The sequence below is a fragment of the Microtus oregoni genome, unplaced genomic scaffold, assembly GCF_018167655.1.
Source record: "Microtus oregoni isolate MIOR12 unplaced genomic scaffold, Mior012 000046F_ref0000063, whole genome shotgun sequence".
In the NCBI taxonomy this organism is placed as follows: domain Eukaryota; kingdom Metazoa; phylum Chordata; class Mammalia; order Rodentia; family Cricetidae; genus Microtus; species Microtus oregoni.
In genome coordinates, this window is record NW_024543220.1 from 10,148,704 (window position 1) to 10,288,361 (window position 139,658).

The 139,658-nt window shown below is 51.9% G+C and overlaps 6 protein-coding genes and 1 pseudogene across 7 annotated transcripts; 6 read left to right on the plus strand and 1 right to left on the minus strand.

The window, feature by feature from the left end:
* The first annotated feature begins 22,729 nt into the window (after nucleotides 1-22,729).
* On the plus strand, nucleotides 22,730-41,835 carry Ddr1 (discoidin domain receptor tyrosine kinase 1). Its single transcript, XM_041634716.1, is given in 19 exon segments — nucleotides 22,730-23,276; nucleotides 28,526-28,655; nucleotides 28,749-28,851; nucleotides 29,196-29,424; nucleotides 30,660-30,807; nucleotides 31,023-31,122; nucleotides 32,466-32,652; nucleotides 32,749-32,995; nucleotides 34,247-34,330; nucleotides 34,421-34,572; nucleotides 35,135-35,300; nucleotides 36,519-36,629; nucleotides 37,562-37,602; nucleotides 37,604-37,807; nucleotides 38,047-38,174; nucleotides 38,851-39,069; nucleotides 39,440-39,674; nucleotides 40,670-40,819; nucleotides 40,907-41,835. Coding segments are annotated over 18 exon segments (2,733 nt in total). The 5' UTR covers nucleotides 22,730-23,276; nucleotides 28,526-28,567; the 3' UTR covers nucleotides 41,048-41,835.
* Nucleotides 41,836-47,799: 5,964 nt separating this feature from the next.
* Gtf2h4 (general transcription factor IIH subunit 4) lies at nucleotides 47,800-53,024 on the plus strand. Of its 2 annotated transcripts, XM_041634722.1 has the most exons (14): nucleotides 47,800-47,932; nucleotides 48,690-48,832; nucleotides 49,095-49,199; nucleotides 49,923-50,054; nucleotides 50,234-50,330; nucleotides 50,515-50,603; nucleotides 50,761-50,872; nucleotides 50,992-51,060; nucleotides 51,224-51,307; nucleotides 51,500-51,632; nucleotides 51,789-51,919; nucleotides 52,080-52,127; nucleotides 52,274-52,352; nucleotides 52,745-53,024. In XM_041634722.1, exons 2-14 carry the CDS (start codon nucleotides 48,693-48,695, stop codon nucleotides 52,915-52,917), a joined length of 1,392 nt encoding a protein of 463 aa, XP_041490656.1. In that variant the 5' UTR covers nucleotides 47,800-47,932; nucleotides 48,690-48,692; the 3' UTR covers nucleotides 52,918-53,024. The 2 variants fall into 2 exon arrangements, with proteins under 2 accessions (XP_041490656.1, XP_041490657.1); XM_041634723.1 differs by lacking the exon at nucleotides 50,515-50,603 and having other exon boundaries at nucleotides 49,923-50,050.
* Nucleotides 53,025-53,186: 162 nt separating this feature from the next.
* Vars2 (valyl-tRNA synthetase 2, mitochondrial) lies at nucleotides 53,187-64,401 on the plus strand. Its single transcript, XM_041634714.1, has 29 exons — nucleotides 53,187-53,682; nucleotides 53,794-53,875; nucleotides 53,964-54,064; nucleotides 54,459-54,580; nucleotides 54,661-54,727; nucleotides 54,824-54,921; nucleotides 56,354-56,435; nucleotides 56,545-56,664; nucleotides 56,996-57,107; nucleotides 57,572-57,660; nucleotides 58,253-58,343; nucleotides 58,432-58,559; nucleotides 58,636-58,739; nucleotides 58,972-59,053; nucleotides 59,673-59,749; nucleotides 59,830-59,905; nucleotides 60,030-60,135; nucleotides 60,224-60,294; nucleotides 60,407-60,532; nucleotides 60,613-60,717; nucleotides 60,793-60,861; nucleotides 60,952-61,030; nucleotides 61,125-61,252; nucleotides 61,325-61,477; nucleotides 62,064-62,270; nucleotides 63,448-63,559; nucleotides 63,673-63,848; nucleotides 63,958-64,080; nucleotides 64,157-64,401. Exons 1-29 carry the CDS (start codon nucleotides 53,482-53,484, stop codon nucleotides 64,250-64,252), a joined length of 3,183 nt encoding a protein of 1,060 aa, XP_041490648.1. The 5' UTR covers nucleotides 53,187-53,481; the 3' UTR covers nucleotides 64,253-64,401.
* A 9,430-nt stretch (nucleotides 64,402-73,831) lies between these two features.
* Sfta2 (surfactant associated 2) lies at nucleotides 73,832-74,394 on the minus strand. Its single transcript, XM_041635166.1, has 3 exons — nucleotides 74,334-74,394; nucleotides 74,052-74,140; nucleotides 73,832-73,918 (listed from the first exon to the last, which is right to left on the minus strand). The coding sequence occupies exons 1-3, from the start codon at nucleotides 74,392-74,394 to the stop codon at nucleotides 73,832-73,834; spliced, it is 237 nt and encodes a 78-aa protein (XP_041491100.1).
* A 3,970-nt stretch (nucleotides 74,395-78,364) lies between these two features.
* Mucl3 (mucin like 3) lies at nucleotides 78,365-84,037 on the plus strand. Its single transcript, XM_041634719.1, has 3 exons — nucleotides 78,365-78,446; nucleotides 82,115-83,478; nucleotides 83,888-84,037. The coding sequence occupies exons 1-3, from the start codon at nucleotides 78,365-78,367 to the stop codon at nucleotides 84,035-84,037; spliced, it is 1,596 nt and encodes a 531-aa protein (XP_041490653.1).
* A 9,766-nt stretch (nucleotides 84,038-93,803) lies between these two features.
* On the plus strand, nucleotides 93,804-97,064 carry Muc22 (mucin 22). Its single transcript, XM_041635170.1, has one exon. It carries the CDS (start codon nucleotides 93,804-93,806, stop codon nucleotides 97,062-97,064), a length of 3,261 nt encoding a protein of 1,086 aa, XP_041491104.1.
* A 26,218-nt stretch (nucleotides 97,065-123,282) lies between these two features.
* Nucleotides 123,283-123,808, plus strand: LOC121435707 (annotated as a pseudogene).
* Nucleotides 123,809-139,658: the final 15,850 nt, after the last annotated feature.

Sequence of the window (139,658 nt, forward strand, 5' to 3'; positions counted from 1 at the left end):
GGCCAGACTGTCTCCGCGGCCGCCTGTGCAGTTTGTTCCAGAGGCTGGTTCTTCCTGGAACTGGGTGTCAGTTCAGGACAGAATGCCGGGAGTGAAACTTGGCTCCAAGAGAAGAAAAGCCTTCCAATTGTGCATGAGATAGCAGATTGCAGAGCTGTGCTGGGCGGGGTTTGCAGTTCCTTCAGGAGGAGGCCACCAGGGGGCGCCTTTTCCACACCCTACACCTAGAGGGCACGCTCCAAAGTGTGTACGTTGCTAATGGCTTTTCTAGGATCAGTTTTCCTATATGATGCATTCAACTCAGTCTTCTGCAGCAGCTTGGATCTGTCACACTTCTGAGTTACACGTGACTCTAGGTATATAACAACCCTTGACAATGTTCCGGGGGAAAAGAGGGGCAGCTATCTCTCTTTCCAAATGCCACAGGGTCTTCTCATTTGCTGTCAGGGTCACAAGATCTTGGTTGGAGACCCAGCAGCGGGACGAGAGGTGTGTGGAAACCGAATCGTGAGCCCCAGCTTCTGGATGAATTCTGCCACGCTCTAGAAGGCACCAACCGTGGGATTAAAAGTTTAAGGGCCAGCAGGGCAGTGGTGGCAGGCAAATCTTTGAGATGGAGGCCAGCCTGGTCTACAGAGTGAGTTTCAGGACAGCCAGGGCTACACAGAAAAACCATCTTGAAACTAAAAACACAAAACCAAACAATAGGTCCAGGGCCGCTGCCAAATTCCCCTTGCTCTACCAGGTGTTACAGAGACAAGTGCTGTTTGACTTTATTTTGGGGCTGGTAACTCACAAATAACAACACAGAGATGTCTTATTAATTATGAAAGCTTGACCTTTAGATTAGGCTGGTCCTTATGACTTAATTAACATGTTTCTTCTGGTCTACATTCTACCATGTAGCTTTTTTTAACCTCTCCTCCATTCTGTAAACCCAACTTGGTCCCGCATCTTGCTGATCTCTGTGTGCCTAGATTTATCTCCTCATCTTCTCTCTGTCCCCGGAAATCCCACCTGCCCTGTCCTGACTAGCTAGTGGCCATTCCGCTCTTTGTTAAACCAACCAGAAGGCGCCTTGGCAAAGACACATCTTCACAGGGTACAGAAAGATAATCCCATAGCCACCAAGGGTGGAGCTGCGGGCGGTGTGGCTCAGGGTGTGTGGGCTGAGGAAGTGAAGGGGCAGTCAAAGCGAGGGCTGCGGAGAGGCCGTGCAAGGTGAACAGGACCCCAGGGACTCGATTGGCTTGGATTTAACAGCATAAAGAGCACCCTGTAACTCCACACTCACTGCACCTCTGTATAAAGCACTGCTCACCCCGGCCTGGAAGGCATCCAGGAAGTCTGAGGGGATTTCAGGGCCATGGGGCTGAGAAATCCCCTGGATGAGGAGAAGAGAATGGTATGTTTTTGTAGAAAAGCGCCGTGTTCAATGCAGCGCTGCAGATTGTCAGGGGTGGGGGAGGATGCAGGAGATGAAGTGCTGGACCCTCTTGGGTATCTGTGACGGAGGTTTCCTTGCTGTTCCTGAGCACTCAGTAGGTGAATGTTTACTCTGTGACTTTTGCTGAAGACAGACGGATGTAGGACACGGAAGGTATGGATCTTGTCAGCAAGCTGGAGCCAGAGGGCACAGCTCGTGGTTTTGGGGGAATTCACAGTGGGTGTGGTAGAATGCCTGTGACCTGGAGACCCTGTGCCGGCTCGACGTCCCTCACCCAGCCATTCTCCTTTTCCTTTGGGGGGGGGGGGGATTTATGTGAGTGCTGTGCTTGTGTTTGTGTACCACAAGTGTGCCTGGTACCCAGGGAGGCCAGAAGAGGTTGATGGGTGCTTTAGACCAGGAGTTACTGATGTTCGTGAGCCACCTCTGAGCCACCTCTCCAATCCTGTAGATAATGAGGGGGCTGGAGCAAAGGCTCAGTGATGAAGAGCACTTGCTGCTCCTCTGGGCCTGAGATTGGTTCCTAAACCTACATCAAGGGGCTCACAACTGCTCATCACTCCAGCTCCAGAGTATCTAACTCCCTCTTCTGGTTTCCATGGACACCTGTGCACGAGGGGCACTCATTCACACAGGTAGAGATGGACACAAAAATTTTTAAAGGGCTGGAGAGATGGCTCAGAGGTTAAGAGCATTGCCTGCTCTTCCAAAGGTCCTGAGTTCAATTCCCAGCAACCACATGGTGGCTCACAACCATCTGGAATGAGATCTGGTGCCCTCTTCTGGCCTGCAATCATACACACAGACAGAATATTGTATACAAAATAAATAAATATTAAATAAAAAAAATTTTAAAAATCGTTTTAAGCTGGGCATGGTGGTGCACACCTTTTAATCCCAACACTTAGGAGGCAGAGGCAAGCGGATCTCTGTGGATTTGAGGCCAGGCAGGTCTACAAAGTGAGTTCTGGGACAGCTAGGACTGTTACTCAGAGAAATTCTGCCTCAAAACAAACCAAAATGCAAAAAACAAACAAAAAACAAAAAAACTAACACCCCCCAAACAAAAAATAAACAAGTTAGTGAATGAGAAAGAAAATGGGGTAAAGAAAATAACCCTCAACCATTGGGGCAATGTGCTAGGTAGTTTTGTGCCAATCTGATAGAAACTGAGGCCATCTGAGGCGAGGGAGCCACAGTCCTAAAAATGCCTCATAAGATGGGACTATGGACAAGTCTGTAGGTCATTGTCTTGTTAGTGTTCTATTGCTGTGGAGAGACACTCTTATGAAGGAAGACATTTGATTGGGTGACTTACATTTCCAGAATTTAGCCCATTGCCACCCTCTTGTTTGAGGAAGGAACAATCTACTTCTCTCTTCCTGGAGCACAAGGTCTGGCAACTAGCCACACCTGTTGACAATAACCTTGAGAGAGCAGAACTCTGCTTTATAGCTAGGGGGGACTTTTGTCAGAGGTAGAAAGAAGCACAATAACCTTGAAGGAACCAGAAACAAGTCCCAACTCTCTGACCTTTGGTCAGCATGGAAACGGGCCTTTTTTGGCCTCCATAGTCCTGGGTTCTATAAGATTGCAGGATGAGCAAGCCGTGGAGAGCAAGCCAGTAAGAGTAAGCCTGGCCTCTGCCTCAGCTCCTGCCTCCAGGTCCCTGCCCGACTTCCTTAGATGATGAACAGTGATGTGGAAGCTACTTTGCTGAGATGTTTCATTGCAGCGATTGTGACCCTGGCTGAGACAGGCAGTGACAGAAAAGACAGGCAGAAGAAAACCCTTAAAGATGGAGATGCCTTGAATTGATGGTATTGTTGATAGACAAGGTCTCACTGTACAGTCTCAAACTGACTTCAAATCCCATGTCTGGCTAACTCTGTAGCAGCAGCAATAGGACTGAGAAAACTTAAAACTTGGTTAGGCAGGGTTGGCTCACGCCTTTAATCCTAGAATTCAGTGGGTAGAGACACTCTCCCTAAATAAAAGACGGAAAGAAAATCAATGTTGCAGGAAGCGGAGCACAGAGTGAAAGGGAAAGAACAAAGCAGGCGCTGCTTTTGGCTTTGTGGGTCCGAGGAGGGGCCCTAGAAGGCGTCCAGGTGCCCCCTACTCCCTGGAGCCAGGCAGCCATCTTTTTACTCTGTATGTGGTCTGCATCAGCCTCCATCCGTTCAGAGCCGGTGGTGTGTGCGCGCGCGCGCGTTTCCAGATGAGATTTCTCTGTGTAGCTTTGGCGCCTGTCCTGGAACTCACTCTGTAGACCAGGCTGGCCTCAAATTCACAGAGATCCGCCTGCCTCTGCCTCCTGAGTGCTGGGGTTAAAGGTGTGCACCACCACCGCCTGGCTGCTCATGTGTTCTTATGCCCAAATCCCAGTCTCCGGATGGCATGGACTCCCTGCTTGTCTGCATACGGTTATCTGTGGACTCAGGATTCTACGACAGGGCACCGCTCCTCAGGGCGCTCCTACCCACTCTGCAGCTGGCCACCCCTGAGGTCTTGCTGGACCTTGAGCTGACCTGGGCTGTGGAACAAGGGACAGTCCAGGGACCTTCCTTCCTCTGGGGCTGCCCTCAAAGGCTCTGGGCTCTCTGCCTGCTTCCCACCCCACCACCCTCACAAGGCACTAAAGGCTCTGGCAAACAAAAGCCTGAACTCTGGCCTCCTAGGCGAAGGGAGTCCAAAGTCCTTTTCCTTGGTTTGGAAGTGTGGGGTGCCGAGGAGCGGGTGAGGTTGGGTAAAGAAAAGCAAAGTCTGTTTCACTGGCTCAGTCTCTCAGGAGTCTGTGTTCTCTGGTCAGAAAACTGACTTCCCCTGCCAGCGCCACCGTCCTTGGCCACAGCTGCTGCTGCTGCTGGACCTATGGGGGTGTGGGGGGTGAGGGGACCTCAGCTCTGAGCTGAGGGTCTTTAGGACATTCTTTTTATTTTTTCTTCATTCTTCAGGGCAAAGTATGAAATAGCACAGGCTAGCTTTGTAGCTCAGGATAACCCTTTTAATCTTCCTGCCTCCATTTCCCAGTGATGTGACTGTACAGGTACGAGACACCGTGCTTGACTAGGAGATTTAAAAAAAAAAATAACCGTTTGCAGTTCTGGCGACAGAACTCTGGGCCTCATGCTAAGGAAGAATTCTATCTTTCCACCCCCAGGCCTTGCACGTAGTATTTCTCTCTCTCTCTCTCCCTCTGGAACTCACTCTGTAGACCAGGCTAGGCTCCAACTAACAGAGACCCTCCTGCCTCTGCCTCCTGAGTGCTGGAGTTAAAGGTGTGCGCCACCACCACTCGGCCCTCTCTTTTTTGGTACAGGGTCTCCCTAGGGTCCCCAGAATGACTTCAAACTCTTGGGCTCAAATAATCCTCCTGTCTCAGTTTCCTAAGAGACTGGGAATAGAAGTATACACCATAGCACTTGGCCTGAGGACAGATTTACAAAATTTTTTATTTTATTTTTAGTTATGTGTGTTTGTGGTTCACTGAGTATGGGTTTCCGCTCTCAGACTTCAACAGAAGGCCTCCGACCTGGATCTGGGGTGAACACATTGTGAGCCGCTGTGGGGGCGTGGGGAGCTGGGAACTGCACCCGGGTCCAGTGCCAAAGCAGTGCGGGTTCCAAACATCAGAGGCCTTACTCTAGCCCACAAGGTTGCTTTTGTTGGTGCCTCATGAGGCCAGTGTGGATCCATAGGGAAGAGAAGGATGAAGAGCTAAGAATGTGAGGTTGAGGTACAACAGAAGAAAAACAAGTGACCTCAGAGACGAAGAGGGATGGTGGCCCCCGAGCCCTGCTGGAGAAGGCTGGCTTTTCTAGCCTCTGGGGGCAGGAGAAGACTTGCGTGGCCTCCTCCCTCTGCCCAAGTGAGAGGCTACGTAGGTCTTTGGCTCCTTCCCCGTCACCGCGTGGTGTGGCGTGTGTGGAATGCTCCGCTCACTGCTCACAAGCAGCTGGAGACTGAGATAACTCCCTCCCTGGAATCTAGAGAATTCGGGGTGCTGTAGAGAGAGAGCTAGCAAGAGAGCCAGAAGAGAGAGGGAGTTGGCGTCAACGCCTCTCAGCCTCTCGGCGCTGTCAGTGGGACCTGGACAGGATCCATCTCTGAAAGAGCTGGGCCCCAGCCTGGGGGAGGGGCGGACGGCAGTCTTAGAGAAGGGTCCCTGGGATGCTAGTATGTATTCATGTTTGCAGGGACCACTTCCCAAAGAGACAGCAGGTACGGCAAAGTAGAGCCGGAGCCCCGTTGCTCCCACCACGCTGGGCAGTTGGGAACTGAGGCAGGACACTCGGGAGTCCGAGGACCTTCTTGGTGATTTCTAGTCCTTCACCTCTCTCAGCTGAGCAGGCACCAGTGCGTTCCACATCCTTCCAGGTAGAGATTACAGGGCAGCAGTCCCCAGTCCGCTGAGAGCTCGGTGTCTGATGGCGGGGAGCCCACCTGGCCCAGCCTCTGTTTTCAGTTCCTGTCACTCCTTTTGGCAAGAGTCTCACAAACACGGGTGTTTGTGATCCACAGCTGTTGCTCAAACTGTCGCCTTGTAACTCGAGACTATGAATGCTGGTCATAGGAACACTTGTCAACTGAGGAAGAAAAAGACGCCTGCCCACTGTTGCTGTCTGACTCAGGCATGTCTCCAGGAGCTCAAGGGCTTGGTCCCCTTATAGCAGAATTCAGAGGTGGAGCCTTTAGGGGTAATTGGATCACGATTTATACCCAGCTGGGGATGACAATGAATTCCCAATCCTCCTGCTTCTGCCTCTGCCTCTAGAATAATAGGTGTGTACCATCTTGTTTGTGGTTTGGTTTTTTAAAAACAGCATCTTGCTGTATAATCCATGCTGGTCTGGAATTTACGGTACAGGTCAGGAAGACCTGGAACTCAGGAAGATTTTCTGCCTTGGCTCCCTTAGTGATGGGTTTAAGTGCTCGGCAGGCTCTCTGCCCCTGAAGCATATCCCCAGAGATATTTATTTCCTGGGTATGCTTTTGCCTTTTCTGCATTTATGTTATACATACGTGTTATATACGTGTATTCATGCTATACATACGTGTTATTTACATGCATTCATGTTATATATGTGTTATTTACGTGTACTCATGTTATGCAGCATGTCATTCATGTTATGCATGCGTGTTATTTATGTGTATTTGTGTTACACATGTGTGTTGTTTATGTGTATTCGTGTTACACATGCGTGTTGTTTATGTGTATTTATGTTATACATACGTGTTATTCATGTGTATCCATGTTATACATGCATGTTATTTACGTGTATTTATGTTATACATACATGTGCACACGCACCACGGCACTCCAGTGAAACTCGGAGGACAACTTTTGGAGTTAGCTCTTCCTTTCCACCATGTGGTTCTCAGAGAGCAGGCTTCGTGCTCCTTTACCCCCCGAGCCAGCTCTCCAACACAGAGTTTTCCTTTTATAAAACCACACTTTAGGAAGAGTATTGAGGAAAAGTTTCCAGAGCTGAGTTCAGTTTCTAAACGAGCGGACTGTGTCTATCCCCTTCTCCCAGTGGAAAAGAATCCTGCCTCCCCACAGATCAGCATGCCTGGGTGCACATGGCTGAGGACATCATCACAGGCAAACTTGAGTTCCCATGTTTAACCTCACGCTCAGCGTCCTCAGGGACCACACTGCAGTCAGACAAACCTGCGAAATGCACCATCAAGCACACACCTCAGAGGCGTCTCCCATGATCGCCAAGTTCAGTCTAAGGACACAGAATTGATCACCCAGTCTCCCGCAGGCTTCACTTACTTGAAACAGTGGTGCAATTCTTGCCCCAAGATATCAGCAAGCAGCTGGGCAGTCGTGATGCATGCCTTTGATTCCAGCACTCAGGAGAGAGGCAGAGGCAGGAGGATCTTTGAGTTGGAGACCAGATGATCTAAAGAGGGTGTTCCTCTTGATGGGGAACTGTAACAACCTTTCTTGTTGGACTATCTTTGGATTACCATCCTGCAAATAATGACCCAGAGACTTGGTATGGGAGGTCCTTCTGTATATGTGTTGCTTTGATTGGTTAATGAATAAAGAAGGTGCTTTGGCCTGTGAGAGCACAGACTAGAGCTAGGTGGGAAAACTAAACTGAACGGTGGGAGAGAGAAGGCAGAGTCAGGGGGAAGCCATGTAGCCGCCACAGGAGGCAGATGCCTCCCCTGGAGCCCGCTGAAACTTTGCCGGTAGGTTACGACCTGTGATGTACAGATCAATGGAGATGGGTTACTTTAGGATATAAGAGCTAGCTAGAAAATACGCTTAAGCTATTGGCCAAGCAGTGATTTAAATCTGAGTGATTATTTCAGGTCTGGGCAGCTGGGAACGAACAAGAAGTCATCTGCCAACAGAGACTTGTTAGTTGTGAAAGTTTGGCCTTTAGCCTAGGCTTGTCTCAACTAGCCCTTTAAACCATACCTTTTAATCTGTGTCCTGCAACGTGGTGTTCCCTCTCCGTTGTCAGGATGGCAGCTCTGCTTTTTTTCTTCCCCAGGTCCTCTCTGTCTCCAGAAGTCCTGTCTAACTTCTTTCTGCCTAGCTATTGACCATGCAGTTCTTTATTAAGCCACCAGAAGGCGCCTTGGCTAAGACACATCTTTTTTTTTTTTTTTTAAGGATTTATTTATTTAGAATATACCATTCTGCCTGCATGTCTGCAGGCCAGAAGAGGGCACCAGACCTCATTACAGATGGTTGTGAGCCACCATGTGGTTGCCGGGAATTGAACTCAGGACCTTTGGAAGAGCAGGCAATGCTCTTAACCGCTGAGCCATCTCTCCAGCCCTATAGACAGATATTCTGTAACAGGGAATCACACGGCTTTCCATGAGCGGGTGAGCATTGTGTGACAGGTGAGCAGGAGTCCCATTGATCTCCCAGGTGCATTGCATGAATCCAATCAAAGCTGGCAGAAGGGTCGCCAGCCAAGACTGCTGTCCTCTCCATAACCAGGTGTATGGGTCATTTCTGAAATGGTCAAATTCAAGAGAGAAATACCCAAAGCCTGGCATGTGAGTCTGGCATGTGGGACTGTGACCAGGTGGTGAAGGTGGTGCACGCCTTTAATCCCAGCACTCGGGAGGCAGAGGCAGGCAGATCTCTGTGAGTTTGAGGCTAGCCTGGTCTACAGAGTCAGTTCTAGGACGGGCTCCAAAGCTACAGAGAAACCCTGACTCAGACAAAAAAAAGTTCTGGAGACTGTGCCCAAAGGGGACACCACTTTGAGAAAAGAGTGTGTCTTTATTTCTTTATTTTAGCTTAGTTTATTTTAGTTTTAGTTTTTTGAGACAGGGTTTCTCTGTGTAACATCCCTGGCTGGCCTTGAACTCACAGAGATCTGCCTGCCTGTGCCTCTGAAGTGCTGGGATTAAAGACGTGCACCACCACCACCTGGTAAGAATAGGCCTTTATTTATGTAACCTCAAAGGGTTAAAAGTCTAAAAGAAAGTTGGTGAGGCTTCAGATCTCTTTATCAGTCGTATTAGTGAATCATCACCCGCAGTATTAAACTAAGGCGTCAGTTTATCCTTTGATATGACAAACATTAAGGGGGAGAGAAAGTCAGGTGGCGGAGGATCGCTACAGCAGGGTTGGGAAAACTATGCCAGGCAAAGCACTTACATCAAAATCGGAACAGAAAGCCGGGAGGTGGTGGCGCACGCCTTTAATCCCAGCACTCGGAAGGCAGAGACAGGCGGATCTCTGTGAGTTCGAGGCCAGCCTGGTCTACAAGAGCTAGTTCCAGGACAGGAACCAAAAAGCTACAGAGAAACCCTGTCTCGAAAAATCAAAAAAAAAAAAAAAATCGGAACGGAAGCACGTTAACGTGAGCGATAGATAGGGACGCCTGGTCAACGGGTATCGTGGGGTCTGTCAGTCCCTGGTCACTACAAGGGCTAGTTCCAGGACAGGCTCCAAAGCTACAGAGAAACCCTGTCTGGGGGAAAAAAAAAGGAAACTGAGGCGTGCTTTAGAAACAGTCAATGAGAGCCGGGCAGTGGTGGCGCGCGGCTACCGCTGCTTTAATTTAAAAGGCAGCAGAGACCACGCCCAAGTGGGCTGGCATCTTAAAGGCTATTGGCTGAAGGAGCGGAAGGAGCTCTCACAGCACTTACCCAAACTGTGCTAATAGGGCTACTGTCGACGCAGACGATGTCTGACTGACTGGAAATTCATTGACCTGCCAACCAGTCTTCCGTTTTTCACCCAGGAGATTTCTTATTAGATCCCGCAAGACAAAGAAAGGGCTTTACACAGTATACAGCATGAAGAAAGGATGGTTTGATATAGTTTTATTGTTCAAATAGGTTTTCTGTCCACCCCCCATAATAAGTTTTTCCACAGTGCAGGAAACCAGAGTGGAAAAGGCGTAGCGACAGGTATATTGAGCAAAGCAACCCCAGGTGGATTCACTGGTTTCAGAGAACGAGGCCAGAGAAGCTGTGCACCAGAACCAGGGCAGGAAGGTTTTATAGACTGTAGTCGAGGGGTGGTGACCTGCATACCATAAGCTGGGTTTGTGCCCAAGTTTGGTCAAAAGTGGAGTTCTTAGGTGGGGTCTTGGGTGTCCGGCAGCCACAGGGGAGGAAGTTGTAATAGTCAAGAGTGTGGAGCTAGGTTCTTGGTGCCTTTCTTTGTTAGGAGACTCTAAGCAGGTAAGGGTTTGGAGAGAGAGGGGTGGGGGTGGGCCTGCCTGGATCATGCAGGACTGAGCTGGAGGCTCCAATGGAACTATTTATCATCATCTTTATTATTATTACTATTTTGTTTTCAACACAGGGTTTCTCTGTAGCCCTGGCTGCCCTGGAACTCACTCTGTAGACCAGGCTGGCCTCTAACTCACGGAGATCTGCTTGTCTCTGCCTCCTGAGTTCTGGGATTAAAGGAATGCACCACCACCACCAAGCTTGATATAGTTTTAAACAGAGGAAGAAAGGGAATACATTCAGCTTACAAAGTCCTTCTCCTCCTTGAAATGAGTATAGTCTAAAATTTAGAAACGAGATCAAACGGGGTAATGTTAGGTGATAAGTGCTTGGTTGGAGACTCTGGCTCACCCCTGCATGGTCCTTGAAGCCCTGTGTTCTCATTCTCTCTCTCTCTCTCCCTCCTCTCTCTTTCCCCCTCTCTCTCTCCCCCCTCTCTCTTCCCCTCTCTCCCTCCTTCCTCCCTCTCTCCTCTCTCTTTCCTGCCCACTCAGAGTGTCTCCTAACAAAGGAAAGACACCAAAAAGCCCAGTTCCACATTCTTGACTATTGCGACTTCCTCCCCTGTTACCCAGCCACCCAAGTCCCCGCCTAAGCACTCAGCTATTGATCTTACTTGGGCACAAACCCAGCTTGTGGCAGACCTCTTGCCTACAATCTATTAAACTTTTCTACTCTGCCCTGGGTGCCTGACTTCTCTGGCCTCGATTTCTGGAACTCTAGAACCCGCCTGGGAGTTGCTTTGCTCAATTTACTTGTTGTTATACTTTCTCAACTCAGCTTGATCTGGCTTACTGTGTCGGCAGAGAAATTTATTATCAGGAGGCAGAAAACCTACGAATAAAAAAAGGGCAGAATGTAGGCAAAAAAAAACCCAAAGCAAACCCAAACCAAAAAAACACATGAGTCATGAGAGAGGGCATGAAGTCATTTTTTTCCCCCAAGCTTCAACTCTGTCATAGTTTTTTTTCTTGTGGTAGGTCTGTGGATTCAGCTTTCTGGGTATTGGAGTGGCCAGTTGCATGATGGACCTGGCCCTGGCCAGCCTGTCTCACCTGCCCCAGTGGCCTGCAGACAGGTCTAGTACCACGAACTCCCTTATGAATCCTCTGCTTCCCGGCTGCTGTGGAGTGAGCCCCCCCACCCCCATGCTTCCCCCAGGGCCTTCTCCCACACCCTGGGCTGTAGCTTTGGGAGCCACTGTCTCAGATCCAGGTGCGGGAGAAACCTTCTTCCCCTTTAAGTGGTTTTCCCAGGCGTTTTATCACAGCAACACAAATTAGACTGAAACACAGCCTTAAAGATTTTGATGTCACGTGCCTGCAGTCCCTGGGAAATCCCTGTAATCCGTCACCAGGGATGGTGAGGCAGGTGGAGACTCTGAGTCCCAGGCCATCCTGGGCTATAGAGTGAGGCCATATCTCAAATAATTCTGCTTGTTAAAAATACAACTTCTCTCCAGGTGACTCCTTTAATCCCAGCGCTGGGGAGGTAGAGGCAGGCGGATCTCTGTGGGTTCAAGGCCAACCTGGTCTACAAGAGCTAGTTCCAGCTCAGGCTCCAAAGCTACAGAGAAACCTTGTCTCAAAAAAAAAAAAAAAAAAATTCTAAGTGGCCCAGACTGGCTTCAAATCTCCATCTTCCTGCCTTCACTTGCTGGAGTCTGGGATTCAGGTGTTTGATAATATTCCCAACCACTTAAAACCTTGCAGTGTGATCTCCTAGGAGGTGGAGCTGATTTCATATAGCAACCTGGTAAATATTAACCACCTGTCTGTGGTCTGTGACCTTGCTGATCTACTTAGTATAGTATGGAGCCTGAGCACGTGGAATGCTGTTCACTTACAATTAAGGGCGTTTAGCCAGGTGTGGTGGTATACAGTCGCCACCCCAGCTCTCAGGAGGTGGAGACTCTGGGCTAGGTGCTCTAGGTCAGTCTCAGTTACTAGCAATCTGGAGGACAGTCCACGTTGTGGGGACTGGAGAGATGGCTCAGTGGTGAGAGTATGTTCCACTATGCAGAGGGCACCATGTGCTGTGTGTACAATGTCTGGGGAGTCCAGAACAGGGTGTTTCATCCCCTGGAACTGGCGTTACAGACAGCTGTGAACCACCCTGTGTGGGTGCTGGGAGCCATGCTCCAAACCTCCCTAAGAGGAGCAGACACCCTTAACCACTGAGCCATCTCTCCAACCCCATATAATATAATACTTTTTACCTCCTGGATTGAGACTCAGAAATATTTTTGGCTTACTGTCTGTTTGCACTGGCTCCTTTGAGACAGGGTCTCACTATGTGGTCCTGGCAGCTCTGGTGATCCTCCCGTCCATCCTCCCGTCCATCCTCCCGTCCATGCCGCCCATGTGCCGGGATTACAGGGGGGCACCACCACATCCAGGGAGACTTAGCCATCTTGAAAGTTCTTTCAGAAACACCCAGAATTCGGGGGCAGGCAATGAGGCTGTTAGTCGAGGGCTTGCCTACAGACCAGGATGCCATGTTCCATCTCTAGCGGCTGAGACTCCGGGTTCCGCCTCTAGCAGAAATCAGGTAAGAGAAAATTTCCTAAAGACAGCCTTTCAGGAGAAAGACATTTTCTTTCTTTTTTTCTTTTCTTTTCTTTTTCTTTTTTTTTTTTTTTTTTTTGGATTTTTGAGACAGGGTTTCTCTGTAGTTTTTTGGTGCCTGTCCTGGAACTAGCTCTTCTAGATCAGGCTGGCCTCGAACTCACAGAGATCCGCCTGCCTCTGCCTCCCAAGTGCTGGGATTAAAGGCGTGCGCCACCACCACCCGGTGAAAAACATTTTCTTTTCTTTGCTCATTCTCAAAGGAAACCTCTGAGTTCCAGGCAGATGTGGCCGCTGAGACTGGGGACTCAGTATGGACACAGCCATGTTCTAAGAGCCGCGCATGGCCTATTCAGCGCTTGCTCTGTACTGAGGAGGACTGAGGTAAGTATTGTATTCAAGCCTTAAGAGTACCCTTAGTTTGTCGTCTGAAGCACAATCATTTGGAAACAATGAATTATCAGTGTCTAACGCAAGGTCCCACAATAAAGACTTTGGGGGAACTTCCTGGTCTACTTAGAAAATTGATGGTCATTTCAAACCTTCAAAAGCCCCAAGGATTGTGGAACAGGGCTTTCTGTCCCCAGCCAAAGATTTTAGTCACTGCCCAAACTCAGTCAGATTCACTCAGTCTGCCCCTTCCACCTTCTTGCCGGAGACTTTGTTTTGTTATGAGATTAGCTAGTCTCAGAATAATGGAAATCCTCCTGCTTCAGCATCCCGAATCCTGAGATCACAGGCATTATACATCCCGAATCCTGAGGTCACAGGCATTATACATTTCGAATCCTGAGATCACAGGCATTATACTCTATGCCTGGCTTGTTGGAGATATTTTCAAATTCCAGACGCCGTAGAATTTCATTCGTATGGTCTTTGGCCTGGCCTTCAGTCCTCACTAACTCCTTGTAGGCTGAAAACACAGAGTCAACGCACAGTTCGCTGTAAGACATTCTATGAAGGTTTAAAACAACACAGTCAAGCTGATGAAACGGCCCGGTGGGTAAGTGAACTAACTGTTCATTACAGGTAAAGACGCTTGCTGCTGAGCCTGGCAACCTGGATTCAATCCATGGACCAACAGCAGGAAGGAACAGATTCCAGGAAGCTATCCTCTGACCTCCATAAGTAAGCTATGTATCCAGGTGCACCCCATACAAATAAACATACCTTTAAAAACAAACCAATATAAGTAAAGACAAACTGATGTTTTCTAACCAGGTTAGCAGTTCATACTTATAATTTCCAGTACTTAGGAAGTCGAGACAGGAGGATTGCCACATGTTAGAGGCCAATCTAGGCTATGTAACAAATTGCAGGTAGGTCTAAAGAGTTAGAGTCTGTCAATCACTTAACACTAATCAAAACTCCAGTAATATGTAACCCACTCCACTACTGCCAGGGCCTGAGGTTACAGACTCCACAGCGCTGAAAAGACTTCCTCTGTGCCTTTTATAGCCCCTAGCTGAGGTTTTGGTGATAACTAGTGGACAGAAGAAAGAGGGCTGGTATTCCAGGTTATAGAGTCTGGCAAAAAAAAGAGTATTAATGTACTGCTTCTCATTAGGAGAGATCCATTAACCACAAAGTAATGTAGACATCCTTGTAGAAAAATCACACAACCTATGGGGCTGGAGATGGCTCAGTGGTTAAGAGCACTGACTGCTCTTCCAAAGGACCTGGGTTCAAATCCCAGCACCCACATGGCAGCTCACAACTGTCAGTAACTCCAACATCTGACACCCTCACACAGACATAAATGCAGGCAAAACACCAAGGCACACAAAATAGATAAATTATTTAAAAGAAAAATAAAGCTTACACAGCCTAACAAAACAAAACCCTGGGACTCCCAGAGCCAGGAGCTTCCTGGCCTGGTTCCCGAGCTGAAGGGTTCAGCTGGAACAGCAGTGTCTCCTCACACTGACAGCCAAAGTGAGCAAAGCCAGGCCCATGTTCATCTGCAGAACACTCCAGAAAATGCAAACTTGTCTCTGTAGAGGCAGGAAGCCAGTCAGTGCTTGGGAATGGGGGGAAGAGAGAAGGAAGAAAGGGGGGTGAGGGATGTGCACTCTGTCTAGGGAGATCTGGCTCCACACATGACAGCACTTACCCAAGGGCCCGCATTCTGTTTTTCCTCCTCCTCCTCGTCCCCCTCCTCCTCCTCCTCCTCCTCGTCCCCCTCCTCCTCCTCCCCCCCTCCTCCTCTCCCTCCTCCTCCTCCTCCTCATCTTCCTCCTCCTCCTCCTCGTCTTCCTCCTCCTCCTCCTCGTCTTTCTCCTCCTCCTCCTCCCCCTCCCCCTCCTCCTCCTCGTCCTCCTCCTCCTCCCTCTCCTCGTCCTCCTCCTCCTCCTCCCTCTCCCCCTCCCTCTCCGCCTCTTCCTCCTCCTCCTCCTCCTCCTCTTCCCCCTCCCTCTCCGCCTCTTCTTCTCCTCCTCCTCCTTCTCCTCCTCCTCCTCCTCTCCCCTCCCTCTCCCCCTCCCTCTCCACCTCTTCCTTCTCCTTCTCCTCCTCCTCTCCCCTCCTTCTTTTTGTTTCAGACAGGTCTGATGCCAACACAGTATACATAAGTAAATTAAAATAGAAAAAAAAAAGCCAGGTGGCTGGGTAGCTCATCACCATATACCCGCCCCCAGCCCTCCCTGCAGGGACAAGTCAGCCTCCTCCAGCCCTCACTGCAGAGACTAGTCACCTGCCCCCAGCCCTCACTGCAGGGACATGGGGAGTCCACAGGGCACTTCTGGAAGAGATCTTCTGCCTCTGGAAATGGATGTGCTATTTGTAACTAAGGCGTCTGGTCAGCATCAGGAAGTGAGTCTCCATACGTACAGCAGGGAGAAAACTCCCTGTGACCTGACGACGTCCGAAGTCAGAACCTTCCAGCGTCTTTAGTTAACTGTCCTCTTATACTCGCCGCCACAGCGGTTTCTCTGGGTAGCCCTGGCTGTCCTGGAATTCGCTCTGTAGACCAAACTAGTCTGGAACTCAAGAGATCTGCCTGGCTCTGCCTCCCAAGTGCTGTGATGAAAGGCGTGCGCCATTTTGCCCAACCAACCACAACATATTCTGTATCTTTCTCCTTTCCTTCTGTTAGAGTCCAGCCCTTCAAGGCACGATTGCTGGGCTCAGGCTCAGTTGGAAACATGCTTGCTTATCATACACAAAGCCCTGGGTTCTGTCCCCAGCGCTACATAAAGCAGACATCATATTCATCCTGTCTGGGGACAGAAGCAGGAAGATCAGAGTCGTCTTTGGCCACATAACGAGATGGAGGCCGGATTATGCTATGGGAGATACTATCTTACCACAAGAAAAAAATAATGCATGTATATTTATTTAGGAAAAATTTAGATAGTTCAGGTTGGTTTTGTTGTTGTTTTGAGAAAGAGACCTCCCCCCCAAAAAAAGTTAAATGGCTTAAAAAAGCCAAATGTGGTGAATGTCTTTAATCCTAGCTCTCAGGAGGCAAAGGCAGAGGTCCCTGGGTTCCAGGACAACCTGGCCTACACAATGTGTTCCAGGACAGCCAGGAGAGAGAGGTAGAAAAGGGTCTCACTGTGTAGCCCCGGATGCCTGGCTGATCTGGAACTCCACTGCCTCTTCCTTCCCATGATTAAAGGGGTGCACAATTGTGTCTGGCCTCGACATCCCTGTTTTATATAGTGCTGGGCTTGAATCCAAGGCACCGTGCATGCGAGGCAGGTACCCTGCCAACTGAGACGCATCCACAGCCCCTCATTTTAATTCTTGAGTCTGTTCTTTAAACCTGCCTTGGCATTCACCCCATCTCCACTCTGCCCCAGGTTCCAACTCTCTTGAGCTTAGTCTTGAGCAGGAGCCGGGCACAGGGGACTTTGACCCTCACTGGGGATTCCAACACTACAGTCTCCCCCTGGAGTCTCCTGAGGCCCAGGTTGGCGTTAGTCCTGCAGTGAGGAGACTCTAGGGAAACATGCATGGCTGCATGAGCAGAAGCTTTTGGAAGAACAGTCCTTTTTATGAGCTTGGCTGAAGCTATTTTTATCATGCGTGCAAAATCAGCTAGCTATGAATTCTGGATACTTTAGCAATTAAACAGCGATAAAACCGCAAACAGAGTAGCAACTAACATAAGCAAAAGACAACTTGGAGATGAACACCAATTTAAGGTGATGAATAGCGTTGTTTGCCTGAAACAAGGTTGCTGCTGCGACGTGGACCCCGCCCAGTGCTAGGTTCTTTTGGACTTGGCAGGGGTTTTGCTGTGTGCCCAGCAATGACTCACTTCTTCCCTGGGTCAGGTCTATTTGAATTGCCAAGAAACACGTTAGTGCTGGCCTTGTGGCTTCCACTTGGGATGAAAGCAGCAAGACGTTGAGGCTGCACAGGGTGAACTCCCACGGGAGTCAGGTGTTCTCGTGCAGGCGGTCTTTGTACGTGATCCACATGTGTTTTCTATAATGCTCAGTTTCTGAGGAAATGAAAACACCAAGCGAATAATTTTCACATAGACCCACAAAAGTCCAGACACTGACCTGAACTTCCAGTGTGGCCTAAAGTTAATCATTTGCCACTTAAAAATTCATTTAAAATTTTTTTAATTTATTACCATTAATTATTACTAGTAATAGCATTTTGGTTTTTGTTGTTGTTGTTGTTTTTCGAGACAGGGTTTCTCTGTGGTTTTGGAGCCTGTCCTGGAACTAGCTCTGTAGACCAGGCTGGCCTTGAATTCACAGAGATCCACCTGCCTCTGCCTCCTGAGTGCTGGCATCAAAGGTGTACAGCCCCGTATGCAATTTAGAGTTCTTTCTAAAAACTGTGTTTTTATTTATGTTTGAGTCTGTGCACAGGTGAGTGCCATAGAGACCAGAGAGTGCTGGATTGCTAGGAACTGAGTTACAGGTGTTTATGAGTCACCTCACACCGGTGCTGAGAAACAAACTCTGGTCCTCTGGGAGAGCAACAAGCTCCTAACCGCTGAGCCATCTCTCCAGCCCTGCCTGCAGCAAGTGGATCCATAGAGCAAGCTGACCCCTAGAACTCTGAAGCCCTTGAACTGTCTGTTCTCTTTAGTGATGAGATTACAGGCCTGTGCCACCATGTCTGGCAGGAGTGAACATATTTTAAATTCTCCATCACAGCAGGGCCTGGTGGTGCATTGGGGAGGCAGGGGCAGTCGAATGACTTTGAGTTCTAGGCCAGCCTGGTCTACATAGCGAGTTCCAGGACAGCTAGAGCTACATAGTGAGACCCTGTCTTCAAAACAAGACAAAACAAAAGTTCCCCATCATAGAACTGCTGTGTGGATCAAACTGAGAAAGTCTGGAAAGGGCCTGAGGGCAGCCTGGTACATTATAGGCTGTCCGCTGATTCTAAGGGCCCCTTAGCAAATGACACCAGGAGAGAAAGCGACATTTTGACATTTTCGTTTTGGAGCACAAATGTAAACAGCCTGGCGGCCCTGGCGCTGACATTCACCCTTTCTGACCCATCCCTCGGTATTTGTGGCTTGGGGCTCCTCCCTACCCTCCCCCGCTCTGCCAGTTTCTCCACCCCCAGTCCTTTCTCTTCTCCGTTCGCGGTCCGTCTAGGTCACCTGCGCGGCAGCGCCCCCCAGTGGTTTTCTTGTTCGTTGCTATCACTGGAAAATCATGGAAGTCTTTATCAATACAAAGGTTTGTCAAGTGCGCAGAACTCAAGAGGCTCAAGATTGCGTCCAGGGAGCCACGCTAGATCCCCACCCCCATTTTTGGAAAAGTGATGTGGAAGAATCCAGAGCTCTGAGAGGGAAGAGTCAACTTGCTTTGTACTTAGGGCAAGTTCCACCATCTCTGGCTCTGGTTGGTTGTTTTTTATGAAGAGCCCTGGCCACCCTCCTCCGAGGGCTGGAGAAGACAACACAGAATGGATGGCTGGAGAAGGGACCTACCACGTGTATTACTTTCCGTTGGTTATGATTGCCACCATAGGCCATTTCATTCCTGGCTGGGGTGGGAGGTGAGCCACCAGGATAAAGCTGGGGTTACCTACTTTCTTCCCTCCATGGCGGGGGGGACACCCTAATCCTGTCATTTCCCAGCTCACAGCCCCAGCGCTCTTCTTCAGAGTAGGGCCAAGCTAGTGATGAGAGTGGCCAAGCTGCGGTGCTGGTCATCCTCCCTGGGACCAGACTTCCTGCTAAAGCTGCGGTTCAGACCCCGTGCCGCCTCAGCCAGGAGGGGCCCTGCCTCATCGGCAGATCTTGACCTCACCTAGACCTGCCTGAAGTTGCTCTCACAGAGGCCTCACTCAATCTCCTCCCACCCCTCTCAGGAGAACACATCCTGACTCTCTCCTGGCTCCCGTAGCTCTTTCCAGCTCTATCTACGGCACGTGGAGCCTGCCTTCTGTGCCTACTACACTCTCCCCCTGGAGGAGAAGCCCTTGAGGAGAGCACGCTCCATCCCAACCGCTCTGAGCTCTATCAGAGTCCTGCCCCGTGCAAAGTCTTACCAACTCTGTGAAATGGATTAGGAGGCGGGACTCAGAGATCCTCGGCGACACTTCGGAAAGCCGCAAAGGAAGCTGAGGCCAGCGCAGTTACCGCCCACACGAACTCCGGGGCCCCTCATCTTAGTGGGAGGGAACTGCACCGTGGAGACTCAGCCAAGGGACGGCAGATGGGACAGGGAGTCAGCCTTTCTGAAAGCGAGCGCAGAGCCCGGCTTCCTCTCACGTGCTGAGAGTTGTCACCTCCCCGCCCCACCCCCTGCCGGCCCAATCAGTCAATGTCTTTTGGTTTGGGATTCAGTTTTCAAACCACCGACCGGAGTCCTCTGAAGATGCCTTTTTCATAGAGCAGACGAACTCCTGGAAACTGAAGTTGCCTTTTGGCTTCGGGGGGCTTCTGTGGGCCATTGCTAAAGCAGGGGAGCCCTCGCAGTAGGACGCTTTTGTGACAGCCAGTTAAGAAACAGGGATTCTTCTCAGGGAACAAAACCAAAGTTCCAGAAAAGGGGGAGGGGGTGCATTGTTGAGGACTCAGAAGGAGGTCCCGAAAGGACCACCCTTAGTTCTAAACTGTTCTGTTTCCAACTTCAGCCCCCCATCCCTCCTTGTCCTCTGCTCTGCAGGGAGAACCCAGCTCTAAGCCTTAGGCTGCAGCCAGCGCCTGCTCACCTCCCGAGCGGCCTTTGTCTGGGGGTCTCTTTGTCTAGAGACCCTTTTGGTCCAGTTTCACACTCTGTCTCCCCTCCCTTTCTCTGGGTTAGGCCTTCCCCTCCCTCTCTGCGGGGGCTGAGAGGCTCAGCGAGGGGAGCGGGGCTGGGTTGCCATGGTCACCTTGAAGCCAGCCGCAGCTGGCCAGGGCAGCTGCTCTTGGGCCCCTGAGGCTGGAGCTTGGACAAAGCCGGGAGGCTTCAACGGCCTCAGATCTGGATTCTCAAGGGCCTGAGCCTAGGGACACTGAAACCCAGGAGAACCTGGAGGTGAGAAGGAGGAAGTCAGAGCTCACCTGGGAGAAGGGAGCAGACCTTGAGGCTGGGCGGCTTTTGCCTTTATGAGGAGGGACCAGGTAGGCCTGGAGGCGTGGTGGGAGGGGAAAGGGATGGAGGCCCTGGGCCGAAACAGGTTGACGAGCCAGCGGGCGGGGCCTTGGTGGCCGGCAGCCTGGAGACAGGATCAATTCCATCTCTGGGCCTTCCATCTATCTTGAGGTTGTCCTTCCTTTCTAGGTCTGCCCCCCGCCCCCGTTCTCCCTCCCTCCCTCTTTCCCTTCCTCTCTCTCTCCCTTTTTCTTTCATTCAAACTTCATGCCTCCCCCATATCTTAATTTCATTCCAACCTTCCCTCTCTGTTTTTCTCCATCCCTTCCCAAACCTTTGCTTTCCTTCTGTGTCTGATCAGCTCCCCTCCATTCAATCCTTTCTCCTTCCTCTACCTCCCATCTTCCACTTTGGCTCCATCTGCCTTACTCCCCTCTCTGGAGTCAGCTCTGTGCTCCCCCCTGCTGGGTCCTGTCACCATTGTCTCTCTCCCCTAGTCCTCCATCCCTTCTGGGTCCCTCTCCCAGACTATCCTATCCACGGCTAATCTCTCTCCTTTTTCTGTCCTAATTTATGCCTTTGATGCCCCAGATTTATCTTCCTTTGTCCCCATACCCCAGGCCTCAGTTTCCCATTTGAACACAGTGGTTTTAAAATATGGCCCAAGGCTAGGGTCTTTTCCAGCTTCCTATCCTGCCCCTCCCCACCCACCCACCAGAGGCTTCCCACTCTTCCCAGCTGCTGACCCAACCTGCTTCCCTGGAGGCAGCTGCATCTCAGGGCAGGGACTATGGCTAGTGTCTGTTGGGGGTGGTGAGGGTGGGCCCATCCGGTCACCCTCCTCTCCCTGCTTCTGGCCGGATTCTCTGCAGTGGCGGGTGGTCTGCAGGCCCGCGGCTGAGCTCTTATTTCTCCCGCATGCCTTTCTTCATATTTTCCCCCAGCTGTTTCCCCTCTTCTTCCTGGGCTTGCAGGGGGGAAAAAAAATCAGCCCCACATAGGAGAGTGTGCAAGAGCCCTTCCCAGGTTCTAGGGTACGGTGGGGGCTTGCGGAGCCACAGATGGGCACACTCTTGGTTCTTAGCTCAGCTCTGTAGGCCCCTGAATGGCTGGGATTTCCCTCTCTGGCCCCTGGGAATCTGGGCTCCAAGCAGCACATTCCAGCCGGCTCCAGCTCTCTTTCTGCTGTCACTTGACTCCGCTGGGCCCCAGGCCTGTGTCCCTCCTACTTCTCCAGCCCTGGACTGGGGCGAGGTGGGCATCACCGACTAGGAATTTTCCCTGGGAGGGTGTCAGAGGGTCAGAGGCTTCAAGACTGGCTCCCTCCATCCCTCCCATGGACCCTTCACTGGTCAGTGTGAGTCTGGGGCGTGCAATGTCCCACTGGGTGTGAGGAGCTCAAGTTCCGCCTATCCCGGGCTTCCCCAGAGCGTCTCTCCTGGGAGGAGGGGCTGTTACCTTCGCAGGTGAGGTTACAGTGAAGCCTTGGCCCCACCCCCAGTCGGACTCCACACCCCGCCCAGCCTCTGCAGGGCCCAGATTTCCTATTGCTGTCTGCAGAGGGGTACGTAATTGGGGGTGGGGGGAGCGGTGTCCCTAAGGGCTCGGTGGAAAGGCCTGACGCAATTCTCCCAGTGTCCATGAGGGTTATTAGCAGGCCCTTCAGCAGCGGGAGCGTCCCTGGTTTGTAAACTGGATATCTAGCCTGCCTTGGCTTCTCCCTAGGGGCCGCTTATCTTCCTGGTAGCTTTTTCTGTTCTTGTCTGGTTTTTCTCGAGAGTCTTTGGAAATGCTTTTGAGTGTGAGTTTTGAATCAGGAGGTGCCACAGGGTGGTGAGACCGGCAAGGTTGCTGGAGACTTTACTGTGATCTGACATTGTAGAGAGAGGCAGGACTCACAGGTGGTGCTGAACGGGACAGAACACCTCCCACACCAGCTCTGTTGTCGCCCCGCTTCTGCCCCCATCTCTCCCTTCCGAGGCTCAGCAGCTCTCCCCCATCGTTGTTTTCTTGCATCCCTGGGTCTTGCGTTCCAGTCTTTTGGGGCAGCATGTGATTTTCAGGGCGCCTCTCTATCTTTCTCCTCCACCCCCCACCTCGTCCTGGCTCCATTTTGCGCTTCTCCTTGCCAGAAACCAGATTCTGCGGCTCCCACCAGGGACTGAGCTGGCTGGGAACTGAGGAAGGCTTGCCTGAGGAGAACTCCAGAGCTAGCCTGGATGGAGAGGGAGCCCAGGGGGACTCAGAGCCTGGGAGTCTGGACTTCTGGGCTCCTGAGAGAACAGGGGGGAGCTGCAGAGCTGGAGAGAGGTTCTGGAAGAAGGGGACGGAGAGAAGCGGAGACTAAGAGTGTGTCCCACCCTCAGGCTCGAGGGTGGTCTAGGTTGGGAGTGTGTGTGTGTGGGGGGGGTGCTAAAAGGTAGCAAAGTGGGGTGGGGTGAGAACCAAGTGAGTCTAGCTAGACAGGTGAGCCCGGCTCCCTTCCCCCAGCCGGGTTCCCGCTCTCGCTCCCGTGCTGAGCCTGTGGGAACCCGCTGCTTCCTGCGTGCCCTGGGGCTGCTCCTCCGTGCCTCTCTCCCCCTCTCTCCAGGAACCGAGCCCAGAAAAGGGGGGGGGACCATCTCCCCGCGGGGCCACCGCGTGGGGGTCCTGCTGGTGCTGCTGTACCCTAGCCTCCCGGGCGGCGGGGGATGGGCGTGCGGATCACCTAGAGGAGGCGAGGGGCACAGGGGGAACTGCGGGGCGGGCTCCGAGCTCGGAGAGAAACGAGGGGCGGCGCCGGGCGTGGGAGCGCGGGCGCCGGGGCGGGAGGACGGGCGGGGGCCGGGCGCGGGGAGGCGGCGCCTGGGCGCGATCCGGCCCCGCGCTGGCTCCTCTCCCCGGAACAGGCCCCCGACAGCTGCTCGCGGGAGCCGCCTCCCGACACCCGAGCCCCGCCGGCGCCTGCGCTCCCCTCCCGTGCCCCGCCGCCGAGGAGGCCCCAAACCGGGGCCGGACGCCTGAGTCGGCCCGGGAGAGCGATGAGAGGTAGGGAGCGAGGTGGGGAAGCGCAGGAGGCAGGGGGCGCGGGTTGGGAAGCCCCAGCTTGGTCCGCCGCTTGGGGTTTCGGTTTCCCCATCCGAAACAGAGAGGACCCTGACTTTCCGAGAAAGTGTTTTCTTGTATAGGGAAGGATCTCTCTTTTCCTGGGTGAGGGGAGAACCGAGCCCCAAGAGGACAGGTGCGCATATGTAGCCCACTGAGTCATCCTATCCGTGTTCCCGGTGCCGTGCCTACGAGCATGCTCTGTTAAACTGACCCAGCCAGAGGGAGCCAGCCTGACGCCCAACCTACCAGACCAGCCACGCTCGGTGGTTGCCGGGTCGTGCCAAGAGACAAAATCACCGCCCAATGAGCAACGCTCCCAGGGTACCCTCTGGCCGAGCATTCCTGTCCAGCACCCCTTCTCCCAGCCACCGCCCGGCAGACTTGGAACTGACTGGCTGAGGAGGATGGAGGTGTGTCCAGACCCTGGCGGCACTGTAGAGACAGGTCACTGGCAGAACGAGTGAGAAAGTGAAAAAATGGCCTTGTGCTTCCTGCTGCTTTTCCCACCCCAGTTCCACCTGTCCCCACCTGCTCTCGGCTTCCCTCTGGCTTAGTCACCCATGCGTGTTTGGGAGGGGCAGTTCTCTGGGGTATCCTGAGTGGGTTCTCCATTGTCTTCTGATCAACGCAGCCTGTGTCTGCCAGTTAGTATTCACAGGTGTCTAAAGGTGGCAACTCGCTAGCTAAACGGTGAGATCTGGCTGTATGGATGACCTCAGGGTGTGTGGCACACACCTGTAATCACCCGAGAGGTGGAGGCAGTCAGATCAAGAGTTAAAGGTCAGCCTGCCTTAGCATCATCGTGAGTTTGGAGGCTTCAATACTTGAGACCTTGTCTCAGAAAACCAACCCACTCTCTTGCTGTAGTGGAACGCGTCTTTAATCCCAGCACTCAGGAGAGAGAGGCAAGGGGCTCCTGATTAATTCAAGGCCAGCCTGGTCTACCTAGCTAGTCCCAGGCCCACCAAGACTATATAGTGAGACCCTGTCTCAAAAGAACCAGAATAACAACAAAAATTCCTCCAGCCAATCAAACCAGCTGCCCACTTAAAAAACATAAAGCAATGAAACACACAACAAAAGATGCTAAGGTGTGTGTGGAGTGGATAAGAGTCGTGTGTGAGCTGGTCTCAGCGGGACATAGGCCAGCAGGATATGCTGAAGAGGCAGGAGGGTCAGGAGTTAAGAAAAAGAAAAAGAATGTGTGTGTGTGTGTGTGTGTGTGTGAGAGAGAGAGAGAGAGAGAGAGAGAGAGAGAGAGAGGTGGTGAGGCACCTGGAGATGTGAGCGTGGTCATTTAGTTTACTCTGGTGTTTCCAGTGGGCTTGTTAACACTCCACCTGCGTGTGTACCTGTGTAGGTAGAGCTGTGTGGGCAGAGTGCTCCGGACTGGGGGATGGAGTTCAGGAAAGAATGAAGAGCCCGAGGCGGACAGTCCTGACCCTTGGCTTGTAATTGGTTGAAGAAGGGCCAGGTCAGGTGCCAGTGAGGTGGAACTCCCAAGCCTGTCTGACTGTGGGAATCAAGACCTAGGGGACAGAGAAAGGGACTGCCCCAGACCTTGCCGGCATGCTTCTGCAGCTCCTCCGCTTGGCTAGGCGCCCTGCTCTGTTTACCTCCAGCTTTGTGTTTCTGCTCGTCTCCCCCAGCCTCCTGTCCCCGCCTGGCTTTGTATCTCTGCCCCAGGCTCCACTCAGCACTGTCTGGCTCTGATGACTCATCTGGGATAGGCATGAAGGTTACTCAGGAGAACAAGGGCCTTGCTGTTTCTGCAGAGGTGGGGGTGGAGAGTGGCACCCAGGAATTCCCTGCCAGGCTTCCCAGGCCCAGCAGCCCGCTCCCCTGCACCATGGGGCTGTACCTCCAAGGGACTGGTTATGGTGTCTTTTGGTTCTAGGCTCTCCTTTGATAGCCAAGTGGCTTCTGGCAACCCAGTCAGCTGCTGCTTCAATGATGGGGGGGGGTCTCAGCTGCCTCTTACATTCCTGCCCTAGAGCATTGTGGGAGCAGCTGGAGGACAAAGGGATGGGGGAGACTCCCCCAACTCCTCCTACCTCCTGGGGTGACCTGGCTTCCCCATAGTTAAGCCCGCCCTCGTCTCCAAGGCAACTCAGTCTTCTCTGCTCAAGGCCTTCTGCTACCCTCAGTAAGTTGGAACTTGGGGGAACTGGGATGTTAGAGGCAGAGCAAGGAGAGCTGGGGGTACCTGGTGGCAGGGCTGTCAGAGGCTCAGTAGGTGTCCCTCTGGATTCCAGGATCTTTAAAATTCAGTACAGACCTCAGGCACTGCCAGGTGTCGGGAGAGCTTCTCTTTCCCCGGGACAGAGGATGCATGTACCCCAGAAGGAATAGAGAAAGAAAACTGTTACATGGAGACTCTGACCCTGAGGGTCTAGGTGGGGTCCTGAGTCTGACAACCGTCAGAGGATGTCCAGTCTGCTGGTCTGACTGCCACAGAGACATAAGGAACCGCAGAGGGACCATCAGGTTGGACATGGATGGAGTCTCGCCCTTAGAGGTTTGAGGGGCTCAGGCTAGCTGGTATTTCTATTGTATTTTCCTCAATAAGCCAACTAAACTTCTCTAGGACTTAGGTTTTGGAAACCAGAGTTAAGTTTTACATTGGTTTATACGCTACCTGGCTTTGCATAGATGCGTGCTACCGTCTCGCAAGTTTAGAGGGCGGACACAGCCAACCTCTCTCCTCTTCGTGTGCGCTTCCATGTTCACGGTCACGCACAGCCTCACTAGACATACGTGTGAGAGTGTGAACAGACGTGGGTTTGTTTGTCCTTTGCTTTCTCGGGGTGGAGTAGTTCCCGCAGTTCTGAGTCTGGCTTTCCGTGTTGAGCAGTGGCATGGGGGACATGGGGGACACATGCCAGGTCAGATTCATACTATTTTCAATTTAAAATCATTTTAATATATATGTATGTATGTATATATATATATATATATATATATATTCTCTTTATGAGTGCTTTGCCTGCCTGCATGTCTGTGATGTCTGTGTGTACCTGGTACCCACGGAGCTCAGAAGAAGGCATTGGATTCTCTAGAACCGGAGTTGTGGATGGTTGTGAGCCGTGGTATGGAAACTAGGAACTGAGCCTGGTCCTCTGTAAGAGCAGCAAATGTTCTTCACTGTTCAGCCATCTCTCCAGCCTGTATTTCGTTACTTTTGTTGGCTTTTGGTTTTGGTGTTTGACTCGGGGTCTTATATAGCCCAGGCTAGCTTCGACTTTAGAACAAGGCTGAGACTGACCTCCTGGTCTCTCACCTCTCGAGTGAATTGCCGGTGTATGCTACCACACCCTGCCTTTCTTTCAAATGTATTATTATAATTATTATTTTATATGTATGGGTGTTTGGGCTTACATGTATGTCTGTGCACCACCACGCATGCATGGTGCCCTTGGAGGCCAGAAGAGAGCGTGGGATCCCCTAGGACTTGAGTTACAGATGGTTGTGAACTGCCGCTAGTTACATTTATTTTCGTGTGTATGGGTCCGAGGATGGCTGGTAGTGGCGCACACCTTTAATCCCAGCACTCAGGGGGTAGAAAGGTGAAGCTCTGGGGGCTTATGACCAGTCTGGTCTACAGAGTTCTGGGCTAGCCGGTGCTATGTAGAGAGACCCTGTCTCAGAAACATATAAGAAGGGTCAGTTTTCACCTTCCACCCCATTTTTTCTTTCCACTTGTGAGTCCCGGGGATAGAACTCAGGTCCTTGAGCTTGGAGCCAAGTGCCTAACCGCGCATCGTCTCTCTGGCCCTCCCCTTTCTGTGTTTTCACAGCTACATAGAAAATTAACCCCCCCCCAAACCCCCAGAACACCCCCATGGGCACTCACATAGTTTAGGGATTTCTGGGGACAGTTTTGAGTTCTCACTTCTCTTGTTCCCTGTGTTTGCACCATCTGGCATGCTCATATTGCTAGATTGCTTACCAAGTAGATTCTGATACTATAACAGCACATCCCCCTCCTCCGAATGGTGATTTCCCTTTTGTTCCTCTTTCCATGGAAGATATAACCCTTGGAGAGATGGCTTAGTGGTTAAGAGCACTTACTGCTCTGGCAGAGGACCCAGCACCCACGTGGTGACCACTCATAACCATCTGTAACTCAGGTTCTAGGAGCTCTGCTTCCCTCTTCTGGCCTCTTCAGGTACTGCATGCACAAAGCACACATACATACAGACAGACTGATAATGCATAAAAATTTTTAAAATAAATCTTTTTTAAAAGGTTTTCTTTTTTAATATTTATTTATTATGTATACAATATTCTTTCTGCGTGTATGCCTGCAGGCCAGAAGGGCACCAGATCTCAATACAGATGGTTGTGAGCCACCATGTGGTTGCTGGGAATTGAACTCAGGACCTTTGGAAGAGCAGGCAATGCTCTTAACCTCTGAGCCAGCTCTCTAGCCCTAAAAATAAATCTTAAAAAATATTTTGTCAGGTTAGGTGTCAAGTGTGTATCTGTAACTCCAGCATTTGGGATATTGAGGCAGGAGGATTTCTGCCAAGTAAAAGACCAGCCTTAGGATGTATAGTAAGTGTGAGGCCAGCTTGGGCTACACCAGAAGACCCTGTCTCTGTCTCAAAAAAAGAAACATTCCTTTGTCAGTCTGATTTGTATTTTTCTACTTCCAGTGAACTTGGATATGTTTTAAAATATATATTTTAAACATATTGGCTCTGCTTTTCTGTGAAGAGAATACTCAGAGTCTTGGGCCATTTCTATACTGGGTTGTTTATAAAATTGTTTCTTTATCTATTTATAAGAACTCTTAGTTTATTATAACTATTACGCCCTTCTCTTCTGTGTGTTGCCTACATTTTTGAAGCCATTGTTTTGTTTTTACTTTTGTTTTTGTTTTTATTTTCTCTATTGGTTGGGGGTGGGACTTTAGGCATGATATTTAATGAACAGATCTCTGGTTTCTTTGTGTGTTAAATATGGATCATAACATCTACCTTATAAAGTGGCTGATGATGAAGTTATGGACTCTGGTTTAAGGCTCGGCCGGACCCGATGTGTAGGAGGCAGTCTAAAAGTAGAACCTTGCTTCAAACAGCAACTTACTCTTCTCATCCCCAAAGCTGCCCTCCTGTCTGTCTCTTGTTGATGTCTATACCTAGATCCCTTGGTGAGCAGACCTTCTCCCTGTTTGTCCCCTGCAGAGATGCTGTCCCCTCCTCCATAGGCTGGAGGGATCAGGAGCGATGGGGACAGGGACCCTCTCATCTCTACTGCTGCTGCTACTCTTGGTGACCATTGGAGATGCTGACATGAAGGGACATTTTGACCCTGGTAAGGAAACTGAATCTTGGGTCTCTAAGGAATACAGCTTGGGAGTCAGAGAGTTGGGGGGACCCTGACCCATCCTGTGTCTGTGTCCTTCAGCCAAGTGCCGCTATGCCCTGGGCATGCAGGACCGCACCATTCCCGACAGCGACATCTCCGTGTCCAGCTCCTGGTCAGATTCCACTGCTGCCCGCCACAGCAGGTACCTGAAACGGGGGTGGGGGAGCTCTTAAATGGACGCCCCTCTGCACAGGCCAAGGGGCTTTTGAGAAGGCCCCGGCCAGCGAGACATATGCCATGTAGTGGAAATAGGCTCCACATAGACCCACGACTAGGCTGGCAGTGTGGCTCAGTTAGGGTACCCAGCTACTATGAAACTCTGTATTCAATTCCCTGCACCCATAAATGGGTGTGGTGTTGAATGCTATAATCCCATCACTCAGGAGGCAGAAGCAGGAAGACCAGAAGTTTGAGGTTACATAGTGAGGCCAGCCTGAGCTACAAATGACATTGTCTCAAAAATAAAAACCTCCTCCTTCCTCCCAGGCTGGAGAGCAGTGACGGAGATGGCGCATGGTGCCCTGCAGGGCCCGTGTTCCCCAAAGAGGAGGAGTACCTGCAGGTGGACCTTCGGAGGCTGCACCTGGTGGCTCTGGTGGGCACACAGGGCCGCCACGCTGGGGGCCTGGGCAAAGAGTTCTCCCGCAGCTACCGATTGCGCTACTCCCGAGATGGCCGCCGCTGGATGGACTGGAAGGACCGCTGGGGCCAGGAGGTGAGGCACCTGGGGAGGATCGCTCTTCTCCTTGCCAGCCTGGCCACCTCTTAACATCCTGTGGCCTCTCCATTGGACCTCAGTCCCCACTCTATCCCAAATCTGTTTCTTTTTCTTGTTCTCAGCTTGGGGAAATGTACCCCTCCCCCCCTCGCATGACCACAAACTAAGATGGTATTGGTGGCTCTCTCTCTCTCTCTCTCTCTCTCTCTCTCTCTCTCTTTCTCTCTCAGTTCCTCTCTGTGCCCACCTTGTGGCATTTTCTGAACCCCATCACTGTACACCCCCCACTTCCAGCTCTAAGCCATGTGTTCTTTCACCCGGCAGAGATGAAGTCTAAACCTTATTCCACCTGCTTCTGTCCCTCTCTACAACCTACCAAACCCCTTCCTCAGAGAACAGCACACAGTAGCTGATGTAAATCAGATGGCCACACCCAGCTCTCAGCCCAGCACTGAAACAAAACAAAACAACCCATTCTTTGAGTGCAAAGCATGTGGGTGAACCCAGTTTCAGCTTCAGGGGATCTTGCCCCCTCCTCTGGTCTCTACAAACACTGCATGTGTGTGTCCAGACCCACATACATGTACATACACTGCCATACGGCCTCTGCTGCTGTTTGTGGGACAAGCCAGGGCCCCTCCCCACAGTCAGGGACCGTCACCTGCTGCTCGCTGTGCCTGGCAAGGCCTCCTCCCGACACCAGAGACTCCCCCTCACTCCATCCAGTTCTCCTCGGAGATGTCTCCTCCTGCAGATCTGCTCTGGGCACCACCTCAAGGCTCTGCCCCAAATACTGCCTCTTGTTCCTCACAGCTGTCCTGGGAGGAGGGGTTGACTTCACCACTGAGATCATGTCCGGTCCAGGGTGATCATGTCCTCTGAATGAACAGAGGGAGTGGGGTGAAGCAGACAGGGGTGCTGAGATAGGATTCTGGGCAAGGGTCTGGGCACAGCGGCCCGAATGGCTTGGGGACACATGGGAGCAGGCAGGGGAGAGGGTAGGTAGGGTACGACTGAGGCCAGACCTTTAGAGCCTCGAGAGGTATCAGTGCCCACTGCTATAGAACTTCCTTTTGAAAATGCCCAGCTGCATTCCACAGTGTTGCATGTTCCCCTCGCCAGCCTCTCGGTGGTCCCTGCAGGCTGCAGGCAGGGAGCCTCTGAAGCCTGGGTGGTTAGGTCTGACCTGTAGCTCTACCCAGCCATCCACCCTTTTCCTCCCTGGCCCTCAGGTGATTTCAGGTAATGAGGATCCTGGTGGAGTGGTGCTGAAGGACCTTGGGCCCCCCATGGTGGCCCGGCTGGTCCGCTTCTACCCCCGGGCTGACCGAGTCATGAGCGTCTGTCTGCGGGTGGAGCTGTATGGCTGCCTCTGGCGGGGTGAGTAGCTCAGCCCCACAAGAACCTCTTTCCGGGCCTGGAAGCAAGAAATAGAGACGGCAGAGGGCATCAGAAGTCCTTGTCTGTCAGGACTGTCACTGAGTGAGGAGAAAGGGGCTATGCAGTGTTGCCTTCTCCACACCAACAAGAAGGGGCTGAAATCCGCCCCTCAGGCCTGATGCCTCCTTCTGACTCCCCTCTTCGTACCCTCCCAGATGGGCTCCTGTCATACACAGCCCCCGTGGGGCAGACCATGTACTTATCTGAGGCGGTATATCTCAACGACTCCACCTATGATGGATATACGGCTGGCGGGTAAGAGGGATGGCCTACGCGGGGCTCGGAATGGGAGAGAGCTGTAGCTGAGTGTGTGGTGCATGTGTGTGTGGTGTGTATGTGGTGTGTGTGTGGTGTTTGCATGTGTATGTGGGGTATATGTATGTGGTGTGTAGGTATTTGTGTGTGAGAGGTGATGTGTGTGTGTGTGTGGTGTGTATGTGGTGTGTGTGTGGTGTTTGCATGTGTATGTGGGGTATATGTATGTGGTGTGTAGGTATTTGTGTGTGAGAGGTGATGTGTGTGTGTGTGTGGTGTGTATGTGGTGTGTGTGTGGTGTTTGCATGTGTATGTGTGTGGTGCTCATGTGTATGTGGGGTGTATGTATGTGGTGTGTAGGTATTTGTGTGTGAGAGGTGATATGTATGTGTGTGTGTGGTGTTTGTGTGTATGTGATGTGTGTGTTTGCGTGTGTGTGTGGTGTCCGTGTGTATGTGGTGTGTTTGTGTGTGTGTGGTGTCCGTGTGTATGTGGTGTGTTTGTGTGTGTGTGGTGTCCGTGTGTATGTGGTGTGTTTGTGTGTATGTGGTGTGTTTGTGTGTGTGTGGTGTCCGTGTGTATGTGGTGTGTTTGTGTGTGTGTGGTGTCCGTGTGTATGTGGTGTGTTTGTGTGTATGTGGTGTGTTTGTGTGTGTGTGGTGTCCGTGTGTATGTGGTGTGTTTGTGTGTGTGTGGTGTCCGTGTGTATGTGGTGTGTTTGTGTGTGTGTGTGTGGTGTCCGTGTGTATGAAAGGTGAGGTGGAGCACGGAGTAGCCTGAACAGTGAAATGGAAGAGCTGAAGAGAATGCCGGTTAGGTGGGGTCTAAAAGGTCAGACCAGGAATGAAGGACAGTGAGGTGACCACTAGCCCAAAGGGCACTTTGTTTGGATTAGAAAGAGGTGTCCCATAGTGCAGACAAAGATCACCTTGTAAGAAAAGCCGCAGGGCATCTGGAACTGCAATCCCAGTACTTGGGAGGTAGAGGCAGGAGCATCAGAGCAAGTTCTAGGCCAGTCAGACATTCTCTAAAAACAAAGCAAGGCACCACCCCGGCTAGGAACATCTGTTGAGAATTGTCACATTAAATATACACACTATAGACTGACCCATGTGCCTTCGTGGTGGCTCTTCAGCAGGGTGTGCGACCCACCTTGTGATAGTTTGGGGTACGGTGCATGCAAGAGGGGAGAGGGTTGCAGGACGTTGGTGTGGGCTGGGCAGGGAGAGCGGAGTGAGAATTGGCTGTTCAGGCCACCACTGTGTGTGTGTGCGTGTGTGTGTGTGTGTGTGTGTGTGTGTGTGTGTGTGTGTGAACAGTCCTTTCCCATTCCTTCCAATCAGGCTGCAGTATGGTGGTCTGGGCCAACTGGCCGACGGTGTGATAGGGCTGGATGACTTCAGGCAGAGCCAGGAGCTGCGGGTCTGGCCGGGCTATGACTATGTCGGCTGGAGCAACCATAGTTTCCCCAGTGGCTATGTGGAGATGGAGTTTGAGTTCGACAGGCTGAGGACCTTCCAGACCATGGAGGTGAGCGAGCTCCGCCCTCCTGAGGATACCGGGGCTGGGGACGGTGCTGCTGCAGCTTCCCGGCCACGACTCAGTGTCCTTCCCCTCTCTTCTCAGGTCCACTGTAACAACATGCACACGCTGGGAGCCCGCCTCCCCGGCGGGGTGGAATGCAGATTTAAAAGAGGCCCCGCCATGGCCTGGGAGGGAGAGCCTGTGCGCCATGCCTTGGGGGGCAGCCTCGGAGACCCCAGAGCCAGGGCCATCTTAGTGACCCTGGGTGGCCGCGTGGGCCGCTTCCTTCAGTGCCGATTCCTCTTCGCAGGACCCTGGTTACTCTTCAGTGAGATCTCTTTTATCTCGAGTAAGTCCCAGAGTGTACCTGGCTCTGTAGTCCTTAGGTTTATCTGACTGTTAACCCTGTAGTGTCCCCAGCATATGGACTCCTGGTATATCACCTGTCACACGTGAGACTTCTCAAACTGAGGCCAAAGAATCAGACCCCAATCCTCTGTAGAGTCTTTTTTCATTTGTTTGGTTTCAGTGGGTTTTTATTTTATTTTATTTTGTTTTTGGTGTTTTGTAGGTTCTTTTTGATCTTTTTGTATTTTTGAGATGAGGTCTCACTATGTAGCCCTGGCTGGCCTAGAACTCATAGAGACATGCCTGCCTCTGCTGTCTGAGTGCTACCACACCCAGGTAGACTCTTTTTTTAAAATTTAACTTTTAAAGATTCTTTTTAAAAATTATTTGTGGTGGGGGGCAGGTTGGAGAGATGGCATAGAGGTTAAGAGCCCTGCCTGCTTTTCCTGAGGTCCTGAGTTCAATTCCCAGCCACCACATAGTGGCTCAAAAACCATCTGTAATGAGATCTGGTGCCCTCACTGGGCATGCAGGCATACACGCAGACAGAACACTATAAACTTAATAAATACATCTTTAAAAAATATTATTTTTTTGAGACAGGTCTTATAATGTAACCTGCACCAACCTAAAACTTGTGATCCCCCTGCCTCAGCCTCCCACACATTAGGATTATAGATGTGGGGCTGGAGAGATGGCTTAGTGGTTAAGAACATCGCTTGCTCTTCCAAAGGTCCTGAGTTCAATTCCCAGCAACCACATGGTGGTTCACAACCATCTGTAATGAGGTCTGGTGCCCTCTTCTGGCCTGCAGACATACACACAGACAGAATATTTTATATATATATTATATATATATTATTTATATATTTTTATATATATTTTATATATATTATATATATATTATATATATATATGAACAAAAAAAATAGGATTATAGATGTGTAGGATCTTGGTTGTCCCCAGACCTCTCTCTTTCCCTTCTCTCTTTCCTGTATGAGTCCCTCATTCCTGATCCATCTGAGAGAGGGTGACCGGTTCTTGTTCTGCCTCGTTGAGAAAGAGCTTCTTCTCTAAGCCTGCAGACCCACAAGGCCCCTCCCTGAGCTCTCCACTTCCCCTCAGCCAGGGACCTTCCATACTGCTGTACCAGCTGGCTAACCGCGCTGCCCCTCAGTTCCCTGTCTCACGCACCTGCATCCCCTCGGGTCCCCTACACTGACTAGTCTCCTCTTTGCTTCCTTCTCCCCAGATGTGATGAATGATTCCTCTGACTCCTTCCCACCGGCCCCCTGGTGGCCGCCTGGCCCACCTCCCACCAACTTCAGCAACTTCGGTGAGCAGTCCTCGGGCGCAGTACCTCCCGGGCCTTCCCCTCTGGTGCGGCAGGACTCTTGCTGTGGTGCTGACCATTCTCCCCTGTCAGAGCTGGAGCCCCGGGGCCAACAGCCAGTGGCCAAGGCGGAAGGGAGCCCCACTGCCATCCTCATCGGCTGCCTGGTGGCCATCATCCTGCTGCTACTGCTTATCATCGCTCTCATGCTCTGGAGGCTGCACTGGCGCCGGCTGCTCAGCAAGGTGGGCGGGGCATGGCGTGCGTGGGCAGGGCATGACGTGTGTGGGCGGGGACGGACATACCGTCAGGGTCAGTGCGATCTATTGGGCTTGGCTTAATATCGGAAACAGAGACCCCTCTCAAGAGTAAGCATGGCGTTGTGAGACGAACCTCACCAGAGCTAGGGAGGACCAAGAACCTAGAGTCCTTAGAGGGTACCTTGAAACAGGCAGGGCCTTCCAGAGCAGAATGTAGCCTCACTTTCTGTCCTCCAGCCAAGCTCTATCAGTCGGAGGTCCCTCTCTCAAAGCCCAACCAATATTGGGAACAGAAGCTGGAGACGAGCGAGTGAAGGGGGCGAGTGTCAGGCCACCTGCTCTCCTTATGCCCTGGACTTCCCACGTCTGGGAGGGTGATGTCCATTACAGTTGATAATTAGGGCCTGGTCAGATGTGGTTGGGTGCTGTGGGGTGACATCAGGGAAGTGGGGTTGCCATGAGGAGAGAATAGCCGGACTTTAATCCAAACACCCAGGAAGCCATGTTAAGTAGTAGTTCAATTAATGTTGTCTAATCTCATGACAAGGCTGAGCGCCGGGTGTTGGAAGAGGAGCTGACAGTTCACCTGTCTGTCCCTGGGGACACCATCCTCATCAACAACCGCCCAGGGCCCCGAGAGCCACCCCCTTACCAGGAGCCTCGGCCTCGGGGAACTCCACCCCATTCTGCGCCCTGTGTCCCCAATGGCTCTGGTAAGGCCTGCCTTGTTCCAGTCCCGCCTTGTCTTCTGCCTGTGTTCTTGTCTTAGCCCCTCTTCTCCTTTACTGTCCATTCATTTTCTTATTTCTATGTACCTCCATATAGTCTCCCCAAGGTTGTCCTGTGTATTACCCAGAATGCCAGTGGTCTCACCCTGTCATTGTGTCATAGATTTCTGTTGTGCCGTCATTGTCTCCTTACCCCTCAACATTTGTTCTTTCCACTCACCCTTCCACCCACCCACCTACCCACCCATCCATCTACTCATCCATCCATCCACCCACCCACCCAGCTACCCATCCATCCACCCACCCATCCATCCATCTATCCAACTGCCCATCCATCCACCCACCCACCCATCCATCTACTCATCCATCCATCCATCCATCTACTCATCCATCCATCCATCCACCCACCCACCCGCCCACCCATCCATCCATCTATCCAACTGCCCATCCATCCACCCACCAACCCACCCATCCATCTACTCATCCATCCATCCATCCACCCACCCACCCAGCTACCCATCCATCCACCCACCCATCCATCTACCCATCCATCCATCCATCCACCCATCCATCCACCCACCCATCTACCCACCCACCCACCTACCCACCCATCCATCTACTCATCCATCCATCCATCCACCCACCCACCCAGCTACCCATCCATCCACCCACCCATCCATCTACTCATCTATCCATCCATCCATCCATCCATCCATCCATCCATCTACTCATCCACCCATCCATCTACTCATCTACCCATCCATCTACTCATCCACCCATCCATCCACCCATCCATTCACCCACCCATCCATCTACTCATCCATCCATCCATTCATCCATCCATCTACCCATCCATCCACCCACCCACCCACCCAACCTTGTCCATCCATCTATATTCATAAACCCATTTGTTTCTCCAGCATTCAACCTCAGACAGCAGTTTTTGCACTCACCGTCATCCACCATCCACTCATCCACTCATCCACGCATACACATCCATCATCCACCATCCACTCATCCACGCATACACATCCATCATCCACTCAGCTCTCCATCACTCTTGAGGGCCTTCAGTGATTCGATCTCTTGTCTCCTGCACTTTCAGTCCCATAAGCCCCAGGCTTGCCTTATTCCAGGTCTCCCTGTCTGTCCAGCCTTGAGTCTCATCCCTTCCCCGTGTCTCCCCCCTCCTTCTCCCGACAGCGTTGCTGCTCTCCAATCCGGCCTACCGCCTCCTTCTGGCCACTTACGCCCGTCCCCCTCGAGGCCCGGGCCCCCCCACACCCGCCTGGGCCAAACCCACCAACACGCAGGGTAAGCCCCTCTGCTGCTGGGCTCTGCAGGCTCCTGGACTTCTACTGGGCAGAGAAAGCCCTCAGACCTTGCACTATCCACTTCCCCACTGTGGCCTTTTCTGCTCTCCTGAGCTCCCAGCTGGAAGCTCTGCGGCCCCTGGAGCCAAGGGGACCTCGCTTGTGCGAGCTGGTCTTAGCTCTGTCCCCTCCTCCTCTCGCGCTGCTCTCCAGAGCTAGAGAGGACGCTGCTGTGGTGCCGCTCTTCTGTAACTCCGCTTTATTCTCCCCTCTCTCTAGAGCTGCGAGGAGGAGGGCCTCACCCTGGGCGCTTGCCCTCTCCCCCCTGTGTCCTCTCTCCACAGTCCCAGAGGTGAAGGCTCACGCTGCCCCTCCTGTCTGCTCCTCTTTTCGGTGTTGCTTCCTCTTTGCGGCCCTTTCCCCAGGGCCTAGAGGGGACAGCTCTGCCTCCCTCCTGTCTGTAAACTTCTTGCTGTGAGGACCTTCCCCCCTCCCCTCTCTGTGTGCCCTGTCTCTGCCTGTCTTTGAGCTTGGTGTGTTTGGGATTGGGAGCCACTGTGGCTGGGAGGGGCTGGGCCGGCAGCAGCAGGAGCTGGTGATCAGTGGGAAGAGGGTTTGGAACATGGAGGAGACTCATGACTCAGATGCTGGGTGGAGGAGTTCCTCTTCCAGCCCAGGCTTACCTAGTGGTCAGGGTTGTGCCAGGAAACCCCCAAAGGGGGAAATTTTCGGGTACTTTCTACTTAACTGTCTGTGCTGCCTCGAAAGCTTTTGGGTGTGGCACACAGTTCTCGCACCGGCCTTCTCTGGTTTGAGGCTGGGACAGAGGGGACATAGGGGCTGGGACCTCTGGGAGATTGGGGCGTGAAGAATTGTACCGCTCAGGGCTGCTCCTGAAGCCTCATCCTGTCTTCTCTCCCCTCACCTCTCCAGCCTGCAGTGGGGACTATATGGAACCCGAGAAGCCCGGTACCCCCGCTGCTACCCCCACCTCCCCAGAACAGCGTCCCCCATTATGCCGAGGCTGACATTGTTACCCTGCAGGGCGTCACTGGGGGCAACACCTATGCTGTGCCCGCCCTGCCCCCAGGGGCAGTTGGGGATGGGCCCCCCAGAGTGGATTTCCCTCGGTCCCGGCTCCGCTTCAAGGAGAAGCTTGGCGAAGGCCAGTTTGGGGAGGTAAGGAGGGCGCCTGTCCAGAGCCAGTTTGAGGAGGTAAGGAGGGCGCCTGTCCAGGGCCAGTTTGGGGAGGTAAGGAGGGCACCTGTCCTGGGCCAGTTTGGGGAGGTAAGGAGGATGCCTGTCCAACTTCCACAGCATCGAGCCGGACTAGGGCTTTGTCGCCACGGCTGCATGCTTCCTTGACTGTTTGTGCTGTGATGCCCCTCTGACACCATGGCCTGACCTTCCCTCTCCAGGTGCACCTGTGTGAAGTAGAGAACCCTCAAGATCTCGTCTGTAGTGATTTCCCTGTCACTGTGCAGAAGGGACACCCCTTGCTGGTGGCAGTGAAGATCCTCCGGCCAGATGCCACCAAAAATGCCAGGTGAGACCCACGGCAATATAATGATAGCACATGCCGGTGTGAACGGGGGCAACCACGCGGGGCCCCACTTGTAGATGGAGAGCTACAGACAACCAACAACTTCTGAGAGAGGGAGAGTTCATCCTCCCCAGAGCTCAGCCCCCTGAAGGGTTATCTAGTCCCAAGTGGTCAGCCTTACAACCTACACATACTTAACACTAAATGGATTGGGCAGAGTGCACACATAGATTTATCCATACACGTATATATAACAAAAATAATTAGCCAGGTGGTGGTGGCGCACACCTTTAATCCCAGCACTCGCGAGGCAGAGGCAGGTGGATCTCAGTGAGTTTGAGGCCAGCCTGGTCTACAGAGCGAGTTCCAGGACAGGCTCCAAGACATAAACAAAAACCAAAAAAGCACAATCACAATTAAAGAATGATTAAAGAGAGGCCATAGATTGAGGAAGAGTAAGGTGGATGGAGAGCCTAGTGAGTTTGGAGGGAGAGGGGGAGGGGAGACGATGTAGTCATACTTTAGCTAGGTAAGGACTAGGGGTGATGTCTAGAAAAGGGGGGATGCCATGGTGATCAGGGAGCAGCAGAGCCTGGTATCTGGAGGGAGGGAGGCCCTTGGGGGAGGAAGGAGGATGCACTGCCATGGCACTTCTCCAGCCTCCTCCCTGCTTCCCCAGGAATGACTTCCTGAAGGAGGTGAAGATCATGTCCCGGCTGAAGGACCCAAACATCATCCGACTCCTGGGCGTGTGTGTCCAGGACGACCCTCTCTGCATGATTACCGACTACATGGAGAACGGCGACCTGAACCAGTTCCTCAGTGCCCACCAGCTGGAGAACAAGGCAGCGCAGGGCTTGCCTGGGGACAGAGAGTCTGACCAGGGCCCCACAATCAGGTACCTTCCCCAGAGCACCCCAGATGGGTCTCCTGGCCCTCACTGAGCTGGGGAGGGAGGAGGAGAGCATGGGGCGGGCCTAGGATGAGGAGCTCATCTCCATGGTAATCCATGAACTAGCCAGGAAGGCTGAGCTCTTAGGAGCAGGTGAAGAGACTGCAGCCTCCATGATTCTCTCTTGCCTCAGCCTAACAAAGCGTGAACTCCTTGGGATTGGATGGGTAGAATAGGACCTGCCCCATTCTGAACCTCTTCCCTGCCAGGATCCGAGAGTGGCTGAGGTGTGGGCTCCACTCCCTCTCCTAGACAGAAGTACGTCAGGTGGGGAGGAGCCAAGGCTGCTCTGTGACTTTCTCTCTGCTTCTCTCAGCTACCCTATGCTGCTGCACGTGGGAGCCCAGATTGCCTCGGGCATGCGGTATCTGGCCACACTTAACTTTGTGCATCGGGACCTGGCCACCAGGAACTGCTTGGTTGGGGAAAATTTCACCATCAAAATCGCCGACTTTGGCATGAGCCGGAATCTCTATGCTGGGGATTATTACCGTGTGCAGGGCCGGGCAGTGCTGCCCATTAGGTGGATGGCCTGGGAGTGCATCCTCATGGTGAGCACCCCAAAGACTGGGGTGTGTGTGGGGGGACACTGGCTGCCCCTCTGCCATGGTGAGCACCCCAAAGACTGGGTTGTGGGGGGTGTGGGGGGGCACTGGCTGCCCCTCTGCCATGGTGAGCACCCCAAAGACTGGTGTGTGTGTGTGGGGGGACACTGGCTGCCCCTCTGCCATGGTGAGCATCCAAAGACTGGTGTGTGTGTGGGGGGACACTGGCTGCCCCTCTGCCATGGTGAGCACCCTAAAGACTGGTGTGTGTGTGGGGGGACACTGGCTGCCCCTCTGCCATGGTGAGCATCCCAAAGACTGGGGTGTGTGTAGGGGGGCACTGGCTGCCCCTCTGCCATGGTGAGCACCCCAAAGACTGGTGTGTTGGGGGGGGGATACTGGCTGCCCCTCTGCCATGGTGAGCATCCCAAAGACTGAGGTGTGTGTGGGGGGGCACTGGCTGCCCCTCTGCCATGGTGAGCTTCCCAAAGACTGGGGTGTGTGTATGGGGGGCACTGGCTGCCCCTCTGCCATGGTGATCAGCCAAAAGGAGCAGACTGGGAGGGGCGGGGACTGGCTGCCCCTCTGCCATGGTGAGCATCCCAAAGACTGGGGTGTGTGTGTGGGGAGGGGACACTGGCTGCCCCTCTGCCAATTTTGTGACTCCTCTTGCCTTTCTGGGGCTCTACTTTTCTCCCTTGAAAATTGAGGGAACCCTGGATCAAGGAACTGGGAATAGAAGAAACAGGAGATTCAGGAGCCAAGAGCGGGTATTGGGCTGGGGGGGTAAGAGTTGGAAATGGGCTAGAAGGGGTAGGATAGAGACTCAGGACCAGCAGGTGGAAGGCAGGTGGAAAGGGATAGGACCAGAGCAGGGGGAGGGGTGGGGAAGCCAGGAACAGAGAAGCAGGTGTGGGGAGTCAGGTAGGACAGCCCAGGTAGACTTTGAGTCTATCCTGTCTGAGGTCTTCCTTTGCCTTCCTTGCGTTCTTGTGTGTCAGGGGAAATTCACGACAGCGAGTGACGTGTGGGCCTTCGGAGTGACCCTGTGGGAGGTGCTGATGCTCTGCAGGTCCCAGCCCTTCGGGCAGCTTACAGATGAGCAGGTCATCGAGAATGCGGGGGAGTTCTTCAGGGACCAGGGCCGGCAGGTCAGAGCTGAGGGAGGGGCCAGGGGGGACAGACCCTGTGGTGAGGGTACCTGTATCTAACTCGTTCACACGGCGGGCGTCTCGCAGGTGTACCTGTCCCGGCCACCCGCTTGCCCGCAGACCCTCTATGAGCTGATGCTGCGGTGCTGGAGCCGGGAGCCAGAGCAGCGGCCGCCCTTTGCCCAGCTTCACCGGTTCCTGGCAGACGATGCGCTCAACACAGTGTAAACTCAGGACCCTGCAGCCCTCACCCGCCGGAGCCATCCAGGGGACGCTGGACACCAGAGAAGCCTATGGCACCCCACCCTTCCATCCCCGAGAGGCAGCGTTTCTGCAGGTGGGCTGGGCCTGCCCAAGGAGCTGAAGCCTCTGTCACTGGACAAGCACCCTTCCTGGTTCCTTCCTGAGCACCACCCACCCAGCTGGCCCTGGGGTTGGGACCCTGCCTGACTTCTTGTAGCCACCCCTTGGGGAAGGATGGGGGCAAATGCAGGGCGCACACTGGACGAGGCCCACTGGAGCACCTGGGCCCCACTGGACAACACTGGTTCCTGGGGAGGTGGCTGTGGCCCCGGCCACCTTCCTGTCACACACTGGACACTGCCAGCTGAGAAACTGGGGGACGAGGTGGACAAGGAGGCCTAACCCCTACAGTGATCCTCAGCCCTGGCTTCCTTCTGTTCCGCCCCCTGACACACTGGACCTGGGGGTGATCCCTGACCTGATCCTCGATCACACGCCCCTCCTTCCCACCCTCTATGCTGCAGCTAGAACTTCTCAAAGCCTATATGTTTCTGTGGAGTAAATACTAGGATGGGGGACGGAGGGATCAATAGCCCGAGGCTGGGGGCGGGGATCTCTATTGTAGCTACCACATTGGTTTTTCTATAATCACGTGGGTTTGTACATTTTTGGGGGGAGAGACACAGATTTTTACACTAATATATGGACTTAGCTTGAAGCAATTTTAATCTCCTGCACTAGGCAGGTAATAATAAAAGTTGAGTTTTTCCACAGCTGCGGGTGCATTTCCTGGGGGTTGGGTAATGTCTGCCTCCCCCCACCCTCACTCCCAGCCTGCTGTCTTCCCTTTCCCCAGTCCGCGTCCCACATCCTGCCTGTCCTAGCATTGGTCTGTGGTCACATAATCCGGGCCCATGCCCGCTGGGCCCTGAGAGCCCTGTCCACTCCGATGCTCTGCAGGGAGAATAGTGATGTCCACTGGGGCTGGCGAGCTGGCTCAGTGGTTAAGACCACTGGCTGCTTTTCCAGAGGACTCAGGTTCAATCCCTGGCACCCACATGGCAGCTCTCAATGGTCTGACACCATAAGCAAAACAGCAATGCACATAAATAATAATTAAAAGCAAACATAAATAAATAGTGGTGTCCAAGACTACAGTGCACAACCCCAGAGAAGCAAGGTAACAAAGAGGGCCCTAAGAGAAACATCCGTGGATCCGCCTAGAAAGGGAAAATAGACAAGATCTTCTGAGTAAATTGGGAGTGAGTGTGGGAGGGAGGGGTGGGGGTGGAAGGGGAGGCGGGGAGGAGAATGTGAGAGATCCGAAGGTCAGGTTGGGTGAAGGACCAGAGAGGGAGAGCAAGGAAAGAAATATCTTGATAGAGGGAGCCATTATGGGATTAGCGAGAAACCTGGCACTAGGGAAATTCTCAGGAGTATACAAGGGTGACCCCAGATAAAACTCTAAGTGATAGTGGAGAGCTGGACTGAACTGGCCTTCCCCTGTAATCAGATTGAGGACCACCATAACCGTCAAACCTTCATCCAGTAACCAATGGAAGCAGATACGGAGATCCACAACGAACCACTAGGCCAAGCCCCTGCAGTCAGTGGAAGAGAAGAGGGGTGGCGGTATGAGCGAAGGGGTCAAGACCATGATGGGAAAACCACAGACGACTGACCGGAGCTAGTGAGAGTTCTCGGACTCCAGCCTGACAGCTGTGGAACCTGCATAGGACCGAACTAGACCCCCCGAATGCAGGTGACAGTGGACTGGGCAGTTTATGAGGCCACTGGCGGTGGGTCCAGGATCTATCCTGAGTACAGGAACTGGCTTTTGGGAGCCCATTTCCTATGGAGAGATACCTCGCTCAGCTTAGACGGGGTGGGAGGGTGGGAGAGGGGCAGCTTGCTCAGCTTAGACACAGGGGGAGAGGGGGCGTTGGGGGTGGGAGAGGGGCACCTTCTCAGCTTAGACACGGGAGTAGGGGAGGAGTGCCTTGGTCAGACCTCAAAGCGGTGAAGGGACAAACTTCCTTGACTCCCCATGGGAGGCCATACCCTAAGGAGCAAGTGGTGGGTGGGGTGAGGAGAAGGTGGTGGGGGAGTGGGATGAGGGAAGGGAAGGAGAGATCTGGGATTGATATGTAAAATTAAAAACGAAAATTAAAAAAAGAAAAACCAGTGGTGTTGATCGGTGGTAGTCAACAGCTACCTCAGAAGCCACCAGGAGTTCTCTCACTCCCCATAGATTTTGGGTTGAGGGTATCCAAAATAACGGTGTGATTTCTTTTCCTTGTCCAATTCTCGGATCCCAAGGGTTGGGGAGACCCAGGTGATCTCTGGGTTTGGTTTTGGGAGCATGCTCATGACTCCTGCCCGTGAGTTGTCTGGTGGAAGCCACAGCTATGAGCCTGGATGTCTCAGGCCTGCAAGGACAAGCTGCAGTCACTGGGCAAGCTTGAGAGTTCATTTTGGGAAGCAAGGAAAAAACAATCGAGTTGCAGGTTTGGAGAAAGCAGCCCCATCTTCACAGCCATTTCTGTGAAACAAGGACCCTGGGGTTTTGGCTGACGATATTCACAAAGTGAGCCAAACAGATAATGAGAGGACAACAGTAAAGATAATTTAATCTGAGGCTGGATTAATGGGCTCTCAGGGCCCAGGTCACAAATCTAACAGTCTTGTTAAAGCTGCGGAGGTCAGGCTACTGCCTTACGATTAAGACAGACATTGATGGGTTAGAGTTCAGAGGTCAGACGTTAGAATAATAAGCAATGGAATTCCTGGCAGGGAGCCATTGCTCCCAGGGTTCTGTGCCCAGACTTGCTTTGAGTAAGCTTTGGAACTATGTAACTCTGGCTCCTGTGAAGATCAGGACAGCGTGTCCAAACCTGCCACTCTCCCACCGTGGCAGCAATGGCACCCTCGATCCTCCTCCATGCTGAGTCCAGTCCAGTGCGCAGCTCATAGGTCCGCTGCCAGATCTTCGTTCTTCTCGACATTTCCCCTGCCCGGGCACAGGCTGCTACACTGGCGTGTCCTAGCTAGTCACCCAGGACCGCTTCTGTCCCTCTCCGGTTTGTTTTTAGTTCTGCAGCCACAGTGACCTTTGTTTTGAGGCTGGATCTTATGGTCTCATGTGGCCCAGACTTGTCTTAAACTTGCTGTGGAACAGAGAATAATCCAGATGGGATGCTCTGCCTTTACCTCCCAGGTGCTGGAGTTGCGGGCACACAACTCTGTGCCGGGTCCTCTGTAGCTTGTATTTCAAAAATTATTACATATTAAATCTATGTAGTGTGCGTGCATGTGTGCGGAATTGTGTATGCATGTGTGGGCATGCGTGTTTGTGCGTCTGTGTGTATGTGTGCATGCGTGTGTGTGTGTGTGTGTGTGTGTGTGTGTGTGTGTGTCTAGGTTAGAGAATACCTGCAGGAATTGGTTCTCTAGCTCCACCATGTGGGTCCTGGGTAGAAAACGCAGGTATGGTGGCAACTGCCTTTACCTCTGAGCCATCTCACCAGCCCCTTTAAATTGTTTTTTACTATATTTTATTTTATGTTTATGTATGTGTGATGACGATAATGGTGATGAGTACAATGCCAGGGTTGGACCCAGGGTCTTGCACACGCTAGGCGAACTCTCTCCCACTGAGCTGTACCCCTAGTCGCTTTTGTGGATCTTTCTGTTGCTTTATTCAGATGGGGTCTCACTGTGTAGCCAAGACTGGCCTGGCTCCCTATGTAGACCAGGTTGTCCTTGAACTCAGATCTATGGACCTCTGCCTCCTGAGTTCAGGAATTAAAGGCCTGTGCTGTTTGCTATAAGAATCTCACTACTAGCAACCCTCCTGCCTCAGTCTCCTGAAAGCTTATAGTAGAAGTGTTCCACCAAGTCCATTTCCGATTGCTCTGTCCAGGGCTGACTTTCTGGGCTAGCACACTCTCCTGCACACACCACCGTTTTTTCAGCCACAGACCCTCCTAACACGGGGCCTTTGTCCAGAAACTGTTCCCTGGGTTTTGTGTGTTGCTAGCCTTCAGCAATCTCCTCTGGTCAGACCAGATCTCCACCAATGCTCTTCAGCCCGTGGGGTTCCAGAGAAACCCTGTCTCGAAAAACCAAAATAAATAAATAAAACTGAAATTAAAGAAGCAACCAAATCTTAGCAAGAAAGAAAAAGAACAAAGCTACGTGTGGCGTTATGGGCCTGTAATTCTGCACTGGGTGGGTAGGTGGAGGCAGGAGGGTCAGGAGCAGTCACGGAGCACACCTTAGTCCCAATGCTCAGGAGGCAGAGTCAAACAGATTTCTGTAAATTCAAGGCCAGGCTGTCCTACAGAGAGAGTTACAAGACAGCCATAAAGAGACCCTGACTCAAGAAACAAAACAAAAAAACAGGCAAACTGTAAATTCCTAATCCTACTGCCTCCGGTTCTGGAAGGCTGAGATTCCAGGCAAGCATTACCACCTGGAACTAGCTCTTGTAGACCAGGCTGGCCTCGAACTCACAGAGATCGGCCTGTCTCTGCCCCCCAAGTGCTGGGATTAAAGGCGTGCGCCACCACCCGGTGTTGTTTTTATTCTTTTTGCTTCTTTTCTTTTTCCCTCTCCAGTCTGCATTCCTTCCACCACCTTTAATTGCAAATCAAAACTTTCCCATCTCTTTACAAGATGGGATTTCTTACTATTGCTTGGTATTTCTTTTGCTAATCTAGTATGTTTCTTCTTTCCTTATTTTACTATTAGATTTTTGAAGCATCTTAAAGAGACAGGAGGCAGAAATGGACCTCAGCAGACTGAAGTGCTTACTTCAAACATAGAGGGGCAGACATGGCAGTAAGGGGGGTGTCTGCCAAAGACGAAAGGGATGCTTGGGCTTTATAGAGGAGGTCTGGGGAATGGGAAGTTAAATCCACCTCTGGGGCTGTGTGCAAGCCTTCGGTCTCTCTTCTTGGAGTTGTTTCTAGACAAGGTCATTTTATGTTTAGAAACTGCCTTCCCCCTGCTATCAGGATGAAGGTCATCGTGAACGAATGAGTTTGTTAACGGCAACAAGGGAGGAGGGGCTGGCACAGAGTTTACTTTAACATTGACAAACAAGACAATGTCAAATGACTTCATTCATTATTCCTGTGAGTGCAGGAGGGCAAAGGCGGGTGTGGGGGGGGGGGGCTTCATATTGCCATGGCATGCACGGAGAAGTCAGGTCACCCGGTGAGCACAGCGAGTCTTTACCTACTGAGCCACCTCACAGCCCTTGTTGTCTTTTTTAATTGCTCCATAAGAGGTGCTTTCTTTCAGTTCTGCCCATTTCACCCAACATTTATTCCCAGACTGTGACTCTTGTGTTTGAAATATACAAACACTGTACCGTGTGCTGAAAAGCGCTGTCAGCTTCGTGATGCTCTGCTAATTGTAGATACCGACTGGCAAATAGTGGGCATAATAAGTCATAACAAAGTCTTACATGGTCCTGCCATCTTTTGTCCTTTGTAAATGTGTTTCTTATCCCAGCACTGCGGATCTCTTGTGCAAATTCCTTATTCTTGTTGGGCTTGGTATTCTGTGATGTAAGAATAACAGAATTTAAGCCGGGTGGTGGTGGTGCCCGCCTTTAATCCCAGCACTTGGGAGACAGAGGCAAGAGGATCTCTGGGTTGAAGACCAGGCTTGTCTACAGAGCATGTTCCAGACATCCAGGGTTTCACAGAAAACCAAAAAAACAAACAAAAGACCAAAAATCAGAATTTGACTCATAAGAACTGGAGAAATTATAGTTGACCTTGGTGGATGTCTTCCCTTGCCTTACCTTTCTCTCCAGTAAATTCATCAACCAAATCAGAGCAAATGGCAGCTTTCTTTTAAAAATTGTAATGGAAGCCGGGCAATGGTGGCGCACGCCTTTAATCCCAGCACTTGGGAGGCAGAGGCAGACGGATCTCTGTGAGTTCGAGACCAGCCTGGTCTACAGAGCTAGTTCCAGGACAGGCTCCAAAGCCACAGAGAAACCACGTCTCGGAAAAAAAAAAAAATGTAATGGAGCTGGGCGGATGGTGGCACACGCCTTTAATCCCAGCACTCGGGAGGCAGAGGCAGGTGGATCTCTGTGAGTTCGAGGCCAGCCTGGTCTACAAGAGCTAGTTCCAGGACAGGAACCAAAAAAAAAAAAAAATTGTAATGGAGTCTTCCAACTGTTTAAGAGCTGGAGGGGGAATCTGGAGGAAGAGATTAAGATTAAGCATTTAGTTGCCAAATAAGGGCGAACTGGAATGTGAACTGGAATGTGTTAATCCTCGCCTCGTGAAAATGCTCTGCGCGGTACATTATCTCAATTTCGTGGGGAACAGCAGAGGTCAAGAAACCCAGTTTTTAGGTCTCTAAATCCAACACTTGGCCACTGAGCGGCCTCAGCGGGCCTCTGATTGGAGGCCTCGGGAGCATCTCCAGATTGGTTGCCGCCTCCTGTCTGGGCGGGACAAGGACTCTTAGAGGCAAGGGAAAGAGAGAAGTGGAACTAAATGGTCTGTCGTAGGGTGTTCTTAGGGAATTCAATGAAAAACCAGCTTCTCTCGGCTGGTAGTCTTGCGGTGCCTTTCGGGAATTGTAGTCAAACCGTCCTCACGATGCTACAATGCGGGCAATGAGAGGACTACAATTCCCAACACGCCACGCGGCAAGCGAGTGCATTGCCTATTCTCATCCCCTTTACTCTTCACACTTTTTCTGCGCTCCCTACCCTTTGGACTGGTTATTGGCTGGTTCCTGTCTGTGGAAGACTTCGTGGTTCTCCCACCGTTTTCTCATCCTTTATTTTCAGCCAGTGCGAGACATTGGCTCTGATTAAGCAACGGCTCGTGACCCGGGGTATGCGAGGGGGATCCGAGTGGCGAGGGGGCGATATGAGAGAGATAAAGGGAGAGAGAGTTAAGCTAGAGGTGGCGTGAAAGGAAAGCCAGGAAGAAGTGAGGAGCTCGGACGGTGTGGGACGGTGAGAGGGTGAGGCTGGCGCGGGGGAAAAGAGATAGAAAAGAGATATCAGCATGAAGGTAGTTTATAGCCGGGTCTCCAGATGAGAGCTAAGGACTTGACAGATTTGGAGCTTGTAGACCGATCTGACCAGGAGGGTGGAGGAGAGAGAGGGCTGGGTTCAAATAAGCATCTTTGTCACTGCTACGATAATATGCAAAACTCTTTTGCAAGTATGGAACAATAAATGATTCTGTCACCTGGCCACATTGGTGAGGATCTAGACATGATCCTCGGGGCCACACACAAAAGTGGGAATAATCCCACCAGTTGGAGGCTGAGAGAAGGTTTAACTTTAGGGGAGATATGGAATGAAAAGCCAGCATTGCTACATTCCTGTAACCCCAGCACTTGGAAGGTGGATACAGAAGGATCAGGTGTTCAAAGCCATCCTTGGCCACATAGCAAGTTCAAGGTGATCCTGGGCTGTTTGATGAAGAAGCAGGAACATGAGGGGTTTGGGAGAAGTAAGGAATGAGTAGCACCAGGGAGGAAGGTGTAGAAATGGTGGGTGATGGTGGACCTGATAGATCTGAAGGCAGAGCGACACTGGCCTGGATCGTGGGGGAGTACCTCTGATGTTTGTACCTCTCAGGTGATGGAGAGCGCCCCTGCAAGGGGTGGACTGAACCGAGCACACCTACAATGTAGGAATCTACAGGAGTTCTTAGGGGGCCTGAGCCCTGGGGTGCTGGACCGATTGTATGGGCACCCAGCCACTTGTCTGGCTGTCTTCAGGTGAGAGCCTCTCAAAGCAAGGACCGTGGTTTGGGGAATGTAACGGGGCCTGCAGACTGGAATCTTATGGGGAGAGGTTTAGCTTAGTGTGAGCACCGGCGCGTTAGACATTACCACATGGTGTGGCAATGCAAAACAGAGTGTGGGGGCAGTGGGACTGGTAAAGAGGTGGGAGGTGGGGTGAGACGTTCCAGAGGCAGATGTGGGCCGAGGTGCAGGCGTGAGGCAGCTTCTGGTAACCTTTGGCCTCTGAACCTTTCAGGGAGCTCCCTTCTCTGGCGAAGAATTGGGTGATGCGGATGCTTTTTCTGGAGCAGCCTCTGCCGCAGGCTGCAGTGGCCCTGTGGGTGAAGAAAGACTTCAGCAAGTGAGTCCTGAGCACGGCCGTGCCGGCTGCCCAGCGGCTGCATTCTCAAACTGCACCGCTAGGAAACACAGGAAGCTAGGCGTCAAACCGCGGGCCTCTCCGCAGGCTCTGCCCCGCACGGCGAATACCCTCCAAGAGTACACTTGCAATGGTTTCCCCTTTGGAGGTTGTGATTTCTGTAACTAACTGGTTGTATGCTGACTTAAAAAAGAGAGCAAAGAAAAGAAAGAAGCAGTCCTGAGAGTTGGGAGGGAGAGCTAGGAAGAGCAGAAGTTCAAGGGCTCCACGGTGAGTCTGAGGCTGTCCCCAGCTTCATAGGACCCTTTCAGAAACAAAACAAAACAAAACAAAAGAAGGAAAAAAAGAGAAAAAAGGGATTAACTTAGAAAATTAAACAGAGAAACAAACAGTGATTAAAAGAAGAGAAAACAAGCCAGGTGGTGGTGGCACACGCCTTGAATCCCAGCACTCAGGAGATAGGTAGATCTCTGGGGCGGAGGTCAGCCTGGTCTACAGAGTGAGTTCTGGGACAGTCTCCAAAGCTAAAGAGAAACCCTGTCTTAAAGAAAAAGAAAAACTAGGCTCTACTTAGCGCTGTAGTTAGAAACACAGCTTCATTCTGGGACACTGTTCCAAGGGCTGCCAGTTTAGAAAAGGTAGAAATGGAACCCCTGGAGGTCTCTTTCTGCCCGTAACACGCCCCTTGCCTCTGCTTCTGTCCAGGGCTCAGGAGGAGAGTACAGGGCTCCTTAGTGGCCTCCGCATTTGGCATACGCAGCTGCTCCCTGGTGGACTCCAGGGCCTCATCCTCAACCCCATCTTCCGCCAGAACCTCCGAATTGCCCTTCTGGGTGGGTATGTCATTTCCCTCTCTTCCTGAGCTAGGGCAGGGGAACTGCTGATGGCAGCGATGGAGGAAAAGCCCCTGAGAGGCCTCCTCCCCCTTGGTGCAGGGTGTAGGAAATGCCCCCTCCTTGTGGTCCGTGGGGAAGCAGACAGGGCTCCTTACTCCTACTCATCCTGGCTGGCCGCAGGGGCAAGGCCTGGTCTGATGACACAAGTCAGCTGGGACCAGACAAGCACGCCCGGGACGTCCCCTCACTCGACAAGTACGCCGAGGAGCGCTGGGAGGTGAGGACCGGGCCTCTGTGTGCCTCTGCTCTGCCCCATTCCTGGAACCCTGAGATCCAGTCCGACCCCTTTGTCTCTGCTCTGCCCCCATCCCTGGAGCCCTGAGTGCCAGTCTGACCCCTTTGTCTCTGCTCTGCCCCCATCCCTGGAGCCCTGAGTGCCAGTCTGACCCCTTTGTCTCTAGGTGGTCTTGCACTTCATGGTAGGCTCCCCCAGTGCAGCCGTCAGCCAGGACCTGGCCCAGCTCCTCAGCCAGGCTGGGCTTATGAAAAGGTGAGGAGGACAGAATACAGCAGCTCCCTGCTCATTGGGTCTCAGATAAAGTGGGTGTCCAGTGCTCGGAGGGATTGAAAAGAAAGAGGTTTGAGTAGGTATAAGAAACAGGCAGCCCCTCTCTGCGTGCTGTTACCATCAGCCCCTCCATTTCTAGCGCTGAACCTGGAGAGCCGCCCTGCATCACTTCTGCTGGCTTCCAATTCCTGCTGCTGGACACGTCTGCCCAGCTCTGGTACTTCATGCTGCAGTATCTGCAGACAGCGCAGGTAAGAGCCTGGGCCGATGACCATGTGTCCGCTCTCCTCTGGTCCCTAGACTGCACTCCTTAACCCCCTCTTCCTGCCACTCTGCCTCATATCCTCTCTCACCTCCCCTTTCTCCTCAGAGTCGGGGCATGGACCTAGTGGAGATTCTCTCCTTCCTCTTCCAGCTCAGTTTCTCTACTCTGGGCAAGGTAAGTAGGGGCTGGAGGACAGGGAGATAAAGAGAGGTTATGGAGAAGTGGAGTGTAAGAATGACCACAGAAGTGCCTGAGAAGGCATGAGGTGGGCGGTGCAGGGGCTGGGTGGCCAGTGGTGGGCTGTGTGCCCAGCCCTCGCTGGCCGTTTCTTCCCCAGGACTACTCCGTAGAAGGTATGAGTGATTCTTTGTTGAACTTCCTGCAACACCTGCGTGAGTTCGGACTCGTTTTCCAGAGGAAGGTACGCACACCCAGCTACCTGGCTTCTAGGAGAGTAGGGTATTGGGGTGCAGAAAGCTCTTGCCAGGACTGAGTGCTTGGGTCATTTGGGGGGGAAGTTCAGGGTTGGTTTTGCACCCTGAACCTGGGGATCTGTCTATCAGGAAGATGCTAGGGTGGTGACAGAGGACCCTATTTCCCCGTGCCCTTCCAGAGGAAGTCCCGGCGTTACTACCCCACGCGCCTAGCCATCAACCTCTCGTCTGGCGTCTCTGGGGCTGGGGGCACTGTGCACCAGCCGGGCTTCATTGTCGTGGAAACCAATTACCGACTGTATGCCTATACCGGTGAGGCTGGATGGAGGTGGAGGGGAGACGCAGGAGGGATTCCAGTTATGCCATGTTTATGGTTAGGAGCGTTCTGGTATTTTGTCTAACACACGAGGGCAGGGCTAGAGGGAGGCAGGAGTGGGCACCTCCTCATTCCTCTTCATCCCTGGCCAGAGTCGGAGCTGCAGATCGCTCTCATCGCCCTCTTCTCTGAGATGCTGTATCGGTTCCCCAACATGGTGGTGGCACAGGTGACCCGGGAGAGCGTGCAGCAGGCCATTGCCAGTGGCATCACAGCCCAGCAGGTATCCCTACCTGGAATGGAGGTCGGGAGATGGGGGACAAGGTCTTCCTGTCATGGAAGCATAGCTTCAGCTCTGTCTGGCTCGTGGCTAGCAAGTGCAAGAGATGCTGTTTCAGTGAGAGACCGCTCAGACGGCTTTCTGCATTCTTGTGTTTTCTTAGATAATCCATTTCCTAAGGACAAGGGCCCATCCAGTGATGCTCAAACAGGTATGGGTGGGTGGGGTACCAAGATGCTGGAGGCTGGCAGTCTGGGCACCTAGCGACGGAAGGATGGATGGAAAGAGGCATCTAAACCACAGAGATTGCTTTGGGCTCTTGCCCTGGGTCCTATAGCCCCACCCTTGTTCCTGCAGACTCCTGTGCTGCCTCCCACCATAACAGACCAGATTCGGCTGTGGGAGCTGGAGAGGGACAGACTTCGTTTCACTGAAGGTGCGTTGCTTCTGTTGATCTAAGAGGCAAGGCCAGCAGTTTGGCCATGGTGAATGAAAAGGGTCTCGGGCATTTCTTATTTGTTTCCTTCACAGAGAGGGAAAGGAAAGCTGATCCTTTATTTTGATATATTTATTGGTAGCAGGAAATAGGTCCCAATTCAGTGCAGTTTGGGTTAAGCTATCTAGGTGAGGGTAAGAAGCAGGGTCATTCAGTCATCGCCCTGAGTAGGTTTGCATGGTTTTTCTTGTGGTATTCCGTTGTCTTTTCGAACGTCTGGATGGCACGAGTTCGTTCTTAAAACTCTGGTCTGCTGCCTCTGCCCTGATGCTGCCCGAAGGGGCCGAGGCCACTGCAGCCCCTCACCTCCTGCCTGTCCCACCCAACCTCAGGCGTCCTGTATAACCAGTTCCTGTCGCAAGTGGACTTTGAGCTGCTGCTGGCCCACGCGCGGGAGCTGGGCGTGCTGGTCTTCGAGAACTCGGCCAAGCGGCTGATGGTGGTGACGCCGTCCGGGCACAGCGACGTCAAGCGCTTTTGGAAGCGGCAGAAGCACAGCTCCTGAGCCGGCCGGATCTGGGCCCGAACGGACGAGCGGGAGGGCAGCTTTCCAACTCAGATGTATTTTGTTTACACACCAGGACATTTCTTGTTTAATAAAATTAAGGAAAAAGCTAAGCGGCTCCGGACACCTGTCCGCGTTTTCCCATCCGAGGTGGTGGTACCCACGGCTACACAGTAAACCCTCGGAGCGAGCGTCTTCTACGCACGCGCCGGCGTGGCCCCGCCCCTGCGCGCGTGCGCACACTCGGCGGCTTGCCTGTCCGCACGCCGAATCCGCTGCGGAGTTCAGGATAGAGTGGCGTGTTGGAGGTTTGGGGGTTTCCTGGTTTCCGAACCCCAGACTAATCTTCCGCGTGTCCGCGTCAGCGCAGGGTGACCGCCAGAGCCCCTGCCTTCTGGACGCCAAGGTTTCAGCGACCCAGAATGGTGTTGACACCATGCACTCCGCCCCCAGGCGGAAGGACAGAGTGAGAGGGTCCAGCCGCTGGGCTGGGAGTGACGGGCTGTGACCTCCTGCACCCCGGCCTCTTAATGAGCGCACCTGACTTCTTCCCAAACTCTCCCCATGTCTCATTTACCTCTGGCCTTCTTTCGGCCACCGCTTTGGGTGCTGAGGCCCTCCTGGGGTCTCTCCAGGCCCCAGCCACTGTGTACACAGCCAGAGCTCCAAGGCTCGCCCCTCTCTCGGAGGAACCGAGAAGCCAAACAGAAGCGCCTGCGGGAGAAACAGGCGGCCCTGGAGGCTGGGCTAGCTGAGACGAGCAAGGTCAGGGGTCAGTCCTTGGGAAGGGACTGAAGGAGATCTGGTGCGTGGATCCAGATGACTGTGGTGTACTTACTGCGATCTACAACCCCCCCCCCCCATTTCCTCCCACAGTCACCTGCAGTGCCCACCAAGGCCTGGAGCCACAAGGAGGTAGTACTGTATGAAATCCCCACCGAGCCAGGTGAAAAGAAAGGTAAACTGTAGTTATGTTTTTGCGATTTTGTTGCTCTGTGGTCTGCTGAAATGCAGCTCAGTAGTGGCTCTCTCTTCTGCTTGTACAGATGTTTCTGGGCCCCCGCCTCCTGCTTACAGTCCCCGATATGTTGAGGCGGCCTGGTACCAGTGGTGGGCGCGAGAGGGCTTCTTCAAGCCGGAGTATCAGGTCAGTGCTGGGCAGAACGGGGCTGCGAGGGCCCAGGGACCGAGTGGACAGCCCTTGAACTCTGTGGGCACAGGCCAGCTTCACAGCTCAGCTTTCTTTCGACCCCGACTGCTTTAGGGGTTTCTTTTTGCTTTCTGTACATTGGATGAAATTCTATTATCATCATCATCATCATGATTTGTTTTTTTGAGATAGGGTCTCTATGTAGATCAGGTTGGCCTCAAACTCACCGAGATCCACCTGCCTTTGCCTCCCGAGAGCCAGGGTTAAAGGTGTGATTTACTACACCTGGCCTCCTGAAGTTCTTTTTGACCTGGGCACACCAGAGGGTGCTGTTGCCCTCCAGGTAACACACAGTCCTCTCTTGTGCCTCAGATCTCCTCATTCCTTCTAGGCGCGGCTGCCCCATGCAACAGGGGAGACCTTTTCCATGTGTATCCCACCTCCCAACGTCACTGGCTCTCTGCACATCGGTCACGCACTCACAGTAGCGATACAGGACGCGCTTGTGCGCTGGTGAGAGGACTTGGGGTGGCCGCAGTTCTGAGGGGAAGGGTGAGTGAACTCAAGGGCCCCTTCTGGTGTTTCCGTTTCAGGCACCGGATGCGTGGGGATTGCGTGCTGTGGATCCCTGGCTCAGATCACGCAGGAATTGCTACCCAGGTGGGTCTTTCGTCCCGGTTCCCTTTCTCGGTCAACGGCGCAGTCTTTATCCAAAGCACCTGACCAGCTTTTCATCTGCTCCTGATCCCACTCCAGGCTGTGGTGGAGAAACACCTGTGGAAGGAGCAGGGCGTGAGGAGACACGAGCTGAGCCGGGAAGACTTCCTCCAGGCCGTGTGGCAGTGGAAACGCGCGTACATGGCGGGGGCCCTTGCATGACTGACTGGCTGAATCTTTGCTTTCTCCTGACTGGTAGCATTCGGTTCTTCCAAACCGCCTCAGGGCAGAAGCTCTGGGTCTCAGCGTTTGAGGGACCGGGTGTCCAAGCTCTGTGTGCGTGTGTGTGGACGCATGCTGTGTTTATGTCAGAATGTAAATATCGTGTATGTGTATATTATGGATCTATGCACGTATCTGTGTTGTTGTTTTTTTTGTTTGTTTTTGTTTGTTTTTTTAATCCTGTCTGCTTGTCTTATTTTCTCTTGGATTCCATCCTCTCCCTTGCACCCGGGCCTGTCTCCTTCACATCTGTTGTCACATGTTTTTGTCTCTCTCACTTTCTTAGGTTTTTCACCGTGTGACTGTTCCTGGGCATATACAACACAACCTGTGGCCCGTGGGCCACGTGCATCCCAGCATAGTTGTGAATTGTAAACTTATTTAAAACACGTTGGGGACTTGTTTTGTGTGTGTGGTTTCTTTCTTTTGCTTTATTGCACAGTCCTCAAATGTGAACTTTCAAGATGGCAATGTCGTGTTACGGTGTTGTACAGAAAGCAGTGTCGTGTTACGGTGTTGTGCAAAAAGCAGTGTCGTGTTACGGTGTTGTGCAAAAAGCAGTATCTTGTTATGATGTTGTGCAAAAGCAATGTTGTGTTATGGTGTTGTGCAAAATGAATGTATGTGTGCGCTCACAACCCATGGGCTGCAGCTTGTGTGTGTGTATGTATGTCTATGTCCATGTCCTCATAATCTGGGGCCACAGTGTAGACACCACAGGGTGTAGCCCCAAGGCAATTATTCATCCTGCATGGCTCAAAGAAGCCAGAAATTTAGACACCCCTACGGAGACCTCTGTGCAGCTTTTAAAGCCGTGGAAAGCCCCACCCTGGGTGTGTGGTTCTGTCTCCATCCGCTTCTTCCCTGGGTGTGTGGTTCTGTCTCCATAGGCTTCCACCCTGGGTGTGTGGTTCTGTCTCCATCGGCTTCTACCCTGGGTGTGTGGTTCTGTCTCCATCAGATCCAGCCTGGGTGTGTGGTTCTGTCTCCATCAGCTCCACCCTGGGTGTGTGGTTCTGTCTCCATAGGCTTCCACCCTGGGTGTGTGGTTCTGTCTCCATCAGCTCCACCCTGGGTGTGTGGTTCTGTCTCCATCAGCTCCACCCTGGGTGTGTGGTTCTGTCTCCATCGGCTTCTACCCTGGGTGTGTGGTTCTGTCTCCATCAGATCCAGCCTGGGTGTGTGGTTCTGTCTCCATCAGCTCCACCCTGGGTGTGTGGTTCTGTCTCCATCAGCTTCTAGCCTCTGCTGGGCCAGTGCCACGTGCTACCCAGCATTGGTGAGCATCCTTGGTTAGTGTGCGGGAGGTGCTCTGGTCATACTTACCGATAGCAATCTCTGGTACAGGAAAGGAGGGGAGATTTATGAGCAGCTGTGCGCTCTTGGTGCCTCTCTGGACTGGGACCGAGAGTGTTTCACCATGGACGCTGTGAGTTCACGTTATAGTCGCTGTGGGTTTTCTGGGGAGGGTGTTGGGAGAGGAACGAGGGGAACCTCTGGGTTCGGCTGAGGGAGCATGTCGGGTGTCATCCTTCGAGGGCTCCTCGGCAGCTGTGACGGAAGCGTTTGTGCGACTCTACAACTCGGGATTGTTGTACCGGAGCCGTCAGCTTGTGAACTGGTCGTGCACTCTGAGATCGGCCATCTCAGACATTGAGGTGAGGAAGAGGAGGGAAGCAGGCTGGCGGGGTCAGGCCCTTGCCGCCGGCAGCTGTGTTTGCCTGTCTCAGCTCTAGACATCCTGTTGCTCCCCTCAGTCAGATGGTGGCGCTTGCCTCGCGGGGGCACTGTAAAGACTCAAGAGTTTGTGCTCAGTGCAGTGCGCTGCCTTGGCTTCTGAGCTCTGTGACTTTACCGTGGACGTTGGCTCGCCAGCCCTCTGGATGGGATTTGGGTGGACGCCAGGGAAGCGGGACACATGGCGGTGGATATCCTGGATGTGAGCTCTGCGGAGAGGCTGCTCTCTCACCTGCCTCCTCAACCTTCCAGGTAGAGAGCCGGCCCCTGCCTGGCCGCACAGTGCTCCAGCTGCCCGGCTGCCCGACCCCTGTGTCTTTTGGGCTCCTTGCTTCTGTTGCCTTCCCTGTGGATGGCGAGCCTGGTGAGTGTCAGCCTAAAGTTGCCCTCTTTCCTCTGCTCCCCATTTTCTCGAGCACATACTGGGCCTCTGGGACCCCTGGTAGGTTCGCTGCTGTGGGTCCTTACTCTGGGGGTCCTCTTCTTTGGGAACTTAGGGTTCACTCAGGAAAGTGGTGAAAGGTTAGTTCTGACTAATGATGGCACACTTGCGATCACAGTGTTTGGGAGGCAGGCAGAGGTGGGAGGATTCCAGGTTTAGGGCTCACCCGGTCTACCTAGCAAGTTCCAAGCCAGCCAGGGCGACATTGGGCCCTGTCTCAGGAAAGCAGCACAAAGGAAGGTAGCTGTAGCGTGTAGTTTTTAATGCTTCAGCTGGTCAGAAGGGGGCAGGAGGCAGCATGGGGCCAGCCGGGCCTTGTCTGCTCCACCCGTGTCGGGGGAAGGCCGGGGGATGGCTGACTGTAGGGCTTGAATGCTTGTCTCCAGGTATGGAGATTGTGGTGGGAACCACGAGGCCCGAGACGCTGCCTGGAGACGTGGCTGTGGCCGTCCACCCCGACGACCCACAATACACAGTGAGTAACTGGAGTGGGCCTGCACCCCACACTGCACCCCACACTGCACCCTTTCCTCACTTTCCCCTTCTGAGACCCCTCCTCCCAGCTCTGTGGCGGCCCAGTCTGTGCCCCCTTCTCTTTGGCTATTCTGCTTCTCCTCACGCTCAGGGTTAACCACGCCCCCAGACCACGCTGCTGCCCATCTCTGTATCCACCACGCTCATTGGCTCGTGTGCTTCCCATGGCTGCCTTCGTAGGAGCAGGGGAGGAGCTGTTCCAAGTGTCTGCTCCTTGGCTCACTCAACGGGCCTTCTGCCCTCTTGCTCTGGGGTCTCACGGGGCGGACCCTCTGTCGTCCCTCTTGCTCTGGGGTCTCACGGGTGGACCCCCTCTGTCGTCCCTCTTGCTCTGGGGTCTCACGGGTGGACCCTCTGTCGTCCCTCTCGCTCTGGGGTCTCACGGGTGGACCCTCTGTCCCTCTCGCTCTGGGGTCTCACGGGTGGACCCTCTGTCCCTCTCGCTCTGGGGTCTCACGGGGCGGACTCTCTGTCCCTCTCACTCTGGGGTCTCACGGGTGGACCCTGTTTCTGACACTCACCTTTCCCTTTAGCATTTACACGGGCGACAGCTCCGTCACCCTTTGACAGGACAGCTCCTCCCGCTCATCACAGACACCACTGTTGAGCCACATGTGGGCACAGGTGTGTGGAAGCCAAGGGTTCAGGGAGGAGGGGGGACACAGTGGGAGAGTCATGCGAGCGGGCGCCTCACAGCAGCTCCTTCCCCCAGGGGCAGTGAAGGTGACCCCGGCTCACAGTCCAGCAGATGCCGAGATGGGGGCCCGGCACGGCCTGACCCCACTGAGCGTCATCGCAGAGGATGGGACAATGACGTCCCTGTGTGGAGACTGGCTGCAGGTGGGGCCCGTCTTGGTGCTCCCCATCTCCTGTGGGCACTCTCCACCCTGCCTCATCCTGTCTGTCACTTCCCCAGGGTCTTCACCGATTTGTGGCCCGGGAAAAGATTATGTGCGCACTGAGGGAGCGGGGGTTGCTCCGGGGCCTGCAGGAGCACCCCATGGTGCTGCCCCTCTGCAGGTAGGGCCATTTTAGTCCTCCACTGGGGGCCGTCCCGAAAGGGGGTGAACTCTGTGCCGGGGCTTCTGTTTGAGTCGGGGTCTTGATCGTGTAATCTGAGCTGGCCTGGAACTCCCTGCCTCAGTCTCTCTGGTGTTAGGATTATAAGGGGGCGCCACCAGTCCAGGGTCCTGTGAGATTTTGTCCCCAGCTGCTCCCTAGCACATGGGTCCTAACCCTGCCACCCTTGCAGCCGTTCCGGGGACGTGGTAGAATACCTGCTGAAGTGCCAGTGGTTTGTCCGCTGCCAGGAAATGGGGGACCGAGCTGCCAAGGTAAGGCCCAGTATGGGGAGGAGGGGAGCCTCCGAGGATCGTGGTGAAGCACAGACTGGGATCTGTCCTAAAGGCTCTGTGGCGATGGAGGCAGGCAGCCCGAGCTGGCTGCCGTGCACCCTTGCTCTTGGACAGAATTCAAGGCCCTTTCTGTTTGTTTTTTTTTTTTCTCCGAGACAGGGTTTCTCTGTGGCTTTGGAGCCTGTCCTGGAACTAGCTCTTGTAGACCAGGCTGGTCTCGAACTCCCAGAGATCCACCTGCCTCTGCCTCCCGAGTGCTGGGATTAAAGGCGTGCGCCACCACCGCCTGGCTTCTTTCCTTGACCGGCAAAAGCTCTGGTTGCTGCACTTGGTGCTGGAAGAGAACAAGTTGACCTATGACCTCTATGTGTGTATACATACATGGACATATTGTTCTAAAACTTAAATTATTTAATCGCCTGTGTTATGTACACAGGTGGAGATGAGAGGCTAAAGTATGGAGTGGGTTCTTCTGTGGGGCTAGAATTCAGGCTGTGAGCCAAGCAAGCTCTGGCGGGACTGGAACAGACTGACCTCACACTCAGAGGCCCGCCTGCCTGTGACTGGGATTAAAGGCGTGGGCCACCTCTATTTCCAGGCTGTGGAGTCAGGGGCTCTGGAGCTCTGGCCTGCCTTCCACCAGAAGAACTGGCAGCACTGGTTTTCCCACATCGGGTAAGGGGGGCGCTCATGAAGGTGGGGAGGGGGAGGACTGCTGGGCACATCGAGGCATCAGCTGGGATCATCTTTGGCAGGGACTGGTGTGTCTCCCGGCAGCTGTGGTGGGGCCATCGGATCCCGGCCTACATGGTGGTTGGAGAGAAGGCAGAGGTCGGTGAGCAGCAGCTGGTGTGGAAGGAAGCCCCAGGCGGGGAACTCGGAGCCCAATGTGTGACAGTACCCCAGGCGGTTTCTTCTCGAGAGCCTGCCACATTAATCCCGTGCTTTTTTTCAGGATGACGGGAAGGAATGTTGGGTGGTTGGGCGGTCAGAGGCTGAGGCCAGAGCTGTAGCAGCAAAGCTGACCGGGAGACCAGGAGCAGAACTAACCCTGGAGAGGGGTGAGTGCGTGGCCGAATCTGTGAGGGGCACTGGGACTGGCAGCAACGGCCAAAGGTTCTAGCTGTCCCCATTCCGTTCTGTCCCCAGACCCTGACGTCCTGGACACTTGGTTCTCCTCGGCTCTTTTCCCCTTTTCTGCCCTGGGTTGGCCCCAAGAGGTGAGGTGGTTAAAGCAGAAAGCATGAGGGTGGGCACCACACGGGTGGACACCACTCGGGTGGACAGAGCTGGCTAAGGCGGCCGTGGCCCTTACTGCTTATCCTGTCCTAGACGCCAGACCTCGCTCGTTTCTATCCCCTTTCACTGTTGGAAACTGGCAGTGACCTCCTGCTGTTCTGGGTGAGCCGCATGGTCATGCTGGGGACCCAGCTCACTGGGCAGCTCCCATTCAGCAAGGTAATGTACTCTAGTGCCCCACATGCCCGGTCTGCCCCTGGTCCCTAAGCCCTTCTGCTGACCCCCCTCCATGTCTCCAGGTGCTTCTCCATTCCATGGTTCGGGACAGGCAAGGCCGGAAGATGAGCAAGTCCCTGGGGAATGTGCTAGACCCACGGGATATCATTAGCGGGCAAGAGCTGCAGGTAAGGACAAAGACTTCAGCTCAAGGGATGAAGAGGTCAGGGAGCCTGGTCCATGAACTCGTCGCTCGTCCCCAGGTGCTACAGGCCAAGCTGAGAGATGGCAATTTGGACCCAGGAGAGCTGGCCATTGCAGCCGCAGCACAGGTAAGACCTATGGCCAGGCCTCTAACGTGGCTGCCAGCTTTCCCTGCAGCCTTGAAGGCACTGGCCACCCCTGTCTTCCTTTGGTTGCAGAAAAAGGACTTTCCTCATGGGATCCCCGAGTGTGGGACAGATGCCCTGAGGTTTGCATTGTGCTCTCATGGAATCCTGGGTGAGCCTTGGCGGCTGGCATGGCAGAGGGCCCCTGTGTGGACAGCCAGCCCTGCTTGCTGAGGACAGGGAGACTCCTGTTTCTCTCCCTCCAGGGGGCAACCTGCACCTGTCTGTCTCTGAGGTCCTGAACTACCGCCATTTCTGCAACAAGCTCTGGAACGCCCTGCGCTTTATCCTCCGTGGCCTGGGGGAGAACTTTGTACCCCAGCCAGCAGAGAAGGTGGGAGACGGCAGCCTGGAGTGACCGGGGACGGGGCCCAGCCATCCGGGTCCTCATGGCGCCTGCTTGCAGGTGTCACCCTCCTCCGCCATGGACGCCTGGATTCTGAGCCGCCTGGCCTTTGCAGCCCACGAGTGTGAGAGGGGCTTCCTCAGCCAGGACCTGTCACTTGTCACCCACACCCTGTATCATTTCTGGCTCCACAACCTCTGTGATGTCTACCTGGTGAGTGGTAGGGCAGGGCCTAGAGTTTCCAGAGTTCTGGGGTGCGTGCACCTGTTCCTCCTTCACTGCCTGGCCTCTGGAGTGCAGCCCAGCGCTGCTGCCTGTCACGGTTGCTTCAGCCACTCCAGCTGCTGCGTCCTGGGGGGACAGTGTGGTGGGTTTCAGACCAGGGTCTCTAAGCATTGTCCATGACAGTCACCCAGAGTGCTTGCCTGCCTCAGTTCCCCACTCAGGGTCACTCGGCATGCAACGGTGGCTGTGGGCTGGTCTCCCTCGCTGTTTCTCAGCCTTGTTCCAGGGCAGAGGACTTGGTGCATCGGACACTTCTGTCCCCAGCACTGCAGGGAAAAAACCATCTCTGTCCCTTTCTGATAAGAGGAAAAAAAAAAACCAAACTGTCCCACTTTCTCTCCCACACCTCTGGGAAACAGGGCCCTGTTCACATGCACATCCAGGGATAGCATGGTGTTGGTGATGCTCAGGACCTTAGCATGTACCCCGGCCCAGGAGCTGGTCCCCACCCGCACAGCAGTGACAGGCAGGCAAAATGCGGTGTGGCTGTTCTACCTGTCAGCTCCCTCCCTAGGAAGCGGTAAAGCCAGTGTTGTCGAAGGTTCCGTGTCCCCCAGGACCCCCTCAGGTCCTGTTCTCCTGCGCCGATGTTGGTCTGCGCCTCCTCGCCCCACTGATGCCCTTCCTGGCAGAAGAACTTTGGCAAAGACTGCCCCCCAGGCAAGGTGGTCCCCTTGCCCCCAGCATCTGTGTGGCCCCCTACCCCAGTGCCCACAGCCTGGTAAGTCAGGGTCAGGGGTGGAGGGGTAGCCTTGTGATGGCTGAAGGTTGTGGGGCCACTGCCACTAACCATGGGGCTTTTCACATGAGTTCCAACTCAGGTTACCACGCTTGCCTGGCAGGCATTACCTGCTGAGCCATTTCCCAGCCTTGTTTTTTGTTTTTCCCATTTTGAGACAGGGTCTATGTAGCTGGGCTGTCCTGGAGCTCACTGTATAGACCTGCCTACCTCTCTGCCAAGTGCTGGAATTCAGGGCATGTGCCACCATGTCGGGCACTATTGTTTCTATACTGTCTCACTAAATTGATTCGTACCTCTAATCATAGCACTTGGGAGGCAGAGGCAGGAGGATTTTGGTGTTTGTTTTTTTTTTCGAGACAGTGTTTCTCTGCAGCTTTGGTGACTGTCCCGGAACCAGCCCTTGTAGACCAGGCTGGCCTCGAACTCCCAGAGATCTGCCTGCCTCTGCCTCCCGAGTGCTGGGATTAAAGGCGTGCGCCACCACCGCCCGGCAGCAGGAGGATTTTGTAAGTTTGAGGCCAGCGTGGTCTACATATCAAGTTCCAGGACTACATAGAGGGGAAAGGCCGGGCAGTGGTGGTGTGCACCTTTAACCCCAGAACTTGGGAGGCAAAGGCAGCTGGAGCTCAGTAAGTTCGAGGACAGCCTGGACTGTTACACAGAGAAACCCTGTCTCAAAAAACAAAACAAAGAGGTGGGGGGGAGTCTGGGACGAGAGAGGTGGCTCAGCAGCTAAGAGCATCTGTTCTTGCAGACGACCAGGGTTTGATTCCCAGCAGCCGCACTGTGGCTCTCAACTGTAACCCCAGTTCCAAGAGATCCTGCAGGCATGCATATGCTGTACCTCGCGCAGGAGATCCCGCAGGCATGCATATGCTGTATCGAGTACATGCTTGCAGAATATTCAAAGTAAAACTGTTCATGATTTGAACCTGACACTGGGCTTTGTGTCTTGATAGTATTTGGATTTCTCGCCCAGTGGGGATTGGTTGGTACTGCAGAGTGAGTACAGTCATCAACTACTGGTCGTGCATTCCCGTAGATGGTGGTGCCCTCACCTGTTGCCCTGCTCCTGCAGGCGGAGCGCTGTTCTCATTGATGAGGCAGGTGGAGCGGGTACAGCAGCAGCAGTGCTGACTCTGGGTTTTCTCACCAGGAGTCCTGGCGCCAGCCCCAGCTGGAACGCTGCTTCTCCAGGGTCCAAGAGGTTGTCCAGGCACTACGGGCCCTCCGAGCCACCTACCAGCTCACAAAAGCCCGACCCCAAGGTGAGGCTGGTCCTGGGTGTCGTCATGAAGGGACTGTCAGTGAAGGGCAGCCAAGGGTGGGGTGGGAGCTGATGGCCTCACTGACCCTGACTCACTGTCCCTGCCTCCACTAGTGCTGCTCCAGAGCTCAGATCCAGAAGAACAGGGCCTATTCCAGCCCTTCCTGGAGCCCCTGAGCACCCTGAGCCACTGTGGGGCTGTAGGGTTCTTGCCCCCAGGGGCAGCAGCTCCCTCCAGCTGGGCCCTCGCCCCACTGGATGACACCATTAAGATCTACATGGAGCTGCAGGTGAGCAGTAGAGGAAACTGGAGGGATCTCAGAAGAGGATGGAAGGGGAGGGTCTCAGGGTTGGAAGCTGCAGGCTGCCGGTGTCTTAGCCCTCACTCCTGATGTCTAGGGCCTGGTGGACCCCCAGAGCCAGCTACCTCGGCTCGCTGCCCGGAGGCAGAAGTTACAGAAACAGCTCGCTGCCCTCTTGAATCGGACTGCGTCAGAGGGGGTTACAGAGAGGCAGCAGAGGGTAAGTGAGGAAGCCCAAGCCCTGGCGGGGATGGTGCGGAGCCGGCTCACCCATTCTCATCCTCCTCCTCGTCCAGCTTTCCTCCCTCCGCCTGGAGTTGTCAAAGCTGGACCAAGCAGCCTCCCACCTCCAGCAGCTGATAGAAGAGACGCCCAGCGCCAGGGAGCTCTGAGCCCCACTCGCACCGTGCCAGCCTTCCTTCCCAGACCTGTGGTGCAGGGCGGCCTCAGAAGTGACCCGTGTGCCTTCCTTGTCTTGTAAAGGAAGCAGACCTGAAGTCCCCACAACGCAAGAATGAGGAGAGGGAGATAAAATGATGAAACCCCAAATATACCACGTGTGATCCTTTCTCTCCCTTGCTCTGGGAAGAGGGCGGCTGCCCTGGCGCTCTGGTGTGACACTGGTTCCAACAGTTCCCTAAAGTTAGAGGCAAGGCCCTGGTGACCCTGTGCCTAGAGGCTGATACTTTTTTCTGGGCTTTAGGGCGATAAGGACTCTGGGGAGCACAGACATACTCTGTGTCTGAGTTTCATGCAGATGCTGGCAGCCACCTGCACGCAAATGCCTCACCTCAGTGAAACTCAGAGCCTGCTCAGCCCCTCTGCACGGAGGGACTCAGGGTAGATGTATGTGTTGAGCCTTCTGTGGCTGGGTCTTCTGTCACTCCTGATATCTTACCAAGAACCAACTCCTGTGGGCTTTAGCTTCATCTGGACACAGCCAGAGAAGGGAAGGAACTCGCCCAGCTCACCAACAGGGACTCAGCCTAGCTGACCCAGCACCCCGGCTCCGGTGCAGCGCTTTCTGCTGCAGTAACCACATTTCAAACACGATGGTTGCTCTGACGCATGCTCCTATTACTGGGCAGAAGGGCAGGACTCGGCTGCCACCTGACACATTAGCTCCAGTTGCTGCCATGCGTCTGCGTGCTTATCGAAGGAAGCAGATGGGTCTCCTGATTTTCCCCCCTTTGGGTTCGGTGGGTGATAGTGAATTAAAAAGTCGTCAAATGCAGACTGGAGAGAGATGACGCAGGAATTAAGAGCACTGACTACTCTTCCAGAGGACCAGGGTTCAATTCCCAGCACCCACATGGCAGTTCTAGGGAACCCAACATCCATAGCAAAACACCAATGCAGACAAAAATTTAAAAAGTCACCAAACACGAGGGACAAAGGGAAGACAAGGGAACTGAGTGTGTTGAAATATAAAAGGGTCAAGAATCTTAGATGGGGTTAAGCAAAGACTTCTGGGAGGTTCAAGAATAGCCAAGTTGGGGGCTGGAGAGATGGCTCAGAGGTTAAGAGCACTGGTTGCTTTTCCAGAGTTCCTGAGTTCAATTCCCAGCAACCACATGGTGGCTCACAGCCATCTATGAGATCTGGGGCCCTCTTCTGGTGGGCAGGCATACATGCAGAGCGAACATTGTATACATAATAATTTTAAAAAATTATTTTAAAAAAATAGCCAAGTTGGGGCGGCTGCCATTACAGAAAGTCCTGAGCTAGGGAGAGCAGAGGAGGAGGAGTGGCTCAGTAGTGGGCCAGCCGGGCAGGTGCTAGCGCCTAGCATCCACCAGGGGGCGCACAAAGCATGGGGCGTGGAGGCCTGTGGCCCAGGTGCAGGGGCAACGCTCCCCGGAGCAAGGCAGAGCGGCAGCTGGTTCATCATCATGGACAATAAGTTATTTACCAAGGAGCTGGACCAGTGCAGCGAGGTGTGTCTATGAATGGGTGGTTAATCAGATACAAATGGCTTGTTTATGGGAGACTATGTGGACGAGGATACTACTCAGTTGAAACAGTTACGTTGCTTGTAGCTAGCTCTTAAGGTTTGTTTCCATGAGCGGAATCTCGACAGCAGACAGATCACACAAGTTTATGGCTAATACAGAAACGCAAATGTTTGGAAATACTTCAGACCCTTTCGACTATCTTCCTCTCACTGCCTGGGTGGATGGGCAGATCTGTCTACCATCCACAGACACACCTTGTAGTCCTGAGACACGGGTCATCCTTGAAACTAGAATGCTCCCTTTATGGTGTTCGGGGGCAGCTTATCTAGTGCTCTGGCCACACCCCAGCTCTCGGGATCTTTCAGCTGCTGGCCCACCAGAAATCACTCCCCTGCCATCAGGGTCTCATGCCCAGAGCAGCTGCAGGCTGCTCAGAGCAGAGGAAAACAAGTTGTTTACAGGAAACTCAGGGTCTGGTGGTCCGCAGTCCCTAACACTGGATCACATCTGAGCACTTGATCACCTCACGAGGGTCCAATGTGTGACTTGCTGTGGTCAGATCCAGGTGACTGTGGCGGCTGGGGGATATCTCCTTGAGGAGCTAGTTATATCCTTGGCCAAGATATTTCTGAGACATTTAATCATGCCAATTGCTGTATGTTGGTGTTCAGAGCTCACCAGTAACTCCAAAGTGTCAGAAAATAGTTAACATTCCAAAACTTTGTGCCGGGCAGTGGTGGCGCACGCCTTTAATCCCAGCACTCGGGAGGCAGAGGCAGGCGGATCTCTGTGAGTTCGAGGCCGGCCTGGTCTACAAGAGCTAGTTCCAGGACAGGAACCAAAAGCTACGGAGAAACCCTGTCTCGAAAAATAAAAAAAAAAAAAAAAAAAAAAAAAAAACTTTGTACACGGACCAAAAGATGTGCCTTATAAAAATACAAAGCCTCTTGTCATCAACAGCCATGACCACTTTAGAACGAACCAGTTGATTGCATGCTAACGCGACATTGTTGGTCAAGAATCCAGTTTCTACCTGGATGCAAACATTAACACCTGACTGTAAACAACAGCAAACAATCACTGGGGCTTAGTGAACATTTTAAATAAGCACCCAGGCCTCCCCTCTAGCTGTTTCTTTTCAGGGATACCATTTAGTTTAATTGTGTGATTTGTCTGCACATACGTTGTTCTTTGTTGTTGTCAGAAACCCTGGTGAGTTGTTTGGATGAAACCGTTTCCCTCCTCTAAGATGATGTCACTGCACAAGTCACCGCAAGGCTTTCATAATAAACTGGAGAAAGGAGAAAGAGAGAAAGAATAGCCAAGTTGGTGGCCAGGAAAGAGTGCTCCTCAGAGAAAAGCTGAGATGGGGCACACAAAAGAAAGCCCAAAGGAGGTGAGATAGCAGAGGGGTGTGGTAGAGAGCTGTGCCGTGGCCAGCTACTCAACTGCAGGAGTTCCCTCAAACTGGCTAGCGGCTGCTGCAGGGGTCCAGTTATAAAGCGTCTCGTTACAGAGGTTTGTATCGTGGGGCTCTTTGAAGGGCTGGACTTCCCTCCAGAATGGAAACCCTTTCCTCAAGGATATTAATATTCGCCCCCCCCCCCCGCATCATGTCGGATAGAATATCATCATATAGCCAGCCGAGCTGCAGAGGGAGGCAGGAGGTGTTCCTTAGGCGCCAGGTACCAGCTCAGTTCCGTGGCCCTAGGGAAGAAGAATGGCCGCTGGTCTTTGCCAAGCCTACTGTCCCATTATCAGCCACAGCTGACAGTGTCCTGTTTGGTCCCCAGATGTGCAGGCTGGAGGCTTTTGGAGAGAACTGGTTATTCAAGCGCCACACCCGAGACTAGTATCTCTGAAACGGGTTGCATGCATGAGTTCTTTTGCATTCTGCCTGCAAGGTTTCAGACATGCTGGGCCTGCATCCAGACCAGAGCATTTGCTAGTCACTCTGCCCACTTACCAAGAGGAACTGGCTGTTCGTCATGAGGCCAAGGGTTTAAGGCAGAAAGCAGTCACAGGGTGGGATCCTTAAAGTGACCTCAAACTACGCCTGGAGGGGCAGGGGCTTCCAGCTGGGAGGGAAAGTCATGGTCCCAAGGATAGAAGAGCCCATGGCACAAACATGGATACCAAAAGGACACTCCTGGGGCTGGAGAGATGGCTCAGAGATTAGGAGCATTGCCTGTGCTTCCAAAGGTCCTGAGTTCAATTCCCAGCAACCACATGGTGGCTCTCAACCATCTGTAATGGGGTCTGGTGCCCTTTTCTGGCCTGCAGGCATACACACAGACAGAATATTGTATACATAATCAATAAATAAAATATTTAAAAAAAATAAAATTAGCCGGGCGGTGGTGGCACACGCCTTTAATCCCAGCACTCAGGAGGCAGAGGCAGGCGGATCTCTGTGAGTTCGAGACCAGGCTGGTCTATAGAGCTAGTTCCAGGACAGGTTCCAAAGCCACAGAGAAACCCTGTCTTGAAAAACCAAATAAATAAATAAAATTAAAAAAAGGACACTCCTGACCACTAGAATAGTAATATCCTCCAACCTCCGAGGCTGCCCTGACCACAGTGACCAGACAGAGGCCATCCTCCAACCTCCGGGGCTGCCCCGACCTCAGTGACCAGACAGAGGCCATCCTCCAACCTCCGGGGCTGCCCCGACCTCAGTGACCAGACAGAGGCCATCCTTCAACCTCCGAAGCTGCCCCGACCACAGTGACCAGACAGAGGCCGGCCTCCCTCCATCCTCTGGAGCTGCCCCGGCCACAGTGACCAGACAGAGGCCCTCCTCCAACCTCCGGAGCTGCCCCGACCACAGTGACCAGATTGAGGCCATCCTCCAACCTCCAAAGCTGCCCCGACCACAGTGACCAGATTGAGGCCGGCCTCCAACCTCCAAAGCTGCCCCGACCACAGTGACCAGATAGAGGCCGGCCTCCAACCTCCAAAGCTGCCCCGACCACAGTGACCAGATAGAGGCCGGCCTCCCTCCATCCTCCGGAGCTGCCCCGACCACAGTGACCAGATTGAGGCCGGCCTCCAACCTCCAAAGCTGCCCCGACCACAGTGACCAGATAGAGGCCGGCCTCCCTCCATCCTCTGGAGCTGCCCTGGCCACAGTGACCAGACAGAGGCCCTCCTCCAACCTCCAGAGCTGCCCCGACCACAGTGACCAGACAGAGGCCGGCCTCCCTCCATCCGCTGGAGCTGCCCCGGTCAGTGAACAGACAGAGGCTAAGGAATGGCACCTGAGGTGGAAAAGACCAGCTGAACGGGGTAGTCCATCAGAAGCTACATTCCCCTCTAACCAGGAAACTGGAACCTAGAAAGAATGGACTGTGGGTGCTCAAAGGGCCCTGCTAGCCTCCTTGTCTTAGCGACTCTGCAGAAGCCAGCAGTCCCTGCTACCCTAACTGTGCCCTTGTTTCTGGTGCTGCCAGGAAAGCGCCTCAATTGACAACTCCTAGCTAAAACAAAGGGCTTAATGATTCTGCAACAGTTTATCAAACTTCACCAGCAAGGAACCCCTCCCCCCACCAGCCAGCTCTCACCCACGCCAGCATCCACTCACAGGTGCAGACCTCTCTTGGTTTTTACATACTGATATTTCCTACTAGACGCCATTTGGAAAAAAAAAAAGTCCTCCAGTTTATATTGAGGTCAGGTCCGTGTGCAGAAAAACACCAGGTGTTCCCTTCTTAGACCCTCGATCAGAGTCCTAGGAAGGACCATGGGAACCTCTGCTGATGAGGGCCATTTGTAGGCAAGAGACACTGAAACATCTTCCAGACCTTGCCAGAGCATCCTCTTGGGATTTTACTGACCTGGTATGGGTACCTGTACCCTCTCCTTTCTCAGTAGGACCAAAGAGAAAAGGGGGAGTTTATTCAGATTAATGAATTCCCTTGCCAAAAAAAAAAAAAAAAAAAAAACACCACTCAAAACAAAACCGGGGTAAACATTCCATCGAACCATCTTTCCTCCTCAAGTCTATAATCTGTAAGCAAGCCCAGCACCTGGGGTGAATTATTTATCACATGTACCTGTGATCTAGAGAATACAGAAGCCCCACCCCCACCCCGCATGTTTATGTTATAGCAACTGGAAATTAAAAACAAAAGTGGGTGTGGGTGCCGAGGGTGTGAGGGGGCAAAAACAGGCAGCAAAGAGGAAAAAAATAGAAGCCTGGAGATGTGGGGTGTGGAGTGTGGGGTGTGGAGAGCTGGTGTGAAGACCCAGCGGAAGCCGCAGCGGAAGCCTCCCCTAGCAGACTGAGCCTCCCCCAGCCGACCGAGCCTCCCCCAAGCCGACCGAGCCTCCCCCAAGCCAACCGAGCCTCCCCCAGCCGACAGAGCCTCTCCCCCGGCCGACCGAGCCTCCCCGCAGCCGACAGAGCCTCTCCCCCGGTCGACCGGTCGACCGAGCCTAGCAGTTACTGCTAGCAGCTTGGCTAGAATCTGACCGTGGGCTGCTGCAAACCTCAGTGCTGGGGATGGAACCCAGGCCCTGTGCAAGACTAGGCAAACCTTCAACCCGTAAGCCACACCCACAGCCCTACAGCCTGTTTTTCCAGCCACAGGACACTCGAAGTTCAGGGTCTCAGCAAGGGGAGTGGGGAGCACCGCACACACAATAGGGCTGGGGGTGGGGAATGTCTGGCGTGGGGAGATCCTGATTTAGAGGATGGGGTAAAGTGGAGAGGTCGCTTGTCCCGTTACTTCAACAATAGCCATGTGGGTTCTGAACAAAACCTGTCGGGGTAGCAGCATGCAACAAAGCCTTCCTGCCCCTAAGAGACCCCTGACCACCTCACCTGTCGCTTCCTCCACTTTCAGACACTTCCAACTCAAAGCAAGTTTGCCACCTCTTTCCTCTGCGTCAAGACCTCTCTGAATTCTCCAAAGTTACAACAGCTTAGGAAGCAGTGCAGAGAAACGACTCAGCTCTTCAGAAAACCCAGGTTTTCATTCCCAGCACCCAGGTCAGGGGCACACAACTGCCTGTGACTCCAGGGGATGCCTCTGGCTTCTGCTGGGCGCAGGCGCTAACGCGCCGGTAAAGCTAAGTCTTCCCTACCCCCAATACAGCCCACCTCCAGGTGCCCGCACTTAAGTCGAGGGCCCGAGAGCCAGACAGATGAGGAAGCTAAGGCCCTACCCCATGGTCCTTCCTCAGGTGTGCTGAGTGAGGAACCTGCCCGCTGAAACCCTTCCTCCCAAGTACCTTGGGGCCTGGTTTGTCCTGTCACTGCTTAGGAGTGGTGACTTAACCCGCCACCGTGGTTCTCAAGAGAGAAATCTCTAGCTGGTCATGTAGGAGCTGCTGAGTGTGTCCCCTGGAGAACTGAACACCGGGGAAAGATAAAACACGAAGCAGCAGAATCAGAAAAATAACAGCCCCAAAGTTGATCATCTACTAACAGGAGCTGGCTTGGGTGTTATATAAGGTCCCTGGGTCCGCCCCCTTTCACCTATTGGCCCTTTTTAGAAACCCCGCCCCCATGCCATCCTGCCATTTCTTCTTGCAATGTCTTCTGGGAACAAGAAACCCCCATCTCAGGGAGATTTTCATTTTCCTTGTTCCCCTCACAGCTACGGTGAACCCCAAGGCGGTATCTCCACTGCTATAGGGAAAGAATCCAAAAGCTACGCGCTGATGATCCCAAGCCTTGAGCCCTAGGAGCTGGATAGAACAGACGTCTGTCTGCTCCTCAAGCCCCTAGCTCACCTGGAGTCTGCATGCCTGACCCGTGGGGGCCACTTCCCTCCTGGGGCAGTCCAAACGCAAGTCACAGAACACCGGGGTCCCCAGGGGACCTATGGGTTACCTCTCCTTGATGCTGCATGTTCCAAGACAGCCAGAGAGGAGAAGAGAGGCAAAGCAAAATGTCTGCTTCTGCTTCCTTCCCGTCTGTGCGTCCTCGGCTTCAGAGATGTTTGCTCTGGGCTTAGAGATGTTCTCTCTGGGCTTCAGAGATGTTCTCCCTGGAGTATCTTCCACATGAGTCAGCTCTTACATGGGGTGACGGTGGCATGGGTGGAGACCGGGAAGGACAGTAGCAGTCATCCCAACCCTCCCAAGGGGTCAGTCAGGTCTAAGGTTACAGGATTTAGTCAGTTTTTGAGACAGGGTTCCACTATGTGGCCTTGGCGTTATGCCCGGATCATGGGGACCCCCAAAAGACTACCAGGGAGACTGAACCCCATATGTAAAGGCAAAGAGTCTTTATTTCAAGCTTGAGCTTAGTCTGTCTGAGGCAGCGAGGAGAGCCGAGCACTTCGAGACCAGTTGGGGTGGGGTTTTCATCATAGTAGAAGTTGGAGTGAGGAGATTCCTAAGGTTCAGGACCCCTGATTGGGTGACATTTGTCTAGGGGTGTCTGGGTGAAAGGGATGGATGTGTGCTGGGCTAGGGAACCTGGCAATCCTATCTACAGTGGCTGGAAAGGCAGGTATTGTCCCCTTGGATACTGATTGGTCCGTTCCTGGGTGGTACCTGGGTAGTCTCAGTTTGTGGTCTTTCCTGGAGTCAGGCATTGCTTAGGGTAAACAGAAACTCGGGCCTACTTTCTGGGGGGTCTCACTGCTGCTTGGGTCCCACACCTGCCTGTTCTGGAACTCGCTCTGGAGACCAGGATGGACTCAAACTCAGAGATCTGCCTGCCTCTGCCTCCCGTGTGCTGGGATCAAAGATGTGCACCTATAGGCCCAGCTCAAGATAATCTTGAGGAAGGCAGTCGGGTAAAAGTAGAAAGAGGCATCTGGGTACCTGGCAGGATTTGAACTGTAAGGCTGGGTTCCTACTCTGACATCAGTCTGTCCCAAATGTACCCACCTACAGCATGGCAGGCTCTGCGACCCATCCTCTGGAGTCTACCCACATTGTTCTCAGAGGAGTCCTAGCATGCAGGCTTTGCCGCCACCCCCATCTTGTGAGTAGAAGCTTGAAGAGGACCCACCCTTCGAGGACACCTGTGATCCCAGGTTCACATGTCAGGTGTCACACACTTCCCTAAGGGCTGCCTCCCTCCAGCCTCCCGGAACTGGAACTGGAACTTGCTGGCTACTTCTCAGCTTCACCCCTCCCTTGCCTCTGAGCTCCCTCTACCCCGCTCTCCACCCTGATCAGCCATGCAGGCCAGTAGGACCCAGGGCCAGTGGGCTGTGTATGTCCTGAGATGTTCTGTCCGCATTCCAAGGGGTTCCTGGACCTACAGCCCCGAAGCTTAGGACAAGAGGCTGCAGTTAAAATCTTCCTTAAATAAACTAAGACATCTGTACGGCACCTGGTTTCATGGCGGCTGTTGGACCTCAGGAGAACAATGCTCTCTGGTCTGGATTTTCTCTTGTAAAAGAAGATACTCTTTCAGAGCATTCGGGAAAAGTCGGGGACAAGGAGGACCACAGCCGGAGAGGTGTTCCCTCTGTCTGTCTGTCGTCTGTCTGAAGTTACGTCACTCCTAATATTCTAGGCTTCCATGATATACAGAGAGTTAGCACCTCTGCTCAGAGAACAGGAGAATCACTCGACCCAGACGCTGGCATGTCCTGTGCACACAGACCCAGACGCTGGCATGTCCTGTGCACACAGACCCAGACGCTGGCATGTCCTGTGCACACAGACCCAGACGCTGGCATGTCCTGTGCTCACAGACCCAGACGCTGGCATGTCCTGTGCTCACAGACCCAGACGCTGGCATGTCCTGTGCACACAGACCCAGACGCTGGCATGTCCTGTGCACACAGACCCAGACGCTGGCATGTCCTGTGCTCACAGACCCAGACGCTGGCATGTCCTGTGCTCACAGACCCAGACGCTGGCATGTCCTGTGCTCACAGACCCAGACGCTGGCATGTCCTGTGCTCACAGACCCACTTCACACACCAGGCCAGTCATTAGATCCCACCTGTTTATTAGCATGTGGTACGGGGAGGGCCTGCTAGGTCAAGGCCGGCTCACTTCTGTTACCCACTCCCCAGAGCTGAAAGCTGAATTTAGCTGCCCTCAAGTTTTGCAGGTGAGATGGTGTAGTGGCCCCTTGTGATGGAGGGTCATGTTGGTCCCCGATGGGAGGTGGAGGAGGAGGCAGATCTGGGGGAATAAAAGTGAGTAGAGGATGAGCTGCAGATGGTACCCCACTCTCTTCCCCCCTCAGGCAGCCTGAGCAGAGACCCGCAGGAGCTCAGAGAAGCACACAGCACCCCATCCCCTTTCTAAGAACTACCTTTTGGAGCATGCCCAGGAAACTGGAGTCCTGGGAAGCCTTGGCCTGGAAAACCTCCGCCAACTTTACTTTCAGAATAACCTTTGGTCCTGGGAAACCAAAAATGTGATTCAGGGCCCAGGAGTCAGGGTCATGATACCTCCTGGTGTGTGTGGGGGGGGGGGCATGTCCCCTGCCTCCGCCCCAGACTCCCTTTCCCCCAGTGCTGCCCCATCAGATCAGGAACTCAGTACCAAGGAATCCTCTCCCCCCCCCCTCCCGTGTCCACCCTCCAGCCCTCACCTGTTGCATGTGAGGTGTTGAGGAGAGCCAGGAGGAAGAAGAGGGGCATCGAAGACCCCATTGTGGCTACCTCACTTCTCCCACGGCAGAAGGGAAATGGAAACAGCCACTCTTTACCCTGGGCCCTCAGCACTGGTGTGGGGGGCACTAAGAGACCCGGCAACTGGATTTTCCAGTTCTCCCAGAGTGGTTCCCATGACCCTGGAGAGGGCCACTCACTGGCTCCTGGGTAATGTGGAGGGGTACCCCCCCCATTGTTTGCTTCAGACCTCAGAGGAGAGAGAGGTAGGGACAAGTGGGGGCCCTCCTGCAAGTGCCAGGCCCCACCCAAGCCTGGGTCCCTCAGAGGTTCTTGAGGGATTAATGATTAACCGTCCTTAGCTGTCATCATTCCTGCCAGAGAAGGGCTCTGGAATGCGCACCCCAAAGGGAGGGATGGGTGGGGCCTCACCTGGTCCCTCTTGGTGTCTTGACAGCCCAGTCTCCCCGGCTTGCCAGGTGGGAAACCTGGGCAGCAGAGAGCTTCCATCTTTGAGATCTCATTTCTATTTTGTCTTCTGCGAGTGAGTGTTTTGCCTGCATGTGTGTATGAGCACCACGTGTGTGCAGTGCTCACAGAGACCAGAAGAAGGCATCGGATCCCTCTGTAACCAGAGTTACAGACGGTTGTGAGCTACCATACAGGAATCAAACCCAGGTCCTTTGGAAGAAGAGCAACAAGAGCTCTTAACCCCTGAGCCGTCTCTCCAGCCCCCATGCCGGGCTTTTTATGTGGGTGCTGGAGATAGAACTCAGGCCCTCGTGCTTGTACAGCAAACACTTTACCAACGAACCAATGATAATTCCTAAACGGTAACAACGTGTGGCAGGTGTGAACCACAGCTGCAGGCTGGTGCTGTGTGTTGCGGGCACACTCTTCAGAGCGAGAACTGAGCCGTGGGTGGAGCAGCCTCTGCCTCAAAGAGATCCTGGGAGCATCACATGAGTGTGCGTGTGAGGCACTAATCGCGCTGACTCTTAATCACCGCCACTCCTGCTCAGCAAAGAACCCCAACGACTGGGTGGTCACAGGAAGCAGTACTCCACGCAAGAGCCCAGATCTGGGCAGTTGGCCCCCGGACCTCCTGATCAGCACATCCTATTCATTTTTCATCTCACAGACATGTCAGTTCTGGGGGAGATGAGTTAGGGGTGCAGCTGTGACCCCTTACATTGCTACCATCTGGCTGCCAGCAATGCTCATGACAGGTAGGGCTGAAATGGCTATGAGCCATTTGCCCTCATCTGAAAACAAGATGGCTTTGCTGACCTCGTCAGTTCCCACAAGAGGCTCCCGTGACTGACTCCCCTGCCTCCCACTCAGACAGAATCACCTCTTGTGACTGGAAGATGCCATCTCGGGCCAGGCATGGTAGTGTCTTCCTGTAATCTCAGCACTCAAGGGGCAGAGGCAGAAAGAGAGTCACCAATTGGCGGCCAGCCTGGTCTTCATAACGAGTTCCAGGACAACCAACGTAAGATACCAAGATCCTGTCTCAAAAAACAAAACAATTTAGTAGTCAGGTATGGTGGTACATGCCTGTAAGCCCAGCACATGAGGGGAAGATCATGAGTTCAAGGCTATCCGCAGCTACATAGCAAAATCAAGACCAGATGGAGTGCAGGACACCTTGTCTTAAAGCAAAACAGACACACAGATGTACGTACATACACACACACACACACACACACACAGAGAGAGAGAGAGAGAGAGAGAGAGAGAGAGAGAGAGAGAGAGAGAAAGAAAGGGAATTAAGACAAGTAAAACGGGCTGGAGAGATGGCTCAGAGGTTAAGAGCACTGGCTGTTCTTCCAGAGGTCCTGAGTTCAATTCCCAGCAACCCACATGGTGGCTCACAGCCATCTGTAATGAGATCTGGCGCCCTCTCCTGGCCTGCACGCATACATGGAGGCTGAACACTGTGTACATAATAAATAAATCTTTTTAAAAAAAATACAAGTAAAACAACAAAAAAATTAAAAAGATAAATTGAGTGCCTAGGGCTGGGGAGGTGGAGAATACTGACTGATCTCCCAAAGAACCAGGGTTTGATTCCCGGTACCCACATGATGGCTCACAACTGTCTGTAACTCCTAACTCCGATCCCAGGAGCTCCAACTCTCTATTCTGGCCCCCATGGGCGCTGCACAACTGTTTTGCAGACACACATGCAGGCAAAACACGCATGCACATGAAAAAACATACTTAAAAGAACAGCGGTTAGTGAGTTATTCTAGAAACCGAGTCTGTTGGCCTCTACCCATGCCAGGCTCCTCCTCTCTAGACAGCTGGGTCTTCTGTGAGCTGTGACCACAGTGGGAGGAGGGTGTTTGTTCACAGGCACCGGTTGGAGTTTACTGCCAAACAGAAACTCTTGTGGCCAGCAGCATCTCTAGCCTCCTCCCACTAGATACCCGCAGCACGCATCTCTGTGACATGGATGCTCCTGGAATTTCCGAGTCTCCCCTGGGGAGGCAAAACTGGCCTTTTCCACAGGAAGCCAGTGTCTTGGAGCTAGGGACTCTAGAGGAAGCGTGGTGTAGAAGACAAGTGGAAAAGGAGGCTGTCAGGGGCTCTAGGGTCCGGATGGAGCTGCAGGGAGAGGCCTGTCTCCGCCTCAGGGTCCTCATCCTGCAGGCTTCGCTGTGATTTCACAGGCTGCCCAGCTCTGAGCTGGCAGTCTTAGGCACAACCGCAGAGGCTCATTAATCTCCCTTTAATTGAGTTCATGGCAGTTGACCTCTCTCCTTCCCTGATCCAGCCCTAAGGGCGTAGGCACTACTCATGCTGGACCACTGGTCCTCAGGAGCCTCAGCTGCCCCAGCCCCAGCTCCTACCCTGAGGATCTCAGGTCCCCCCCATCCCCTCTGCTGCCCACTTCCCTTAGGGAGCAACGGTCCTGCTTCCATCCCGCCAGGGGACTCACATCTTTTATGGTGTTGGAGTTACACAATCACTCCCCATTGAGCCACATCCCCACACTGGCAACGGATCGCTGACTGACTGCTGCACTGCCCCAGAGACTGGGGATGTGGATGTGGGGGGGACGACAAAGGCACCCCAGGGTGCTCACAGTGTAGGAGGCCTTCGGAGTAGATCAGATGCAGGGAGGGGTAGGGGCTCCTCTCTCCTAGAACCTCGGTGGAGCTGGTCTCTAAGCTAACACTTGCTCTAGGTAGGGAAAGAGTGAAGTCTCAGGTACGGGGTTCAAAGGGGATATGAGGTGATTCCCCCTTGAGCCCCACAACTGAGACTTTTCAATGAGGAGAAAGGGGGGCAGGAAGTCTAGAAATAGGAGGTGCAGTTTTCTGAGCAGGGGCAGACGCAGCTTTGAGGTCGAGGCAGCTGATGCCTGGGATGGCAGGAGAGGCACAGGAAGGACAGATGTCCCCAGAGGGGACAAGTAATGTCAGCCCTGGGGTTCCCTGCCTCAGCTGTCCCCACAGCCTGTCCTTACGCAATGGAAGCTTCTGTGTGTCATGGACCACGTGAGGGCTGCCCCCTTCCCTGCTCTTTCACCTAGACGTGGGGACACTCCACCCAGGGCAGAAAGTGTGGCTGGCTATGTGTGAGTTAGGGGCGTGGGGCTGGATGACGCTAGAGACACAGGAGGGTGAGTATGAGCCTCCTCCCAGAGCCTGGACCTGTCCAGTGCCCTGTCCAATCCCTCTAGAAGACAAGAATTGGCTCAGAGCCTGCAGGCCACCCCATACAAGCCATTCCTTCTGCAGGGGCTGGATAAGGAGGCAGCCTGGCTACCCCACCCAGATCCCTTCTGAGTCTCCAGATCCCACGCCTTTGGTGGAACCCAGGTACCTAGCTCATGACACAGCTGCGGTCTCCCATTATCAGGGCACCCCTATGGGTGGGGCAGCTCCATTTGCTTAAGGCTTAGCTCAGAGTAGCCCCAGCCCCCGTGACGTCAAACCTGACCCCTTATAACATGAAGGGTCCCTGGTCCGTGGTCCCTCAGTGGCCTCCTAGCTCTGACATGGCTCAACTGACCAGCGGTCTCTGTTCCACGTTTGGCTTCCTCTGCTGCCTCTTCTTCCTTCCAGCTTCTTGGGAGGCAGGTAAGATGCTCAGAGAGGTAAAGGGGTCGCCATTATATAGGGGATAGAAATCACAAAGGTCTTATTTCTTGGTGTGGATGGGGCTGGATGATCGGCCACAGCAATGAACTATGGCAAGCGGCACGAATGGCTGTGAAGGGTTTTGCCTAGTGTGTTCACGACACACAGGAGAGGAATCTCGATTCTGCTCCGTTTCTTTTGAGATGGTCTGGGGGGGCTACACCTGCCTAGAGCTTCAAGCTTACATAAAGATGCTATGTAGACTTTAGTTCTAGGGGGACAGGGGAGGGAGCTTGCACATCCTGGGCACTTACCACAGGTAAGGAACCCACTGACACTCATGGTGCTTCTGCCGGTGTCTCCTTAATTCCCCAGAGGGTCAATGATCTCCATCACCTAGCAGAGGAGTCACACAGCTGGGGGTCTTTGTGGGGCAAGAGCGCAGGGTGGGTTCCGGAAGGTTCAAGACAGACCCAGCTCTCCCACTTGACTCAGCCATTTAGCTCACCTCAATGATACAGCAGGAAGGATGCTGACGGCCTGTGCCCGTGAGCTCACCTGTCAATGATACAGCAGGAAGGATGCTGACGGCCTGTGCCCGTGACGGGGGTACAGCCTACTCTGCACAGGCATGGTTCTGGCATTTGTCCATATTTATTCATTTAACCCTGGAGATTTGCATCAGGACAGGAGGTGGGGTGCAGCAGTGCTGATGGGTGAGGTCGGGGAGTGCCCTTGGATATTGGTGGGGCAGGATGCGGGGAGAGACTGGAAGGTACACAGGCATGTGCACACAAGTGTGTGTGTGTGTGTGTGTCTGGACCAGGGTTGGGGCACATGACTGTGTACGGCAGAAAAAGAAGGTGGGCAAATTCCCCTGGACTGTTCCGATGTGGTCCAGCATCTGTCCACAGGACCTGTTGGTCCCCAGGCTCAGGTAGGGCACAGAACTCCAGAACCTGCCCAGGGAAGTTCAGACAGAGGATGTGGGAAGAGGGGCTGGGGCTGGCGTTACAATGGTGCAGTTCTAGGCAAGCATGCTTGAAGCCCTGAGTAAGGTTCCCCGCACTGTGGTGGTGCACAGCTGTAAACCTAACACTGAGGAGAAAGGTGCAGGAGGATCAAAAAACTTCATAGCCTAGGCTACGTGAGAACTCGCCTCAAAATAAATAAAAAAGCTGACACCCACCCCAGACTTGATGGTTAGCCATCTTCCTCCTGCTTGTTCATTTTGGGAAGTCATTAAAAAGAGCTGATGTCACTCCTGAGTCTTCCAGCCCGCGGAAGTCACAAATTGTGGTGTGTGTGTTTTCTTAATGTGCATAGTGGAAGTCTTTTCAACAGTTTCCTCTGACAATTCAGTAAGTTTTTACAATGTTGCCTGTTATTGGAAGCTGCTATTCTGAGTTCCAAGTATTGAGGTTACCTGAGTGAGGACAAAGTTGATGGGGACAAAGCCTGCACTTCAAGCTTGTCCCTCAGTTCTGCAAGGCCAGTGGGATTCAGCACTCTCCGCCATGAGTGACTCATTGGTTCACTCTGTGGGTCTCTATCGGGCCCTTGGTGTGTTTGAAACATGGAGGGTAGTGGACACCTGGGTAGTGGACGCCTGGGTAGTGGACACCTGGGTAGTTAGATCTCAGCTTCCTCCCCACCTGTAAAAACGTGGGTTTGTGAAAAAGATTAAATAAACAAACATGTAAGCTGCAGCGGGGCCCTTCCCTCCCCAGAGAGACTGACCGGGTTCACAGGGTCGGTGCTGAGGTCTTAACCAGTCCTAGTCTGGGGCTGGCATCCCAAGATGTGTGTTCAAATCCTGACTCCACCTCTTACTGGCTGGGTATCCCAGGGATTACCTAACCACTCTGAACCCTGTTCCCTCAGTATACAGCAGGGAGAACAGAAGATAGTTCTCACCCGCAAGAGGTCCTTGGGGCAGATAAATGAGGATTATAGGAAATACTGAACAAAAGTTGTTGTTGCTAAGCGGGGTGGGGGTCACTTCCTCCATGAGATTCCAGTTCCACAGATGGAAAAATGGGGAGACTGGCAGCTTCTAAGAGCCTGGTGAGGGCTGGAAGCTCAGCCGTGGTGAGTGAATATCTGTGAAGGTATCAGGTGCCTGGCTTGCTGCATTAGCTCTCCCTAGTTGTAGCAAGATGCCGGAGGTTATGGACTTATGAAGACAAAAGTCTTGTTTGGGGCCATAGTTTTTGATGATTGCATCCATGAACAACTGGCCCTGGTGCTCTGAGCCCATTGCAGCCCGTTCTCATGCGACAGAGTGACGCCATTCCCTGATTGGTCAGGAACAGGAAAGAGCAGTCTCTCCAAGGGAATGTGCTATAACCCAACCTCCTTTCATAGACCCCGCCTCCCAACGGTCCCATCACCTCCCAGCAGTGCCCATCTGGGGACTAGGTATTTAACTCCTTTAGAGGCAGTCTGGATCTACACCATGGCATCTGGAAAATGATGCTCCCAATCACTGAGAGGAGAATGCTTTCAAAGGAAGGGAGATCAGAGGGACAGTGAGGCCTCTTCCTTGCAGCTCATGGGACTTGGGCTTCTCTATTCTCACCTCCTGGTCTGCTCTTCCCACACTTCCTAGGACTGAGTTCCCAGCCCCCATTCTCACCAGCGGGAAGGCAGGTGGATCTGTTTCCCACTACTGGGAATCAGCCCTGAGCCGGGTGCCACCCTGAGCTAACAGTGCTGACAATCTCAGCTATGTCTCTCTACTCCCTGGTAATCTCCGGGCTCTCGTTCTTCTGGTCAGCGTCAGAGACACATCTGTCCCTATCCAGTTGTGTTTTCACTAAGGCCCATATCTGCCTGCTGATAAGGGTGTTCTCCTGCACACCCTGTCCCTAAACAGAGCCCCTCCCAGAATCCAGCTGATTGCTCAGTGCTGCCAGGACCCGCCAGAGAAACCGTTTTCTGTCGAGAGTCTCCCTCATCTATTCTCAGACATGGTACAAAGAGGGGACCCAATGTGGGTAGAAACAAGGGCTGAACTACCTCCCTTTGCTCAGACCAAACTCCAGTACCCGAATGGAAGTCTCCCTTTTCCTCTCCCATCCTCTTCTACCTCATCCTCCTCTCTCAACCTCTCACCTGGAAAGTTCTGCCTGAAGTGTGCCTCAGTTTCTCACATTGTCACCTCTGGAATGGAAGACCGAGATTCTGACATGAATTCCTTTTCCTCTCAGCGATTCCATGGGAAGGGAGACCGAGGCAGGTGCGGTAGGAAGTAGATGTTGACAGGCACACAAGCAAGCGAAAGGTTATTGGAGGAGTCAATGATGATGCTTTTGACAGAGAATGTGTCAGCCAATGGGAGGACCACCAGAGTCCAAACGTGTCGCACAGGGTATGAGGGAGAGATCATACTAACCAACGAGAGACACTAGATCTAAAGAGGACCCAGGAGAGATGCCAGAAGACTGAGAAGAAAGTTGAGGTATGGGTGTGGGGAAGGAGAGAGACTACATTTTTGCTGAAGGTGCAGTTTGGGCAAAAGTTCCGCGGCTAGAGGTGAGAATGGGGTTAAACAGTGTGGTATTCTAATGAGCCTTCCAGAGAAGACAGCTGTGCATCCTGAGGACGCCTAGTACAAAGGCAGGCAAGACTGTAGGGAAGCCCCTCATCTGTCTCTCTCTCCACAGGTGCTAACACAGTTCAGGAACTTCAGAAGACCGGTGAACCTTCAACATCTGATCATCTGCTCACCCTTACTCCAGGCCTTACTCACAAGGCTCTTTCTGTCCACACTGATCTGAACCCCCAACGAGCTCCAGACCTCCCTAAGTCTACAGCAACCCAGAAGCCCAAAAAGCGGTGCACCACCGTACGCCTTGACAAACCAGTTCACAAATCTGTAGACAACTCCAAAGCCACAGATAACCCAAACACCACTGTTCGCCATGAAATGACCCCTGCTTTGGAAAAGAATGTCACCAGCCCAGGAAAAGACCCAATGATCCAGAATGGACGCTCAGCTGATGACCCCAAACCCACTAACACAGAGAAAGGATCCGAGGGAAGTCATCCAACCTCAGCACCCAGGAGAAGAACAACCTGTAAGTCTACAACAAGCAAAACCAGAGTAACGCGGAACGCAGGTACACCAACGAGACCTGTGGATACCAGCACTGGGCTAAGGACCACCTCACATAAACCCACAACTCCTTCCCATGACTCAGAGCTCAGTAGAAAAACCACATCTTCCTCAGTAAAATCCTCAGAAGCCCCAAAGACCTCATACAGGACTCCAAGGACCCCAGCAACACCAGGAGCTGAAGCTCACAGGACTCCATTTGCCTCAGACAAGCCTGAGCAAACGACTACAGAACACATCAAAGAGACCACATCAGCCAGCAAGAAGACCACAAGAGCCCAAGTGACTCTGGCAGAGCATGAGGGAGAGGATATATCAGCCAGTGAGAGGACCACAAGATCCCAAGCAACACCCACTCAGTATGAAAGTGAGACTGTCTCAGCCAATGAGAGGACCACAAGAGCCAAAGTGCTGCCTGTAGAACATGATACCACACTGGCCAATCAAAAGACAGCACAAGTCTCAGCAAAGTCTACAGAACACCCAGAAGAAGCCACGTCAACCACCCAGGAAGCCACACGCGTCTCACAAAGTCCCACGGTATTCCGGAGGAAAACCACACTGACCACTAAGCCCATAAAAGCTCCAGGAAACCCAGAGAAAACAGTAGCAGTCCTCGTGAGCACGGGGCCTCCAGTCAAGGTCACAGAGGACAAGTCTACAGCTCTCTCTCCTCGTCTCCGTAAATCTGAGACCACACAACGGGGACTCCTCTGCTCTGTGACAACTAGAACAGACCTGGGATCCAGCACTTCAGGGACTCACCAGCAGCAGAGCCGCCACAGCTCACCTGGAGGCCTCCACGCTGAGGGGGCAAAGGGAGAGAACAATTCGTTCCCTGCGTGGGCCATAGTTGTTGTAATCCTCCTGGCCGTGATTGTCCTGCTCATCTTCATTGGCCTGATCTTTTTGGTAAGGGCAATGGGGCAGGGCTAGGGGAGACAGACTGAGGAGAGATTAGGGTTCGGAGTTAGAGAGAATAGTGAGCTGGGGTATAAAGGGGAGAAACCCAGCAAATCTGTAAGATGGGAAGAGTTGGAATAGAAGGCCATGGCTGAGATGGAAGGGGTGTGAGAGATAAAATCTGGGAGTTGGTTGTAGTCTTGGGTGTGAGGGTAGGGATTTAAGGATAAGGTGACCAGGGCAGAAGGGGTTGTGTGTGGAATCTGGGACTCTGTATTGGAGCTAGGTCTGGAATACGGACCGGGGCTTGGATAGAATCTTGGACAAGCAAAAGGTGCAGGATCCAAGAGAAAAGGCCCAGGGGTGGTTGACAAAGTCGAACAGCTGGCGGTGACCTTACTCCTTCCTGCCATCTCAGGTTGCCTGCGCGTCGCGAACACGCCGTGTACTGACGACCCAGAACTCAGAGGATTTCGACCCCGAGGACAGAGGGGGCCGCAATTCCTACCCCGTCTACCTGATGGAGCATCAGAATTTGAAACCAAGCCAGATCCCGTCCCCTCCATGATCTTGAGAACTGCACCCCCAGCTCTTCCAGGCTTCTCCCCTTTTCTGGAAGATGAATTAGACTCACGACGCCAACTTCCTGGGCGTAGAAAGGGCAGCAAAAACTGACAGATAACAGCTGTAACCCCTATCGGCCATATTCTTAACTGAGTAGTTGAGGAGTCACGTGGTAAGGGTGACATGTACCTGTGGGGGAAAGAGAAGAATGAATGAATAACGCAAGCGCTCTCCGTTGAAAGTGGTGATGTGGGAATAAGGCGGTTCACGGACAGCAGGGGCGGGACCAGGGCAGGACCAGTTCTGAGAGAGGCGTGGCTATATGAGGCTTTGGCACCTCAGAAGAGAACAACCCAAGAGTGAAGTAGGACCCTGGGAAGCAGGAGGAATGGAGGCAGTGCCCAGGTTTAAAAACTGATGTATAGCAATTCTGTCCACCCCCACTTAAAGGTGCACACAATTCTAAGCTCCTCGAGTACTAGATCTTATTTTTTTTAATTAAAAAAGGACCTAAGAATAAAGGAAGATTGGAGTGTTTTCTTTCCTATCCTCTCCATTGCTTGGAGAGAGAGACCCCCAACCAATCTTGCGAAGATCCCAAAACACCTCCTCTCCGTGACTCTTCCCGCCTCCGTGTGAGTCCCTTGGTTGTTCTGGGTGTCTTTGGCGGGTTTTCTGTTTGTGGGTGGGTATGCACAGAGGGGCTTATGTTTGCCTGTGGTCTTACCCACCCACCTCACGCCCAACACTCAGCATGTCCTCTGGCATCTTTCCCCAAAAGTGGGTACTGGCTTCATCTTGCAGCGTCACCAGCAGCTCCCCGGCGTGTCCCCTCTCCACAATCTCCCACCACGCTCTGACGTTTCCATCTTATAGGCAGTTCATCTCTCCAATTTATCCCATCATTCTATCTAGTACTGATGGGGCGGGAGGGGGGTTAGTAGACAGAGGACAGGTGCCCTCTGCTGGATTTCTGCAATAAAGCAGTAGGGACTCTAGACTCTGCCGACTCTCAGGTGTCCATGGCCTTATGGGTGACCCTGGACAGGAGGCTGGAGGGCAGGACCGGAGTTCTTCGAAGAACCAGAGGGAGGAGATAGGATTTCTGTTGGTTCTAAAATGGCTATGTCTGGGTTTAGGCAAAAGCTCAGTTCAATTTTCAAATGAGGGGGTGGGAAATTTAGTATTGATAAGAAAGGTTTTATTATTTTTTTTAGACACACACACATATGCAGTTGCCCACAGAGGCCAGAAGGGGGCACCAGATCCTCCTGGTTACAGGTGGTTGTGAACCACCCAGAATGGGTGTCGGGAACCAAACTCAGGCCTCTGCGAGAGCGGTGCTTGCTCTCCACTGTGGAGTCATCTCTCCAGCCCAGGCTCCGAGGCCACTTCCACTGGAGACCCTGGACAATGGCAGTGTCTTCCACAGAAACCAGAGCACCTGATACGCCCACCTCTGCTTCTGTTTCCGTGACCCTGGAAGGGACCCCATGCACACTATCAACAGCTCCAATGTGTCTCACCTGGGCATACATCGCTGTGGCAGCATCATGGACCTCCATCCTTAGATCAGAAGGACCAGTGTCTTAGGCAGGGTTCCTGTTGCTGTGAAGAGACATCGTGACCACGGCAACTCTTACAAAGGAAAACACTTCATTGGGGTGGCTTACAGTTTCAAAGGCTTAGTCCATTATCATCATGGTGGGACATGGGGGCTTGCAGGCAGACATGGTGCTGGAGAAGGAGCTGCAAGTTCTACATCTTGATCCCCAGGCAACAAGACGTGAACTGTCACTAGGCATAGTTCGAGTGTAGGAGACCTCAAAGCCCACCTCCACAGTGACACACTTCCTTCAACAAGGTCACACCCACTCCAACATAGCCACACATCCTAATAGTGCCATTCCCTATGAGCTTTTGGGGGCCAATTACATTCAAACTACGACAACCAGACAGTTCATCCATTAACTGACCCAAAGACAGGGCCATATAATAGGGTTCGTATCAGCCAGGCGATGGTGGCACACACCTTTAATCCCAGCACTCGGGAGGCTGAGGCAGGCAGATCTCTGTGAGTTCAAGGCCAGCCTGGTCTACAAGAGCTAGTTCCAGGACAGCTAGGACTGTTACACAGAGAAACACCCCCCCCCAAATAAACAGGGTCTGTATCAACAAGCACCCCCCTCCCACACAAACAGGGTCAAACCAGCTGGATATTTTCATTCGCTCCCTCATTTCTCTAGTTTTAGCCGCTGTGGGTGTTGTGGGACTGAGTGTCTGCGTGGCGAGTGAGCTTGTTTGGAAAGAGGGAACTTTCCTAGTGCTGCCAGATATTGAGAGCGTGGAGCCAAGGCAGAATGGCTTTGGTCCTAGCCCAAGTCACTGTGACCTCAGGAACAAACCTGTGGCCTCCCTAGGTCAGGTCCTACATCAATAGAAGCCATACCAGAAGGTCTAAGGGGCTTCTTACTGGAAAAAAGAAAGTCCTGTTCAAGTATCCAAGCTGTGGGTTTTGGTGACATTTAAATAGAATTCATTAAAAACAAACTTCTATTACATTTATCAGTTGGTTGCAGGAGGCATCCCACCTCACACATGGAGGTCAGAGGAAAACTTGGAGAAGTAAATTCTCCTGCTACCATCTGAGTCCTGGGGATGGAGCTCAGGGCCTCAGACGTGACAGCAAGCACCTTTACCCACTGAGTCATCTTGCAGGCTCTAGAATGGAATTCAAATAAATGGAACAGGGCAGGGCTTTAGGGGTCAATGGAGGCTCTAGACTGTGAGACTCCGTTTTCTTCAGAATTTCACAGTATAGTGTAGACCTACCTCCCACTCCTGCCTCGACTTCCCTCAGACGGGCCTGAAACCGTAAACCCCTTTCTCCTCTAATTTGCTTTTGGTGGGGGGTTTTATTGTAACAACGGGATGAAACTGTAACACTCTGTAATGGACCAGGGTCCTGGCTGAAAATATGCTGAGGGAAAAGAGAGGGGCTGGGGAGTCTTCTTCAGGAAGCTGTTGAGTGACAGGAGAGGATAAAGTTAAAAACTAATGAGCCAACCCCGGGGATGCCAGCCTATGAAGCCAGCACTTGGGACTGTTGCAGGCAGCCTGGGCTGTGTGGCATGACCCTAGATATACAAGATACCTGCGTTGACATCGGACGCTGAAGAAACAGGAAGCAAGAAGCAGCCATGGAATTTGAGCTCAAGGTATTTCAACCTTGGTGGGACCAGTCCAGGTGGCCTGTCCAGAAGTCCTCATTTAAATCACGAACCCTTCCCGAGAATATAAGCTAAAATTAAAATCATCCTTCATACAAGGAAATACAAGTAAAATCACCTGCCTCTAGGCATGGTACAGAGGAGGGTCAGGAGCCTCGAGAACAAACACAGCAGTATCTAATGTAACTCCCAGCTAGATGAAAGACCTCAGTACTGTAATACTTGAGGCTTAACCGCTAGAGTTGAGATCTTTTTTAAAATATTTGAATTTATTTATTTAGTGTTATTTATTTATTTAAAAGAGGGACTCACATTCTGTAGATCAGTCTGGCCTCAAACTCACAAAGATCTGCCTGTCCCTGCCTCCCATGCACTAGGATTAAGGGTTATGAGCCATGCCTGGCTTGAATTTGTTTATTTTTATCTTGTGTGTGTCTTGCTTAGATACGTGTAAATGTGTCACATGAATGCAGTCAGGCAGGGTCCAGACCAGGACAGTGGATTCCTGGACCTGGAGCTTTAATAGTCTGTGAGCCATCACATGGGTGTGAGGATCCTAACCTGGGTCCTTTGGAAGAACAGACAGTGGTCTTAATTGTTCAGTCACCTCCCCAGCCCCTACAAAAGCTTTTTAAAAGCCATGTGGTGCACGCCTTTAGTCCCAGCACTTGGGAGGCAGAGACAGGCAGATCTCTGAATTCGAGGTCAGCCTGGTCTACAAAGCAAGTTCCAGGACAGCCAGGACTACACAGAGAAACCCTGTTTCAAAAAACCAAAATAAACAAACAATTTAAACAATATATTCAATGTAGTTCAAAGCATTTGCTGTGCTGGAGACATGGTTCACTACACAGCACCCACAAAGGTGACTTTCCAGCTTCAGGGATCCAGTACCCTCTCCTGCACCACCTCCATACTAGTAAATTTTGTTCTTTTAGACAGGGTCTCTCTTTGTAGTCCTGACTGTCTTAGAACTTGATACACAGATCACAATGGCCTTGAACTTACAGAGATTCCCCTGCCTCTGCCTCCTGAGCACTGGTGTTAAAGGCCTGAGCCACTATGCCTGACATTGGATTGTTTTGGTTTGGTTTTTTGAGACAGGATTTCTCTGCCTGGCACTCACTCTGTAGACCAGACTGGCCTCGAACTCACAGAGATCTGCCTGCCTCTGCCTCCCAAGTGCAGGAATTAAAGGCGTGCATCACCACTGCCCAGCTAGAATTCTATTTTTTTAAAAAAATATTTATTTATTTATTTGGAATACAATATTCTGTCTGTGTGTCTGCCTGCAGGACAGAAGAGGGCATCAGATCTCATTTCAGATGGTTGTGAGCCACCATGTGGCTGCTGGGAATTGAACTCAGGACCTTTGGAAGAGCAGGCAATGCTCTTAGCCGCTGAGCCATCTCGCCAGCCCTAGAATTCTATTTTTAAGGAGGAAATGTGGCCTAGTGTGGTGGTGTACACCTTTACTCCCAGCGCCCAGGAGGCAGAAGTTGGGGGGGAGGGGAGATCTCTGTGAGTTCAAGGCCATCAGTCTCAAAACACAACAAAAGAAATAAACAAAAACTCAGTCTTTCTTACAAGCCAATCTAAAGACTCTCCAACCGGCCACACCTGTGTGTGCTTGGTTCTAGGAGGAAGGTCATTCCTTCAGCCTGGCCTTCAGACAGGTACTCTAAGAGAAATCCACACAGAGTCAGAAATCCTAAATGTAAACAAACATGAAATAAAGAAGGCTCAAGTCTATAAAGACTTTCGCTGTTAGGAACATTGTAACTGTAAAGTAAATGGGTTTGAATGCGTGTCATGGCTTCATAGCTACCCACAAATATCCACGGCCATCGTTAGTTTTGCTCTTTGTTTTTGAGGGGTGGGTTAGATGTGAACTGAGACAGAGTTTCATGTACCTTAGGTTGGCTTTGAACTTTCTATGTAGTTGAGGCTGATTGAACCCTGTATTCTTCTGCCTCTGTCTCCCAAGTCCTGGCGTCCTAGGCGTGTGCTATCACACACAGTATGGTTGCTCAAGTTGTGTTCCTCAGTGTCCTTTGTGCCTTCGTGGAGCTGTGTGACAATGTTCGGCTGATGGCATTTAAACAAACCAGTAACGTTAGTCTCTCCTGAAGGAAAAAGGATACAGTAGAATTTAAGCCAGGGGGCTGCAGCTCTGTGGGGGTGTAGAGCTCTGCCTGACGTGCAGAAGGCTCGGGCCAAGCACCACACAGACACAAAAAGGCAACACAGATTGCTGGGTGTGGTGGTGCACACCTAACACAGGAAGGACAGGGCGGGGCTGGGGGGCCTGGAGTTTGAGGCCATCCTAGGCTACATAGCAAACCCCTGTCTCAGGAAGCAAACAGACTCACGGCATTCGGGTGTGACCCTGGAGATGAGTCATGAGAGTTATTGGGGTGTTCCAAGCTCCCTGTTTTGAGTGGAGAGATTAGTTACTTTTAGATTCTGATCAGTACACCCAGCACAACTTTTGGAAAGCTGCTAAATCACAGACTGAATTTGCAGCTAAGATCCTTCCCTCCGGCTAAGTCTGGATTGGGCTGGCAAGATCTTTCTTGGAGAGCCGGCAGTTTTTCAGCTGTAGAGTTGCTGGGCACCTAAAACCTCACTTGTCACTGCAGGCTCTTGCTTTAGTCACAGGAATGGCTACAGGGGAGACCCGCTTCTGAGCCTTTCCCAACGCCACATCCCTCGCTCTCTCAGACCCTTTCATTCCAAACTGCGTCCCAGTTAACCGCCAGCTTCCTCACGACAGGTCTTAGTCGTGAAGAACGTCTGCTCGCCTGCACACAGACTACCAGAAACGTTTCCTCCTGCGTGAAGCTTCTCCTGTTGCAGAGGAGGGTGAGGGGCAGGACGGAGTGACAGACCAGCGCCCCTCCCCCCCGGACTTCCGAAACCCTCTGCTCGTTTGGATCCGTGTGGTCACAGTTTAGTTGACCGTGTGCGGCAACATCCAAGTGTCCAGACCAAACTCAACACTCCCAGAAGACCCAGACTGTCTAAGCCCACTTCCGTTAGACTCAGTCTTCCCAGGCAGGGCCTGCCTGCGCCTCACCCAGGTGTATACTCCTGAGAGGCGCCTTGTTCGGAAAGATGAAATGGCATGTTGGAAGGAGGGGCACATCCATGGTTGAGAGTCAAGCGGTGGGACCTAGCAAGAGGTGACTGGGATTTTGAGAGGGGTCACCGTTTGTCTCATGATGAGGGGGAGTGTTTTCTTGCTCTGGAGAGAGCAGGGTGTTGTCAGAGAACCTATGATATTCCTAAAAATCCTTTCTTCATGTCTCACCATGTGATCTGTTCCGTTCACACGTGTTCTGCCATGACCTGATTCACCGTCAACCATCATGTTAAAAAGAAGAGCCGTCACTACAGGCAAGCAGATTGGGGCTGCCTAATCCTGGATTTTGAGTCTCTTAAACTATGAGCTAAATCAACTTTAAAAAAAAATAAAGTATTTTAAAAAAAATACTTCGGGCATTACCCTGATTAACTATAATTGTGAACTTAACACAACCTACCATCATCTGAGAGGAGCTGTCTGGATGGAGAAATTGTTCTTCTAATACATTAAGTCTGTAGGAAACCATTGATTATTAATTGATAGAAGAGGGTCCAGCCCACTGAGGGCAGCACCATCCCTAGACAGGTGGAAGAGGGTCCAGCCCACTGAGGGCAGCACCATCCCTAGGCAGGTGGAAGAGGGTCCAGCCCATGAGGGCAGCACCATCCCTAGGCAGGTGGTCTTTCACTGTGTAAAATAGCTAGCTGATCATGGGGCCAGCAAGGGAGCCAGGGAGCAGGGCACAGAAGCAGCCTTTCTCCATGGTTTCAGCTCTCCGCTTCTCTTTGAGCCCCTTCTCCGACTTTCTTCAGTGGTGGACCATGACCTGGAAGTGCAAGTCAAATAAATACATCTTTTCCTCCCCAAGCTGCGTTTGGTCAGAGTGTACAAAACAGCAACAGAGATCAAATAGGACAGACACTTTGTTATAACAAGGAACCCAAAGAAGGCTTTGCTAACGATGGCTCTCTCTTCCTCTATTGATTCAACGCAAGTTGATGGGTGTCTGCCACTCACTGCAACCCAGGAGCCCAGATGCCTACCGATTGCTGCTCCCTTCGGAGCCTCACGTTTTCATTTGCTTGGGTGACATAGGGCCCTGCCCTTCAGTTGGGTCTTTGGGGCTTCTTCTCTGCTGAAGTCAAACCACAGAATTTCTTGACCAGGAAACAAAATCTTGAGCTAGAACAGGTTTCTGAACCCATCCTTGCCTCAGGGGTGGGTCCCTTCTCACTGGCAATTTTGATCTCCTTTCCTTTTTCTCTTCCTGTTTCAACCCAGCCCTGTGTGACTGGGTCATTTTTTGTGCCGTCCCCTTGAACCTTAGGCCGCTGCCTTCCCAGGCTCAGGACTGTTTCCTTACGTGCTCAGCATAGGCAGCCTGTCAGGGTAAGTGCCCAACCGCTCCCTGACCCACAGGAATCTATAAAGGTCTCAATGATCAGAACGAGGAGACAGCTTGGAGCTCAGGAAGCCTAACAGCTCAGGCATCCAGCCACCCCCTCCCCAGGAAGCCCTTAGAGGAACAGGACTCCTGGGAGCTCATCTTCATCTCTTCTTTCTCAAGTACTCTCTAGAACTTGGCCACATTTGGGATCCAGGTATCTTCGCTGGCCAGACACAAGGAGGCAGATGGTAACACGGAGGGAGAGCCATTTCTGGTGCTGGCTGCTTTTGCAGCTCCTGCTTTTGGGAGATGGTGGTGAGTGATTTTATCTAAACGTGGATGATCCGGGAGCAGCTGAGGAGATGGGAGAGGTTGTAGCAAGCCCCGGGCTCCCCAGAGTCCAGGAGGAGCCAGCAGCTGACACTATGGGCTCTGGTCTCACATTGCTACAAGCTGTCATGGCTTCACTAGCATGCTGTGGAGGACTGGCTTCCCTGTGCCTCAGTTTACACAGCTGTGAAAGGGTGACACCTATGTGGTATGGGTCAGGTGTTGAGTAAGAAGAGTTCGCTGAGTTTGCTGGGGTTTTTTAAGAGAGATTTATTTATTATTTATTTAATTTGCACTGGTGTTTTTGCCTGTATGTATTCTGTGTGAGGGTGTCAGATCCCCTGGAACTGGAGTTACAGACAGTCATGAGCTGTGTCATGCGGATGCTGGGAACTGAACCTGGATTCTCTAGAAGAGCAGTCTGTGACCTTAAGCACTGAGCAATCTCTTCAGCCCTGAGTTGATTGTTTTTTAATATCAATTTTTCATATTGTAGACAATTTATTTTATTTTTATCATTCAAAACATTCCCAGTCAAATCCACCATTTTCACATGTCATGTCTACTTGGGTCATCCTTGGCTTCCCTGCCAGAGCTGGGGGAACCATAGTCTGAAATTGTGACTAAGTCCTTCCGCCCGTGAGGCTGCTTTGTTGGATTTTGTAACAGCAACAGAATCTGTTATATTTACACTGAGGCTCAAATACAGGGCTTTGCCCACACTTGGCAAACACCACTAAAGTGCAGCCTTTGTAACTCCTTTATGATATTTTTATGGGGCTGGAGAGATGGTTCAGTAGTTTGGAGCACTGACTGCTCTCCCACAGGACCCAGGTTCCACTCCCAGAATGCACAACAACCTTCTGTAATTCCAGTTTAGGGGGATCTAACACACTCTTCTGCCCTCTACAGGCAGCAGGCAAACATCAATATTTCCAATCTCATCGTGAGATAATTGATAATAATGGTGTCCACAGAGCAGGTCATGAGCACTGAATAAAGTCACCCATGCAGTGAATTTGACAAAGCAGGAAGCAGATAGCAAATATGTTCAACATGCACGGTTATCTTTCATAGTGATATTCAGAAAAAAATTTTCTCTTATACCATAGTAAATACCAATACTACTTCCACAACAATCTTGACCTCTGCATCAACACCAAAGACCACAGAGCCGAGGAGATCCACTGAGTCTCAAAACACCCCAACCACAGCTGAAACCAGCACAACCATCAGCTCTACACCCACCTCAACAGCTAGGACCAGCAAAGCCATCAACTCTACACCCACCCAAAACATAGAAGAGACCTACACAACCATCAACTCTACACCCACCTCAACAACAGCTGGGACGAGCACAACAATCACCACTACATCCAGCCCAACCACAGCTGAGACCAGTACAACCATCCACTCTACACCCACCTCAATGACAGCTGGAACCAGCACAGCGCCTGGCTTTACAACAACTACAACAACAGATGGCACCAGCACAATCATCAAATCTACACCCACCCCAACCACAGATGGGACCAGCACAACCATCAACTCTACACCCAGCCCAAACACAGCTGGGACTAGTACAACCATCAACTCTACAACCAGGCCAACCACAGATGGAACCAGTACAACCATCAAATCTACACCCAGCCTAACCACAGCTGAGACCAGCACAACCATCTACTCTATACCCACCTCAAGGACAGCTGGGGCCAGCACAGTGCCTGGCTCTACAATGACCCCAACCACAGATGAGACCAGTACAACCATCAACTCTACACCCACCTCAACGACAGCTGGGACCAGCACAACCACCAACTCTACACCCACTTCAACGACAGCTGGGACCAGCTCAGTGCCTGGCTCTACAATGACCCCAACCAGAGATGAGAACAGTACAACCATCAACCCTACACCCACCACAGCGACAGCTGGGACCAGCACAACCATCAACTCTATACCTATCCCAAACAAAGATGGGACCAGTACAACCATCAACCCTACACCCACCTCAACGACAGCTGGTACCAGCACAACCACCAACTCTACACCCAGCCCAACCACAGCTAGGACCAGCAAAACCATCAACTATACACCCACCTCAATGACAGCTGGCACCAGCACAACCATCAACTCTACACCCACCCCAACCACAGATGGGACCAGTACAACCATCAACTCTACACCCACCTCAATGAAAGATGAGACCAGCACAACATTCAACTCTACACCCACCTCAACGACAGCTGGAACCAGAACAACCATCAACTCTACACCCACCTCAACCACAGATGGGACCAGCACAACCACCAACTCTACACCCAGCCCAACCACAGCTGGGACCAGCACAACCAATAATTCTACACCCACCTCAACGACAGCTGGAACCAGCACAGCGCCTAGCTCTACAACAACTCCAACAACAGATGGGTCCAACACAACCATCAACTCTACACCCACCTCAACGACCTCTGGGACCAGAACAACCATCAACTCTACACCGACCTTAACAACAGCTGAGACCAGCACAACTATCAATTCTACACACACCCCAACCACAGATGGAACCAGTACAACCATCAACTCTACACCCAGCCCAACCACAGTTGGGACCAGTACAACCATCCATTCTACACCCACCTCAACGACAGCTGGGACCAGCACAGTGCCTGGCTCTACAACGACCCCAACCACAGATGAGACCAGTACAACGATCAGCTCTATACATACCCCAACAACAGATGGGACCAGCACAACCATCAACTCTACACCCACCTCAACAACACCTGGGACCAGCACAACCATCAACTCTACACCCACCTCAACAACAGCTGGGACCATCACAACCATCAACTCTACACCTACCCAAAACATAGAAGAGACCTACACAACCATCAACTCTACACCCACCTCAACAATAGCTGGGACGAGCACAACAATCACCACTGCACCCAGCCCAACCTCAGCTGGGACCAGTACAACCATCCACTCTACACCCACCTCAATGACAGCTGGAACCAGCACAGCGCCTGGCTTTACAACAACTACAACAACAGATGGCACCAGCACAATCATCAAATCTACACCCACCTCAACGACAGCTGGGACCAGAACAACCATCAACTCTACACCCACCCCAACCACAGATGGGACCAGCACAACCACCAACTCTACACCCACCGCAACCACAGATGGGACCAGTACAACCATCAACTCTACACCCACCTCAACGACAGCTGGGACCAGCACAACCATCAACTCTACACCCACCTCAATGAAAGATGGGACCGGTACAACCATCAACTCTACACCCACCACAACCACAGATGGAACCACTACAACCATCAACTCTATACCCCCCTCAACGACAGCTGGGACCAGTACAAACATCAACTTTACACCCACCTCAACGACAGCTGGGACCAGCTCAGTGCCTGGCTCTACAATGACCCCAACCAGAGATGAGACCAGTACAACCATCAACCCTACACCCACCACAGTGACAGCTGGGACCAGCACAACCATCAACTCTATACCTATCCCAAACAAAGATGGGACCAGTACAACCATCAACTCTACACCCACCTCAACCGCAGATGGGACCAGTACAACCATCAACTCTACACCCACCTCAACGACAGCTGGTACCAGCACAACCACCAACTCTACATCCAGCCCAACCACAGCTGGGACCAGCAAAACCATCAACTCTACACACACCTCAATGACAGCTGGCACCAGCACAACCATCAACTCTACACCCAGCCCAACCATAGCTGGGACCAGCACAACCAATAATTCTACACCCACCTCAACGACAGCTGGAACCAGCACAGCGCCTAGCTCTACAACAACTCCAACAACAGATGGGACTAGCACAACCATCAACTCTACACCCACCTCAACAACCTCTGGGACCAGCACAATCATCAACTCTATACCCACCCCAACCACAGCTGTGACTAGTACAACCATCAACTCTACACCCAGCCCTTCCACAGCTGGGACCAGCACAACCATCAACTCTACACCCACCACAACCACAGATGTAACCAGTACAACCATCAACTCTACACCCACCTCAACAACAGCTGAAACAAGTACAACCATCAACTCTACACCCACCCTAACCACAGCTGGGACTAGCACAACCATCAACTCTACACCCAGCCCTTCCACAGCTGGGACCAGCATAACCATCAACTCTACACCCACATCAACAACACCTGGGACCAGCACAACCATCAACTCTACACCCACCTCAACAACAGCTGGGACCATCACAACCATCAACTCTACACCCACCCCAATGACAGCTGGGACCAGTACAACCATCAACTCTACACCCACCACAATGACAGCTGGGTCCAGCACAACCATCAACTCTACACTCACCCCAACCTCAGATGGGACCAGCACAACCATCAACTCTACACCCACCCCAAACACAGATGGGACCAGCACAACCATCAACTCTACACCCACCCCAAACACAGATGGGACCAGCACAACCATCAACTCTACACCCACCTCAACGACATCTGGGACCAGCACAGCACCTGGCTCTACAACCACCCCAACCACCGTTGAGACCAGTATAACAATCAACTCTACACCCACCCCAATGACAGCCGGGACCATTACAACCATCAACTCTACACCCACCTCAACAACAGCTGGAACCAGCACCGCGCCTGGCTCTACACCCACCTCAACCACAGATGGGGCCAGTACAAACATCAACTCTACACCCACCCCAACCACTGCTGAGACCAGTACCTCCTCCAGTTCTGGCTGGACAACCCTCCACAGCGGCTCTAGCCTGGCAGTTTCAACCTCCACCTCCAACCACACCACCACAGTTGTAACTCCAGTGAACGCGGCAAAGCCCAGTGGGTCCTTGGAGCCATGGGAAACCGTCCTCATCACCCTGGCTTCTGTTGTTGTGGCCACAGCACTTTTTGCTGGAGTCTTCCTTTTTGTGGTGAGTGCCTGATATGTAATAAGGTGCTTAGGGAAAGGAGCGGGTGGTGGGTCACAGAGGCCCCAAGTCAGAGGGAGATAGGGAAGAAGTATAGATCAGGAGTTACAAGTAGAAACAAGTTATAGTCAGAAGGATGTATTCACATCCCAAGGAAACCACGGAGTCTGAGCTACAGGTGTTAAGAGGAATGAGGGCCAGCTGGGGGTTTTAGGGGAGGAGATGGTTGTAACATAAGAAAGAGCTGTGGGGAGAGAGGAACGGTTACAGAGTCATCCATGGTACATGCCTGGGAGGGGGGACATGGTTCCTAAACTATAGACTCTTTTTGCAGAGGAGTCTCCTGTCTCTGAGAAATGCTGCTGACATAGCTGTCTACATCCCCCACAACTGCCACCCTGGTTCTGGAGAACCCCACATGCCTCCATGGAGCCCTACCTGGTCCTGGAGGAGACCAGTAACCTCCGGGGTCATGGAGATGAATGAGAGATAACAAGTACTGCCCACGAAGCCCAGGACTGCATCCTTCAGAGGAGATGGGGGCTGCTTCGTATTCCATACCCCCCCGGAGTCCCTTCCCAACTCTGTTTGGGTCCCTTGAGAAAGATGCATTCTTCCCTTTCCCGGTTTTTACCAGACACAAGAAGGAGGACCATACATTGGTCATTTCACAAAGAAATAAATACATCCAACGTGTCTGAGGAGAGAACCTGTGTGTATGGGTGGTGTCTTGAGCTCTGGAGGGAACTGTCCGGTTACATGAGAGAGCTTTCATGGTGGAATCTGTGCAGGCTTCACAATCTCCACAGAAAACTCCAGAGACCTCGCTTGAGATTCTTGTGTTCCCATTTTCTTAGTCTTCCTGCCCCAAGCAGGATCCATTATCCTGGTATTTTAGCTATTTTTCTATTGCTGTGATGAAACACCATGACCAAGGCAATGTATAGAGGAATGTGGAAACAGCCTTCATGTCTGGATGAGGAGAATCACGCTGGGGCTGGGAATAGGCTAAACTTAGAAACAAGGCAGACTTAGAGCCATGTTGAAAAGATGATAAGACAGTGAGAATCAGGAACTACGATATTTGCTAAGTAAGCAGTGTAAGCCACGCAAGGTCAATTTCAAAGCTGCTCTGGGTCCTTTACACCTACTGCTAAAATTCTTTTCCAGGGGGAAGACATGAACAATCTCCCCCCTTCTCCTAGAGTCCCTGTGGCAAACTGAGGCACAGTTCCACCAGAGTTTATTCAGTTTCCCTGGGGCGCATAGAGAAGAGGCTGTTTACAAGGCTGTGGGCGCTCACTTGTCCTTGGGCACAGCCAGCATGACTTCAGGGGTGGACGTGATTAGGGCAGCACAAGAATGAAGACAAGACAGATACACAGAGAAACGCGGTAGGCGGTGCTCTCTGATGAAGCTGCAGCACCCAGGAAGCTTGGCACATTTATAATATAGTGTTGAACTAGGGGGGTGGGTATTGCATACAGCTAAACAAGGAGGCTGGGTTTGGAGTGCACAGCTGAATCAGAGACCTGTTTAGCTAATCTTGGCAGGAACAGTCTTTGGGCTGTAAGCATCCAGAAGTGAAAGCGATGGACATTTTCTGGGAACGCTATCAAGACCCAAACCAGAGGAGGCGTTGTCGTTCCTCTGAACCAGCGGGGAAGGCTTTGCCATTTCCCCATGAGTCTGAGGTAATGGAGTCCTTGGCGCGACTGTCCACACCAACAACACACATCCACTCAGGGATCCGTCCAATCCCCACATAACCCACAGTAAGTGACACGTGGAGAGGCTTTGCCCAGCAGGGATCAAGGTTCCCCATAATTACATAGATAGAACCCCCCCACACACACACACTGTGTTCCCTGGCCTTTATATATTCTAGTTCCTCCTCAAGGTCACAGGCAATTTCATACAGAATTTCATACAACAGACAGCAAGGAGCTGTTGATACTCATGTGTGGGTCTTGTGTCTCTTCTTAACTCTCCATGAAAGGGGTGTAAGCAATCAAGAAGCCCAGATGGAATAAATCTTTTGCTCAGAGACACAGCTGAACTCGCCCGACAGCAGTCACTTGGCTCAAAGGAACACTCACAACGGACGTCTCTACTTTATCACGTGCTCCTCACACTGATAAAGTCATAGTTCCTAAATTCCTTGTGCTGTCAGGTCAGAGAAACCTGGGACAAGTCTCACCCCGAACCTCCGGCTCCTTCCAGCACTTCTCGCCCCGCCCACTACCCTGAGCCCCTCCCTCTCAGGGGCTGGACTTCCTTCCCTTCGCCCAGATTCTGGCCCCTCTATAACTTAGCCGTTTTGGACACACGGTCTCTTTGTCTCCTGGCTTGCTCCTGGCCTCTTGGTCTGCTTGCTCCCTTCTCTCTTCTCCTCTTCTCTCGCTCTCCAACCAACCCGCCCCCCGACCCCAGCTCATGGCCCGGTTCAGTCTGCACCCTTCCAGAAGCCTCTGGCTGGCTGTCCCTCGTATCTACCCTGAGTAACTTTCTCCCCAACCATACCTAGAAGCAGTCATGTCCTCATTTTTTTCATCCAAAATTGACCTCTCTCACTGAAAACAAGCATGGGCTCTAAGCCTGAAGCCTCTGCAAGTGTCTCCCTTTGCAGCCATTGGCTTTCCAAAGAGGCACACAGAAAGTGTCCTCAGAATGCCGGGCGGTGGTGGCATACACCTTTAATCCCAGCACTCGGGAGGCAGAGGCAGGTGGATCTCTGGGAGTTCGAGGCCAGCCTGGTCTACAAGAGCTAGTTCCAGGACAGGCTCCAAAGCTACAGAGAAACCCTGTCTCGAAAATCAAAAAAACAAAACAAACAAAAAACAGAAAGTGTCCTCAGACTTGACAACTTCCCTAGGTCAAACTGCTCCAGAGTCATTCACGGTGACCTGTTTCTTCTGATGACACTGTTTTCAAACTCACATGGCTGGGCCTCCTCAGCACTGGTGGTTTTATAGTCTAGATACATTCTAACCATGACCACCCCAGAATTTTTAATCCAGAACCCATCTATCCTATTGATGGAGTAGTGTGTCCATCAGTGGTCTGTCATTGTACCAAAGTATCTGTCAGTGGTCTGTCATTGTACCAAAGTATCTGTCAGTGGTCTGTCATTGTACCAAAGTATCTGTCGGTGGTCTGTCATTGTAACAAAGTGTCTGTCAGTGGTCTGTCCTTGTAACAAAGTGTCCCAGTGGTCTGTCCTTGTAACAAAAGGCTGAGATGAGCTACTTACCAAGAGAGCTTTATTTTGACCGCAGATTTTAGGGGTTTCAGCCCATGATCACCTAACCCTGTTGCTGTGGGTCTGTGGGTGGCAGAAGAGGAGAGAGGAGGGGGCCCCCATCTTCTTCAAGGTTCAGTCTCCAGTGGCTAGAAAACCTCCAAATAGGCCCCATCTCAAAGTTTCCACTCCCTCCCAATAGAGCCACACTGGTTTAGTTTTTGTTTGTTTGTTGGTCTTTGAGATAAGGTCTCACTGTGTGTCGCTCTGGCTGGCTTCCCACGCATGACAATTTTAAGGCCTCCTCAACCCGAGCCTGCTCTAAATCATTGGGTTTTAACTCAGGCATACACTCATAGTGACTCTTCAGAATACACCACCTTCTCCTCCAGGAGGCTCCTCCCTGCCCCTCCCTGTCCCTCCTCATTCCTACCAGCCTGAAGTAGCCACTATTTTAACTTAATCATCATTAGTTGACTTCTCCCTGAACTTGCCCTCTGCATAAATGAAGCCACGCAATAATAGCCACTGCTAGAAATCCTTTTGAAGGAGTGGAGTTGAAGCACCAGTACTTAGGAAATTTAGACGTGAATTCCCACCAGAAGGATGGTCCTCTCTGCCACCAATGAGGGTCCAAGTACTAAGCAATGACAGCAAACGGGAGTGTGTTTTCCCTGACACCTGTGACCCCGTGGCATGCACTGAAGCTCACCGCTTTGAGAAGCCTAAAATCAGTGTTCCTGGTGGTTAGAACCATAGTCAATGCTGAGAAATCATTATGAAAGACAGGCCCAGGGGAATGGGTGATTCTGAGCTTCCTCCCCACTCCTGGAAGAGGACAACAGCCTGCTTTATAGGACCCCAGAAGCTGGACTCAGTCAACACCCACCTTCTTCACCCTTAAGGAGTCCAGGGGCCACAGAACATGTCAGTCACACAGCGACTCCCTCCAAACCCCCACCTTCCCTCACATGGAAAAACTCAAGTTTTAAGATGTTTACAATGTAGTATGTTGCCTGCATGTGTATATGTGTACCCTGTATGTGTGTGGTGCCTGAAGAGGCCCAAAAATGGGTGTGGGATCCCCTGGAACTGGAGTTACAGGCAGTTAAGAGCTGCTTGTGGGTGCTGCAAACTGAACCTGGGTCCTCTGCAAGCAGGACACAGGCTTTTAGCCTTTCTAGGCCCCCAGGTGAGATTTTAGTGGCTGATTAGCATCTGATTCCCAGGTGCACTCTGATTAAGTCACTGTGGCCAAGGATCCCGAGTCCTGACCTGGCCATGCTGAGGCTTCCGTGGAGAAAGAGCCCAACCACAGGCCGTTGTCTCCTGGCAACCCTGCCATACCCCTGAGATCAACAAAGGAGTGATTCAGCCCATAACGTTTCTGCAGCGTTGGGGGCGGAATGTGAAGTTCTGTGCACGTTAGACGAGAACTCTACGCCTGAGCTACAGCCCCAAACCTCCCTGCTGCAATCAAGGCCAGGCGTCCCATCACCATACCTGACAAAGAGCTGCCCAGATCTTGTCACAGATGTGGGTTGGTCGGTCTGTGCCTCTCCCTTCTAAAGCCTAGATGAAGGAAGCTTCCATCAACCCTTCTGGGAGGACACACTGGAGTCAGTCACACAAGTAAATCAGCTCCAATATAACTAGTCATGTGAGCACACTTTTGATATCAGAAATTGAGAGGCAGAGGCAGGTAGATCTTTGTGAGTTCAAGGCCAGGCTGTCTACAGAGAGAGTTCCAGGATGATCAGAGCTACAAAGTGAGACTCTTATCTTAAAGAAAAATAAAGGAGCCGGAGAGACACTCGGTGGTTAAGAGCACTGACTGCTCCAGAAGAAGACAAGGGTTTGATTCCCAGCACCCATGTGGTGGATCACAACCATCTACAACTCCAGTTTTGAGGATCCAATGTCCTTTTCTGACCCCCAAGGCACCAGGCACTCATGTGTTACATGGACATAACACATGCAGACAAAACACTCATCTGCATAAAGTAAATAAATCTCATAAGAAGAAAAATAAATATAAATGAATCAATGAATGAATGAATAAATGGAGCTGAGCGGCCAATATGTTCTCTCTACCTGCCAGCCCCGCCTGTCCTTTCTCCTCCCTCGCTATTGGCCGTTCAGTCAGGTGTTTCAGCCAGGCAAAGAATCACAGATTCACCGACTTAAACAAATTGCAGCATAAACAAAAGTCACACACCTTAAAACAATATTCCCCAATGTATGGATGTATATCACATGCATGCCTGGCGCTCAAATACCCTTGAACTGGTTTTACAGACAGCTGTCAGTCACCACGTGGGTGCTGGGACTGGAACCCAGGTCCTCTGCAAGAATAAGTTCTCTAACTGCTGAGCCATCTATCCAGCCCCTGTTGTTGTTTTTTGTTTTTGTTTTTCAAGACAGGGTTTCTCTGTAGCTTTGGTGCCTGTCCCAGAACTAGCTCTTGTAGACCAGGCTGGCCTTGAACTCCCAGAGATCCACCTGCCTCTGCCTCCCGAGTGCTGGGATTAAAGGCGTGCCCCACCACCGCCTGGCCCCTTTGGTTCATTTTAAAGGAAAAAAAGTGTGAGAAATTTTACTTCTTGCACAGGGTCACCGACCACACTCCTTGTCTATCCCTCACATGGAACATTCCATTCCAAATCAACTTACAAATGCCCCCCATTGTCCATTTTCAGTACAGGGTCTCATGAATCCCAGACTGGTCTCAAACTCACTATGTAGCTGAGGATGGCCTTGAACTTCTGATCTTTCTGCCTCAACTTCCTGAATTCTGAGATTGCAGGTGTACACCACAACACCCAGATTTTATGCAGTAATGGAGATCAAACCCAGGGCTCTGTGAATGGTAGGCAACAACCAACGGAGCCACATACCCAGCTCATCTTCCAAGCCCTTTCCCAGGCTTTATAAGAGCGTGATTCCTGCCCCATCCCCAACCAAAACCCCCTTTCCTACCATGATCCCTTCTCTTCCTACTTCTAGAACTTGTTCACTCAGGCTTTCTTGTATATTTGAATAACAGCTCCAAACGAACTCCTAAGTCCCCTCTTGCTCACTGAAGGTTAACGACAGTACCCAGTAGACACTCATGAAATATCAGTCGCCTGGTTGTGAGCATCCTTCCCTCTCACGGCCGCATACACACACTGGTTCATGTGTACCTCTCAATACTCTGAGATCCTTCCTCTGCCAAGAAGCCAGGTTCCTGGAGAACGGAGCAACAGCTTGTTTGGTCACACATCATATAAAGTTAAAATTCCCACAGTCTAGCCTGAAGCTTTCACCATGAACTATGGTCAGACATACCACCAACACCTCATCCCATCAGCATCTCTGTTCCATCCTGATAATTCTTTGCACTCCTTCCCCTGGTCCTATCAAATGTCAAATGAGATGTAAGCCATGCATGGTGTGCGTGTCTAGTCACAGTTTTTGGAGGAGGTGGGCTGGTATCTTAAATGATATTGGCTGAAGGAGTGGAATGTGCTCCCACAGCATCACAGAGCTTAGAATATGGAGGCAGGAGGATCAGGAGTTCAAGACCAATTTGGGATACATAGCAAGTTTGAGGCGAGCCTGTATTACATGAGATTCTGACTCAAGAATTCAAAAGTAAATGAGTAAAAAGAGGCTCTATAGCAGAGTGCTTGCCTAGCATGTTCGAGACCCTAGGTTCAATTCCCCAGAGCTGCTGGTAGGAGCTCAATTCCCTGGCAAAGGGAAGACAAAGCTGGTGGCTCAGCTTGGCTGGCAGAGCCCTGCTCAGCCCAGGGAGGGCTTCCCATAAATGAAAAGGAGGACCAAGGAGGGTCTGGCAGCTAGGGCATCCTTTCTAGTCGTCATTGCTCTTGGTAAGTCCTTCTGAGTGTGACTGGGGTAGGGGGGCTCTGTCTGTGGCTAAATTCTCACTGCCAGTGTAAGTCACAGGATGCAGAGCTGGAAAGAAGTGGGCGGCTTGGCTGTGCACACATGGGCGGCTTGGCTGTGCACACACAGGAAGCTTGGCTGTGCACACACGGACAGCTTGGCTGTGCACACACAGACAGCTTGGCTGTGCACATACGAGTGGCTTGGCTGTGCACACATGGGCGGCTTGGCTGTGCACACACGGACAGCTTGGCTGTGCACATACGAGTGGCTTGGCTGTGCACACACGGGCGATCTGGCTGTGCACACATGGACAGCTTGGCTGTGCACATATGAGTGGCTTGGCTGTGCACACACGGGCAGTCTGGCTGTGCACACACGGGCAGCTTGGCTGTGCATAAATGGGAAGCTTGGCTGTGCACACATGGGCGGCTTGGCTGTGCACAAATGGGAAGCTTGGCTGTGCACACACGGGCAGTCTGGCTGTACACACACGGGCGGCTTGGCTGTGCACAAATGGGAAGCTTGGCTGTGCACACACGGGCAGTCTGGCTGTGCACACACAGGCAGTCTGGCTGTACACACACGGGCGGCTTGGCTGTGCACAAATGGGAAGCTTGGCTGTGCACACTGTCCCCACCATGCATGCACTTGACGTGTGTGCCTTCCTGAGTGCAAATCAGAGCAGTGTTTGATTCAGAAGTGATGAGTTGAGGCATTTTTATCTTATTTTTAAGTCATTTAATTCATTCTAGATTAATACTATTTAATTTTATTGATGGCAGTTTCATTAAAAAATACTAAAAATGTAACAATAGGCTCTTGCTACAGTCATATGCCAACACGAATCTACCTCCACAACCACACCCCAAATCCCGTACCCCAGAGGTGTCGTCCTTACAACCTAGTTCCCACCCGGTATCTCTCCCACTCTCTGTAACACCCAAGGGCCTGTCTCCAGGTCTCATTCACCTGAAACCTCCCCTTTCCAGAGTCAGTTGGAACCTCCTTCTCATGTCCTGCTTCCCCAGGTGTTCCAAGGCCTTCCCTTAACTCTAACTGACCAACCGTGGAAGCCAGAAGACATTAAGCTTCAGGCCACACCTGCCGGGTTTGCTGGACTGTGTGCCAAGGCCAATGAAGGTTCCTTGGACTGGCGGCTCCTAAACTTTTGTGTGCATAAGTGTTACCTCATAGCAGTAAAGGATATGTTTCCATCTCCCCCACCCTGACTCCTCTGACCATCTTCTTTAGAAGGATTCAACGCCATCTGGAAAGTTGTGCGGAGTGCACCCCGGGCCCCCCCACTGGAAGGTTGTGCGGCGTGCACCCCGGGCCCCCCCACTGGAAGGTTGTGTGGCGTGCACCCCGGGCCCCCCACTGGAAGGTTGTGCGGCGTGCACCCCGGGCCCCCCCACTGAAGGTTGTGCGGCGTGCACCCCGGGCCCCCCCACTGAAGGTTGTGCGGCGTGCACCCCGGGCCCCCCCACTGGAAGGTTGTGCGGCGTGCACCCCGGGCCCCCCCACTGGAAGGTTGTGCGGCGTGCACCCCGGGCCCCTTCCCTGTCCCTTTTGTGCACGCCGTCTGTAAAACCCCGCGGAAGGCCGGAGAATCAACAGCAGTGCCCGCTGTGACCACAGGTCGCTGCCTCCTTCACGCAGATGTGGGTAGTTATGGGCTACACACTGACTCTGGGGTCGGATTGAGTTAAGCCTGCTCCGCTACTGTCTGCCCAGAACGGTTGCTTTATTTTGCTGGTTTTCAGTCTCCTTGTTTCTAAAATTTGGGGGATGACAGATCCTGCCTCATGGAGAGACCATACAGATCTGAGATACTAATTCCTATGTGGGTGGCACTTTGCACGATGCTTGCAACATAGTGAGACTCCATAAGTGACAGCTATCATTATTGTCATTGTAAGGAGCAATATGAGATAGTAGCCGCTGAACTAAGCTAACTTTACGGTGGAACTGACCAGCAACACTTCCTCTGTCTCCTACCCCACCACGTCACGCAGAGTTTCCAGTCAGAGCCCCATAAGCCCTGACCCTGGAGCCTCACAGTGAATCCGTCTGGAGCCACCACACCTGGGACAATTATAACAGTGGCAGCTCCTGGGTCCGGTGAGTTCAGCACAATGACAGCAGCCTCCGACATCAACAATACAGCAGCTACAACCTCCAGTGTCACCAGCGCAAGCTCAGCCGCTGCAGTAAGTGAGGGAAGCCTAGCGGGCCAGCTGAGACCATGGAAGTTGCCCTAACGGAGTCGGCCTCAGTTGCCCTGGCTACAGTTATTGATGCAGGGCTCGCAGCCTCTCTTGTGAGTACTGACCAAGTAGGAACCCTTTTTCTAACCAGGAGTGCAGGCAAGAGGGTAGACAGCAGAGCCTGTTAGTGGGGGTAACAAGGAGAGGGACTGAGAAAGAGTTACACAGAAATGGTGGGCTAGAACGGGCAAGAGAGAGTGTTGGGAAAGCCAGGTACTATCTAGATGATGTATAGCCGGGCAGAAGTAAGGAGTGAGCTCCCACGGGGCTAAGGGTGCTGCGGATGGAGAGATGGAAGCGGGGACGTGCCTCTCAAGGCCCCTGAGGGGTTTCATCTTGCTTCCTAGAAAAACTATCCTTGCCTAAGAAACCTCCCCAAAAACCTGAGCTACCCCCAGGGCCCCAGCCACAGGCTACACCCTCAAGGCTAACATGAGCCAAGCACCACTGGAACTGGCTTCAGGGACCAGAGTCCTCCTGCAGCCATGGAGCTAGCTGGAAGAGCTGTCTGTGTGATCCAAAAAGCAAAAGTCAGCTCAGCATCCTCAGCAGGTCGGGAGCTGACCTGAAGGACCCAGCCCTAGGGGAGCAGCCAAGTAGCCTCCCTCCTGCTTCCTTCCCACCAGGAAAAGGAAAAGTCTACAGCTAAGACTGTACGATTAAAGAGAACTAAATGAATCTACCATGCACTGTGGATGTTTACACATCACTGAAGACAGGTGCCTACACCAGTGATGCAGCTTGCTCTCTCTCTCTCTCTCTCTCTCTCTCTCTCTCTCTCTCTGTCTCTGTCTCTCTCTCTGTCTCTCTGTCTCTGTCTCTCTCTGTGTGTGTGTGTGTGTGTGTGTGTGTGTGTGTGTGTGTGTGTGTGTGTTTTGGTTTGGTTTTTGGTTTTTTTGAGACAGGGTTTCTCTGTAGCTTTGGAGCCTGTCCTGGAACTAGCTCTTGCAGACCAGGCTGACATCAAACTCACAGAGACAATGCATGCCCACGGTACACTTAAACACAAATAAAGCATCCATACACATAAAATAAAAACAAAGTCAATCCTTAAAAAGCATTAAGATCCATCTAACTGAATGCTGAAGATCTGTATATTATAATGTAAATTTTGCCTCTATTAAAATAAGAACAATGTCATGGGTTTCATAAAACAATATCCTGAAGCAGTGATTTGTCACTCAGCCACCCCGTCTTCGGCCAATCCAGTCCCTCATCCTTTATCTTAAAACCTCCATCTGCTTCCTCTTGCTCTGTACAAAGAGCTTGCTTGGCACCTAAGAAGGTCCCTGGGAGGGGGAGATGGGGTAGGCTGGTCAGGGGGCAAGGATGACCTGAGGGTACTGTGGAGGGAGACAGGTTTATAGACAGAAGACTAGTAGGCTGTGATCAAGGCTTTTCCACTGTCCTTCCCTGGAGAGGCGGGGCTGCTCACACAGTGGCAGACAGGTAGGGTCTGAAGAGTTATGGGGCAGAGACGAGAGTACAAGGCAGGCTGTGGTTGCAAGTCAGGGCATGGCTAACAAGGGGTCGGAAGACTCATGAACTAGATAGCATCACACAGGGAAGGCCCTGGGGTTAACCCGGGGCTAGGAGTGCCACACACTGGAGTCAGGAGTCCAGCCTGTCCTAAACAGGAAGCCAGCCAGCAGGACAGTGTAGGGTGTAAGGGACTGGGTGTGTGTGTGGGGGGGGGGGGGGAGTTGATTACCTGAACAAGTAGAACATGAAGGGCAGAATCCAGTCAGAAAGCTCTCCCAATGTCCCAGCAAATATATCCAGGGTCCCCAACATGCATGGGAAGAAAACAATAAAATGGGGATTTCAGGAAATCTGCCCAGCACTTTTTAAAAAGAAAAATGCTTTTATTTATCCTTTGATAGTTATGTACATGTATTCACTGTCTCTTGATTATATCCACTTCCGACTCCTCTGCCCCTCACCCATCCCTCATACTTGAACAATCCCCCTCACACCCTGACACATCCCATCACACCCCAACAATTCCCTTCACACCCCCACACATCCCCCTCACACACCCCCACTTCCTCTTCTTTTTTAAAAATTTGTTATATATACAATATTCTGTCTGCTTGTATCCCTGTGGGCCAGAAGAGGGCACCAGATCTCACTACAGATGGCTGTGAGCCACCATGTGGTTGCTGGGATTTGAACTCAGGACCTCTGGAAGAGCAGCTAGTGGTCTTATCCTCTGAGCCATCTCTCCAGTCCCATCTTCTCTATTTTTCCAGTGTCTCACTGAAGCTTAAGAGGGCTGTCTGCAGGAATATGGATGACCTACCCTTGGCCACACCCCCAGAGAAAAATGTCTCCCTTCACCAGCAGCAGTCAATAGCTCCTAAGATGGGGTGAGACCTCAGGAGCTTCTCCCTCCATGCTGGAGTGTCTGCTGGCTTGATCTTAAGCAGGTCACCACAGCTTCCTGAAGAGGAAGGCATGGCCGCCGGAGGAGGAAGCCGAGGGATCAACTGAAAACACAAGCAGATGGAGCAAAGGAGGGGAGGTCACAAGTCCACCCCCAGCAACACCTCATTCCAGCAAGGTCACGTCTCCTAAATCTTCCCAAACTGCACCACCAACAGGGGAATCAGGTGCTCAAATACGGGAACCTATGAGGGACATTCTTCTCAGATCACCACAGGATTTTTTGGGGAGGGGGTGAGCGCTGGCGACAGGGGAAGAAAGGAAGTCGGAGAGGATGTGGGATGTGAAAGAGAACTCTGTGGAGACATGGGGAGCGGTGGGAAGAAAAGAAAGGAGAAACTAGAAAAGATGAGGGGGAAAGAGGAATGTTCAGAGGTAGAAGAGGAGGCAGAGGACTGGAGAGGCCACTGTGCACTGACCTCTGCACCGAGAGGCAAAGCCCCAGATCTCAATGCATCCACACGTGTGCGTAAAATCACAGGTGAGAGCCGGGCAGTGGTGGCGCACACCTTTAATCCCAGCACTTGGGAAGCAGAGGCAGGGGGATCTCTGTGAGTTTGAGGCCAGCCTGGTCTACAAGAGCTAGTTCCAGGACAGGCTCCAAAGCCACAGAAAAACCCTGTCTCGAAAAGCAAACAAACAAACAAACAAAAAAACCAAAAACAAGGATGTGGGTGCTGGGAATAAGATCCGGGTTCTCTGGAAGCGAGCACCAGTACTCTGAAGCACTGAGCCACCTTCCAAACCCCCTTTAAAAAAAAAAACATGGGTGATACACACATGGTTAAGACATTCAGATCACGACGCCTTGACACTAAAGCATTCAAGGGGTGGCCGATGGGAGGAATTTAGGAGGGAAGTGGCCACAGGTTCTTCATTCATGCACTAGTCACACTCAGTTGCTGACAGAGGCCGGGGTCATAACTCACTGGAAGAGGTCCTCCTTGCTTTAAGGAAGCCAAGGGCGCAAGCCCCAGCACCCACAAGAATTTCTGATAGAGAGACATTAGTGACGTTTCTTCTTGCTATGACAAACACCTGAGGAAGCAAGTTAAGAAAGCTGGGGTTTATTTTGACTCACAGTCCAAGGGTCGGGGAGGCTGCAGTAGCTAGAAGTGGGTAGTCACATAGTAACCACTGTTCAGAAACAGAGGAAAAGATGAGTGCTCTTGTTCAACTGCACGCTCTCTCCCTCTCCTCACACGTGTGCATGTGTGTGTACACACACTTGGTGCCCTCGGATGTCAGATCCCCTGGAACTGTGGTTCCAGATGGTTGTTAGCCAATATGTGGTTGCTGGGAATGGAACCCAGGTCCTCTACGAGAGCACCAAATTCTTTTTTTCAATCGATTTTTATTGAGCTCTACATTCTCTGCTGCCCTCCCTGCCTTCCTCCTCCCCTCAACCCTCTCCCAAGGTCCCCATGCTCCCAATTTACTCAAGAGATCTCGTCTTTTTCTACTTCCCATGTAGATTAGATCCCTTGTGTCCGTACCTCTACCAGGGGCTTGCCTGGTCCTTGCTGAACCCCCAGATGACCATGTCATGGTCCTTCCCAAAGCACGGCCACCTCCACATGGCACTGGAAGGAATGCACAACTCCTGTGTTGAATACCCTGAAAGATGCTTGAACATCTGAGCAGGATAAAAGGGGTGTGTGTGTGTGAGAGAGAGGGGGGGGAGGGAGAGGGAGAGACAGAGAGCTGGTATGACCCTCATGATCAGTTAGCCATGTCTGTGCCATCTCTCTAGTCAGGGCATCCAGCTAACTCCATGTGAACTCAGGACCCCTCGGACAATCCCACCGCCACCCCATGTAAAGTCTCTGTATAGCTAAGGAGTGGAACCAAGCCCAGGGGTCTCAACTGGTACATATGATTACTATGCTGCCCAGACTGAGGACCCAGGCAAGCCCAGCCGGGGCCAAATCACACCTGCTTGGCATGCCACCCTCACAGAAACATCCCTGCGTGGGCATTCCAATCAGTCCTGCCTCTATACCAGCAAGGACACTGTGACGTTTTCCGGCAATGAGGATCTGACGCCTTCCTTACACGGTATCTTTGACACCTTGGTAAACACAGCTGTTGTTTTAGGTGTAGTCCGGACTGCAGGGTTATCTGACACAGACCCAGCCTTCAATCTCTGGAGCCGGCCAGGCGGTAGACTTGAGTTTCCATGAGTGTGTTTGTTCACTGCCGGGACCCTGCTTCTGGAATGCCACTTCCCTGAGAACAGGGGTCTGAAGGGGAGTGTGTGGGACAGCGCAGGTCCTCAGGGATCAGGTATTCATCCATCCCAGGCGCACAGCCCCCCAGGTGTTGCGGGTTAAGGCAGGGCCCTGTCTTACTGGGTGGATATAAGCAATGGTGCCTTTTTACCAAGGTCACCTTAGAGCTGACAAACCGTGTTTCAGAGGGCATGAATGTAGGCATGCTTTATTTCGGTCCGAATTCTTCTGTTTTGATCTTATTTGAAAACACAAAGAAATTAAGGCTCGGTTAAATGAGTGTCTAAACATGATGGGGATTTTTCATCTTTATTGAATCTATTTACTTTTTCATTTATTTTGTGTGTGGGGGGTCTGCATTGCCACGCAGGAGTGTGGAGATCATAGAGCAACTTCAGGCCAGTTCTCCCCTTCTGCCACGTGGGTCCTGGAGATCCAACTCAGGTTGCCCTGTGGCATCTCGCTAGCCCACCTCCTTAGGAGGCTCACAGGAGTGACCCAGTCCCTGCCCTCAGACACGGGACAACTCACAGTGTTAACACAAAAGCACCGAGTGCTGTAATCAAGGGGTGTATCAGGGAGATGTGTAGGGGGGCTCCTCCAGCCTGTGCACATGCACGAGAGAGCCCCAAGACACAGGCAACCGTTCCTAAGGTTATAGATGCCGCTTCCACAAACTTGCTCCCTTCCTACCCCTGTTTGAGTTCCATGAGACAGGAAAGCCATCCGGTCTCGAAATACAAAGACTGCTAGTCACAGTGCCTCATGCCTGTAACCCAACGGTGAGGCAGGAGGATTGCTATGAGTTTTAAGCCAGTCTTAGGGTTTCTACTAGGCATGGCTTGAGCACCTATGAGACCTCAAAGCCTGCTTCCAAAGTGACACACTTCCTCTAACAAGATCACACTTACCCCAATAAGGCCACACCTCCTAATAGGGCCATTTTATTTCAAACTGCCACATTCTACTCCATGGCCCCTGTGAGCTTGTAACCATAATATAACGCAAAAATGCATTCAGCCCAGCTTCAAAAGTCCCCATAATCTATAATGGTCTCAACTATGCTTTAAAGTCCAAAGTTCTCTGAGATTCGTGAAATCGATTAACTATTTTCCCCTGTGAAATCACAATCAAAAAGCAGATCACACCCTTCCAACATATAATGGCACAGGATATATATGACCATTCTAAAACATAGGGAAGGGGCATAGTGAGGAAATACTGGACCAAAGCAAGACAGAAAACCAGCTGGGCAAACTCCAAACTCTGCCTCTCCATGTCTGATGTCCAAACAGTCTTCAGATCTCCAGTATCAACCAGCTTTGTTGACTACAACACACTTCTTTCTCTTGGGCTGGTTCCACTTCCTGTTAGCAGCTCCCCACGGCAGGTACCCCATGTCTCCAGCATCTTGGGGTCTCCTAAGTAATCTAGGCTTCAACTGCACAGCTCCATGCAGTGATCTCTCTAGGCCTCCATTCAAGGACACCCTGACACGTGCCAGGCCTCAGCCGGTTTCCTTAGTTTACGGAGGCAAATTCCATAGCCCCTTTCTTCTGTCCTTAACTCCAGAACCACGTGGCCAAAGCTGCCCAGTTCTGCTGCTTCCTGGGCCTGGAACATGGTCTCCTTGTTTAATTACATCTTCACAAACTTTCTGTTTTCCATGGTTACCTTTACTGCATAAGCTTGGCTCTTCTGGAACTTGCTCTGTAGGCCAGCCTGGTCTCAGACTCAGAGATCTACCAGCCTCTGCCTTCTGAGCACTGGGATTAGAGGCGTGAGCACCACATCCAGGTCTAAGCTTTGCTTTAATTTCCTCACAAGCTGGCAACTGTAATCATGGACTGCTTGTTCATTTCCCGCTTACCCACACCTGAGTAATTACACAGAAATATATTTATTACAACACTGTTTGGCCAACAGCTTAGGCATATTTTCAGCTAGCTCTTACATCTTAAATTAACCCATTTCTATTAATCTGTGTGCCACCACGTGGCTGTGGCTTACCAGACAAGGTGCTGGCAGTTACTATGGCATCTCCTTGACTCTGCCTATTCTCTCTGTATCTCTGTTCAGATTTTCCACCCGGCTTTACTCTGCTAAGCCATTGGCTGAAAGAGCTTCTTTATTAGCCACTGCTAATAAAATATATTTTCATATCGTACAGAGGGGAATCCCACATCAGGAAACTTAGCTGGATTAGATCTTTCCCTGAGGTCACCGTTCCCTTTATTCTATTTCTTACACTGTTTATCTGCTCGAATACCGGACTTGCTCCGTTCCACATTCTGGTGCCCCTTTTCTCAAGATATTTTTCCCTGCTCAGCTTGCTCCTTTTCATTCTATATCTCCATTAGAGTAGCACTAGTGACCACACAACAATGTCTAGACTAGGCTGTTTTGAGATTTCCTTTGCCAGGGGAATTAATCCAAAACTCTTCACTTTAGCCTCGGGCCAACTTTTCAGGCAAGGCAAACGGCAGCCACGTTCTTCACCAAGAAAGAAAGGAGGAGGGAGGGAGGGAGAGAGGGAGGGAGGAAGGAAAGAAGGAAGGAAGGAAGGAAGGGAAGAAAGAAGGAGGGAAAAAAGACCAAAATGAAGAAAACATGCAGAGCTGAAGTTGGGTGTGGGGTGTGTGTGTTAAATGCCAGCACTCAGAAGGCTGAGACAGGAGGGTCTCAAGTTCGAGACCAACCTGACTTCATAACAAGATCCTGTCCAAAGAGACAAGAGTGAGAGGCAGGAAGAAGGGAGGGAGGATAGGACTGAGGCTCAGGAAGACTAAAACGCTCACACTGAAGGGAAGAGCTTTTAGCTGGTGACCTCTGGAGTCCCTTAGTTCCACATCATTCTCTGCCTCTCTTGAGCTGAACCCCAGGAGATGGGCAGCAGCTTCCATCACCTCAGAGTCTTACAGGAATGAAAACCTTCGTCCTCTTCTGCCTCGCACAGTCTGGGTTCTTCTTTAATGTTTTGAGCCTAGTCCCCACCACCACCAAAAAAAAAAAAAAAAAAAAAAAAATTTCTTTTTTTTTTTTTTTTTTTTGGTTTTTCGAGACAGGGTTTCTCTGTGGTTTTGGAGCCTGTCCTGGAACTAGCTCTGTAGACCAGGCTGGTCTCGAACTCACAGAGATCCGCCTGCCTCTGCCTCCCGAGTGCTGGGATTAAAGGCGTGCGCCACCACCGCCCGGCAAAAAGGGTTTCTTGAAGCTCCCGTTCTAGTCAGCTTTCTGTCATTCTGGCTCCCACACTCCCGGGCTCTTGGGCTTCCCCTGCCACCTCACCTAGGTCCACCGCAGACAATGAGGAACATGAGGAACATGAGGAACATGCTGTCGATTTGACGCTCAGGGCAGATGTTGGCCTTTGCTAGAGTTTTGGGTTTTGTCGTTTTTCAAGTCAGGGTTTCTCAGTAGCCCTGGCTGTCCTGGAACTCACTATGTAGACCAGGCTGGTCTTGAACTCAGAAACCTGCCTACCTCTGTCTCCTGAGTGCTGGGATTAAAGGAATGCGCCACCACTGCCTGTCAGTCCATGCCCTTTCTCTGTACCCCATCAGCATGCTTCAAAAAGCTAAGGAAACCAGGCGTATCGTTCTCAAAGCCAGGAAAAGGCAAATCTGCCAAGATCAAGGAAAACAAGAACAGGCTGTGAGATGACTCAGCCAGCAAGGGCATTGTGACAGGCCTAACCCCTGAACTCCATCCCCGGGACCCACGAGGTACAAGGAGAGAACAGACTCCGCAGTTGTCCCCAGTCCACCACATGCTGGAGTGTGTGTGCACGCGCACACATACACAGACACGCACACACAGAATAAAGAGATAAGTGTAAACAAAAAATGCAAATAAAAACAAGGGTATCTGGCACACAACTTTAACCCCAGTACTTAGAAGGCAGAAGCAAGTGGATGATTCTAAGTCCCAGGTCTGCCTGTCTACACAGGGAGTCCCAGGTCTGCCTGTCTACACAGGGAGTCCCAGGTCTGCCTGTCTACACAGGGAGTCCCAGGTCTGCCTGTCTACACAGGGAGTCCCAGGTCTGCCTGTCTACACAGGGAGTCCCAGGTCTGCCTGTCTACACAGGGAGTCCCAGGTCTGCCTGTCTACACAGGGATTCCCAGGTCTGCCTGTCTACACAGGGAGTCCCAGGTCTGCCTGTCTACACACGGAGTCCCAGGTCTGCCTGTCTACACACGGAGTCCCAGGTCTGCCTGTCTACACAGGGAGTCCCAGGTCTGCCTGTCTACACAGGGAGTCCCAGGTCTGCCTGTCTACACAGGGAGTCCCAGGTCTGCCTGTCTACACAGGGATTCCCAGGTCTGCCTGTCTACACAGGGATTCCCAGGTCTGCCTGTCTACACACAAAGAAGGAGGCAGAGAAGTTGCAGCGGTCCCACCTCCTGGTGTGGCATGGCAGCGAAGAGGCTGGAACAGACCAGTCTCCCAATATACACTATATTCAGTTATTTTAGATTTACTTATTTTACGTGTGTGTGTGTGTGTTTTGCCTTCATTTATGTGTGAGCACCATATGTGTGCCAGGTGTCCACCGAGGGCAGAAGAGAGTGTTGGATCCCATGGAATCTGAGTTACTGATGGTTATGAGCCTCTGCATGGGTACTGGGAATTGAGGCTCGGGCCTCTGCAAGAGCAACAAGTGCTCTGAACCACTGAGTCATCTCTCCAGAACCCTGGACTGTATTAGAAATCTTGAGAAGTTTTAAAAAAGAATATGGGGGGCTGGAGAGATGGCTCAGAGGTTAAGAGCATTGTCTGCTCTTCCAAAGGTCCTGAGTTCAATTCCCAGCAACCATATGGTGGCTCACAACTATCTGTAATGGGGTCTGGTGCCCTCTTCTGGCCTGCAGGCATACATGGAAGGAATGCTCTGTATACATAATAAATAAATAAATAAATGAATGAATGAATGGATATTGTATACATAATAAATAAATATTAAAAAAAAAAGAATGTGGACCATTAAAACGTTCACAGCTGCACCGTGGAGCCGGAGGTTTCCTCTCACTGGAACAGCAGACCTAGTCTCTACGGTTCCCACCAGTATCCACACTGGGTGTTTAGCTGCCTGCTGCTGCCCCCCTGTGTGTGCGGACGGTTTAGAGAGTGACCAGCAGAGTCAACCCCCAGGAACGTCATGGTTGATAAAAAACGGAAGGTAAAATTGTTAGGTTGACGTGGATAAAGATTAAGTCTGGGGTGCACCCACCCACTGAGACAGTGGAGCTGATCTATTGGGAGCTCACCAAGGCCAGCTGGACTGTGACTGAAAAAGCATGGGATAAAACTGGACTCTCTGAGCATGGCGAACAGTGAGGGCTGATGAGAAGCCAAGGACAATGGCACGGGGTTTTGAACCTACATAATGTGCTGGCTTTGTGGGAGCCTAGCCAGTTTGGATGTTCACCTTCCTAAAAATGGATGGAGAGGGGAGGACCTAGGACTTACCACAGGGCAGGGAACCCTGACTGCTCTTTGGACTGGGACTGGAGAGGGATGGGGAGAGGAGTGGGGGAGGGGGAGAAGGGTGGGAGGAGGGGGAGGGAAATGGGAGGCTGGGAGGAGGTGGAAACTTGTTTTTTTTTTTCTCCTTTTCTCAATAAAAAAAATGGAAAAAAAAAGATTAAGTCTGAATATATGCTCAGCATGCAAAAGTAAATAATGGAGGGAAACAAGCCACGCCGGTCAAATAACTATGGAAACAGTATCCATGACAACAAAGGCAGGCCTGAAGAGACAAGCAAGACAGCCTGCAAACCCAGATGAAGCGTGCTCATGAGCCCCCTAGTGGCAATAACTGGGTAGTGGCCCAGGGATCAGCACCTCCCCTGATCTAGTCACAAGAACTACCTCAGCGGACTGACCTGGCTGGGCGCCTCGCACTGAAGTCCCCAAGCTCCGTGTCACACCCCAGCTCCCTCCTTGAGAGCACTTGATGGTGCGTAGGCACAGCACACGTCCACTGTGCTGTAAGTGGATTTACACTGACCGACTACAAAGACCCCACTGGCTGCATATCCCCATCCTTGCGCGCACCACTAAGACAGGAAAGTCAATCAGGCGAGGACCTGACGCTGGTGCTGACATATCTCCACTCCAGAGCTGTTAAACGTGAAAATGATGATGATTTATAACCCACAAAACGCGATAAGGGGCTGGTGAGTCACTGAGCCCTGGGGCCTCCCTTCCTCGCTCACAGCCACACCCTTGGGCCACTCGCAGGCTCACTCGCTGGCTCACTCGTTCTGCATACCTAAGAAGTGCTAACTCTGGGGCAAGCGCTGACCTCAGCACGGAGGGCTCGAGAGAGCAGAAGTTTATGGAGTTGGTTCTCTCCTTCCCCCGCGGGGATCCTGGGGCTTGAACTCACGTCTTCAGGCTGGGCAGCAAGTGCCTTTGCCCACGGAGCCATCTCCCCGGCCTACTGCAGGATGTCTTATATTGTTTTGTTCGTTTTTGACAGGGTTGAACGTAGCTCAGGCTGGCCATGAACTCCTGCTCCGCCGGTCTCTGCCTTCCAAGGGCTGGGACTACAGGAGTGCAGGACACCTGACTTGACTGTAGGCTCCTGACGACCCTTGCCACACTGACAGCCTGAGTCAGCGGTTCTGCAGAGACCAGATAAGGTATCTACAGCAGCGTCCTCCAGTAGCTGGGCTTCTCAGTATTAATCACTCTGTGCTCCAGGTTAGTTATCAGTGCAGCAATGGATGATGGACACGGTCAGGTCTTGCCTGCTCCACCTACCTCCTGGCTTAGCAAGACAAGGTCCTTAGAACAAAATACAGTGGCCGTCAAAAAAGCAAAGGAGGGGCTGGAGAGCTGGCTCAGCAGTTAAGAGCACTGACTGCTCTTCCAGAGGACCCGGGTTCAATATCCAGCATCCACATGGCAGCTCACAACTATCTATAAACACAGTTCCAGGGGACCCTACATCCTTACACAGGCAAAACACAATACACATAAAACATTTTTTAAAAAAAGTCCTTAATCCCAGCACTTGGGAGGCAGAAGCAGGGGAATATTTTTGAGTTTGAGGCCAGCCTGTATGTAGCAAGTTCCAAGACAGCCAGGGCTACATAGTGAGACCTTGTCCTAAAAACAAACAAATGAAAATATCAAAGTACCTGTGGCTATGGTTTCCACAGCAACCAAGGTCCTATCTGTTCTGCCCTTGAATCAAGGATACTCCAGAATTTTTCTTGATACCTATAGGTGTTACGCAGTATCATTTGCTGTATGTATATAAACATCTAACACAGAATAAGATCATATTAATTTAAACATTTAAAATATAGGTCTTCTAGCTCCTCGGTGGATAGCGGTGAACTGAAGTCTGACACACTCCTGCAGACCTGAGCAGAAGGCAGCCTGGTTTTCTGTCCTGGGGTTAAGGTGTAGAAGAAGCTGGGTCCGGATCTGTGGTCCCCACATTTTCAGGACAAAGGCTGAGTTTCTGGTTAAGAAGGTGGGAGCCATGCTAGAAAGCAAGCTAATCCCGTCTGACAAGGCCACGAGAGGGTGTGAACAAGCCTAGGCAGAGAGAAGCTGAGCTCCCCATCCCTGGGCCTGTAGGGGTAAGAAAGCTAAGGAGGAAGGGCCCCCTTCACAGCAGGGAGTTGGGGCTGAATTGCCAGCGATGCCATAGGGAATGGGGGCTCAGAAGAACCCATAGACAAACCCCAGTTGAAGACAGAGATCTGCTGCTTTCTTGTTCTGTTTTGAGATGTCTCTCTATGAAATCCAGGCTGGGAACCTGGCGGTGGTGGCGCACGCCTTTAATCCCAGCACTTGGGAGGCAGAGGCAGGAGGATCTCTGTGTGTTCAAGGCCAGCCTGGACTACAAGAGCTAGTTCCAGGACAGGTTCCAAATCTACAGAGAAACCCTATCTTGAAAAACCAAAAAAAAAAAAAAAAAAAAAAAGGAAAAGAGAAAGAAAGAAAGAAAGAAAGAGAAATCCAGGCTGGGTTCAAAACTCACAATCCTCCTGCCTCAGCCTTTGACATGCTGAGATAACAAGGTTGCCAGGAACAAGCATTAAGGGCTGGGGGTGTAGCTCAGTTGGTAGTGTGCTTGCCTAGCGTGCCCAGGCCCTGGGTTCGAAAGTCCATGGCTGCATAAACCCAGTATGTGGCACATGCTTTTAATCCCAGTCTCTTGGGAGGAGGAGGCAAGAGGAGCAGGTGATGTTGCTAGCCTTGGATACATATAACTTCAAGGACAGCCTGGTCTACCTGACACCCTGTCTCAAAACAGATCCAGCATGTCTAACGCAGTAGAGGCATACTGAGAGAGAAGTCTCTTGCATGTCTTCAGATGCCTGTGTAACCCACACTGAGGCTCAGCCCATAGTGTTTGCTTCTGGTGTGGATCTAAAGGCTCAGGGCCAGGAGCTCGAGAAAGGCTCTGGAGTTACCAAAGCACACTGAGGATCTGGGTTCAGCTCCCAGCATCCTCGTTGGCTGGCTCTCAGCCATCTGTAACTCCAGCTCCAGGTGACCTGGTGCCCTCCTCTGGCCTTCAAGGGAACTGCACCCTCAAGCACATAGCCACATTGCACACACACAATATATATATATTGGTTTTTTGAGACAGGGTTTCTCTCACATGTATATTTTTTAAGAATAAATATATTTTACTTTAAAAAATAAATACTATTTTTAACAAAATCTCAGGGACACTGGGAGGTGGTGGCCCACACTTTTAATCCCAGCACTTGGGAGGCAGAGGCAGAGGCAGGGGGATCTCTGTGAGTTCCAGGCGGCCTGGTCTACATACAGAATGAGTTCTAGGACAACTAGGGCTACACAATGAAACCCTGTCTCAAAAAAACAACAAAACAAAATAACACCAGCAAAAAAATCCTCAGGGACATGGGGACTAAAGAGCTGGCTCAGTGGTTAAGAGCACTGACTGCTCTTCCAGAGGACCTGGGTTCAATTCCCAGCACCCACATGGCAGCTCACACCTGTCTGTAACTCCAATTCCAGGACATCCAGCATCCTCACACAGACACAACAATCACCAGAGAACCAGCACTCGGGAGGCAGAGGCAGGCGGATCTCTGTGAGTTCGAGACCAGCCTGGTCTACAAGAGCTAGTTCCAGGACAGGCTCCAAAACCACAGAGAAACCCTGTCTCGAAAAACCAAAAAAAAAAAAAAAAAACAATCACCAGAGAAATATAAAAACAAATAAATCATTTTTTTTTAAGCCAAGACATTCTGAGTATGCTGGTGAAAACCTCTATCTCAGCGCTTGGGAAGCAGAGGCAGGAGGAGTGCCTTGAGTTTGAGGCTAGCCAGAGCTACATCGCGTAATCCTGTTTAAAAAAGAAAAGAGAAGGAAAAGAAAGAAAAGCCAGTAAGGTAGAAGGGACGGGGCAAAAATGAAGACTCTACAAGTACTAAATGGACACCCTGGCTTCTCTCCAGGTGATCTGACGGTCTCCTTTGACTAAATGGGGAGGAAACTTAGCGGTTGAAACAGGACGGAGCATGAGCGGGCAGCGGCCTTAGCGGATAAGATTGTGGGAAATCCTACAAGCAGAGACTTCCACAGCCAGGTCTCAGTGGGGATGGGGACACCAAGCGCCTCCCAGCAGAGGTGTCTTGACTGCCCGGACCTAGCTGACAAGCCATAGGAAGCCCAGCCCCTGCCTGACCCCGCGTGGCTCTGGGACCCCTGCATTCCACCCTGGTGGTTGGTTTGCTCTCCGAAGCCTGCCACCCCAGCCTTCTCAGCTCTCCCCAGGCGGTCCTGAGAACACGGCAGCCGGACCTGGCCCAGGAAAACTAATGCAGGAATGCCCTCCGTGAGGGTGGCCAGGCCAGTGACATGCGCAGACGCACAGAGCCTTCCGTGGGGTCTCCCAATGGGAACTGGGCTACTGTTTGCTTCAAACACTCTCCTCTAGTTGGCTTGGCTGAGGAGGAGAGCAGACCGGGGCTTAGGTTTCTTCCCATTTTATTAGTCTCCTCAGCACAGGCAAAGGCCTGCAGCTAAGCAGCCTCCGCTGACTCCAGGGGCAGCAGTTGGTGCCTAACTGCAGGGGCACAGCTTTCCTATTACAGCTTCGTCCCACCCTCTCAGCTACACCAGCCCACAAGCCGGTCCTTTCAGTCTGAGTTCCTGCCCCACAGGGACCTTCCTTCAAGTAACCCATCCTTTCTTTGGTTTCCCCAGTCTTTCTCCCCTCTGGCACCCCGTCGTCCTTTTTGCTCTTTTTAGATCTTAATATGTGGTTAGCATATTTTTACATAAATTTTTGTCTATTTAATGATGTATGCTAATATTCTTAGAATTTGCAAGGCTGAAGCAGGAGGATCCCTGGAAGTTCCAGGCCAGCTTGTGCTGCAAAGTGAGATCTTGTATCAAAAATAAATAAATAAAATATTTAGTTATGAGGGATTTTCTCCTACACCTTAGCGGAGACTGAATACCAACGATTTCTTCTACACAAACAGTTCCACCCAATGCAATGCCCGGACCACACCCAGACCTTGGCTCAAAATGCCGGCTGCAGAGCAGCCAGGGTAGCACGTGCATGTAGCCCCGGCACCTAGGAGGCAGAGGCAGGATGGTCAGGAGTTTGAGATCATCTTCCACTCCATGGTGAGATGGAGGCTTGCTGGGCTACCTGAGACTGTCTCAAGAACCCCCAAATCTGGAGCTGGGGAGATGTCTCAGCTGGTAAAGATGCTTGCTTCCCCCCATGCCTGGTGACCTGGGTTCTATCTCTGGGGCCCACGTGGTATAAACAGAGAGCTGATGGTTCAAACAGTGTCCTTGGACAACACACACACATACACACACACACACACACACACACACACGATTTCTAAAATAATCTGAGACTTGAGAGATGGCTCAGAGGTTAAGAGCACTGGCTGCTCTTCCAGAGGACAGGCAAACGTTTGGCTCTCAGCACCCACAAGGTGGCTCACACTGTCACTAACTCCAGTTTCAGGGGATCCGACGACCTCTTCTGCCGTCCGTCGACACCAGGCACACACGTGATTTTCATACATACAAGCAGACATAGCATTCACACACAAAATGAAAATAAACATGGAAAAACAAACCGCAAATCCAAAAACCAATCAAACAAAAAGATGTCGGCCAAGGATTCAAGGTACAGTCAGAAGACAGCAGTCAACCTATAACCTGAGTATTTGTCAGAGATTGTCGCTTAGTAAGCAATGGGGGAGCAGCTACAGCCAAGTAAGGACAACCCAGAAGCCTTCCCGGGCTGAGTGAGAGCACCCATGCAAAGGCAAATGTGGAAGGCGCTGCCTCTCAATTCTGCACCAGAACTCAGGGCGGGCGGCATGAGGCCCTGGCTGACAGACGACATCCCTTCTATCCTGGGGTACAGTCTGGAGAGGACCGGTGGCCGAGGCCAGTGCGTGGAGGGAAGTCGTGCCCTTAGCACGCAGCTGGGACCAAGACCCTTGAATGTTGCTTCGCTGACCCCCAACTGCAGCCACCAGGAAGCCAGCAAACCCCAGCAGCCACCGTTTTCCTCGGGCCGCGTACTTCCCGCGCCCTCTGCTGGCAAAACGTAAAATTGCGCTGGCTGCAAAGGACGCGGCTGTGAGAAGATGGATTCAGAGCTGAGAGGCAACAGGTGGAGAGGCACGGGCGCCTCGTGATGAGCGCCGCTGATAACGATGGAAAGCAAGGTTTGGAAACACAGAATTAAGAAAATTTGGTGAAAGGCTAGAGAGTCAGCTCAGCAGGCTGTTCTTCCACAGGACCCAGGTTTTATTCCCAGGAACCTCACAACCATATGTGACTCCAGTTCCAGGACATCCGGCGTCCCCTGCTGACCCCCACAGACACAAAGTATCCATAGTATCCATACACATAAAAATAAAAAGATAATCCTTACATTCTCAGGGTCTTACCTTCTCAGGCAGCCCCTCACGGTTGTGTCGGGGGGTAATCTCTAGGTGAATTTAGACACTGCGGAGTGGACAGTCAGCACTAACCACCGCTTTGCTGGATAAAATAATCAAGGGCTGAGTCCCAGCAGCGGTGTGTGAGACCCTCATGCTGCCTGTTCAGCAGCCCTGCTGAGGAGGATTAAACCCTCTTCGGAAATATTAGGAAGGTGTGATCTCCAAAGTATGAAAACATTCGTCATTGGGATTGGTGGCTTGGCAAACACCCGGATGACAACTCGGGTTGAGAACTTGAGGAAACACCTTCCCAATTGCAGTAAATATCTCAGGATAGCTTCTTCAATCAGAGTCTGAGACACACACAGAGGAAAATGGGTCTTGGCAGTATGAAGTACTTGAAGTGCTTAACGTGGAAGGAAAAAAAAGATGTGAGCTATTTAGTGTTGGGAGGAAACCCAGGGCACTGAGGGATCAGCAGCCATGGAAATGCTCGAGGGTTCCCATTTTAATTGCAGAAGGTTTGCTTCTCTTTAATTATAAGACACTGGACACCATGTGTGTCTGAGGCTACTTTCCGACCTTCCCATGTGAAGAATTAAGAGGAAGAGTACACAGGTACTCGAGACACTCCAGGGTACTTGGATGGCCATGTGCGGCCCATGTACCTAAAACAAACACCAGAAATGAACACCATCACCTGGAGATTGTTTACCTAGACAGAAAGAGATCTAAAGAGGAGAGGGGAATATAAGGTGGGAGCAGACGGGAGCTCAGGGTTCAGTCTGAGAATTCATAGGAACAGGATCGTTCTTTGGTCTGAAGCAGAGGTAAGAACTAGTGGCCAACGCTCTGCTTCTCTGATCTTTCCACTCTCCCGCCTGATCGTCAACTCCAGGTTTTTATTATAGAGACCAATTAGAATCCATGCTACAGTGGGATTAAAGGGCATGCAACACTACGCCTGACTAAAAACAGTTTCTGAATAAAAATAAATAAGCAAGAAGAATGTAAGACTTTGATTGGAGATTAGAGCTACTTGCTGGGTAAAGTGCCTGGAAACCCAGTGACAGGTTTATAGACCCGTGATCTGAACATCAGAACAGGTGAACACGGGGACGAGCATTGCTCTGTGTGACACTGCCCGAGCCTCTGCACCTGCTCTTCCCTATGGTCCTCTGTGTACTCCCTTCCTGTTCACTACACATGAGCAACCTCTATGCCAGGGCGCTAAACGCTGCTTGGTAGACACACACTGTTAAGGGATAAAACAGAACACTGAGGCTGGAGAGAATGGCTCGGGAGATAAGGGCAACGCTCTGCTTTTGGGAAGGACCCAGGTTCGGGTCCCAGCATCCACACTGAGGTTAACCATCTGTAACTCCTCTTCTGGGTTCTGTGAACACTGGGTACACAAGTGGGGTGCAGACATACACATGCAGGCAAACACTCATGCACATAAAAATAATAAATAATTAAATCCCAGCACTCGGGAGGCAGAGGCAGGCAGATCTCTGTGAGTTCGAGACCAGCCTGGTCTACAAGAGCTAGTTCCAGAACAGGCTCCAAAACCACAGAAAAACCCTGTCTCGAAAAACAAAAAAAAATAATAATAATAATAATAAATAATTAAAGAAACAACGCAGGGGCTTTGAATCCGACTGGCGGTAGCCATGGCCTGGTGCATGCATGTTGCAGTTTCTGAGTGAGACTGTAGGACTCATTTTAGGAATTGATATACATTAAGGCAATAAAAAGTGATAAATTTAAAAAATCAAGGCTGGAGAGATGGCTCAGTGGTAAAGGCACTTGCTGCTCTTGAAGAAGACCCAAGTTCAATCAATTCTCAGCACCCACATGGGCAATAACAACCACCTAGCAAATTCATGCTCATGGGGATCTGGTGCCCTCTTGTGGCCATCATCAGCACCTGCATGAACCTGTTTGCACAGACATTCCCAAAACTAAAAAGTAAAACCATAAAAAATAAATAAATAAAACATGTTTCAAAAACTCAACCAGAAAGGTCTCTACCACCCATGAATACTGGCTCTTCCCTTTGGATATGGTGTCTGGACATTCCCACATTCTTGGAGATTTACACATGTATCAGGCAACACCTCCTGGAAGCCATGAGCCTGTCAGCTTCATGTAAGATGCCAGGGAGCCATGAGCCTCTCAGATTCCTGTCCAGCACACTGTAGGTGTCTCCGCTTACATGAATCCTCCTGTCTGGAGCTGAGCACTGTGCCATCCACAGGTTTCAAACCATGGCATCGTTTTCAGAGCCCTGTCTTTTCAATGGTGCTGTCTGGTCCTCCCCTGATTCCCACCACTCTTCCAGATACCCAGGACTCGATGAGCCGTCTGCTAATGGGATCCGCCGTGCTCTGTGCCCGGGACGAGGTGTGTTGTGTCCCCTCAGGCTTGGCCAGAGTCCAACAGAAAGACAGCTGCTCTTGAGATTTGAGAGTCTCCAATGGCTGAGGCCCGAGGTCCCGGAGCTCTGTGCACACAGATGACACCTCTCCTCCTCAACTGTATTTTTAAAATTACTCATGAAGTTAACTTGCTTTTGTTTTTTGATTTTATATTTACTTTTTATTTATGTGCATGAGAGGAGTGTGCACATGACTGCAGGTGCCTGTGTCTTCCACAAGAGGGCACTGTATCCCTTGCAGCTGTGATTATAGGTGGTTGTGAGGGGCCAGACAGGAGCTGCTAGCCAAATCTAGGTCGTCTGGAAGAACAGTAAGGGCTCTTAACTACTGAGCCAACTCTCGGCTGTGTTTCTAGGCTCTGGCAGAGGCAAATCAGGTTTTAAAGATGAGGAAACGCAGACAAGGCTCCGAACTCCAGAAGTGCTGCCTTCGGTGCCCTACTGACATCTGAGGGAAACATGAGGAACAGACACCACAAATGAGGCTGCTCCGGAAGGCAGGTGTCTTGACAGTGAGCGGTGCCTCCTCCCAGCAGGGCATACCCTTCAGATGAGAGACATTCCAGACAGAATCTGTGCCTGCCAATAGTCAAGGCAGTGCAGGAAGGAGGTTGATCCCAACGGGAGGTGTGGGTGGCCTGCTAGCCACGTGGTATGCTTACCAAGGACACAATGCATTTTAATTATGGTTTATATGACTTGAGTCTCCACCTTTGCTGTACTCGGAGTCCATACCTCATACATGGTGTGCCCATCGCTATCTCTTGTAAAAACCTGCAATCCAGGCTGTTTTCAGCTCCTCACTCTGACCCTTCCATGGGAGAGTTCTTGTCATCATTACTCAGAGAGAGAGATGCATGGTGTGCACCCACAGGGAGATCACTGCGTGTGTGGACCACAGGAAGATCACTGCATGGTGTGGGCACAAGGCTCCAGGCTCCGTCCCAAGCCCAGAGGACACAGGGTGGAGAGGATGGTCATTATCTGGAGAGAGTCCAGACATGACCATCACATGTTAATCAGGAAACTGGACAGCAGAAAAAGAAAAAGTATCCCCTCCCCTCGTTAGAGCCTGAGGGATCCCCAGAACAAATACCAACTGAAATACGGTGTGTTTCAGAACTTTCCTAAGATAGTGTGGTTTTGCTAAGCACAGGACAATACTGATCCATCCTATGTGCACCCCCCCCCATTTTTTTTTTTAAAGACAAGAATCTTCACATAGCCCTGGCTGTTCTGGAACTCACTCTGTAGACCAGGGTTTCTTCAAACTCACAGTTGGCCTCTGCCTCCCGGGTTCTGAGAGTAAAGGCAGGCGCCATCACACTCAGGCAATGCTATAGCTCTTTATGAGTGATAAGATAAAACAATGTGAAAATTTGTTTCAAGACTGGAGTAGTTAACTATTGCTGAACCTATACAGTACAGTGTTTTCTAACTGTGGGCAAGTTCAAAGCTTTTCCATAGCAAAATTATTTTAGAGCTGTTCCAGGAAGCCACATGTGTTAATGAATATAGTGTGTGTGTGTATGTGTGTGTGTGTGTGTGTGTGTGCGCGCGCGCGTGTGGACTCATTGGAAGAGAATACAGAGAATACAGAGAAAGGAGATGTTCAATGCTCCAGCAGGGATGGAGGTGGTCCGGTCTCTCACGCGTTGAACGATGCGACACCGCCACCTAGTGGGAAGAGTGCATCATGCCTTCGCCAGCTCTGAAGATTCTGAGCTCCAAGGTTTTCAAACCGTGGAACGCCGGCGTCATGAACATTTTCAACAATAAAAGGTTTCAGAATGAAAAATTCCCCCAAATAAATTCAAAATCGAAGACCTAACGAATCTAGAGTGCTTCTAGCCTGTGCTGCATGCTGGCACCCCAATGCGGCCTTGGCAGGAACAAACAACGTTCACACCTGAGTTCACTGGTTCCCTCTTGTGGCCATCAGCAGCACCTGCATGCACCTGTTTGCACAGACATTCACAAAGTTAAAAAGTAAAATTTCAAAAAGTAAATAAATAAAACATGTTTCATAAACTCAACCAGGAAAGATCTCCACCATCCATGAAGAGTTGTTCTTCCCTTTTGCAGTGGTGTCTGGACATTCCCACATTCTTGGAGATTTACAAATGTATCAGGCAACACTTCGTGGGAGCCATGAGCCCCTCAGCTTCAAGTCCTGTGCACAGGAGCCATGAGCCCCTCGGCTTCCTTTCCGACACACTGTAGGTGTCTCCGCTTACACGAATCCTCCTGTACAGAGCTGAGCACTGTGCAGTCCACAGGTTTCAAACCATGGCGTCGTTTTCAGAGCCCTGTCCTTTCAATAGTGCTGTCTGGTCCTCTCCTGATTCCCACCACTCTTCCAGATACCCAGGACTCGAAGAGCCTTCTGCTAATGGTATTCGCTATGCTCTGTGGGTTGTGTGTCCCCTCAGGCTTGGCCAGAGTCCAACAGAAAGACAGCTGCTCTTGAGATTTGAGAGTCTGCAATGGCTGCGGCCCGAGGTCCCAGAGCTCTGTGCACACACAGGACACCTCTCCTCCTCAACTGTATTTTTAAAATAACCCATGAAGTTCACTTGCTTTTGTTTTTTAGATTTTATATTTACTTTTTATTTATGTGCATGAGTGGAGTGTGCATATGACTGCAGGTGCTTGTGTCGGCCACACAAGGGCGGTGTACCCCTTGCAGCTATGATTATAGGTGGTTGTGAGGGGCCAGACAGGGGCTGCTAGCCAAATCTAGGTCATCTGGAAGAGCAGTAAGGGCTCTTAACCACTGAGCCACCTCTCGGCTGTGTTTCTAGGCTCTGCCAGAGGCAGATCAGTCTTTAAAGATGAGGAAATGCAGACCAGGCTCCAAACTCCAGAAGCGCTGCCTTCGGTGCCCTACGGAGACCTGAGGGAAGCGTGAGGGGCAGACATCACAACTGAGGCTGCTCCGGAAGGCAGGTGTCCTGACAGCGCCTATGTCTCCTGCCAGCAGGGCATACCCTTCAGATGAGAGACATTCCAGACAGAATCTGTGCCTGCCAATAGTCATGGCAGTGCAGGAAGGAGGTTGATCCCGAAGGGAGGATGTGGGTGGCAAGCTAGCCACGTGGTATGCTTACCAAGGGCAGAATGCATTTTATTAATGGTTTATATGACTTGAGTCCCCACATCTGCTGTACTCAGAGTCCATACTTCATACATGGTGTGCCCATTGCTATCTCCTGAAAAAACCTACAATCCAGGCTGTTTTCAGCTCCCCTCTCTGACCTTCTGCAGGGGAAGTTCTTGTCATCATTACTCAGAGAGAGAGATGCATGGTGTGCACCACAGGAAGATCACTGCGTGTGTGGACCACAGGATGATCACTGCGTGTGTGGACCACAGGATGATCACTGTGTGTGGACCACAGGGGGATCACTGCGTGTGTGGACCTCAGGGAGATCACTGCGTGTGTGGACCACAGGGGGATCACTGCGTGTGTGGACCTCAGGGGGATCACTGCGTGTGTGGACCACAGGGGGATCACTGCGTGTATGGACCACAGGATGATCACTGTGTGTGGACCACAGGGGGATCACTGCGTGTGTGGACCACAGGGGGATCACTGCGTGTGTGGACCACAGGGGGATCACTGCGTGTGTGGACCACAGGGGGATCACTGCGTGTGTGGACCACAGGGGGATCACTGCGTGTGTGGACCACAGGGGGATCACTGCGTGTGTGGACCACAGGGGGATCACTGCGTGTGTGGACCACAGGGGGATCACTGCGTGTGTGGACCACAGGGGGATCACTGCGTGTGTGGACCACAGGATGATCACTGCGTGTGTGGACCACAGGGGGATCACTGCGTGTGTGGACCACAGGGGGATCACTGCGTGTGTGGACCACAGGGGGATCACTGCGTGTGTGGACCACAGGGGGATCACTGCGTGTGTGGACCACAGGGGGATCACTGCGTGTGTGGACCTCAGGGAGATCACTGCGTGTGTGGACCACAGGGGGATCACTGCGTGTGTGGACCACAGGGGGATCACTGTGTGTGTGGACCACGGGATGATCACTGCATGGTGTGGGCTCAAGGCTCCAGGCTCCGTCCCAAGCCCAGAGGACACAGGGTGGAGAGGATGGTCATTATCTGGAGAGAGTTCAGACAAGACCATCACATGTTAATCAGGAAACTGGACAGCAGAAAAAAGAGTATCCCCTCCCCTCGTTAGAGCCTGAGGGATCCCCAGAACAAATACCAACTAAAATATGGTGTGTTTCATAACTTTCCTAAGATAGTGTAATTTTGCTAAGCACAGGACATTACTGATCCATCCTATGAGACTCCCCCACCCCCATTTTTTTTTTAAAGACAAGAGTCTCTGTACAGCCCTGGTTGTCCTGGAACTCACTCTGTAGACCAGGCTGCCCTCAAAATCAAAGTTTGCCTCTGCCTCCCAGTTGCTGGGATTAAAGGCAGGCGCCACCACACTCAGGCAATCCTGTAACTCTTTAAAAGTAATAAGATAAAACAATGTGAAAATTTGTTTCAAGACTGGAGTATGTTAACTATTGCTGAACCTATACATTTTTCCTAACTGTAGTTCAAAGCTTTTCCATTGCAAAATTTATTTTAGAGTTGTCCCAGAAAGCCACGTGTGCTAATAAATATAGTGTGTGTGTGTGTGTGTGTGCGCGCGCGCGCGTGTGCGTGCGCGCGCGCGCACGCGTGCACTCATTGGAAGAGAATACAGAGAAAGGAGATGTTCAATACTCTGACATTGATGGAGGTGGTGAGGTCTCTCACGTCTTGAACGATCCAACAGCGCCACCTGGTGGGAAGAGTGCGCCATGCCTTCGCCAGCTGTGAAGATTCTGGGCTCCAAGGTTTTCAAACCGTGGAACGCGGGCGTCATGAACATTTTCTTATTTCTTCTTCTTCTTTTTTTTTTTAAAGATTTATTTATTTATTATGTATACAACATTCCTTCTATGTATGCTCGCATGCCAGAAGAGGGCACCAGATATCATTACAGATGGTTGTGAGCCACCATGTGGTTGCTGGGAATTGAACTCAGGACCTCTGGAAGAGCAGTCAGTGCTCTTAACCTCTGAGCCATCTCTCCAGCCCCCGTCATGAACATTTTCAACAATAAAAGGTTTCAGAATGAAAAATTCCCCCAAATAAATTCAAACTCGAAGACCTAACGAATATAGGGTGCTTCTAGTCTGTGCTGCTGCATGCTGGCACCCCAATGCAGCCTTGGAAGAAACACACAAAGTTCAAACCTGAGCTCACTGTCAGAAAGACCAACAAAAGCTGCATGAAAGACCATGAAAGACCGACGCTCACGTTGCAGACTCTTCTACGTGACGAACCGCACTGTTTTCTCTCTATATATACACTGTTTCTGCTCTTACAGATCATGGCGGTTTCATGATGGAAAGCAAACACTTAATATTTCCTTGTCATTCCTCAGCACGTAATTATCAAATTAGTCCACCTCGAGACGGCATTAGGTTAGACAAGCTACTGAATCCATCTAGCCAACGTGCAATCTGCTCTTTTTCTAAATAAGGAAATGAGTAAAATTATGTATACCAAACAGATTTTTTTATATTTATTTGTTTGTTTATTTATTTATTATGTATACAATATTCTGTCTGCATGTATGCCTACAGACCAGAAGATGGCACCAGATCTCATTACAGATGGTTGTGAGCCACCATGTGGTTGCTGGGAATTGAACTCAGGACCTTTGGAAGACGAGGCAATGCTCTTAACCACTGAGCCATCTCTCCAGCCCCCCCAAACAGATCTTTTAAGATAAACTTGTTACTGTCAATGTTTGATTTCTATGCCTACCTTCTATAAATTTGTAAATTACTGCCTATGTGTTTGGTTTGAATGCCTATTTTTCATACTCATAAACTCGGGATGACATAAACATTTCTCAGGTGGGTATGGAAGGTGGCTCAGCAGGCAGAGGAGCTAGCTGGCTGCCAAGCCTCAGAAGTCCAGTTTGATCCCCAGAACCCACATGATGGAAGGAGAAACCCAGCCTCTTCCTAGTGTCCTATGACCTACACACACACACACACACACACACGCACATATACACACATGCACACACGCACACACATAATCATGCACACATACATGCATGTGCACACACACACACGCAAAATAAATAAATTTTTAAGACTTCCCATTCAAACAAGAGTATTCAAGTGGAAAGAGCTAAAGCCTGTACTAACATTATTAGAAAAATGCTCCAGACATCCAGTAAGTTAATAAACCAAGACATAATTTCAAAACAAAACTTAATTAGTTAAGGCGCTGGCAAGATGACTCAGTGGGTGAAGGCACTTGCTGGCAAGCCTGACGACCTGAATTTGATTCCTGGGACGCTAAACACGGTTGTGGCAATACAATATTCTGTCCAGGACAGACAGCAGGAAGTGACAGAAAAGAGGAAAGCAAGACAGCAAAGGAAATAAATGAGCCGTGGGTCCCACCGCAGCGGCAGGGGCTTTGGAGGCCCGCGCTCGCTCTTGCTGGGGCCCTTGCTAGATTCAGCCCGGAATCCCAGAGGCTCCGCCCCCGCGGTTCTGGGCTGCAGGCTGCGGCGGACACTGCCAAAGGCCGAGCTCCTTCTAACCATCCTTCACCAGAGTAGATGAGGCCCGGAGCCCACAGCTCTGGAGAAAGCCAGGCACGGTGGTGCACACTTGCTATCCAGTACTGCAGAGGTCAGGGGGTCGGGGCCAGCCTCAGCTACCTAGTAAGACTGTCTCCAAACAAACAGAAACAAAGTCTGCAGGAGTGAAAAGTGAGTCATTTATTCCTCTTTGGCCTAAAGGAGAAGTCTGAATGGCTATTTTACCTTCAAAGAGTAAAAGCATTGGATTTTCTTGGGGGAAGGGACGGGGCGGGGTGGGGGGAGCGGAGATAGGTAAGCTTCATTGTGACTGAGTTATAGGAAAGAAGCTGTGTCCGCGAGACACCACGGATTATGAGGGAAAGAATGGGCAAACGGGGAGACCAACGGCTGGTATTTTGAAACACTCACATGCCTGGGCTCTGGATACCCCCATACTGACTGTCAGCCCACGGTGCCGCCTTCGGCGGGCAGAGCCTGCCCTCTAGTGGCGGGGCCCGGGATGACAGGCGCTTTTTTAAAGCGCAGGTCACCACACCTGCTCTTACCGAATAGCCATGGGGGAAATTAATGATTATAGACTTGGCAATGGGGAAAATTAATGATTATAGCCTTGGCAATGGCTGGAACAGCAGCTCCGCTAAGCGAGTCCCGCGACTCATCATTTCATCCCTGCCAAGACGGGAGTATTATGTCCCACCCGCCGCCGGCCAAGGGCTGAAGTGCGCCCGTACCATGGCCCGCCTGCTCAGGGCTCTGCTGCCTCAGGCTTGGTCCCTTGGTCAGTGCCATCCCCAGGAAGGCTTACAAGTCACACGTGGTCTTGCCTTCTGAAGCCACAGGGCTACACCGCAAGCCTCTACGGCAGAGCGGCAACATTGTCCCGAGACTCTTACCTCCGCAGCCAGAAAAGAAACTGAGTCGAACTCAGGATTATTGCTGGGTCTCCAGAGCCTGGCCACTTAGCTACCAAGGTAAAATGTTTTCACCCATTGTCCGGGGTGCAAGCGACCTGGGAAAGCTGCCAATCAGACCCTCCGAATGATGACCATAAAGTCAAAGTCAGAGAGGGGGATACTTGGGGCAGAAGATCACAGGATCATTTACAGGAGCCTTGATTTAACATCTAAAGCCAGTGCGACCCCATGCTGAGCCTCTAACGTGTTAATGTCGGGTGACTTCCTCCCGAAAGCCCTATTACGTGGGAGCTCTGACTGTCCCCATTTCATGGATAAGGAAACCGAGGTGGAGAGCTTCTGCCTGGCCCATTAGTTCCATTACCAGAGCTGTAATTATTCAAAGTCATGAGAAAGGTAGATGAGCGTGGGGAGGTGGCCAGGGGTCAGGACACTCACCTGTGAGTCACCTGCGGATGCATGGGCTTGTCTGTTTGGTTGTTCTGGTCTCATGGCAAACCACTCTGCATGGCTCTTGAGAAAGAACAAAGTTAGGGGTTGAAAAGACAGGTGGGGTCTGCCCTGTGTAAGATGCCAGGTGCCCTTGGCCCGTCTGGTCCCTCCCCACCTTCAAGCCTCTGAATAGAGTGAGGAGGGCAAGGCCAGCCTATGGTCTAGACGCTTTTATTTACCTGCTCCTCCCTGGGGTTTCTCCAGTCTGTCCAGCAGCTGCAGACATAGACCCCTGCTCTTGCTGAATTAGTAGGTACTCTTGAATTGTTAACAAAGAGATTTTAAGTTAATACTTGACTGTGTATGCAGATGCACACGGGCCTGAAGGCAGAGGGCAACCTCAGACGTGGTTCCTCCTGAAGCGCTCCTCATCCACCTCATATTCCGAGACAGCATCTCTCATTGGGATCTGGGGCAGGACGGCCAGCCAGTGAGCCCCGGGGACCCCAGGGTCCCCAGTGCTGGGGTTTGCAAAAATCACTCTCCATTACAGTCAACTTAAAAAAAGAGCAACATTATTTTTATTTTACATATATGAATGCACGCATATATGTGTGCCATGTGCATGCCCGGTGCCCATGGAGGCCCAAAGAGGACACTGGGTCTCCTGGAACTAGAGTTAAAGATGCTGTGAGCTGCCATGTGGGTACTGGAAACCAAATCCAGGTCCTTTACAAGAACAACCAGTGCTCTTACCTGCTGAGCCGTCTCCAGCCCCAATTTTTATTTTTTTTTTTAAATATTTATTTATTTATTGTTATGTATACAATATTCTGTCTGTGTGTATGTCTGTAGGCCAGAAGAGGGCACCAGACCTCATTACAGATGGTTGTGAGCCACCATGTGGTTGCCGGGAATTGAACTCAGGACCTTTGGAAGAGCAGGCAATGCTCTTAACCTCTGAGCCATCTCTCCAGCCCCCAGCCCCAATTTTTAATGCGTATGCTGGAGATCAAGCTCACCCCTGTGAAGCAAGCAGCTTACCAATAAGCCATCCTCCCAGCGCTAATATTTTTTTAAAACACCAGGGACAATTCAGATTCTTTAGTTTTCCCTTTGATCCCCGTTTCCCATCCCCCCCAAGGCTCCCCAGACTTTGTGAACTAGAATCTAGTGAGTGGATGGACCATTGATTAGACAGAGGAAGAGGTGGGCGGGTGACCGGAGCAGGGTGCAGAGTGACCCGGCTTTAAGGCCAAGTCACTGGGTAGGTCAGCAGGCGGGTCAGCGGGCAGGGACCTGCAGTTTATAGACTGATTCTTTGACTCAAACATTTTGAACGCCATTCCTGACGGCCATCCTTGCCCAAGGTGAGGATAAGGCACAAAATCGGTCCAGACAGTGGCTGCCCAGGACTGACCCTCTGTGTGAGCTCCGAGTCTGCAGCCAGCTAGTCTAACAGGGTGTGATGGCCAGCTGGGAGGACTGGCCTTGACGGAGCCTGTCCCTGAGAGAAAATTAGGAGGCTGCCTAAGCTCCAGGCAGGAGTCACGGGGCTTCCCGTGTGAGAAAGAAGGGAACAAACAGGAAACAAATTTAATAATTACACAGAGGCACCTCCCTCCTGCACGCCCGAGGTTGAGCCCCACAGAAACATCTGAGGAGTCACTTCCTCCCATGGCGCAGGAGTCGGCCCCTGGCAAGCTTCAGGCACCGCAGCTGTCCTGACTGCACATAGTACATTTTCCCTACTGAAGCTCCCTTCTGAGGGCACCCCGATCTATTTCCTCGGTCACCCACACTTATCCCTCACAGGCCCTTCACCATTCCAAGAAATCGTCTGAAATAGTAAATGTGGGGTCGGAAGACAGCTCGGCAGTTGAGAACGGGTAATGCGAGGACCCCAACAGGAGGACCCCAACGGGAGGACCCCAATGCGAGGACCCCAACGGGAGGACCCCAATGCGAGGACCCCAACAGGAGGACCCCAGTGGGAGGACCCCAATGCGAGGACCCCAATGCGAGGACCCCAGGTCAGTTGCGGCATCTCCATAGGGGGACTCACAGCTGCCTGTAACTCCAGCTCTCGCTGATCTCGTGTCCTCCTCCGGCCTCCACAGGTCCCTGCATGCGCGTGGTACACTGACACACATGTATACACCACTTTCAGGAGTCAGTTCCCTCCCTCCACCACGAGGGTCCGCGGAACTGAACTTAGCTCACATCTGTTACAACGGCAAGAGCCCTTACCGGATGTGTCATCTTGACGGCCCAAGGGAGACTCTAAAATACTTTATATGAGCAGAAGACAGCAGGCTGCAAGTTTTTAAAAACCTCTCTGAAATCTGTGTACCTAAAAAGAAGAATTCTATTCTAACCTGGCGTGGTGGTACAGGTCTTTAATCCTAGCATGGGGAGACAGAGACCGGTGGACCATCACATGTTCAAGGCCAGCCTGGATGGTCTACATAGCAAGACCCTCACTCAATAATCATGATAAATCTGACAAGAAAGGAATAAAGTACAAAACATGGAAAACACTGTGCTAACAGACGATCAAGCTTTGTGTGATCTTACATGAAATGCTTCCGATAGACCAGTTCACAGGAACAGAAAGCAGGTAGCCTAGAACTGGGCAAGGGCTGTTCTCAGGGGGCCTGGGCAGATAACAGTGAGTTAAAGATCTCACAGGGTCCCCAATCTATCCTGTACCCCCTCGGTCAACACACTGGTGTCCTCTCAAAGAGAGGCCCAGGAAGTCATCTCAACTCTTTCTGGAGTGTGGGGCCACCTTCAGGGTCAGACGGTCTCACTGGGGTGACAGTAACTTCAGGGTCAGACGGTCTCACTGGGGTGACAGTAACTTCAGGGTCAGACGGTCTCACTGGGGTGACAGTAACTTCAGGGTCAGACGGTCTCACTGGGGTGACAGTAACTTCAGGGTCAGACGGTCTCACTGGGGTGACAGTAACTTCAGGGTCAGACGGTCTCACTGGGGTGACAGTAACTTCAGGGTCAGACGTTCTCACTGAGGTGACAGTAACTTCAGGGTCAGACGGTCTCACTGGGGTGACAGTAACTCCCTCCACCCTCAGTGTACTGGGAACTGAGTGTTCCAAGGCTAAGGCAATTCTCTAACCGTGTTGGGATTGTCTAGAGATTACCCACTTACAGACAGCCAGGCCCAGGTCACAGAGCCCAGTCACCACGCACGTTCAACGCCGAGACCCGGGAAGGCACTGGCACAGAGGTGACGAGACTCACTAGCCCAGCCAGGCTGTTTCCATTCGTCTCTCATGTCGGTGGAGGGCCAGCGGTCTGGTTTTGGTGTTGCCTATCTGTAGACCAGCACCTACGTCTGTTCCTCTTCCTCAGCTGGGAGGGTACCCTCTGCCCGCTTCCATCTGCTGGCTGGCGTTCTCCTTTTGCTTTCCAGGAACTTGTGAAGACAGCAAGAACGTGTATTTTCTCATGGGAGCGTTTGTCAGGTGCAGGGTCGTGAAGGCCTGTTGGGTTCAGGATGGTGGGTGGGTGGGTAACAAGAGCTTCAGGTCCCATTTAACATATACAACTCAGAGAATTTGGGTGTGTTCACAGATTGGCCGGCAGGCAAGTCTATGGGGGGCATTTTATTGATTAATGATTGATTTGGGAAGGCCCAGCCCATTGTGGCCATATTGTGGCGGGTGCCAGTCCTGACCAGGGGTCCTGGGTTGTGTAAGAAATGAACTTAGTGAGCCAGGGAGAGCAAGCCAGTGAGCAGCCCCCTCGCATGGCCTCAGCTTCAGTTCCTGCCCTGCTTTTCCTCCATGACTGTCTTAGTTTGGGTTTTTCTGTTGCTACAACAGAGCCCTGCCCAACAAGCAAGCTGGGGAGAGAACTGTTCATCAGACTCACACTTCAGCCTTGCCGTTCGTTACCGAAGGAAGTCAGGATGGAGCTCAAGCAGGGCTGGAACTCGGAGGCAGGAGCTGATGCAGGGGCATGGAGGGGAGCTGCTCACTGACTTGCTTGCTCAGCCCACAGGGATGGCACCACCCACCATGGGCCCGGCCTCATTGATCACTAAATGAGAAGATGCCTTACAGCTGGCTCTCATGGAGGCGTTGCCTCAGCTGAGGCTCCCTCCTCTCTGGTGACTCTAGCTTGTGTCTAGCTGACATAAAACCATTCAGTACAGTGACAGATTGTGACGTGGAAGTATAAGCCAAATAAGCTGCCTATAACTCCACCTCCAGGGGATCCACGCCCTCTTCTGACCTCATTGGGTACCACACACTTATGGTGCACATACATTTTTAAAGGTAAAACACTCATAGACATAAAAATAAAAATTTTAAAGACCACTCCGACGTGATTGACCACAGCTACTCAGAGCCCTCTGCCACTGGCGTCTCAGATTCTAGGAGTTTTCAGCCATACTTGCTAAGGTGAGCTTCACCCCTTTCCCTCAGTGTTGCCTGACCTGCGTGCAAGCCCTCGGCCCACCCTGTTTGGGCCTCCGTATCTCCCCTGTACAAGGGTCACGGCATTGCCTTGCTGAGGGGATTTCTGGGGGAGATCAGCTGGAAGGATGTGTGTGCAAACACCCTGACCATGATCTGGCACACATAATAAAAGTTAGTTGGTATTTCTGCTAATTGCATCCATATCCGAACACTCCCTGGATGGGTGAGGAGGAGAAGGCTGAAGTCACTGCCTCTGTCATCCATGACCTGTGTGAGTTGCTTCACAACTCTGTCTCTGCTTCTCTGTTAGTGAAGACGAATCATAAAACACACTCGTCACAGGTAATGACGAGGGTGAAGTGATGAAACATTGCGAGAGCCGAGAACAGATTCAGGAGGCTCCAGGAAGGACACGGCAGCAGTTCTGATGAGGCCCTGTGGAGACTTGGGTGTTAGCTACCGTAGCACTTCTGAGAGAACTTACAGAGAAAAGCTTTGTTTGAGCCCACAGTTTTGAAGGTCATCCCTGTTGTCTTGGAGTCTGTAGTTGTCTTGGGCAGCCATCAGGGAGCACGCTTCTGAACCAAACCTCATGGAAAACCAGGGAACAAGGAGAAAAGAGGACAGAGTCCCCTGATCTTATTTAACAGCAGCCCTCCCAATGACCTGATGTCCTCCCTGCTAAACCCAGCTCTTAATGCTTCCACTGCCGCCTAAGGGCGCCAGGACAGAAACCAAATCTGTAATACATGGGCCTTTGGAGACCACACTTGGTGCAGTGTTGCCTGCAGGTGCATGAGAATGGATAGGTGCATAGCTGGATGGACGGACAGTGGATGGATGGATGGATGGATGGATGGATGGACAGATGATGGATGGATGGGTAGATGGATGGATGGATGGATGGACAGACGATGGATGGATGGATGGATGGATGGACAGACAATGGATGGACAGATGGATGGATGAATGGACAGACGATAGATGGATGGATGGATAGATGGATGGATGGATGGATGGATGAATGGACAGACAATGGATAGATGGATGGATGGACGGACAGACGGATAGACAGACAGAGGATTTGCTGACTCATTCGATGTTTGTTGAGTGCTTGCCCTGGCTCAGACACTGTCCTGGAGGTGCAACAGTGAACAGATGAAGTCTTTGTCTCACTGGGACAATTATAGTGAGTCTGTGATACAGACCGATAACTTAAAAATGCATCTAGGAGCGACCGGAGCAAGGCAGGCAACTAGAACGAGAAATGAGCTTGCAAGCCTGAAATGATCTGTTGAAAAAGAAAAGCTTAAAAAAAAAGCCCCCTAGTCTTCCCCAGGACTGAGAAAAATCAAGAATCCAGGAGGGAAGAGAGTTGGATTGAGGCGACAAGAGAAAGGTGTGGTCAGATAGGGGAAAGATGAGCTTATGAGGAAGTGTTCCAACAAGGAATTCTCACCACAGACACCAGGACAGCATGTCCCACTCGGGCAGGTGGCTCCCATCCCTTGGGCCCCACCTGCTTCTCTCCTACAAGTTGCCCAGCCTCCTGGATCTGGGATGATGCCAGGCTGTCACACACCTGGACCACAAGGGCAAAGTACACAGTGGAGAAAATGCAGTCACGTCTGTCCCCACTGATGGCTGTCTTCTCCTTTGTAGAACCCACCCCCCCCTACACACACACACACACACACACACACACGCACACACACACACACACACA

What these genes read in the sequence shown, in the direction of transcription:
- Gtf2h4 (XM_041634722.1), top strand. Translation starts at nt 48,693, where the DNA reads ATGGAGAGCGCCCCTGCAAGGGGTGGACTGAACCGAGCACACCTACAA. An exon ending in CGAATTGCCCTTCTGGGTGG is followed by an intron (nt 50,055 to 50,233) that starts GTATGTCATTTC and finishes GGCTGGCCGCAG; the next exon opens with GGGCAAGGCCTGGTCTGATG. An exon ending in AGTATCTGCAGACAGCGCAG is followed by an intron (nt 50,873 to 50,991) that starts GTAAGAGCCTGG and finishes CTTTCTCCTCAG; the next exon opens with AGTCGGGGCATGGACCTAGT.
- Vars2 (XM_041634714.1), top strand. Translation starts at nt 53,482, where the DNA reads ATGTCTCATTTACCTCTGGCCTTCTTTCGGCCACCGCTTTGGGTGCTG. An exon ending in ACGCAGGAATTGCTACCCAG is followed by an intron (nt 54,728 to 54,823) that starts GTGGGTCTTTCG and finishes ATCCCACTCCAG; the next exon opens with GCTGTGGTGGAGAAACACCT. An exon ending in GTGTGGCAGTGGAAACGCGC is followed by an intron (nt 54,922 to 56,353) that starts GTACATGGCGGG and finishes TCTCTGGTACAG; the next exon opens with GAAAGGAGGGGAGATTTATG.
- Sfta2 (XM_041635166.1), bottom strand. Translation starts at nt 74,394, where the DNA reads ATGGGGTCTTCGATGCCCCTCTTCTTCCTCCTGGCTCTCCTCAACACC. An exon ending in CAACACCTCACATGCAACAG is followed by an intron (nt 74,141 to 74,333) that starts GTGAGGGCTGGA and finishes TTGGTTTCCCAG; the next exon opens with GACCAAAGGTTATTCTGAAA. An exon ending in TCCTGGGCATGCTCCAAAAG is followed by an intron (nt 73,919 to 74,051) that starts GTAGTTCTTAGA and finishes TTATTCCCCCAG; the next exon opens with ATCTGCCTCCTCCTCCACCT.
- Mucl3 (XM_041634719.1), top strand. Translation starts at nt 78,365, where the DNA reads ATGGCTCAACTGACCAGCGGTCTCTGTTCCACGTTTGGCTTCCTCTGC. An exon ending in TCCAGCTTCTTGGGAGGCAG is followed by an intron (nt 78,447 to 82,114) that starts GTAAGATGCTCA and finishes CTCTCTCCACAG; the next exon opens with GTGCTAACACAGTTCAGGAA. An exon ending in TCATTGGCCTGATCTTTTTG is followed by an intron (nt 83,479 to 83,887) that starts GTAAGGGCAATG and finishes CTGCCATCTCAG; the next exon opens with GTTGCCTGCGCGTCGCGAAC.
- Muc22 (XM_041635170.1), top strand. Translation starts at nt 93,804, where the DNA reads ATGACCCCAACCACAGATGAGACCAGTACAACCATCAACTCTACACCC.